Raw genomic sequence first — 116035 nt, 5'->3', positions numbered from 1 at the left:
TTAAAAGATTTATTTATTTATTCATGAGAGACACAGAGAGAGAGAAAGAGAGAGAGGCAGAGACACAGGCAGAGGGAGAAGCAGGCTCCATGCAGGCAGCCTGACCTGGGACTGGATCCCAGGTCTCCAGGATCAGGCCCTGGGCTGGAGGTGGCGCTAAACCACTGAGCCACCTGGGCTGCCCCAAAAGGCAGATTCCATCCATGTTGACTTCTTTTGAAAGGAGTTTCCACAGATTCCACTCAGTAATTTCTGCTTGCTTTTATCTGGTCAATTGTTTTACATTGCCAGTTCTAGGTAGTATAAGGTCTTTTACCTGGGTATGTTAGTGCCCCAAAGAAAATCAGGAGTTAGATAAGTAAAAAGGGGGAAAATGGGTGTCAGGTAGTCAACTAGCATGCCTGCCACAAAATAACTTTTCCCTAGAAATAGCAAATGCTTCAGATTTGTTCCCTGATTGTGAGCACTTGTATGATTCGATTACTTGGTTCTTTGCATGGCTGCTCAATCAATCAACTGATAGTCATCTGGAGAAAGGTCTTAGTGCTGTATTGAATATTCTGCAAGTGGTCCACTTATTCTCACACTTAAAATGCATGTAGAACAATTTCATCCTAACTAAGCATTAGAGAAGTGATGGGATCCATGGTTTCTTTTTTACATTATAATTAGTTAATATTTATTGAGTTCTTCTTGGGGGTCAGGTACTATTCTAAGTGTTTAAGGTGTATTATCTCATTGGAACCTCACAACTGTCCACTTTTACACAGGAGGGTATGGAGATGCCTAAGGTCACACAGCTGATTAGAGGGAGAGCTTGAATTTGAACCCAGGTTGCACAACTCCAGTGACAGCTGGTCAAAACAGGTTATTACACTCCCATAGTCTCTATATAGCTGGTGACTCTGCCCTTCCTGAGGTGGAAACCAGGGTCTCAACACAGACTAGCCATCAGGCTTTTCTTTTTATCAGACCGTAAAGTATGTCAGAGGCAAATGCAGGTCATCAAATATTCAAATTGTACTTCACTGTTACATCAATCATATGTTCACCTGATGTTTGTGCCCATGTTTCCCACCTCTGGGTCTTTGCCCATGTGATGTCCTCCATGTGGAGTACTCTCCACTGCTACCTTTGCTTTACTGGCTCCTGTTTGTTCTTCGTTTTAGCATTTCCTCAAGGAGGTCTTCCACACATCTGTGAAATATGCTATTATTTTGGCACTCAGCTTGTTTTCCTTTACCCTTAGCACAATTAGTAATTACTCCCTTTACTTGGCTTTTTTCTCACTAGGCTGAGTTGCTTGAGAGCAGGCACTATATCTCACTCATCATTGGATTTCCATGGCTGAGCCAGGGTCTTCCACATTGTATTGCTCAACAGCAATAAATGGGAATAAAGGAATGATCTTTTATCTTAAAAAGGGACTGTCAGAGAAACCAGTGTTTCCAATGTGTGCTGAGAGTAAAGTACAAAATGCCAGGCCTTAAAGCAAGGCTTTGTATAGGATCCTCTCCTGCCTCCCACCTCATTTTTATTGTGGTAAAGTATACATAAAAGTTACCATAAGTACTTAAACAATGTTGCGTAGAATTTTTTTAAGTTTTGGAGATGAGGATCCATGGTGGACATGTGCATACTTCATATAAATGGGGCATTCTCGTCTGCCTTCTCCAGCCCTAGAAGGGCCACTGTTGGAGCCATCGTTGCCTTGCCGCTGTGTAGGATAGAGGGCAAGGGCCCAGGAGGAGAAGCAACCAGCTCTTGGGCTCTCTGATCTGTAGGCTTACTCCTTTTTTTTTTTTTTAAAGATTTTATTTATTCATGAGAGACACAAACAGAGAGAGAGAGAGAGAGAGAGACAGACAGACAGACAGGCAGAGGGAGAAGCTCCATGCAGGGAGCACAATGTGGGACTCGATCCGGGATCTCCAACATCAGGCCCTGGGCGGGAGGCAGGCGCTAAGCCACTGAGCCACCCAGGAATCCCCATGGTAGGCTTAGTTTTACCAGCATTGCATCAAGGATCAAGGAAGGTTTTTTTTTTTTTTTTAGTTCAAAATTGTTTTTTAGCAATAAAGCTGATTAGCAAATAGTGTTTTAGTTAAGGTCAGGAGGGCTTGCTCTCCATTTTTGTCCCTCTGATGCTTGGCTAATCTAAACCTGGGATATTCACTCAAGGAAAAAATTTTAATCCGTAGAGCAGATGCACCAGTGCAGAACTGCTGCCCTATGCTGAACCCAGGTGAACAGGAAAGATTCAAAGGCGGGGGGAGGGGTCTCCCCAGTGTCAGTGGAGTGACCGGGATGAACGGATGTCATCAATTTTCTCCTCTGTGGAGAGCAGTGAGAAATAGGCCAGGAGGGAGGAGTGTCACATTACCTGAGGTCATTCCATGAAGAAAACAAAATCCAGGAAGCAGGAGTTAGTGCCCAACACACAGTATACCACTATTCTATATCTGTTTATAAAAGGGTAGTGAGGAGGGATAGCAATCAGAGTATGTGTTCTGGAGTCAGATCCCAGCTTCCCCATATCTTAGACATATGACCTTGGAGAAGATAAATGGCATCTCTCAGGCTCCGTCTTCTTACCTGTAAAATGATATTACCTACCTCTCCTAGGTGAAGTTTCAATATATTGCTCCAAACAGTACCTGACACAAAGTAGTTAGCTCTTATTCTCCTCTTCACTTAGGATCTTGTGTCTTTACTGTAAATCCCTGCACTCCCTGCTACAGAAATGGAGCTCTGATCCCCATTTGGCCTATCTTGCATTCAGATCCATTTCCTTTCCTTTCCATTCCTAAGCACCTCTGGACAGCCGGAGAAAGTAGAAGGAACACAGGCTATGACTATGTACAGATTTGGATTAAATTCCTAGTATGCCAATTATTTTGAGACAATAAGGAAATTCACTTATTTTTTTGCACTTCAGTTTGTTAGGGTGTAAAATAGCAATAATAAAGTACTTTATCAGGCTTGTTGTAAGGATTAAATGAGGTAATACAAAATGAGCACTCAGCATGGTGTCTGGCACCCAGCAATCACGAACTTATTTTGCAAATTCTGACTGAGCCATTTTGTGCCAGGCACCATTCTTTTTTTTTCTTTTTTTTTAAGGTTTTATTTATATATTCATGAGAGACATACACAGAGAAAGAGGCAGAGACACAGGCAGAGGGAGAAGCAGGCTCCATGCAGGGAGCCCGACATGGGACTTGATCCCAGATCTCCAGGATCACGCCCTGGGCTGAAGGCAGCCCTAAACCACTGAGCCACCTGGGCTGCCTGCAAGGCACCATTCTAACTGATACCTCTAATCGTGGAGCTTCAATGCTAGATGGACAGACAACACATCAAGACATCAATGTTAAATATTCTTTACTTTTTTTTCAATATTCTTCAGAAAACAAATCAAATGGTATGTGTGTGGGATTTGGAGCCCTTTTACATTGGGTAAGTGGGGAAGGATTCTCTGAGGATGTGATTTTTAGGCTAAAATCTGAAGAAAAGAAGCCAGATGTGGGGAAAGGGTAAGGGGAGTGTTCAGGAACAGCAAGAAGCATGTTTGAAGCATATTAGTACCTCCATTGCTGCATTTGGTTATTTTCATATGTAAAAAGTTTTAAGAATACCTGGGAAATATGGAGGGGAGAGAGATGAAGAATAAAAGCTCAGCTTGGTTAGAGGTGTGGGACTCCTAGGAGTTAGGAATGATGAAGACGTGTTTTTAGCCTAGAGTCAAAAACACAGGGACTGAAAATACAGTCCAGAGCAGAAAGGGACCCTGACTCAGGTGAAGGACTTTGAGGAAAAAGAAACAGAGAAAAGGAATGGGATGGGTGGAGGTCCTTGGGTCAGGAAGAGGAGGAAGGATCTGTAATGGAGGACAGGCAGTCAGAGAGTAGGATAGAAAGTGGGAGAAAGATGCAGGAAGGAAATTGGAGAGGAGGTAGAGAAGGGCCTCTAGTATGGATGGAGAGAAGGAAAGGAATAAGACGTGGAAAGAAAAAGAACATTATCAGCTCAATGGCCAGACAGAAGAAAGAGTCAGAAGTGGGATAGGAGAGATGGGAGAAGGTTGTCCACAGTGGAAGTAAGAAAAGGGAGTCAAGAGGATGAGAAATAAGGCACAGGTCAGGAAGTGAGAGAGGACTCCATCAAATTAGAAAGAGGACAGAGAACAAGAAGAGAATGGGGAAAGGGGAACGTTAAAAAGTATGCTGAGTGCAAAAGTCTGTGAGGGGCATAGGTCAACAGCAGGGTGGCTTCTTAGTAAAGAGGTAGAGGGAGAAGCCCAGGATTGGAAGGGAAAGATGCATGAGAGGGGAGGACCCTGAGAGAAGAAAGAAGGGAAGTCTTTTTTGGAAACCAATGAGGTCTAAACTTGAGGCCAGAGGTAGGGAAGTGGGAGTCAGGGAAAGGAATGCCCTGCATTCCCTAGAATGTCTGCAAAATTGAAAACTGAGCCCAGATTGCAGTGAAGCCCTGAGGATAGGGCTTCCCAGGACCACTGCAGTAACCAAGAATGGGAGGCCGAAGTGCTGGAAGACCCACTTACTTTACCCTGCCAAACTCTAACCACCCAGTTTTGTATACGTTGTTCCTTTCATTTAGAGCTTTTCCCATAGCTCCTCCCCACCTCTCATACATACAACTCACTGGGGATGGAGATAAGTCTCTGATATTAAGGAAGTTACAGTTCATGATCTCAGATCACCCGTCTCAAAATTTGGAAAGATGTAGTTATTTTAGGACAGGGGATGGACTCTCATGCCTGGGACTGGCAAGGGATACTTTTTCCATAAAAGCAGTTTTGCTAAATTATGGTTTAATAGGCTTTTATATGCGAATCTGGGAACTTACTCCTTTTCTCTGTATCATTTCTTCCACAGGAAACGTTTGCACAAATTCATACAAATGAGATTTTTTGCCTTTTCAACCTACATCATATCAAAGATCATGGCCATCATTCTTATACAAATTCAGTTCTAAAATGCATGTTGGAGGTTGCCTGTAATTTCTTCTAAGTTCATTAGAATTGATGGAGGGTTGAAAAAAATCAACTACAAATTTTTTTTTAGTGGACCTATAGGACTCTTGGGGAGTCTGGATCTCTTTTAAAGTAGAGGCCTAGGGTTTTCAGAACCAATGGAAGAGAAATTGTAGTGTGCTTTTGATCTGTTTGTTGCACTGTGCTGTAACTTTACCAATAAAAGTGTTATCATTCAGGGTGTGGCATATCTACAATACACTTCTGAAGATCATTTGAAAAGAAACAAAACAAAAAACTTTGGTGAGACTCTGAAGATTTAAGTGCTCTAAATAACAGCCAAAGTCATAAATTTTCAGAAAAAAGAGTGTAATCCAACCTTTTAGGATGATGTCAGTCATCCTAAAAATATGCAGACTATCCCCCAACAGTGCTGCCACTGGGAACTTGATCCAGAACTGCTACTCACTGCGGTAGGAGCAGCCAAAGTAGAAATTAGATGCAAACAGATCCTTTCTTTAAAGTCTGGGCATAAAGAATGGAAACAAAAAAAAATAATTTGCTTATGTTCAAGATATTCTATCCAATGTGAACTACAGAGGAATATTAAAGTTCCCCAAAATAGAAGAACTAGATGTTTTTATTGGTTAAAGAAGCTGCTTCAAATGCATTCCAAAAGACAATGAGGAAAATACTTTCCATGGAAGGAGACAGCTGGGTAGGCTGTTAAATAAACTTGCAAATAGCAAAGGATTGAGTATAGTATGTGGTGCCAGCCATTTTGAGAGGGAGAGGGTGGATTGTGAAGGGTTAGCACTATTTCTGTATTTTGTCAAAAAGACTTTATTTAGCCTGGGGCAGTACTTGCCATTCAGAAAATTGCTGTTAATCTGAAGTCTAATGCTTCTAAAAGGCAGTTCTGGGAGGAGAGGCTGAAAGGTGTCACAGTTAAACAGGCTCACCATAGTTCTTAGGACAATTTCATTATTTCCTAGAAATTAGTTGCTGTTAATGAAATTCATGGTTTTTAGAGTATGAAAATGAGAAGAGGCTCTAAAAGAAATATGCACCATGCAATAACCACTTGGATAGTTTTAGATGAAATTCTGTTAGGTTGCACATGAATTCTTTTATTTTATTTTAGAGAGAGAGAAAGAGAGCGAGCAGGGGGAGGGTGGGAGGGAGGAGAAGCAGACTCCCTACTGAGCTGAAGCTCAATGCAGGGCTTGATCTAGGGACTCCTGGGATCATGACTTGAGCCAAAGGCAGATGCTTAACTTCTTAACCAACTGAGCCACCCAGGTGCCCCTTACATGAGTTCTATTTAAGATAGTATCCAAACCTAGTTTTCAAAGGGCAAAGATATATAAATTAAAAGTAAATAGTGCAGTAAATAACACAGTGAAGCAGGAAAAAAGTAGTAGAAAGTAACACATAGCCTTGTGTTTAAATTTTATCTGCTGCGGACTACCTGTGACTTAGGGTGAGTAACTCGCTGAAATCACTACCTTGTCTGTAAAATGGACATAATGCTATTTACCTCACAAAATGAGAAGTGAAATAATGTATGAAAAATGCTGACAGCACTCTTCTTTTGGGACACAAGTTCCACAGATGTGAAAAAAAGTACTTGGTGAGACTCTGAAGATTTCAGTGCTTTAAATAACAGCCAAATGGATCCCTGCTCCCATTGGATATGTTGGTACAATACTCTTCTTCCCCCAATTAAAACCGAACAAAACAAAACAAAAAACAGGAAAAAACTGGTTAGCAAGGAAGAAATGGAAACCTCCAGGTGGCAGAAATGAAGAGGGAACCCATAGGGCTTGAGATCAGCTGGGCCATGGAGAAGGCTGGACTAGATGTGTGTCATAGGATTGGGATTTCACTGATGCCAGGGAATGAATGTTAGGAATTAAGGAGCATTTATAATAGATAGTACGGAGCAGAAATGGGGCATGTTCAGAACTGGGGAAGCTTATTCCAATATAAGGACTGAAATATCAGTATCTGCTAGCCCAAGGTCATAGCAGGAAATAAGCTTTCCATACCAGACCACGGGTGGAAACAAGGATTCAGTGATACGTAACAAATGGTTCAGTTTCAGGAAGCCTATAAGGGCCCCAGAGGAAACAATCTAAAAATTTCTCCAAAGGAAGTGACTGCACACAGAAACAACCCATAAAGAAAACCCTCTGAGAAGAAAATGCCACAGAAGATGAGCTCATAAATTTACAAAACAATAAAATTCATTGTTAAGCACCAACAAATGTCAGAATTCTTACTTAAGGAAACAGAAATGAAAGAAAACAACTTTGAAATAAATATATTTCAAATGCTCAGAGAAAATGGAAAGACTAAAATCCATAACCGAGAATAGGAGATCATGAAATGAAAACAGATAAACTTGAAAACAAAATTAAAAGAAAATAGTTCTTAAAATATAACTTATTTAGATGATAAACAGTAAGTTAGACTAAAAAGGAAAATTCAGTGAGTTAAAGATATGAGAAATCACCTAGAACATAGCACAGAGAGGGTAAAGAGATGAAAAATACAAGAAGTGTTAAGGTAAAGCAGATCAAGAAGGTGATAGAGGAAACAGGAAAAGTACAATGTTTTTAGAAGAAAGTAAAAAATTGCCAGAATAAAGACATGCATTCCCAATTTAAAGGTATTCAATGAGTTCCAATACAAGCAAATATAAACTAATCCATACACCTAGATGGATTTCAGTGAAATTCAGAAGCTATTAGAGAGGCTATATCCTTCAAAGGAATGACAATCAAATTGACATCCAACTGTTTTCAGCAACAAGAGATGTCAGAACACAATGGAATGTCTATAAGATGGTGAAGAAAGATAACTAGCAACCAAGATCTAAACCAAACCAATTTTTCTTTCTAACAATGTGAAAAGTAAAGACATTTTCAGACATGGAAAGATTGGGAATATTTACTGAAAATGGACATTCTCTAGAAGGTCTATGGTACAAAAACATTTTTAAGTATTCAACAAGAAATAGTGAGCACAGAAATAGACAAAACTTGCCAGTAAATCAGTAAGTTACACATTTAAAAAACAGCTCAGGTTTTAAAAAGTTCTAACGAAAATAATAAACATTAACATGGAAAACAAACAAAAAAAAACCATGGAAAACAGATCAGAAGAGGTATTTGAAGTGTAATAAAAATAGGGCAAGATACTTATTCAGCAAAGAACAGAGAGAATGGCTATTTTATAAATATTCATATGCTCTAAAGTATACAGGTATGTTAAAAGCTTAAGAATGAGAACAAAATTGGGATGGCTGGATGACTCAGTCGGTTGAACATCCGACTCTTGACTTCAGCTCAGGTCATGATCTCAGGGTCCTGGGATGGAGCCCTGCTTTGGGCTTCCTCCATGTGAGGAGTCTGTTTGTCTCCTGCTCACTCTGCCCCTCCCTCTGTTCTCTCTTTCAAATAAAAATAAATAAAAAGAAAGTAAAAAATAAAAAACTGATTTAATAAGTGAATAACTTTTCGTCAGTGCAAGGGGAAGAAGGCAGGTTCAAACTGTCTTTGATAAGGTAAGGACAAGAAGGATAGGCAAGAAAGGAATTAGATCTACCCTTTTCATAATAAAGATAAATAGAAAACAAAGTGCAACGAGAGGGGTAGGTTTAAATATTTCAGTATCACGATGAATTTACTTTTTAAAAGAGAAAACTATCCCAAAGCATGAAGTTGATGAAAAAGCAAATTGCAGAATACATACAATATACCATTTACATAAAACTTAACATTTGAAATACTCCATTTTATGAATACGTATACATGAACACATAATAAAAAGTAAACTGAGAAAGCATCACTAAATTCAGGATGATTTCCCGGGGTGGAGGAGGGGAATATGGGCAGGATGACCAATGAAAGTTGTCAACTTCATTTTTAATATTTTGTTCTTTAACTTATTTAAAACAAGTATGTTAACAATGATTGATACTGAATAGTCTATATGCAAGGTGTCTGTTACAGTTTGTCATTTTCTTTGTATTTTAAAAATAAGCAGGAAGGGGCACCTGGGTGGCTCAGTCAAAACCAGTCACTTCTGGTTTTGGTTCAGGTGTGATCTCAGGTTCATAAGACTGAGTCCTAGGTTGGACTTTGCACTCAGTAGGGACTCTGCTTCTTTCCCTCTGCTCTTCCCCCAATGAGTTTGCTCTAATAAATAAATCTTAAAAAAAAAAAGAAAAAAACCCTAACAAGCATAGAACATGGCACAGTTCTTTCCTTTCCCTGTCTCGAGTGTGTTTTATAAATTAAAAGGACATTATCTTGTTGGTCTGTTTGGAAAATTTTAATATTTCTTGGTATAGTGTCTGATACATAAATGCTTAATAAATATTAGGTTCCTCTCAAATAAGTCCCTTTAATGTTAAATGTGTTTTGGTTTCTTAGTAGAAAAAAATTCGGTTTTGAAAGGCTACTTGGAGGACTTCAAGTTTCACACAAGATGAAATAAGTATATCCCACTCTATCCCTGCTGCTAAATATAACTAAAAACCCTGGATGAAACATGCAAAGCAACAATCAAAAGACTGAAAGGTAGAAAAATGAAGGTAGCTTGCCTAAGCATTATGGAACTTAAGGAATGATCTGGCAATAAGTTTCCTGGGGTTTTTCTTTTGCCTTTTTATATTCTTTTAGTTTGGGTAGAAGGGAAGTCTACAACCTAAAAACATCTGCTGCCCCAACAGCCTCCTGCTGCCCCCACACCCCCAAAAATGTGCTCTCAAAAAAGCCAAAGGAATGGGAAAAGGATGACCTATAGGAAAAACTCATTTGATTTTACCTGTCCCACTCCTGGTGAACACCCAGCCCCTCAGTCACTGATGTGGCCAGGCCTATGGGAAGGAGCCTTGCAGACCATCCCTGCCCTACCCTGAATGACCAGCTGCAAAGAGGCAGCATCTTAACCACCTCAGTTGGTGATTGAGGGAGGATTACAGAGAGAAGGGAGCTGGAGAAAGGGTTCCTTTTAAATCTGTACATGAAGTCTTGGGGAGTTCCTCAGGCAGAGCATACATAAAATTGACCATAATCAATACAGCAAACTGGACTATGAGTAGACTATTACAGGTTTCAGATTGGCTGCTAGGTACAAGTGGATACAAACCGGAATAGCAATGCAGAGGCTTAGAAAATTAAACTGACAATGAACTCATATAAGTGAGACAGGATATGCATTCTGAACCTAAATGGTTTGACTATCTTATAAAATAGAAGATTTAAATAGGGATAAAAGTTTCATAATACTCAAGTGTCCAGGATACAATGCAAAATTACTCATCAAGAACCAGAAAAATCCCAATTTGAACAGGAGATAATACAGAAGACCCAAACATAAATTTTAGAACTAAAAAATATAATGACAGAGTAAAACAAAACACAAAACTTACTGAATGGCTTAGTAGTAGAATGTAGATGACAGAGGAAAGAATTAGTGAACCTGAAGACGGATCATTAAAAATTATCTAATCTGAACACAGAATATAAGTGGAGTAAAACAAACAGAGTTTCAGAGACTTGTGGGACAATAGCAAAAGAAGTATCATTTATGTTACTGTAGTTCCAGAAGAAGAGTACAGAGCTGAAACCCTATTGGAAGAAATAATGGCTAGAAACTTTCTAAATTTGACAGAAAGTGAACCCAAAGCAAGATAAACCCAAAGAAACTTATGCTCAACTGTATCATAGTCAAATTTCCTAAAGTTAAAGACAAATCTTGAAAGAGGCCGTTGAAAAACAACACATTACCCACAAGGTAATGCAATATGAATCAACAGCAGATTTTTTACCAGAAACCATGAAGGCCAGAAGAAAACGGCAAGATATTTTCAAGTGCTAGAAATGCTAATCAGAATTCCATATCCTGTGAAAATCTCTCTCAGGAGTAAAAGTGAAATAGACATTCTTGGATGAAGGAAAATAAAGAGAAGGTGTCATCAGATGATCTGATCTATAAGAATTCTATAGTAAGTTCTTCATGCATAAGGGAAATAACAGAAAAGTGGAAAATTAAGCTTGGAAAGAACAATGTAAGGGGAAAATATCTGGGTAAATGTGATAAACAATGTTCCTCTAGAGTTTTAAAAGTTGTTTAACCCTAGAAACATTACCCATGAAATAAAAGATTCATAAATTAGACTTAATCAAAATTATAACCGTTTTCTCTGAGAAACATTAAAAAAAAAAAATTATTCATGAGACAGAGAGAGAGAGGCAGAGACCTAGGCGTAGGGAGAAACAGGGTCCTCGCAGGGAACCCAATACAGAACTTGATCCCAGGACCCCAGGATCATGACCTGAGACAAAGGCAGATTCTCAACCACTGAGACACCAATGCTTTCCTCTGAGAAACATTGTTACGAATGAAAACATAAGTCACAGACTGGGAAGAAGTATTTTACAAATCACATATTTGACAAAAGACTAGTACTCAGAATACATTAAGAATTCTAAACAAACAGCAGAGACAATCCAGTTAGAAAACAGGCAAAATGCTTAGACACTTCATGAATATACAGGATGGCAAATAAGCACATGAAAGACTGATTAAATCATTAGCCATTAGGGAGATGTAAAATAAAGCCATGATGAAATACTCTGACACATCTATTAGAATGGCTAAAAAAAATTGACAATAACAAGTACTGACAAGAACATAGAGCAACTGGATTCTCTCAGGAATAAAACAGTACAGCTGGAAACCTGTTCAGCAGGTTTTTTTTTTTTTTTCTTTAAGAATTATTTATTTATTCAGGAGAGACACAGGGAGAGAGAATGGCAGAGACACAGGCAGAGGAAGAATCAGTCTCCTCATAGGGAGCCCGATGTAGGATAGATCCTGGGACTCCAGGATCATGCCCTGAGCTGAAAGCAGACGCTCAACTGCTGAGCCACCCAGGCATCACTGTTTAGCAGTTTCTTATAAAGTGAAACATACATGTATCATACAACCCAGAACTGTGCTGCCAGGAACGTATCCTAGAGAAATGAAAACTTACATTTACATGTTTTTTTTTTGTTTTTTATAGGCAAAAACTAGGAACAACCCAAAAGTCCTTTGATCAGTTAATAGAAGATAAAACTAAATACTACTCAGTAATATGAAGCTATTGATTTATGCAATGACTTCATACTATGGGGAAAAATGCCAATCTCAGAAACTTACATACTGTATATTTCTATTTACTTAACATTCTTGAAATGACAAGATTATATTTATGGAGAACAGATTAATGGTGGTCAAGAGTTAGGTTTAATGGGAGGGTGTGAATATTTAGCGGGTAGCATGAAGCAATTTTTTTGGTAATGATGGAACATTGAAGTATATTTATTGTGACCGTTACATCTGTATACATATATAGACAAGTCTCTGTAGATTTTTCTAAATGAGTTCAGGTCAAAACTAGTGAAATTTGAGTAAGATATAGTTAATATTATTGTATTGGTGTCAAATTCCTGGCTTTGAAAGATTATGGTTATATAAAATGCTATCATTGAGGTAAAGCTAAATGAAGAGTACAGAACTGTACCACGATTGGAACTTATCAGTGTATAATTAATTTAAAATAAAAAGTGAAAGTGAGTTTGGAGTATTATACCCTATAAAACTGAAGTATTTTATAAGGACTTATAGATTTGTTAAGATCATATGTGTTTGTGAGAACTTTTGGTAGAGAAATATCTGGGACCCAAATTAAAACAGTCTATGTAGGGGAAAATAGGTAACTTCAGTGGCGGCTGCAAATTAGCTCAAAAACTCATGCAAATTTTACTATGATTTCTTATTAGACACCAATTAGGCAAATTCTAAGTAAAGCATCTCAGCAACACAGTCCATGATCTTCCACACAAACAGAATGAACAATGGATGTATGTGAGAAGTAAAGCATACCTCAAACTTTTCCTAGTGTCTGGTAGAGATCTAATTAGAAGTTGCTTGGAGACCATTTCCAGGCAAAATATTCATGGGATTGCTATACTTTCCACCAGTATCATTTCTCATCATGGAAATTCACCAGAGATTTTAAAAAATACCTGTAATTTCTCAAGAAGAGAATGCTATTAAGTTAAATTCTTGGGTATGAATGAAAGAATACTTTCAGAAACAGAATGAATTCAGGGTTAGGTCATTAGAGATTTTTTTTTTTTTTTTTAAGTAGGCTTCATGTCCAGCACGGAGCCCAACGTGGGGCTCAAACTCATGACTGAGATCAAGATCTGAGCTGAGATCCTGGCTAACGCTTAACCAACTGAGCCACCCAGGCACTCCAGTCATTAAAGACTTAAAAATTTATATAAGAGAGAGAGAGAGAGTTTGGAGAGGAGAGGCAGAGGGAAACACAAGCAGATTCCCTGCCAAGCATGGAGCCCAACTTGGTGCTGATCCCACACAGGTCACTAGAGACCTTAATGGAGTCTATCAATATGATCTTACCCAAACTGGAACACTTTATTTTTTTAAAACACTTTATTTTTTTAAAAAGATTTGTTTAGAGAGTGTTTGAGAGCTAGCATGTGGGTGGGGAAGGGGCAGAGGTAGAGGTAGAGAATCTCAAGCAGACTTCCTGCTGAGTGTGGAGCCTAAGGTGCACCTTGATCCCACCACCCTGAGATCTTGACCCGAGCAGAAATCAAGAGTTGGACACTTAACTGAGCCACCCAGGCAGCCCTCAACTGGGGCACATTATTTTTAGATTTTATTTAAATTCTAGTTAACATATAGGGTATTATTAGTTTGGGAGATAGCATTTTATGATTCATCAGTTGCATATAATACCCAGTGCTCATCACATCAAGTGCTCTCCTTAGGCCCATCACCCAATTACCCTATTCCTCCAGCCACCCTGTTTGTTTCCTATAGTTATGAGTCCTTTATGGTTTGACTCCCTGTTCTCATCTTATTTTCCCTTCCTGTATGTTCATCTTTTTTGTTTCTTAAATTCCACAAGTGAAATTGTATTTTTCCACTAACTTATTTTGCTTATGCATAATACCCTCTAGTTCAATCCACATTGTTGCAAATGGCAAGATTTCATTTTTGATATGTGTATATATATGCATATACTGTGTGTATATATATATTTGATTTAAATGTGTTTACACATATATGTATATACACACATCCCCACATACATCTTCTTTATCCGTTCATCCATCAGTGGACATCTGTGCTCTTTCCATAATTTGGCCATTGTGGACATTGCTGCTATAAACATTGAGGTGCAGGTGCCCCTCTAAATCATAATTCTTGTAGCCTTTGGATAAATATCTAGTAAGGCAATTGCTGGATCATAGGATATTTCTACTTTTAGCTTTGAGGATCCTCCATAATATTTTCCAGAGTGGCTGCACCAGTTTACATTCCCACCAATAGTGCCAAGAAGGTTGTTCCCCTTTTCCTACATCCTCATCAATACCTATTGTTTCTTGTGTCAATTTTAGCTATTTTGACAGGTGTGAGGTGATGTCTCATTGTAGTTTTTATTTGCATTTCCCTAATAAACAGTGATGCTGAGTTTCCATGCGTTTCTTAGCCATTTGTAGGTCTTTGGAGAAATGTCTGTTCATGTCTTATGCCCATTTCTTGAGTGGATTTTTTTTTGGGGGGGGGGGGTGTTGAGTTTGATAAGCTCTATGATTTTAGATACTAGCCTTTTATCTGATAAGTCATTTGCAAATATCTTTTCTCATTCTGTAAGTTGCCTTTTAGTTTTGTTGACTTTTTCCTTTGCTATGCAAAAGCTTTTTTATCCTGATGAAGTCCCAATAGTTCATTTTTGCTTTTGTTTCCCTTACCTCTGGAGACGGAAGTTGCTCTGGTCAAGGTCAAAGAGGTTGCTGCCTGTATTCTGTAGTATTTTGATGGATTTCTGTCTTACATTTAGGTCATCCATTTTGAATTAATTTTTGTGTATGGTGGAAAAGTGATCCAGGGGCACCTGGGTGGCTCAACTGGGGGAGAATCTTTTTTTTTTTAAGATTTTATTTATTCATTCATGAGAGACACAGAGAGAGGGAGAGGGGGAGGCAGAGAGAGAAGCAGGCTCCATGCAGAAAGCCCAATGTGGGACTCGATCCCCGGTCCCCAGGATCATGGGGCCAAAGGCAGGGGCTTAACTGCTGAGCCACCCAGGGATCCCGGAGAATCTACTTCTAAGCTCCCTCCTGTAGCTTTAGGATCTTACTGGCTGTTGGTTTGAGACAAAGTCTCTTGCCATATGGGCCTCTCCATAAGGTAGCTCAAAACATAGGTAGCTTCTCTGAGTGAATAAAGTGGAAAACACATTAATTTTAACCTAACTTTGGAAGTGACATCCTATCACTTTGGCTACATCCTATTCATTTACCAGAGTAACTCCAGGGGTGCTCTATGCTCAGTGTGGAGTTTGCTTAAGACTCTTTCCCCTCCTCCCACCATGCTCCCTCTAAAATAAATAAATCTTAAAAAAAAAAAAAAAAAAGTCCAGCTCACACTCAATGGGAAGAGATTACTACAGGAATGAAGATGAGGTGCTGGAGATCATTGGGGACCATCTTAGAGGTTGCCTACCACACCACAGACAATTTATCAATAGCTTGTACTCAACTGATTTAGATTAATAAAATTTAGTTTGAACACAGTGGAAGTTCTAGTTCTAAATTATTAAAAAGCCACTTAAAAAGTTCAATTCCTTGGGGCATCTGGCTGGCTCAGTTGGTTAAGCCTCTGCCTTCAGCTCAGATCATGATCCCAGTATCCTGTGATGGAGTCCCATGTCAGATTGCCTGCTCAGTGGGGAATCTGCTTCTCCCTCCCCGTTTTTTGCTCTTGCTTGCTTGTTCTCCCTCCCTCTCGAATACAATCTTTTTTTTTTTTTTTTTTTTTAAGATTTTATTTATTGATTCATGAGACACACACAGAGAGAGAGGCAGAGACACAGGCAGAGGGGGAAGCAGGCTCCATGCAGGGAGCCCGACACAGGACTCGATCCCGGGTCTCTAGGACTACGCCCTGGACTGAAGGTGGTGCTAAACCGCTGAGCCACCCAGGCTGCCCAGAAAATGTCTGTTTTAAAATATAAAATGAGGAACACCTGAGTGGCTCAGTAGTTGAGCATCTGCCTTCAGTTCAGGGCTGAGTCCCACATCAGGCTTCCTGTGAGGAGCCTACTTCTCCCTCTGCCTATGTCTCTCTGGCCTCTCTCTGTGTCTCATGAATAAGTAAATAAAATCTTAAAAAAATATATGTATATATATGAAATACTGATTAATTCTTAAAAATATTCACTATTAGCCAGACAAATGTAAATAAATGAAGTAAGATGAGCTATTTTTCTGGTCATAAAATATTTATTAAGGTATACTTTAGGGAATATAGTGAATATAAAATTTAGGGTCACAATATGAAGCAATTTCATTCCTCTCAAAAGTCAGCCCAGCCCTCAATGCTCTGCAGATGTAAAACCACTGGTGAGACTCACTAAAAGCAGTTTGACTAGTACAGAATAGGCTTTCATGAACATTTACAACTAGAGCATCTGAATACCTCTTGTAAGTGCAAAACCACACCACATTACACTAATGCAGCAACAATGCATTCATATTGTTCTCATTAGTCATTAGTAGTCAACTTGCATAAAACACCAGAAAAAAGCACAATGGCGCTCACAAAATGGGCTAAAAAATGAACCTGTCCTTGCAAAACACATTGTAATGGAAGAAGACATTAAAAATGTATTATGCACAATACAGAAGCTGCGTTCCAAAGATCTTGAGTGTCATTTCCTTTTCTGTAAAATCAAATTACACGAACCAGGCACAACTAATATTTGGGAGGCAGTGCGTAGCTAAAATTTCATTTAACTAATTACTCAATGATTTAAAAAATTCCCATAAGTCTTTTCTGTCCTGAGGTAGTTGCAAAATAAATCATAACTTGGATATCAACTAGAGCTGAGGCTTTGACTTCTTACTCATTTAAAACTAGTTGTTACTGACAGGAACTACCTTTTGATATTTAAAAGACAGTTGAGAAATGGGCCTCTTACTACACAAACAACATAATGGCTATGTAGGAAAGAGGATTAGCTGCTTCAGAACGTGAGAGATATGGTCCACCATTGCGCTTCCACCCTCCCCGCTCCCCCCAACCATTTTAGATTCCTTATTGTCCAAAAAGCCATCAAGAGCAACACAGTAGAAGTAGACAAATCATCGTCCTTTGCTGTAGCCAGGGAAGAAAAGGTCAAGTAGAGTCTGCAGAATCTCATTGGGAATCATGAGATAATTCTGGCCCAGATCATGTCGGCAAGCAGGGCAGGAGAAAACTTGAGCCTTAAAGGAGCGCTGTAAGCAATCCTAAGGCAAAACCAAAAACACAAGAACATACCCAATTTCATCAGAGTAATAGTATGTAGAAAAGTCAATGATTTATACTTTTAAATAGGAACTAGAAACTTAGGATGAATCTGCACTGTGAAAACTTGTCTACAAACACAGATTCAAGTTCTACTTCTAGCACACATTGTGAGACTTTTGGTAAATGACCAACTTTTGTGTGCTTTCATTTTTCCTCATCCAATAAAATGAGAGTGTTAGAATTCATGTATGGTTTCCACTACCTTGATCTTCCAGGTTGGATTTTAATCCTGTTCTTTCATGATAGAACACCTAAAAAAAATTTAGGATTCCCTTGCTCAGAACTAAGTTATACATTTCATAAAATCACCAACGTAGAACGTGTCTTCCAGAATATAGGTCAGGCACAAACACGTATGCGGAGGGTTTACTTCCATTTTACTAAAGAAACTAAAGTTCAGAAGTTAGGTCAGGGCACATAACCACTGAGCAGTAGAGCAGGACTCCATCCGTGGTTTGAATAAAACTCAGTTATTCCCTTCACACCACACTAATAATATAATATTCAACTCCTCTGGGCATGCTGCCAGACAGCATCTGTTTTAGATTCCATTAAGTGGATGCAATTATTTCAGTTTGCATTATAATATAGGAAACCTATATAAGCTATAACGTAAAAAACAGCAATGACACCACACTTTCTCCATTTCAACCTCTTCTCAATAACTACAAACATAACATACCCCAACTATACATATTTGACTATTACTGCAGAACTAAAACAAATATTGCCACCAAAACGTAATGAATTAATTCTTAACTGACAAGGTTCCACAACTGTTCTGCTGCACAGAAATATGCTTTACATGCTAAAAACATGTTTGGGGGTTAGTGTATGCTTTCTCGTCTTAACAACGGAAAATAAGAAAGAAATCTACTTACTTTACAGACATTATGGAGGCAGTCTGTTGTCACTGGCTGGTAAACTAGCTCCTGGCAGCAGACACACATAAAAGATTGTTCCAATTTTTTCAGAAAATTCTAGAATGATACCCAAGGGGAAGAAAAAAAGGTTAGCATTTCATAAAATAGTAATAAGATTTTAAGTAATTAGGGAAAAAATGTCTTTGTCACTATAATACATTTTATATTAAAAAAAATGATGGTAACCATAAGCAAACACATAAAATAAAATTGAAGAAACTCTATTCATTCTATTAAGATACACACTTAGTTTTAAACCTTAGAATTGGATTGGAAAAGGTGCAAAGTCAAAATATACAGCATTAAAAAGTGAACGTTCCCCTTAAACCTCACATTCCAGAGATGACTATTATCCCCTTTAAAACAATCACAGACATATGTTAACAAACTGGAATTTAAATAAAAACCTGAAAAAAAAAAAAACAAACAAAAACAACCCAATCATGGACAGCTTGTCTCAAAGTCAGCACATACAGATCTTTTTTCAAAAAACGCTGGTGTATTCTAGTATGTGAACATATATTATTTATTCAGTCTTTTGCTGTTATCATACTTCAATATATATTTTTTTAAGATTTTATTTATTTATTCATGAGAGACACAGAGAGAGAGAGAGAGAGAGAGAGAGGCAGAGACACAAGCAGAGGGAGAAGCAGGCTCCATGCAGGGAACCCGACGTGGGACTCGATCCTGGGTCTCCAGGATTGCACTCTGGGCTGAAGGCAGCACTAAATCACTGAGCCATCTGGGCTGCCCTACTTTAATATTTTTTAAGTTAAAAAAATAAAAGTACTAATACTCTGTATCTAATGCTTTGTGAAGAATCAACATTTCTTTTCTTTTTTTTTTTTTTTAATTTTTTATTTATTTATGATAGTCATACAGAGAGAAAGAGAGAGAGCCAGAGACACAGGCAGAGGGAGAAGCAGGCTCCATGCACCGGGAGCCCGACGTGGGATTCGATCCCGGTCTCCAGGATCACGCCCTGGGCCAAAGGCAGGCGCCAAACCGCTGCGCCACCCAGGGATCCCAACATTTATTTTCATAAGATTATCTTCTGTGGTATTTTAACTCAAATATTAAAAAAATCCCGTATTTTCCTAATGCCAATCTTTATTCAAACTGAGACTAAATTATAAAGTCTAGTAGAGCCATCTTGGGGCCCCTGGGTGGCATAGTTGGTTTCAGTTCAGGTTATCATCTCAGGGTCTTGAGCTTAAGCCCCATATCAGGCTCTGAGCACATCAAGAAGTCTGCTAAAGCTTCTCTCTCCCTCTGTCCCACCCTGTGGCTCGCCCATGTGCTCACGCTCTCTCTCTCAAATAAATCTTTTTTTTTTTTTTTTAAAGATTTTATTCATTTATTCATGAGAGACACACACACACAGAGAAGCAGAGACAAAGGCAGAGGGAGAAGCAGGCTCCATGCAAGGAGCCCGACGTGGGACTAGATCCTGAGATGCTAGGATCACGCCCTGGGCCAAAGGCAGGCGCCAAACCGCTGAGCCACCCAGGGATCCCCCCAAATAAATCTTAAAAGAAAAAAAAAAGTCAGAGCCATCTAAAGCAAAGATGATCAAATGGGTAGGTACTTTTATGCTCATCAAAAGCCATTACTGTTCCATTTTACCCAATTGTTTCTTTTAAACTAGAATGGTAAGTAGTTTTTTTGAATAGTCACATGCTAATCTTCCATTCAGTTATTTTGGGTAGTACAAGAATATATATATATATATATATATATATATATATATATATATATATATATATATATATATATATATATATATTTTTTTTTTTTTAAAGATTTTATTTATTTATTCATGAGAAGGGGGAGGGGGGAGAGAGAGAGAGAGAGAGACAGGCAGAGAAACAGGCAGAGAGAGAAGCAGGTTCCACGCAGGGAGCCTGATGTGGGACTCGATATCGGAACTCCAGGATCACACCCTGGGCCGAAGGCAGGTGCTAAACTGCTGAGCCACTCAGGGATCCCCACAAGAATATATTTTATGTCTGTTTTTTTGGTCAACAAAAAAAGAATGTCCAAGAATTTCAGGCAAATTAAATCAAAGATCTCATTTTGAAGTTTTACCTTGGAACTTATTTATGAACACTATATAAATTATCAACAAAGTATTACCGAACACACTGAAAGAATATACCATTTAGAGGAGATATGGAAAAAACTCAAACTTTAATACCAGGTACCCTTCTCCATGACACACTACTTTGTTAATGACTGATAATTTCTATGGTATCTCCATGATATCTCTAACATGTATTACAAATATTATGAGTTCCTACAATGTGTCAAGTACTCATCTGTGTAGTGGTGATAAAAATGCGAAGTCTGTATTTTCATGGAACTTTATATACCTTTCAGTAAGCTATTTCAGTAAGCTATAAGACAAAAAAAATCAATTTCAGATTGTAGTAACTGAGCAAAAAAAGCAAATTAAAGCATGAGTAAAGAGTGGCTGTTTCTGAAGGGTAGTCAGGGAAGGCTTCTCTGAGGACTAGTATTTTGCAGAGACTTACAGGAATGAAGGAGTGAGCCACAAGAAGGTGTAGAGAAGCAGAAAAGGTATAATGGCTTAGGAGCAGGAACTGGTATTTATATAGCACAGAGGTCATTGTAGCTCAAGCAGTTTGGGCCTGAGAGGGTAGCATATAAAATATATGCATTTATTTAAAAGTCACCATTAGCTAATACTTGAAGTTTCCTGGTTTAATGAATGTGTTCCTGGTTATAAAATCATAAAATCTGCCCATGACAATAGTATATAAACATCCAGATGTATGTATGTATACTAGCAAGGTCACAATCATCTCAGGCAGTAAGATCCTGCCAATAACAGCCTACCAAATATTTTGTCTTTTTTTTGGTGGTTTGAAAACTGTCAACTGGTGACTATTTCATATAAAAATAACACTGAAAGAAGAGTTGACAAATGTTGATTTGCATACGTTTGCCAAGTCTCACAGGATATAATTACTTCAATATTTTTTTTAATTGATAAACAAGATATACATATTAAAAGTCTCACACCGAAGCCCAAATACACATGTCCAATCCAGTCAACAGATGTGCCAAAGAACTTCCCAGTACACTTATGTGGCCTTTTCCTTCACCTATATCTACTACTTTGTCTCCTGCCTACAAAGGAGCTGGAACTCACCTGAGTTATCTCTAACCATCTGTATCCTCTCCAATCAGAATAATTAGACTATGATCAACAACTGTTGGCTGTATCTTGCTTTCTCTAAGTGAAAAGGACTTACCAGAATCAGATTCTCATTATGCCTGGGTCTCTTGGCTAAAAGCAAGTTAACACTTCACATAGAACTAAATTAATTTCCTTCTGTCCTCCAAGCATGTAAGCCTCATTTACCAAGAATAACCCAACATTTCACTTTTATAAGTAAAGGAAATGATGACTCCAATATAAATCTAAAGAGTATTTGAAGGGTATGTGCCTGGGTAGCTCAGTCAGTCAAGCATCTGACTCTAGATGTCAGCTCAGGTCATGATCTCAGGGTTGTGAGACTTGAGCCCGCATCAGGCTCCCCCTACTGGCTGTGGAGCCTACTTAAGATTCTATCTATCCTCACAACACCCATGGTGCTCTCCTTTAAAAAAAAAAAAAAAAGTATTTGATATAGCTCTAAAAGCTTAAAAATTAGGGGCACCTGGCTGGCTGCCTCGGTCTGTAGAGCATGAGCCTCTTGATCTTGGTGTTGTGAGTTGAGCCCTATGTTAGGGGTAGAGATTACTCAGAAATAAATACATACATAAAATAAAAATAAATAAAATAAAATGAATAAATAGGGGCACCTGGCTAAATCTGGCTCAGTTGGTAGAGCATGTGACTCTTGATCTTGGGGTTTTGTTTTTTTTTTTAAGATTTTATTTATTCATTCATGAGAGACACAGAGAGGCAGAGGGAGAAGCAGGCTCCTCAAGGAGACCCTGATGCAAGACTCTGGGATCACGCCCTGAACTGAAGGCAGATGCTTACCTGCTGAGCCACCCAGGCATCCCAATCTTGGGATTCTGAGTTTAAGCCCCATGCTGGGTGTAGAGATTGCTTAAAAGTAAAATCTTAAAAAGCATATATTTTATATGAATTTATAAATATATATTTAAAATGAGTATACAAATGTTTAAAAATTGTACCGGGGAACGTTCTTCCTTAATATTGGTGACTATTTTTCAAATAAAAAGCAACACAAAAACAGAGTTCTCTCTAAATTTAGACAGAAGGAGAACTAACCCCATTTCAGACACATGAGAAGTTCTGTATTGCACAGACAGAAATAAAGGGAACATTGGGAAGAAATTACTAGAAGATGACAGGATAAAAATTCAAGAGGAGGCTAAAGCTCACTCACAATAGTTGTACAGAGGTAACAAACCCAGAAAAGTAACTATATTACACCTAGCAACGGGTTGCTATCTAATAAAATGGAATATTCCAACTTCAAGCATAATTAAAGACATAATAAAAGTGAACCAAGAAGGAATAGACAATTCACATTTGAAAATTCCAGCTTCTAGGATTTGATAAACATTTGCCTAATACTGCTTAACAAAACAAAATCCACACATCAATTTTAATTTCCTTTCACTTTAAAATTTCATGACTACCAAAAAGTGGGAAAAAAATCCAAAACATATAAAGTATTTAAAGAAATCAACATTTTTTTGTTTTTTGTTACTACCAGGTTAAGCATGTGAATTGCTTAAGACTTACACCATCAGATAACTTTGAACTACAGCAAAAAATTTCCTGATGAGTTTTTAAATTAAGTGTGCTACACAAACTTAAAATTCTTCCCATGAAAGGTGCCTTCAACATAAATGATTAGGTTCAGGCACAGAGAGGTCAAACCAACAAAGTAAGAGGCCTAAAATCAATCAAAAAGCATTTAAAAGTTTTACTTTAGATTATTTCTGAAAGGTAGTGGCCCTGGATGAGATGATTACATAAAAACAAAGTTTTGACTGACTTGTAAGGATATTAATTTTCACTATTTGTTAATATTACATTATTTAAAAAACCTTTACATACTGGACCTTCCACAAGAGATGCAAGCACTTCATCCCATAGCTTCTGGTTTTGGTGATCTTCTCTAATTAGATGCTGTTGTTGAGGGGTTAGTTGGAAAGCCTCAACTGCTTCTGCTGAATCTGATGTTTTTAACACTTTGGAGGCACTTGGACAATCACCTAAATTTATTTAAAAATACATAAGCAGACTTATGAGTGGTTCCAAGCAGAACTATGAGATCAAAGAGTTAACTGGCACCAGTAATGTTTAATTTCTTATGAGTTTCTCAATTTATTGTCTTAATATTTTTATCAGTAACTATGTTTTACAGTATTTATGTCCAAAATCATTACCTACCATCTGTAGATGGCCTTTTCGAGGCCTCACTGGCCTGCTTCTTTGACTGTCCTTTAGTCTTCTTCCCTTCCTTATCTGAAGGGTAACCTACTGGATACTGAGGGGGGGGGAAAGTACAATATAGATTTAAGCTTCACAGAGAACGGGGTGGTTTCTAGATGCTGCTGAGAAATTAAAAAGGGGAGGGGTAAGAGTATATTTTTCCTAAACTGACTTTATATATAGGAAACAGACATTTAAAGGACAGAAGACCATCAATATCCCCAATTCAGTGTAAGACCATGTAGTTTTGACTGTTAAGATATTCCATTTCATAAAATAATGATCTTAGTTTCAGCTCTAAAAGAAACACAAGTTTTCAGCAGATTTGCCTAAGTGGCTTAAAAAGTTTAAGAGAAGAATCTAGATATAAAGTGAAGAGATCAACCAGAGAGCACAGGATAGTCCTCATACAGATGGTATTACACTCAGTTGTGGATCCAATCTTTAAAAAAGAAAACTCCCACCCTCCCAACATTAAGGGCCAAATTTCTTATCTCCCAAAATAAGAGGGGAAATGGGGCTTTTAAAAGACTGAATTCTTTATCAGCTAAAGGTCAGATTTTAAGGAATAAATTCTACCTATTTGTGTTTTATTGGATACCCATTTTTTTGGGGGGGGGGCATGCTTTGTAGATAACCCTGATATTTAAAGCTTAACATGTTTCAGGCCCCATCAACATTATTAACTTATCACAGTAGATGGGCTTACATGCTTCTGCTTACAGTTTCACATCTAACCTTTCTAGAACATTGCTCTGCTGAACAATGAATCTAAAAAAATCTTTTGAAAATGGATTTAATAAGTTATAAAAAGAATTATTTTGGCAGTTATTTTAGCAGCTGATGGGTCTCATTTACTTAATGAAACAATTAATTCTACAAGTTTAAAAAGAGAACAAAAACAGACAGACTTGCACTAGAAAACACACACTCACCTGCCTGGGTGGTCAGACACTTGCCCATAGTTCAGCCCCTACACATGCAGTGTGGGCAGAGCCAGGGGAAATGAAAAGCTGGTAGTCTTTACAGGAAGCACAACAATGGGGAATGATGGAGGATGAACTCAAACCATGCTCTGAAGTCAGTGTCAGGGACAGTCTAGGGTGCATAGGCAGTGGATGGGGAATGTAGCCATACCATCCATTATGCACACAAAACCAACAAAGTCTTATATGGGTTAACAGCTGAACATGGGCAAAGGGGAAAAAAAAGGCAAAGCACTAAAGGTGGTGACAGGACAGGGAAGCAGCTTTGAGGGGGAAGAGAAAAAAGGGGTGAGGAAAAGTGAGAAGGGTAGGAAGCAGACCACTCTTTCAAGCCACCTCCCCGTTCCCCTACCAGAAACATACCCCGTGCCCTCTAGAATACATGTCCCTTCTTAAGGCCTCCTTTATGTAAATTTTATGTACCCCTCTCCCTCATTCTTCAAGTCATTTCCAAATTGAATTGGAAATATTTTACTTTTCATTAAAGGCCCAGGTTTTCCCAAGCACAATGGTTGGTCTTAGGGGAGTTTTGACACCCGAGAATGCTACCTTTTTACTTGTTTTCCTCCTGCATACTTGCATGATTTCATTCCTCACCCCTTACAGTCTACTGATTGATTGCTGTGAGTTGTATCCAGTGTTAAGGCACAAAGATACTACAGAGGTATGCGTTTTTGTGAACATACAAGTGGCCTAGACAAATGTAATCTAACCTGTAAACGTAGACAAAGTCTCCTTGACCGTTCTATTCCTTCTGAGGTCCAAGGAGCAGGTTCAACATCATCTCTTCTTAAAAGGTAGCGCCAAACCAAGAATCCATGGCTTGATGAAATCTCTGGCCAGTATTTCACCACCTAAATCATAGTATTTTGTAGTTTGAGATTTAATATTTAAGCTTATTCATAATGTATTATTAGTTTACACTTGACTGAACTAAATGCAACTTCAAAAGATACTTGCTTTGCTATAGGAATAGTAAATAAAAGATATTTCTTTTCAAAGCACTAAAACATTGCTTTGACTTTATTTCCTAATTAAGATAGTTTCCATTTAAGTACACATTGCTATAAATTTGAAATATTAACAGGATTATGCTTACTAATAGAATCTTGCATAACAGTAGATAAAAATGGTGGCAGTAAATGCTTCTGTTTTTTAAACAAAGAAAACAACCTATTTTACAAACTGTAACATGCTTGGCTTTGAAATCTATTACAATTAAAATAATTATAAAGATGTAAAGAATCAGTATCTACAATGGCCACATTATGCAAACAGTTTTATCATAGAGAATATATACTTGTAACCCCAAATTTAACTTTGCCCTTATAGATTTCAAATAAGCATTAAGGGAAAAGCATCAAAGCTAGGAGGCTCACTTTGTGCATCTGTTACATTTCTAGAAAAAGTAGAAATACCAACTAAGGTGATCTACCGTTTCCTTTAGCCCACCCCAGTAGAGTAGTTCCCCATGGCAACCCTGTCTTGAAAGCCCAGGAAGAATGACGAACAAGATGTCATGCCAGATAGAGCACCTTATAAATGCCATCATATCTGTTGCCTTCTTCAGGAGCATATTTGCTGATCTTCCTCCCTTTAAAACTGCGTATCACTCTGACTGGCTTACCAGCTCTCCAATTCCGAGACTCTGCTCCAATTTTATCATCCAATGGAGCATCACAGTTTAGGGCCAATGCCCTAAAAAATAAAACAAAGTCTTTATACCAAGTAATCTTTAAGTATATAATCGCATTATTAGCTCAATTAAAAGGTGAATTATGCCTTACCTGATGGTTAAGATTCTATGATTCTTTCCATATTATTCCAGATAATAGGATTATGCTTTCCCCCACCAGCAGAGAAGACAAATCAGTTTTCTGATGTCACCCCCAAGCCAGGGGATTGGTTCTCAGATAGCCTGTAGGGTTCTTCTGAAAGTAATAACATCTGTGCCACGTATAATAGAAAACAACTAGAAATACATGGAATTTTTTAAAAATAACGTTTGTTGAGGGAAGGGAGAAAGTTGGAAAACTAAAGCAAGTGATTGTTGTAGTATTTATTTTTGATAAGGGAGTGAGGTAAATTGCTGGAATAATGTAGAAAGAAATTCAGGAAAATAAATTTGTCAGCAAGGTACAAATGACCTTTCTAAGTCTACTTTCCACATTCCAGACGAGAGAGATTCCTTAATGTTTAGAAGCTATTAAAGAACAAATTTAATATGAGAGTATCGTTTAAAAAGACTTCCAGTAAAAAGTTTAAATAAAACTGAAGCATTCAAATGCCTGTATTAAGTCATGACGATACAGATTTTTGGCTCCTCCAGATCACTATTTTTACAATGACACATGAACAAGGAGGAACACTGAGGGCGAAGCGCCTGATTTATTTGAAGCTTCCTTAGTATGTGTACTCACTTAGTAATTAATCAGTAAGGTTATGTTAGAAGACCTTTCTTGGGAGAACTTAGTCCTGCCAAAAAACAAAAACAGCAACAACAACAACAACAAAAAAAAAAACCCCAAAAAACAAAACAAAACAAAAAACCCACCAAACTAGAATCTATTTAAAATTATTTTCTTCTTTTCAGATATCTACTTCCTAACTTCAGTGAAAAGAAACTACTGAGAACATATAAGATTAAAATACACACACACACACACACACCCCGAATTTGGTAAATTCAGATATGATACAAAGTACTTTTTCAAGGTATAATTCTTTTTATGAAGGCTAAAAACAAAACAAAACAAAAACAAAACAAAACAAAAAAACCCAAAACCAAAAAAACCCCCAAAAAACCCACAAAAAAAGGCCTCATGACCAAATGTCTAATCTACTCAAATCTCTTGATCAGTTATATTGTTAAAGTAAATGAAGTGTTTTGTTAAAAAAAAAAAAAAAGAAGTCTTATAAATGTGGTCAAATAGTTAAAGTTGACCAAGTTATCTTTTTCATCTCAAAGGGAGATCCATTAAAATCTCTCAGAGGTAGAAGAAAATGTAGCCAACCTTCTAGGGCTAGTATTCCATCTTATTAATGTAATACCTATTAAGATATACATGCTTCATCTCAAAGAGCTAGGAAAAGGACAAATACTCTTTTGATATTAATGAGGGGAATACTTTGGTGCTTACAGGCACCTTCATTCAGAATGACTGTCACCGCTAACTGGCATAAATAACTCACTTCTAGCTTCACATAAGTATGTGAAGAATCCAGGAAGATCAAACTAGGTGAAACAAGGCTTTTTCATAACTCTACAGTTCAATCAATTGCTTGTAACTGCCCTGATAAAGGAAGGACAGGTTACCTTGCTGCCCTCTTCAGTTTCATAAATGAAAGAGCTGAGAAGAAATAGGAACAAACTTCTCAAAGCAAGAAGCAGGCGCCAAACTACCTTTTAGTGGAGAAGCAAAAATGAACTTGACCATATATTAGGAAAGAGTATAATATGTGTCAGAACTAAGGGTCTTTCATCTCAGTTTTCATGTTTATAAAAAATACAGGTATCCTTGCCCAGAGGTCTTTATAATCACAATGCGTACTCAAAGCTTTTCATGTATTAACTTACTGAATGGATGTCAGAGTCCCTATGTTAAGTCAATCCTAAATGGTTTGGAGTTAGTATTTTATATTTACTACCTTCCTTTCAATATAAATATTTTTACTACTTGTCAATTATTTCCTAATAAGATTATATAACATATGGTACACAGGGTTATACTTGATTCTTTAAAAGCTTGGAAAATATTTACCATGTATATTACAAGTACAGGTAGTTAGTAAACAAACTTCATTCAAGCAAAATAATTATTAAAAGGTAAATATAATTTTCAGATTTGACAACTTGAAAAAGCCCCTTTGCAAATTCAAGCCCTTTTGCACTTTCACTGACAAAAATACATCAAAATATCTCTAATTACTTTCAAGATCATTCCTACTGAAGAGCTGCTATTTTGCTAGAAAAAGACTAGCTGGGGACTGGATTCCTGCCTCAGGAATGTTTTCACCAGCAAATCTGACCTGTCTCCTCTGCTGGTTCAGTTAAATAATCCTACTGTCAGAAATAATATAGAAGGAAGACATAAAAAACAGACTGTATATAATTTGGTATGCAACAAATTCTTGAAATCATACTGGCATATTCTTTACTTCACACGGTAATCAGAAATTAAGGGCACACTACTTAAAACCGAGTGATTTAGACTCAAGAAAGAAAAATACTCATTTTTACTCAATAATCCATAAAACACCTTTAACAATAGGATATAGAAATTTCAACTTTATGAAATTGATCAAAAAATTATCAATATGACAAGTTATAGTATGGTCATTGCTATATGATTTGGTTCACTTTATTACTGCTACTAGCATGCATATAAAAACATTTTGAAGTCATTTTTTTTGTTTCCATGAAGTTGGAATATCATTAATACTCCTATAGAACAAAGTTGCACAAGGTGGCTCTTTTCGTAATGCTTTATGAGTATTTACTTAGAAAAGGTCACTTTTATAACTAAGCATTCTCTTTTATAACACTTAAAAGACAGTATTATAAATTCTAAAAGCACCCTGAGTGTGGTTCTGATTAAGTTATCTGATGTGGCTCCCAAAAATAAACGTATTTCACTAGTGAGTTTCCTTTAAAAAGAAGTTTATTACTTTAAAAGATAAATCTGTGTTGAGTAAAACATTACTTTGACCTATGGGGTAGTAGATAATGCCACCTTGTCCTCAATTTCAGTTATTAAGGTTCCCTTCCTTCAAATGTTTTAACATGTTTTCAAATACAAAGCACATATATTAAGACTGGGAATTATGTCATTTAAAAAACAGTATGAAGACATAAGTTAGAATGCTTACATACAATTATATAATAAGGTAATGGGATTTTAAATTTAGATCTTTTAACTCTTAATTTAAGATTCTTCCCTACAGTCTAACTTACAAATTATATTACTATAATCAAACTTTTATACAAAGCCCAAATAGTCTTTACAAACTCTAATAAAGAGTACCTGTTCATGTTTGTTAATGTTTGATCAGCCGACGGTGCACCAATTCTTTTATTACCAGCAAGATTTTTACCACCACTCCCAGTATATGTGAATTCATCACCTCGGTCCTACAGGAAAAGATTTTCAGCATTAAGATACCTAAACCCAAGTATATTCTTGCCGATTCTTATTTTACAGTGAGAACATCTGGTTAGGATGTTATGAATTTACACATTCTCTCAAGGTATGTTGAGAGATATTTGCCAAAGTATCTCAAATGCAGCTGTGTATGTAGTATATCTTCAAGTTATATATCACTTGATCATTTTAAAGTTAGAACTTCCAGTACCTCCAAATGTGGCCATTCTTATATATATAATTGAATAATCTCTAGAATGTTACAAAATAAGATCTTATGGATTAGGAATATTGTTTCATTTAATTCAATGTATTAAACATCAATACTATCTTATAGGTTTTTATAGACTACCATTTTAGTAAATACTTCATATCTGATTTCCTGTCAGCAATCTATGCCATACTCAAGTTTGCTGTTAAACTTCAAAATTAAAAAAAAAAACAAAAAACAAAAAACAACTTCAAAATTAAAATCCTAACAGCATAGTAAATTCCCCACATTTCATACTGTATAGGTTCACTCAAACTACCTTCAGGTGAAATACCTGCCTATCATTATAAAGAACATTGGAAAAGAATTTAAAAAGTAAAATTTGTATAAAGTGTCTACTAAATATGAGAAAAAAAAAACATGCCAAAGGAAGTAGATCTTACATAAACTAGGACCACAAATACCTCTGTGATAGCTACAAATTTATATTAATATTACTAAGTCTCTATTTGATTCAGTATTCAAAATGAATTGAGAAGAGTAAGAGTATACAAATTAACTCTACTAACATCAAAATAGTGGTGTTTTTTTTTTTTCTGATTACAGTTGATGCACATTGTTAAGTCTAGGTGTATAACATAGTGATACAACAAGTGCATATATTCAATATGCTATGCTCACCACAAATATAGCTACTGTCACCATACTGTGCTATTGCAATACCACTGACTGTACTCGTTATGCTGTGCCTTGTATTCCGGTTATAGAAAGAGTACCTCCTACTACTCCTCTTCACCCATTTCCCCCACCCAATAGTGCTTCTTCTTCATTTCAAGATTTTATTAGGCTGAACTTAAGATAACAGAATTTTCCCTACTAAGTCCTTGTCTATAATAAAGGTCAATTATTTTGCATCTTTTTTTCCTTTGGATTAAGTCATAACTAAAATCTCATGTGTTTTGTTTTTTTTTTAAAGATTTTATTTATTCATGAGAGACACACACGCAGAGAGAGAGAGAGAGAGAGAGAGAGACACACACACACAGGCAGAGGGAGAAGCAGGCTCCATGCAGGGAGCCCAACGTGGGACTCGATCCCGGGACTCTGGGATCACACCCTGGGCCAAAGGCGGCACTAAACCGCTGAGCCACCCGGGCTGCCCAAATCTCATGGTTTAAAAAATGTTTTTATCTATCCAAAGTCTTGACTTCACTTTTTATTCATCTAATATTGAAGACTACATTTTAAAGACTAAGGCATTAATGAATTTCATATTTAGTGTGTATTCCATTTGAAGGAAATCTGATAAACTACAAGCCCAGAACACTTCTTAATCAGAAACAGTCTTCCAAATGGTATCTGGATGGACTTCACAAAGTTCATATTCATAACCCTGTCAACTTACACTTGTCGCAGTGCTATAAAGGAAAAGGTACTGTGACTAGGAGAGCAACCTAAGCTCAGTAGTGTTTAAAATGAAAGAACAAAAATGAAAGTTTCTGATTATTGTTTTCAAAACGCAAATAATCAAGTAAGGGTACTTAAAATTCTATGTCATTAACTCATCTATACTTCAATCATCATACTGACAGAAACCCTTAATTATTAGGGGGAAAAAAAGAATTGTTAGACTGTCAGAGCTCAGCCAATATATTAGTTCAGATTAATTTCCCTAAGGAAAAATGATCAGCCCAAATTTGTTACTTATTCTAGTCCATACTCCACAAAGTTGTATCCCTATGGGTCAATAGCCTAAAGAAGACTGCTTATCTGGAAATACCTCATCACATAAGAAGACATCAGCTATAGGAGATATACTATACTGCCCCAGAGTGACTCAATTTCCCAATCTCAACTCTTCTCTCAAGTTGTAAAGTAGCTGCCTAACACAGTAAGGTGGATGCTGCCATTCCTGTCATCACTTTTATCAAGCAAAAGACCTTTATCTCAATCTTCTCAGTACCTGTGACCAAAGACTATAAGGTAAATATCCTAAAGCATAGTTAAGATCATTAAACTTTTCCCAGACACCTTTAATGATTCCTTAATTCAAAGCTATCTAGAATACAGTTTTAATCTCTGCCAGTTTCTCTCATAATATCCCTTATGTTTGGGACACCTGGGTGGCTCAGTGGTTGAGTGTTTGCCTTCAGCTCAGGGCATCATTCCGGGGTCTTGGGATTGAGTCCCAGATCTGGCTCCCTCCAGGGAGTATGCTTTTCCCTCTGCCTGCATCTCTGCCTCTCTCTCTCTCATGAATAAATTTTTAAAAAATATGCCTGTTTGCAAAACCGGATACTACCACTACTGCTGATAACAATACCTACCTAGCATTTACTCTGTGTCTGTGTGAAGTTAGGCTAAGCATTATACACATGATTCTTTTAATATTCACATTAACCCTATGAAATAAGTAATTTTTAATTTCCCTCTGCCTTATTTTATAGATGAGGCAGAGGTTCATTAACTTGCATAAGGTCATTTAAAACTAGTAAGAGATGGCACCAGGACACAAACCCAGAGAGTTTGGTTTCAGAATCTGTTCCTGATCACTGAGCAAACTACTTCTCAGGACAATTATAAAAGGCAGATCATCTTTCTGGGTCCTCATTCCTCATGTAAGGTCACCCTAACAAAGGGCACTAAAACTAGCATTTGATTGTCAAATTACTAGACTAAAATATTAACTAGTTTATCAACAGGTATTCAGTAGTTTCACTTCCATTTATCTGAACAGAACAAGGATCATGGGCTCCATGAATGTTATACTAATGGTTTCAAAACAAATTTTTTTCTCAAATGAGAAAAATTTATTCACATTTCCTTCTATTTCTGTAGATATGACCTGCCTGCACTAAGAGATCAAAAGATTGAAATTGCTTATAAAATATATTAACATCTCCAGATACATGTTAGCTGGCAATCTAAGCCCATGTGTTTTAGTTCCAAAATGAATTACCGTTACATTATTTAATTGACTGAGTTAATTGCTTAAGACCCATAATTAAAAGCTCAACAGTACTTTTCTCTACAAATGTTTAATGTTTGACTAGTAACTATATTCAAAAGATGAGGAAAACGGGAATAATAACCATCCCAATTCAACTTGGTACTTGTTTTCACTTCCACATGTTTATATTTTGTATATTAAGATAAGCTTCTGCTACAGACAATACAATTGTTTGAATCCTTGTTATATACTAATTCTACATAAATTACCTCATTTAATATCAAGAATTTTGATATAAAATGGTGATACTATTTTTTCTATTTTACACACGGGGAAACTGAGGTTTACTGGAGTAAAACAATTAGGCCAAGGTCTCACACACAAATGTCAGAGACCAGATCAAACACAACTGGCTCGATGCTAAAAACATGTTGAAAAGATCCCACTTTTAGTTGGCCTGTCTCCTTAAAAAGCCTTAAAAAAAAAATTAAGTGCCAACTGTAAAAAAACATACAACATCCTTGTATTTCTGAAAAATACAGCTTAAAAATATGCATGTTAAATAAGTACTCAAATAATTACCTTGCATATTTCCATCTTCAGTTTCCTTTGCCATGCTAATGTAAATATACTGCCAAATCTGCCTGTCAGAAAAATGGCAAACTTTTCTACCTTTGTCTGAAAACATACATCTTAGCCTCTACATAGTTGCTTTAATTCATCATTATAATATACCATTGAAACAAACCAACGAAACAGACTGGGAGAAAATACCTGCAAACTACATATTCAAATAATACCAGAAAAAAAACTAAATATGTCTCAATCAGAAAATGGGCAAGATAAAAATATATCACCAAAGAGGCTATACACATAGCAAAAAAGCAAATCACGTCCATCATCACCAGCCATTAGGGAATTATCAACTAAAACCACAATGAGATCTCACTACATATCTATCAGAATGGCTAAAGTAAAATAAAGCAACAACACTGAATGAGGGCAAGAATGCAGAGAAACTGGATCACTTACACACAGCTAATAGGAATGTAAAGTGGTACAGTGCTCTGGAAAACAATTTGGCAGTTTCTTAAAAAACTAAACATTCAACTACCTTATAACCCCATAATGCACTTCTAGGCATTTATCAGAGAAATGAAGACTTATATTTATTAAAAAACCTGTACCCAAATGTTTATTGCAGTTATTTGTAAAACTCAGAAACTGGAACAATCTGAATGCTCTTCAAAGAGTGGTTAAACAAATTGTGGCAGACCTATAGCATGGAATACTACTCAGCAATAAAAAAGAATAAACTATTAATATATGCCACAATTTGAGAATTGTGCTGAGTGAAAAGTGCCATTCCCAAAGGTCATACACTATATGATTCCACTTATAAAACTTTTTAAAAAGATTTTGAGAGAAAGAATATGTGCACCCGAGTGAGGGAGGGGAGGGGGCCGAGGGTGAGGGAGACTGAGAATCTCAACCAGACTCTCCACTCAGTGCAGAGGCCCACTCAGGGCTCCCCCTCCCCATGGCCCTGAGGATCATGACCCAAGTGGAAATCAAGAGTTAGATACTTAACTGAGTCACCCATGTGCTCCTCTACTTATAAAAATTTTTGAAGTAACAAAATTATAGAAATGGAGAACAGATTAGTGGTTGTCAGGGGTTAAGGAGAGTTTAAGGGAGGGCAGATACAGTACATGTGGCTATCAAAGGGCAACATGAGGGACACGTGTAGTAAGGGAAATTTTCAGTGACCTGAAATGTAATGTCAATATCCTGTTGTGATATTGTACTACAGTTTAGCAAGATGTCACCACTGGGGGTGAAATGGGTAAAGGGCACCTCTGTAATATTTATAATGCTACATGCCAATCTACAATATCCCAAAATAAGTTTAAGAAGATGAACTCTACAGAGAATGTATTTTTATTGCCACAGTTACCACAAATATAAATAAATCAGAACATATAAAGATTAAAGACTGCCAATTGATTTATCTTGTAATTTTTTAAAAAAAATTATTTTTATTTATTTTTAAATATTTTATTCATTTATTCATGAGACACAGAGAGACGGGGGGAGGGGGGGGGAGAGAGAGAGAGAGAGGGGCAGGGACACAGGCAGAGGGAGAGCAGGCTCCATGCAAGGAGCCTGATGTGGAACTCGATCCCAGGATTCCAGGATCACGCCCTGGGCCAAAGGCAGGCACCAAACTGATGAGCCACCAGGGATCCCATTATCCTGTAATTTCTATAGAAGTGACCACTTCACCATAAAAACTATGCTAAAAATAAAGATGGGATTTGATATATACGAGAAAAAGCTTCTGCATTTTACTGAAGGATCAGGACAAGTTCTAAAGAACAAAACTGTATCATGACTTACTACTTCATCTGCAAATCCACCAGCAAGGACAAGAGAATAAGCCCCATCGTTACTTCGACCATGAATTCCACCAACATGTGGCCGATGGACACCTGCTTCGCTCACCTATGAAATAAAGAGAGTCTCAAAATACTTTTGAATAGTCGTTATATTTACAAAATGTTTTCACATGTATTCTTGGAGCCTAAGGGCTTCCAACTAAGAACTGAATGTCATTTACAGTTCTTTTCTGCTCACCAATCTTATTTTTTCCCCAACCATATATCCCTTAGGTACTAAGGCTGATGACCTTAAAACTGCTCAGACCCAATATCGAGTTTCAAAATAATTATTAAATAATTATCATTTAAGGTCTACTGGTCATTACAACAAAACATGGGTAAAATAGAATTTGTTATCAGTGGTCCAGATGCCTTCCTATCTTATTTCTTCTCCTAATTATGGCACTGCTCGCTAGCCACATCAGAAGGCCAAGAATCATTTTCTTTTTTTTGTGAGAGAGAGTTCATATTAAGTGGGGGAAGGGGAGAGGGAGAGAGAGAATCTTAAGCAGGGGCTCAATCTCATGACCCTGAGATCATGAACTGAGTCAAAATCAAGTAATAGGATGCTTAACTGAGCATCCTGAGCAGCCCAGCCATCCCAGGCAACAGTCATTTTAGACTCATTCTTCTCCACTATTCTTCAAACCTATTTTGGTCACAAATACTGCTGATTCAATCTCCTAAATCTCTCAAATACATCTTTTTCTACTCAACTGCTGTAATCTTAGTTTGAGTCATGAATGCTATAAACATCCTTTTTCACTGCCTCCAGTTTTTCCCTTCAAACCCCATTCTACCGATTACAAACAGAAGGATACTTTGAAGAACAAATCTGCTTTTTAATATTCAACTGCTTAAATCATAATTAAATGGTCATATTGTATAGTAAGCCCCAAGTATTACATATTTACCTTCTCTCAGTCTGGCTCCTACCTACTTTCTCAGCCTTAACTCTTATCCCAGCTTCTCCTTCATAGAACATATATGTTTGAGCCAAAACTATGCCATGTTATCCACACATGCTTCCTAATATGTTAAATTTATTCATGCTATTCTATTACTCCACTGGCCTACTGCTTCTTCCCACATATCTTCAATTTTGGTTCACTAAAACAGTGTCACTTTGTGTACTTCAAAATCCCTGAGCTAAGTATTAGAATTATTTATCATATTATTGTTCTTAGAGAAAAAGAAACTGAAATCCAAGCCTGCATAGTAGGGTAGGGAAAGACATACATTAGAAGCCAATGAGAGCTAATAAAAGCATTAGAACCCAAGTTTAGACCTTGAAAACACCAGGTACTCCAGAAGACAGGACCACTGGATTCCCAACCTCACCAACTCTGATGAAAATAAATCTAACTCTTCCCCATTTCCTAAATGGCAAATCAATCCTTGTAGTTGTGCTCAGGCCAACAACCTTAAACTCATCTGAGACTGTATCAATAGAGCTTTTAGAGTTTGGGAATAAATTAGTAACAAGGATACAAAAAAATGAAGCAAACAAACAAGGCAATTAAGAATATACTAAGTGTACTTTTTATTCTATTTATATTTCTTTGTAGTTTTTTTTTTTTTTTTTACTGTATTTAAAGAGCTAAAGTCATACTATAAAACATGCATATGGATTTAGCCAAAATTATAATATAACCATTGCAAGGACGGGAAAACAAAGAATGTGTTCAACTAAATGCTCATCTTCCATAGAAAAAAGTTCATAAACTAAAATATGAAGACAAAAGCAGTAGAAACAACTATTTTAAGTGGTTATCTTTGAGACAAAAAGATGAAAAACTTTTAAGTTCTCTATAATGATAAAACCATTCTAAACAAGAAGTTAGAAATGAATACAATAGAGCCTTCAAGATGAAGAGAGAAGTAATTTTATCCTTGGGTTATCTGGTCACTTCCTCTGATCAACAACTTAGCATTCATTCAAAAGGATAAGCCCCAGGCAAAACACCTGAAGCAAGCTTTCTTGAACTTCAATGACATTAAATGAGAACTTACAGAAAGAAAAAAAAATTTAATATTTTCAAATACTAAATTCTTAGCAAAAAAAAAAAATCCTCTAGAAAGCTTAACAATAATGTTAACTTTCAGAACATTAAAACTAAGTGATGAAAAGGCATAGGTGATGCCTAATTCCATAATGTATGGCCCTCTGTCTTAAAGTATAAGGAAGAGCTTACACATCCTATAGAGAATCTTTCATTCTAACACTATTTAGTCCACTTGTAATCAATAGATACTGACAATGCTACAGTTTTAACTATCTCCAACTTCACCCTTTCAAAAAGCCAATATAAAACATACCTGAACTCTAAATCTCCATGTCGATCCAACAGGAATCCCAGGAATAGGTCCATAATGATTAGAAGGAACAATAGTACATTCTCTAGTGCGACCAACACAGGCCATTCCCTACAAGTTAACAAATAAGCTGTTTGAGAAACTAGTTATGTCAAATATTAAAGCCCTTAGTTCCCATGAGAATAAAATAGAAACCTACTTATATAATTAACGTAACAGTTATAGCAAAAGTAAACAATACAGTAATTTATTAATCTTTTTGAGATAGAAAATGTAATTTATATCACTACTACTGTTGGTATTGAAACGTTATAACTTGCATTACAGTTATAAACGTTACAACTAGGAGGAAAAGGAGAATTTCTTCTTTACCCTGCCCCAGTCTCTCCGGCTTTCGGTACTAGCTGATGGCATCTTTGCTTTCTTTTTACTCATCTTGAGTCCTTCACCAGCCTTTACAACCTCACTGGAATCAGTTTTACAAGAAGGACAATACCTTTAAAATAAAAAGGAATTTTGATAATACCATATTATTAAAGCAGTGACAGAATGGCCTTTCTAGGTCAGAACAAATTTTAAGATGTAATACTTGGTGCATATCACAGATCTTCAGGTGGCATTTAAATATTAAACTTTTCAAAATATTTACATGGTTAAGCTAGCAGGAAAAAAATCCCAAACCAAAACCTTATCATTCCTTTAAAGAATGTAAAAGATTATTCAAAAGCCAGACAAAGCTGTCCAACTCAAATAGTACTATAAACTCTGATCTTATCATTAACCTGGAGAATAGAATTTATTCATTTGAAGTTCCTAATTATTAATACAGAAGTAGCAAGAATAGATGATCCTAGACTGAATATTTAATGATGCAAATGAATTGGTTACATCTCCATCTAAAATGGTTATTAAAACTCTCAAAGTCAAAAATGTATAATCTATCAGATATAATATACAGGATCCAAGGATGCTTGTTTATATAAGCCTTATCTCTAGGTTCTATTTTAATTCCTATACTTTTTGTCTTTTAGCCTATTTGCAGTTGGTCACACTACTATAATTTGTTTATCATTATGAGCTACCTTAAATCATTCCTAAAAAGCAAAGTATAAATAAGTCTGTAGAATCAGATGAAGCTGCCTATATCACCAAGGAATGCAAACTTGAACAAAGATCAACTGGCCACTGCCCCCTCATTAATCGTTAATGTGCCTATGCTTTCCGTTTTAATTATTTTTCCATATAGTCTCTAGAGCAAAAAAGACATCTATGCCCACCAGTAATTCTGACTGCTTAATTACAAAATATTTTGTTTAGTACTAGAGGAAAGAAAACCTAATTCTGTCCCTGATTCTAAGAAAATTAATTAGGTTGTAATATATAGATGCAAAATCAAGGCAAAAAATTAAAATACAGGAGAAGGTAATAAATATTATTAAGTAAAACCCCTTCTAATTGGGAAATCAGGAGGATTCAAAAAATTAATTTGTTCTTAAGACTAGATTTTACCCAATGTGCTAACCTCTAAAACTATAATTTCATCAGTGCATGTAGGGGCAAAGCAGATACCATTTCTGGTGAGAAAATTAGTTCAGAGGTTGAACATGTGAACAACTGGATTTGGAGAAATAAAAAAGATATATCAGGCACCATTTTGGTGCTGGGGATAACTGATCAGAATGTTTGTACAGAGTAAAGAAAACTAGTACATATAGTGAAACAATTTCAGAAAGTTCTATAAAGGAGATACATCAGGGTTATGTGGGTGCTAAGTGATTAGAAATGGTATGTGTTCTTATTATTTTTTTGTATATTTTTTTAATTGGAGTTCGATTTGCCAACACGCAGTATAACACCCAGTGCTCGTCCGGTATGTGTCTTTAGATAGAGTAGTTTGAGGTGCTATTACAGTTAAGACCAAAGGAAATCAGTCCTATGAAGAAGCCAGGGAGTGCATTATGGGCAAAAAGACATCATCAAGTAGAAAAGTCCTGAGAATGGTATGCTTGAAAAACATGAAGGTGGGTGGGTCTGAAGTTTAGCAAAATAAACTGCACAGAAATAAGCAATGAGGTTATACATCAGGCAGGGCCAAGTCTGAAGAAAACCTAAGCACATGCCATCTCAGTGCAAGAGGAAGACATGAGGGGGTTTTAGAGAGAGGAGTAACCTGATTCAGGACTAAATAAGATCGTGCTGCTGTTATGGGAGAAAGTATAGCTGGTAAAGCAATGCATAGTCAGGCATTTATTATGCAGTTTCAGGGAAGTGCTGGTTTGGACTGAAGGGGGAGAGTGGAGAAAGAGGACAGAGAACTGACAAGACCTACTCATGTATTATATGTAGAATACATGAGGAGGATGAAGAGAGAATCAAACATGAAGTTTAGCTTTTCAGCCTGAGTAAGTAGATAATTACAGCATTTACTGAAGACTGAGGAAGAAGCAGGATTTTAGGGGATGTATTTATGGAAATCAAGATCTCCACTTGGACTAATCTTGTGATGCCCATGAAGTAAACAGTTGAATGAATACAGGAATAGAGAGCTCAGGGAAGATTAGATACAAGGATCTTGAAAAATTTAAAACCTTGTTAGCTTGATATTTAAAGTCTCATGACTGGAGGAGGTCATCCAGGGAACAAGCACGGAGACAAAAAGCCAAGTGAGTAGTGCTATGGAAAACTCAAATCTGATAGGAGAAAACAGATGAAGAAGGACAGGCCAAGTGAGTATGATGAAAATTAGGTCATATAGTATCATACAACCTATAAAGACAGGGAGTTGAGAAGTACAAGTAACAAAAGGACCTAGAAGTGACCACTGGATCTGGCAACACAGAAAGTGTCTTGGAGGCTAACATAAGTACAGTGTAGCTGTGGAAGGAAAGTCCAACTGGAGAGCCAAGGTATGAATGGGAAGAGAGGAAGTAGAAGTCAATGCAGAGAGCTCTTCAGAAGCTTTGCCATAAAAGGAAGCAAAGAAATGGGATGAAGAGAAGAGGGTCTGTGTGTTTGGAATACAATAGATTCCAGGATACTAATGAGAATGACCCACTGATGGCAATTTGAGAACTACAGTAGTGAAGTTCCTGAAAATGTAAAGTTATGGAACTGTGAGGGCAGGTAGAGGAGTTTACACAGTAGAGAAAAACAACTATCCTAAACAGAAATAAAAAGTAAAATATATGAGACTTTAGAGGAAATATAATTACAGTTTATAGATGGTAAAATTCAATTGATGACCATGCAAGGTAGAGGTAGGGAATGAAAGGACTGAGTTATATGCCTTCCCTTCTCCCACCCTTACAGCCTCTGTGGTAATACAGTAACCACCTTCCCAGCAGGTGGGGAGAGGCCAAAGGAATGAAAACAATCTATTCTTCACAGTCATACCAGCTACCCAATTGTGAGGTTATTACAGGCACACCTCATTTTATGGCACTTCACAGATACTGTGTTTGTTTTCATATATATATAAATTGAAGTGCACACAATGTAGTGAGCACTGGGTACTACATGACTGATGAATCAATCACTGAATTCTACCTCTGAAACTAATAATACATCATATGTTAACTGAATTTAAATTAAAAAAAATTAAAAATTAAAAAGTGTAAGAAATGAAAATAATAAAATAACGGGGGGGGGGGGGGGGGGGCGGGTAGAGGGGACCACCCACAAAGGCTTTCCCAGTTGAAGTCATAATTAAGTGAGAACCTGAAGGATAAATATCATCCTGAAGGTTAAGCAAAGATGAAAATGCTTCCAAGAGAAAATGTGTCAAGTGTAAAAACCCAGAGGAGAGAAAGAATACAACTTACTTAAGGAGCTGAAAGATATTTAATCTGGCCAGAGTATAGAACATTTGGGAAAATGAAAGAGGAAAATGACTAGAAATACATCTGGAGAAATCAACTAAAAAAGTATTTTCCAAGTCCCTGTAGGGCGACATAAAGCCTCTAAAGTAAAGGAGTTAACACAATCAGATTTGCATTTTTGAAAGAATACAGACTCATTATTAGAAGAAGGACTGCAAGGATTGAAAAATGGAGCTACAGACCAGTTCACAAGCTGTTGTAATAACCAAATAAAGTTGTCAATGCCAAGTAACCACTGGCTATAAAAGTTTTAAGATCTTTAATACACATTATATATCTTCAGAAATTTCCTTTTGGTGGTTCAAATACATATTTCACATTCAATTCTTAACACAGTAACAACAACAAAAAACCCTGATGATCATACCAGTACTCCTCTTCAGGGACCTTATCCAAAGGTGGATTCAGGCAGTAAATATGATAGGCCATGTTACATTCATCACATAGAAGCTGCATGTTGGGTTCCTGTTTTCCACCACATATATGACAGGAGCAAGAACGGCAGTTCTTATTTGGATCTCCACCACAAATGTCACACTCAGGATCATTTTTCCCTATTAATAAAATTGTAACAAGCCCAGTCTTAAGATAATTTTTACATCTATGAATCTTATAAAGAAAAACACATAAAATAGCAGACAGCTTTTTTAATGAATAGGGAAAAACTACAAAGAATAATCAAGAGTGAGACTTTAAGAATAAATGCCTGAGCTTCATTCTATACTTGTATACTCTTGCCTTTAAAATTTGTGTTGACTCGACTGAAAGTTCCAGGGGCAATGCAGTGAACTCACCAGGGCACCAAAAGGTATCTTTAAATTTCACGGGAATACAACATTCTGTGGAGCAAAGTTGTTTGGATCAAACTATTTAATAAATGGAACTATTAAATACCATGTATTCTCCTCAGACCTAAACCTTTCCTTGAGTGGGCTAACCTAGGAGGAGGAGGACTGATTTTGTTAAGAGTAAGCAAGCCCATTTTGAATCCCATTCAAGCTATGCCCCCAACACACTTTTTAGCAGTAACAGAAATAGCATTTCTAAACTCAGTTGATTTTTATCTTATTTGTCAACTGATTCAGAACTCTGGCAAGTGAGAGGTGTAGCATTTATTGCCCCCCCCCCCCCAAACTATCTAAATACAAACACCTTTGTCAAAGTGTTCCCTTGAAATTCTAAAATATACATATGCACGTGAAAAAATCTTCATGTTTGTAATACCAAAAATCAAATTTAAATATCTAAAGAGAAATGGCTGGAAAGATTTTATTAAAAATAAGGTAAGTTTACAAGAACTATAACACAGAGGTAATCAGATATCTAAAATTCAAAAAGGAAACTGCAGAAATTTTATTTTTAATACACAAAGATGAATTATGTAGATAATGGAAGATGTCTACAATGATATACATTGCTAGGGTGATTACATCCTAGGAGTCTTATATTTAAATTACTATTGTTCTAGATTTTGAATTTCTGACAAATGTACACAATACATTTGTAAGGAAATTTACCGTATTTGAGCTGATCTGGCAAATATGTGAGAAATGGGGAATCATATGGGGGGAAAAAGAGGGGGAGGGGAAAGGCATGGATTTCAGTACTCTCTTTGAATGGTCACTGCTATTCTTGCTAATGAATGTCAGATGATAACTCTGTTTCATTTCCACTAAGGGAGCCATGATAACATATAAGTAATGGATGCATAAGAGATCTACAAACATGCCTTTGGCGCGTAGATTTCTGGTATGGAGAGTGATGTGATCAAAGACAGTCTGGCTGTGGCTTTGAAATGATTTCTTTACATACAAGTTTAAAGTTGTGGCTATTCTGTAATTAGTATTAGGCAGAGGAGAGATACGGACAATGAGAAAGAGCAGAATACATACGGACAATGAGAGAGAGAATACATGCAAATATAACTGAGAGAGAACAAAGACAAAAAACCCTCATCTATCTTGGTTTTCTATTGTGTTTTACTGAGAATGACTAAGTCACATTACATTGGTTTACTCAGGGACACCGGGGTGTGGCTCAGTTGGTTAAGCACCTGACTCTTGATTTCAGCTCAGGTCATGATCTCTGGGTTGTGAGATGGAGCCCTGCTTCAGGCTCCAGGCTCGGGGGGTGGGGGGGAGTCTGCTTGAGAAATTCTCTTTCTCTGCCCTTACCACACCCCTGCACTCTAAAAAATAAAATAAATAAGTTTTAAAAAAGAAAGAAAGAAAAAAGAAATAGGTGTACTTAAGTTACCTTTACTTATAGTATGTAATCATACAAGTCCTCATACAGAGTATGCCTGAAGGTTCTTAATTCAAATCTAGATATATCAGCGCTGCAGTCTCAAAAAAAATATTGTCTTGCTGTAATCTTGCAAGGTTAAACAAAAGGCTTTAGCTGGGAGTATTTTTCTAAAGTAATACTAAGATATTGAGGCTTGTGGCTGGCTCAGTTGGTAGAGCATGCGACTTTTGATCTTGGGGTTGTAAGTTTGAGCCCCATGTTGTCTGTAGAGATTACTTAAAAAAAATCTTAAAAAAATTAAATATACTAGATATTGACATATGGCACAAAGCCAATAAATTGCTTCCCACAAAAAATCCAGAATTAATAGAGTATGAGACAGTAATCTATTTGGAAAGATAGTGATTGAACCATGACTTAAGATCCAGAATCTAGTCTGTTATCAACTAGCTACAGAATATTAAGCAAATACAATATGTACAATGAAAAGGTAGGGCTACATTCTAATATTCTTACAATTGTTTAAACTTCATTTATTACCTCCTAGAAATTCAAGGCTCAACGATCCATTACTGTCAGTCAGACTCTATCTACTCATATAAAATAGGTCTCATTATGAAAAATCAATCTTAGGTAGTCACAAAATTACCAAATGGGTTATTTGGATAGAATCTACAATCAAGGAACCAAGAAAATGTCAATAAAATGCCGAGAAAATATTTTTTTGAAAACAAATTTTGCCATTGAAAAAACTCCATTAAATCCATTAAACCAAAATGGATCTTACATCAAAATTATTGTCTTGAAAATGTTTGTATGATCTACAAGTTTTATATTTTCTCAAAAGTTATTTCCTGGGTGGTTAAAATACCAACCAAATACAACATATGTACTCTAAATCCACAAGAAAAATCCATACTTAAAAACTTTCCATCTGCCAACGACAGGGGATGAGCTCCAGGTTTCTCGATCTTAAATATTTCATTTACGAATCTTATCTGGCAGTCATTTAGTTTTCCTTCAGAACCCCTGTTTAAAAAAAGAAGAAAAGTTAAATTTTGCCAGCAAAATCTAAGCCATATACAAACAATTAAGAGTCATTTGGGAAACCCACTGAACTTTGTTGATTTAAAATTGGGATTGTAGCTTTTCTAATCACTTTGAGCTATTGTTTCCAATGGCAGGAAAAGTCCAACAGTGATTAGTTACTATTCAAAGTTAAGTGTAATTTTAGTGTAATATTAGGAAAAAAGCTACAGACTTCACCAAGATTATCTGGCTTGAATTGGTTATCTAGTAAATTTAAACACTAGATGAAATGATTATCAACCAAAATAAAAGATTTCCTTACAACATATTTCTAGTAAATATAGTCTCTGGGTAAAAAGAGGACATTAAAATGAAAAGTCCTTCAGATACTAAGTCATATTCAATATTTTGTGTTGAATTTACACCTGCTTGCATATGCTTCTTCAAAGTTTCCTGCTATTATTATGGATATTATATATAGATTTCTCCTTTTACTCTGTCAACTTTGGTTATAGATTTAGGATTTTTTTTTAAGATTTTATTTATTTATTCATGAGAGAGAGAGAGAAAGAAAGAGAGAGAGAGAGAGAGAGAGAGGGAGGCAGAGACACAGGCAGAAGGAGATGCAGGCTCCACGCAGGGAACCCAACATGGGACTCAATCTCGGGTCTCCAGGACAGGCCCCTGGGCCCAAGGCGGTGCCAAACTGCTGAGCCACCCGGGGCTGCCCTAGATTTAGGATTCTTAAATCATCTTATGAAATGTCTCTACCTCTAGAAATGCATTCTGCATCACAAGTGTACTTTTTGGGGGGTTAGAATGTGCTTGGTGAACTTTTGCATATTTTCACATGCAACACTTTTAAAACTTAATGTCAGATATTCACAAATGCAGACAACTGCATAAATGTATATAGCTTAATCAGTTATAAGGTATACATCCTGTAGTCACCAACCATGAGGAGACAGAACAGTTTACCTCAGAAGCCCTTGACAAGCTCCCTCCCAACATCAATCTCTTTTATTCCAGGAGTTATATTTACCTTAATTTTCCTCAGTCTTACCACCTGTCTTCCTAAGCATATCATATAGCTTTGCCTGTGTTTTAGAGACTATCAATTACCCACATTAGCTTTTTCTTTACAACCTGAAGAACCATCACCATTTGTCCTATAGAGTTGCCTCAATATTTTATCTGACAGTCAAGTCTTATCTTGATTTTGGTATTTGCATTCCCAAAGCATAATTTAAGTAGATTTTTTTGGTATTTGTATTTTCAGTAAATTGATAGCTGTATCCAGAGTAGAGGTTGAAAACCCTGTTCCACTGCCTGTTTTTTAAATAAAGTTTTACTGCAATATAGCTACACCTAACTCACTTATGTATTCTCTATGGTTGGTTTTGTGCTACAATGGCAGAGTTGAGTAGTTGTGACAGTGGAGACCATTTGGCTGTCAAAGGTTAAAACTACTATCTGGCCCTTTTTGCCAATCCTTGCATTTAGAAATGTTTCATCAAATCCAGGTTCATGTTTTGGTGATTTATACGTCTATTCTATTAGGAAGCACCCAGTTTATTTAGTTGTCTTTTCCTATGATGACAGCAGCTATCTATACTCAATGCTAAGATTAATTCACCGGGGTTTAAAGTGTTGATGTTCTAGTTCTAGCATTCCTTTCTCATTTATTTGCTAAAATTCCATAAAGGAAACTTGACCCCATCAATTATTTGGTGACTCAGTGATACATCATATAAAAAATATGGATTAAGTGCTTTCTTTGGCAACTTTAATAAACAGCCTCCTATATAGGTGACCAATGAGTTTCTTCTATATTACTAAGAATTCACATACATACTTGAGGTGCTTCAATCCAACATAGTTATCTTCTTTGTTGATGTTCCAACCATCTTTGACCAATAGGAACTTCCAGTAGACTCCCAATCTTTCTAACAACTTAGCAGCCTGTGGGTTTCCATGTTATCCCTAAGACAAGATGTGCCAAGTTCATCTTGCACATTTTCTGTCTCTACCCTGGAGTCCTATCTATAAGGAAGCCCAGTTTCTTTTGGGTGGAAATAATATTTCAAAATACTTCAGGCACTAGAAAAACTTAGTGCAACTGGGCTGATCACTTTGAGGTGGACAGAGCTACAAAATTTAAACATATACAGGAACATATGTACAAAATACTTCATGAGTTCACACAAATATTTTGTTCAAATTCAGGACCAAAGGGCAAATATACTTTTTAAAAAACAATTAATGTCTCTGTTTCTCCTTTCTCCCCCAATTAGAAAAAAGTAGTTATCAAAGACACTAGGAATGTCTAAATTAGAATGCTACAAATACTTCTTTGCCTTATCCTACATTACACACAGGACATTCTTACCAGTTGTCATGATTACTTAAAACAGTTTTAAATTCTCTTGTGTATTTCTGCCATCTTACAGTTGTATCTATGATGTCAGATCATATAATCCTTACATACTATACTTTCTCCTTTATATACCTCCTTTAGTCCTAACTTCTTTTTTTTTTTTTTTTTTTTAGTCCTAACTTCTAAATGTAAAAATATTTTTTAATGTTTGTCACTACTCTTTTTTTTTTTGTCACTACTCTTTAGGTCAAATTTTCTTCAATTATCTTGATGGCCTGAAGCTAATTCTCTAGAACATTCCCCAGGAAGTGTCCATGAGAACAGCTCCCCTAGTTCTCCCAAGTTAATGATGGGGTCTCCAGCCTTTAATCTGAAGGCCAGTTTAGCTACACTTAAAATCCTTGGTTCATCTTTTCTCGACTCATGCATGTCTTTCTGGGAGACTCTCCTTAGAAGGAATGAGGATTAACATCCTTACTTTTTTTTTTTCCCTTTTCTTCTAACTTAATATAATTTTAAAAAGGCGCTGATGTCAAATTACATATCTCTTGAACCCCCTAGAGGGTATAATTTCACTTAGCTCTACTAGTTCACAGCTACCAAGTTCCATAGAACTCACTTTTTTTAATTGTTATTTTTTTGAGAAGTATTCAAAACCATAGTAGCTAAAATCTAATCTGACAATAAGTAGTTGTCTGGGGCCAATGCTGATGGTAGTGGTGAAATCCAACGAAACCCGAAGGAACTTCCCGAGATGATGAAAATGTTATCTTGATTGTAGTGGTGATATGGCTATATACACTTGCCAATATTCACTTAAAATATTACATATTGCTTCATGTAAATTATGCCTCAAATTATTTTTTTTAAAAAAGGTACTATGGAAGCTTACTTTTTGAAATCTCCTAGCTCTATTCCCCTTCCCTATTTTTAACTAAATCTTTTTTCTTTTGTCTTCATTGTCCCTATTCTAGTCAATTTGGATTGCATTTCCAGTAGTTTTTCTGTATGGGGCTTTGTCCTGAATAGTTTTAGCTAGATTATTTTGAGAGCTCGCTGGACTCTAATCCTTTCAAAATCTTACTGCACACTGCTTGTACTCATCTAAACTGGTCTGCATACCCCTTTTAGCTTTAGTCTTTGCTGTCACATAACGAGTCATCCTAAAACTAGCAGCTTAAGACAAAAATTACCTCATAGTTTCTGTGAATTGGGTATTTGGGAGTAGCACAGCTGGGTAGTTCTCACTCAAGATCTTGCAAAGTTTCAGTCATGCTGTTGACCAGAGTTGCGATATCTAGATCTAATGGCTTAAATAGGGCAAGACCACCAGGATGTATGAATCCTCACAACACGGCAGCTGGCTTCCCCAAAAGAAATGATCTGGGAGAGCCCAAAATGGAAGCTTCAATGTTTTTATAACTGAATCTTGGAAGTGGTAAACCAACACTTCTGCCATATTCTCCTGGTCACAAGAATAACCCTAAAGAAAGATGTGGGAGGGTACGGTGTGAATATTTGAAGTAGGAATCACTGGGGGTCATCTTGAGAGATGGCTACCATAGTTGCTCTTCTCAAAACCGTTTGCTCAACTAGTTTTATTATTTCAGAGTTCTTGGGTCCAGCATATATCCTATAGTTACCCTTTCCTACCTCTTGCACAGGTACTGATACCACATTGGTCTTGTAGTTTTCAGCTAATTATCGCACCAGCTATTTTGATGTTCGTAGGGGATACTATAAATATCCTGAATGGTTAAAGATGTTGCCCATGAGGTTTGGATTAGATATTTTAGTTGCCCTATATGTTTGCACAGGGACATTCAGGGAGATTAAAAACCTATGCTGTTGTCGTCTACCTGGAATTCCATCTATCCTTGTAATATTAACTTGTGTGACTTCATATTTTAAGGAGTCTTTTGTATAAACAGCATATGAGTTTTGTTTTTGTTTTAATCCTGTTGATTTTTGTGTTTACCAGTAATATCTAGCTCACATTTAGTTAATATAAATGGCTGACATTTGGGTTTATTTCTACTCTTTTGCTACGTTTTCTATTTTACCTACCCTTTTGTTTCTTTTACTCTTCTTAACTGCCTGCTTTTTGATTAGTCCATTTCACCCTATTAATTTGTTAATAGCTTAATATTTACATAATTTTAATGACTAAAATTTTATTTTAATAATTTTATTAATATATTTTAATTTAGTGGTTCTTAGAGAATATACCATGTAAATAAACCCTAGAAATCAATCTAAGTTTAATTTCACTACTTCCTTGATGTCAGAATTTCATAGCTTCATTTTTCAACCCCCATCTTTTGCATGGTTGTCATGCATTTTATTCTACACAAACTTTACTACTGTTGTGAATAGTCTTGTCTGTACTTACTCATATAGTTATCCTTCCTCTGTTCTTTCATTCCTTCCTGTATTTCCATGTTTCTATCTGAGATCACCTTCCTTCTGTCTACAGAACTCTTGAGTATTTTAGGGCAAGTCTGTTGGTACTGAATTCTTAGGTATGGTTTGATTACCAAAAAATGAAGCCAAGATAGAAATTTCTAATGAAAACAGGTAACATCTCTGAGTTTTTTTTAGCAGTGTTCCAGATGCTGTTCCCATTGTGTTCTATAGCTTATATTATTTCTAATAAAAACAAAAGGAACATGAGCTGAGTTTTCAGCAGCATTACTGCAATATGCTGCTGTGTTTTCTTTGTATTTATCCTGCTTAGGGTTCACAGGACTTCAATCTGGGCTAAAAGCTAGAAATTTCAAAAGTAGGATGATTTTCAAATATCGTTTCACCCTTCTCTTCTTCAGGAACTACAAATAGATGTAATGTGTATCTTTCACCAGGTCCCATACGTTCAACAGTTTTTTCTGTTGTTTCTCCTAGTTTTTTCCAGGTTTCACAATTTGGATATTTTTCACTGACTTGCCTTTGAGTTCACTACTATCTTCTACTGTTAAGCCAATTTAATGAAGTCTTACTTTCAGATATCGTATTTTTTAGTTCTAGAGTGATTTCACAGATTCCATGTGATTACAGATTCCAATTCTCAGTTGAAATTCATCTTCTCATCTATTTTCTGGAGCATATTAATCATAATTATTCTAAAACCCCTGTCTGGTAACTTGGGTTATCAAGGTTTTTTTTTTTTTTAAAGGATTTTATTTGAGAGAGAGAGAGAGCACAAGTGGGCAGAGGGAGAGGGAGAAACAGACTCCTTGCTGAGCAGGGAACCTGACTCTGAGCCTCAATCCCAGGACCCTGGGATCATGACCTGAGCAGAAGGCAGATGCTTGATGACTGAGCCACCCAGGTGCCCCAAGATAAGCTTCATTTTTATTGTTGGTTTTTCTTCTAGTTTTTGATTATGTAGACCTGTCGTCTTTTGGAAGCATGTTTTTGGCTTCATGGCAGGATGAATATAAAGAAAACACAATGGCATATTGCGAATAATGCTGCTGAAAAACAATAAAAACAAAGAGAATATGAACTAAGTTTTCACCAGAAACAATGTAAACTAGAATACAATGGAACAGCATCTGAAAACACAAAAAATTCTTTAGAAATACATTTCTAATGAAAAGTTTGCAAAAAAAAAAAAAAAAAAAGGCAGCAGCAGCAGCAGCCAAGATAAAGATGTTACCAAACCAAACTTAAAATTCAATATTATAAATATAAAACATTCAGATGTTTCTATGCCATAGGAGGGAGCAATCTTCCTTCTGCTGGGGAGATAATATGGTGTTTCAACATCTTAATCAGCAACCACGCTGAGGCAAGGCTTGTTTACAGTCTTGGTAAGGCTTAGTCTACACATCCACAGTTTTCAACTAAGAGCCTTTTTTGTATACTCTGTGGGACCATTCCAACCACCAGTGATCCCAAAATCCATGTTTGCTTTCTAAGACTGCCGAAAATTCCACTATCCTGTTTACCTAAATTTTTAGCCTCCCTGCTCAGCAAAATGCCAGTATTCAGCAAAAGTCATGTGAAGAAAACAGGTCATCCCAATTAACTGCCCAAAGCTCTGATTTCTGTCTCTACCATGCCCCTAGTTGCTTTAAACTACATCTGCTCTGCATCCATTACTAGCAAAGTTCCCAGGGCAAAAAGCAACTATAAAAACCAACTAACTGCCTTCTAAAGTTCTTTCCATTCCAGAGTCCTAGGCCCTGTAGTTCTCCTTGCCTCTCTGTTGCCTTCAAACAGATGATAATGATATTCAATCTGGATCTTCTGTAAAAATGCTAATCACTGCCAGCTATTCCATTCTACCGGGAAACACAAACCTTCCATGTACTTCATTAGGTGCTTCAATAAATATCAAAAAAAGTTTCAAAACTAGAATCACTTGTTCACTTATTCACCTATCATTTTAGTTGAATGATTACCACATCCATTTCCTTTGCACAAAGCTGATGAAGCCCTAAGTCAAACACAAAAAAAATTTCCTTCAAGAAATACTATGAATCTAATAAACTGACAATTGTAAAATGCATTATTTTATGTACTACCAAAAAAGAAACTGGCCTGCAATGGGGTAGTCTAAGAAGAACTCCCAAAGTTGGTACTCTAAATGGAAGCCAACGATAATTTTATGAAATTATAAGAAAGAAAGAAGTTTGGAATGAGGGGTCTAAGAAGGACCTCCAAATAAAGCTAGAATACTATATGGCTCTTGCTCTTCTCACAGTTTAAGGTAAGTAAATAAACTACCTTCCTGGTAGAGATAGAAAATAAACAGGTCAAAACAAATACCCCCCCCCCCCCAAATGTCTATTTCAATGTTATCACTGGGTACAAGGAGAAAAAGTATCCCAAAAATTGAACTACAAGTTTTGCAGATATGAATTCATACTACCTGTGTGGTCTAAAGAAGCTCAAGCAGAGAATTTTAAGTTAGATGGTACTTGAGGTGCCTAGCAGAAGCAAACTCAAATCTCTGAAAGAACCCAACCTCAGGTGGCTCAGGGCATGATCCTAGGATGGAGTCCTGCATTGGGCTCCCCATAGAGAGCCTGCTTCTCCCTCTGTGCCTCTCATAAATAATTAAAATCTTAAAAAACAAAACCAAAAACCTAACCTCAGTTCAATAGTAATTTTAAGATACATTTTGACATGTTAAAAAACAAAAACCAAAACACAAAATCTATCTCAGATTCTGTGAAACACTCTATTTACTGAATACTCATTATAACTAGTGCCTAGAACAGGGCCTGGCACACAACAGCTAACAAAAATCAGGGCATTAACATTTCAGTGGTATAACAGGCAGAATTATGGGTGCCAGAAATGTCTATGTCCTAAGTACAGAAACATGCGAATATTATGTTACACAGCAGAAGGGACTTTGTAGACATGATTAAGTTAATGACCTTGAGGGACGCCTGGGTGGCTCAGAGGTTGAGCATCTGCCTTTAGCTCAGGGCATGATCCCAGGTCCCAGGATCGAGTCCCACACTGGGCTCCCTGCAGAGTCTGCTTCTCTCTCATGAATAAATACATCTTAAAAAAAAAAAAAGTTAATGACCTTGAAATAGGATTATGCATGTAGACCCAAGATAATTATAAGGGAACTTAAAAAGTAGGAGAGTCAGATATGTAATGTTAAAAAGGGAGGAAGTGGGCCATGGGCCAAGGAATTGGGGTATGGCCTCTAAAATCTGAAAAAGTCCGGGAAACAGACTCTCCTTTTGAGTCCCCAAAAAGTAACATCTCTTCTGACACTTTTAGCCTAGCGAAATTCGCACAAGACCTCTGACTTACAAAACTATAAAATGATAAGTACTACTGTTTAAACCACTAAGTTTGTGGTAATTTATTGCAGCAAGAATAGGAAACACTACAAGTAGGCTAAGAGAGACCAATGTTAGGTGATAATCAATGCCATAAAGAAGAAAAAAAAAAGAGTTAAGGAGACAATTCAAGGAATCTATGCTTGGTATGTGCATATATAATTTTATACATCAAGAAAGATGTTTTTTAAAGTGATGTCTGAACAAAGAACTGAGACAAGAGAGAGCAAACCAAATGAGTATCTATGCAGAGAACAAGCAGAGAGATGCAAAGGCTCTGAAGCAGACACAAGCTTATATACGTGATTAGGTATCACACGGCAGCCAGTCTGGTTAAAATACAGTGAGCTTTGATTTATAACTTGATAATGGACATCAGAATTGTGCTGTATAAGAATGTTAAAAATATCACTAAAGAGATTTGATGATAAACGAGTATAGATAAAATTTAGTAAATAAAACCTTATAAAAAAAGGACACTGAAAATAAAGTACATCTATAGTTTTAGTTTAAGCTTTAAATTATTTTCTTGTTAAGGTGTACATGTGAATTATTTTCTTGTTAAGGAATTCAAATTCTTATAAATATCTAAACTAGTCTAACTTCATATGGTATTAAATGCAATATGCATCACAATAGTAACTGAACAAAGCATTCTGAAAAATGGATTTAAACTCCAAATTTTTGTTCTGAATTTTCCTCAAAGCTAAAATAGAAACAGAAAATAATACTAAATAGAATTTGATCACTAGACAGCTTAAGCATATTCAGTTTTTGGTACTCACAAATTAAAAATAGAAATGAGCATGAACTTTAACTCCAAGTTCCCTTATCAAATATCCGAGGCAGATTAAAAACCATGTCCTGTATTTACTTCTTACTTTGCACTTTCAATATAGTAGAGAATGTATCAAAGCTGAAGGTTAGTTATCTGTAAAAGCCTAATAAAACTTGTTAGCCTCTGATGGGGCAGATTAAAAAGGCACAAACTAAACTCAGGAGTAAAAAAGAGAACATCACAATAAAGACTGCACATTAAAAGATGAAGTTAAATAAACTTATGACAATAAATAAAATTTAGGTAAAATCAAGTTCCTAAAAAATAAAGCTTTATTTTAAGAAACAGATCCTTTGAATCGCCCTGTCATCATTACAGAAATTAAATCAATCATAAAAATCCTTCCCACAGGGCAGCCCGGGTGGCTCATCGGTTTAACGCCACCTTCAGCCCAGGGCGTGATCCTGGAGACCGGGGATGGAGTCCCACGTCCGCCTCCCTGTGTGGAGCCTGCTTCTCCCTCTGCCTGGGTCTCTGCCTCTCTCTCTCTCTCATGAATAAATAAATAAAATCTTAAAAAAAAAAAAAAAAGAATCCTTCCCACAAGAAAACAGCCCAAGAGCGCTTTTACTGTGTAGCTCTACCAGTTAAGAGGACACAAAACCTCACCATAAGACAGAGACAGAATATTCATTCTATCTATTTTAATTATTTTTAAAAATCCGAGTAATTTGTGAAGGACAGCTAGATAGGAAAACTAACATGCAAATTTAACTCATTAACACAAATGCAAAAACCCCACAGGAAATTCTGTCAAAGCAAATCAGGACAGTATATCCCCAAAATGCCCATGTCAAATACTATAGTTATTGGTGAAATTTTGAAGTTTATTTCTTAGAGATAAAGTAGAAACATCTTTCAACAATGTACTAAAGGGCAGCTGGTAAATAAAAATCAAAAGAAAAGACAAAAATGTTGCAGTTAAAAGATGATTATAAAAATTCCAAAAAAGAACTACATGTAAATTAAAACTAGTAAATCTAGTAAGACTACTAGATCCAAGATCAAAGGTTACTTATATGGGCACCTGGGTGGCTCAGTTGGTTGGGCAACTGCCTTGGGCTCAGGTTGTGATGATGGGGTACTGGGATTGAGCCCACAGTCAGGTTCCCTGATTAGCAGGGAGTCTCCTCCTCTTTCTCACTCTGCCCCACCCTTCTCATGCAGAGAGCAAATAAATAAAATATTTAAAAACAAATCAATAAACACAAAGGTTACTTATATATGAGTAACAGAAACAACAAGAAGAAAAATAGTATTTATAGGAACAAATAGTATCTAAAGTAAAGATAACAGAGTCATAAGATCAGATCTCTGGTGAGTATTAAATAAAATTCTACCATATAATTGCCATCACTCTATTTTGAACCTACAAAAACATTTTATACGGTTCAAGCTAATAAAAATATGATAAAAATACATTAAAGACCTAAATAAATGGAGAAAAAAAGCACATTCCTGGATTAGAGTCATCACAATACGTATTAAATTCCCAATGGTTTTTATATTTAAATTACCATGATGACTTGGAAAGTTCAAATAAAAGCACACAGACCTAAGAAAACAGAACTACTGAAGACCAAGGAACGAAGCCCTGTTCTGTCATCATCATTAAAACGTGGAACCGCTATTAGGATACACAAAATAGACCAATGGTACAGAAGAGAAATCAGATAGATGCATCATATATACATACTTGATATGAAGTGATATTAAAGACCAGTGAAGGAAAAATGGGCTTTTTAGTAAGTGATGCTAGGAAAAATAATTATCCATACATATCAAGGTAAGTCAACTCCTTACCTCAAAACCTACTTCAAATGGATTAAAGACCTACCAAAAAAAGGCAAAACCAAAAGCTTTTTAAAATACTAATGGAGTATACTTAATGCATTTTGGGTAGGAAAGTTTGTTCCCAGCCCACTCCATGTTTTACTGAGATATAACTGGCATATGCTGTGCAAGTTTAAGGTGTACAACATAATGATAGGATAGATGTATACACTGACAAATGATTACCACAAAAAGTTAACTTCCATCACCTGAGATAGTTATAATTTCTTTTTGTAATGAGAACTTTTAAGACCTACTCTTAGCAAATACGTAATATAGCTAACTATAGTCACCATGCTGTACATTATGTCCCTGGAACTGTAAGTTTGTGCCTTTTGACCGCCTTCATCCATTTCCCCCACCTCCTACCCAAACTCCAAAAGGTTTAAGTCACAGAATGCAGAAGCATCAGGTGGAATAGTCTGATAAACTACTTAAAATTAAGACTATTATTCAAAACATGAGAAAAAGCTTAAAAGTGAATTTTTTCTCTACACATTACTGAAATGGTCAAGTCTCCACAATCAGAACTCCTAAAAAAAAAAAAAAGTCAGTAATACAGACTAACAAAACATTAATGTCTGGAACAGGGTCCTTTACAAAAGATATCTAAATTGCCAATAAACATAAGGCTATCAATCTCATTAGTTGTCAAGGAAATGCAAATCAAAACCATAATGATATACTATTTTATTATACAGCCCCCCTGCCTAGCAAAAATTTAAGTCTGACAAAATTAAGTGTGAGGAGAATGCAGAGCAATGGGACCTCTAATATTGCTGTAGATGTGTAATCTGATACAGCCACTTAAATATTTGGGTCACGTCTATTCAAGTCAAAGATGGACAGGTTCTACAACCCAGCAATTCTACTTCTAGGCAAGATACACTCTACAAAAACTAATGCACATAAGCACCAGAACACAGTAGGATGTTACAACAGCACAGTTTGTAACAACCCCAAACTATCAACAGCAGAATACATTTAGACCTTCATTCTGATTATTTACCCACTCTTTCCAGTAAAGACAAAATATTTCTAATCATGAAAAAAAAATCCTATCCATAGCCACATGCCACACTTGCTCCTTTTTAGCTCTTATGTTCCTAACATTTGCTTCATCTCAGATTTGTTATACTATATCCCTTATGTTTAACATATATTCCATATTATCTGATCCAATTATATATCTATCCAATATATACTATATATAACATAATAATCCTGTTAATCAGAATGTGACAAGAATGTGAGTGTGGCTGCTTCATATATATATATATATATATATATACACACACACACCCACACACCTGCCAGAGTAATTCTAGAATCGCTAATGCTCCACAAAAATGTACTAAGAATTCATTCCAAAAAAAAAAAAAAAGCAAAGCACAAAATACATATACGACATTGTTTGAATATTATAAGAACTAGAAACAGTTTAACAGACTTTAAAAAAATTAGTGATTACTCATCCAATAAACTCTATTCAAAAGAACTAGACATAAAAAAAAAAAAAAAAGAACTAGACATAGATAGTGGTAATTTTTTCCTATGAGTAAAAAAGTACCTGTGAAACAATGCACAGTACACTCCGTCACTTGAGGGAAACACCAAAATATTTCTTAAAGAATTAATGATGGAAATAGTGAAGCAGTTTGGCATTTGGGTAACATTTTACATTTTGAATTCTCTTTATTAAGCTTGTTAAATTCTGTAAACTGAAGAAAATTACTATGAAGGAAAATTTCAGCTAGTCTTACAAGTACAGCAGAGAGCTGGTAAGGTTGATATTCACTATTTCACCAACATAGATTTTCATACAACCACAGCTATTGAATGCTTTTGTATATTACCTTTAAGAATCCTGTGAGGTAAACAAGGATTTCTCAAATATTCAATTATTTCCATGATGCTTTCAAATAATATCTCCAGCCTTAAAGTAGTGATGGACATTTAAGGGACATTCCCAATAAAAAAGAAAAAAAATCTCAATTTATATTAAAAGGTTCTCTTTTAGTATATAAATTTCTAACTTTCATATTTTTTTCCTAAAGAACATTTGTGTAATACCTAAAAATTATATTCACTGATTACTTCAGTAGCTAAAGGGCATAGTGTAAGTAATCTTACCCTAAGATAATATTCACACGAAGTTCTTTTTTGGTCCTTGAGATTGTCTTCAATGCAGTAATTTCTGCATCAAACCAAAATCCTCTATTACCAGGATTTTCTACAGAGTAATTAACCATTACCACATCACCGACATTTAGTTCATTCCATTTCAAATTGGTTCTAGCTCGTGGTCGAAGATCTTTGACATTTATTTCTACAGTACCACTTTCTGGATATCTGAGGAAAGAAAAAGAGAAGAATCAGAGAATGCTGTTTATGATTACTACCAAAGACTAGAAGTATACACAACATATATTTTTTCATGATTTTAACTGCCAAAATAAACAGTTCTTGCTAACATTTTAGTAAGACATTCTTTGCCAGCTTGAGGGGTACAGGCTGGGGTAGGTAAAAAAACACAAGCTCTTCTGCTCCATCTTCTTAACCTAAGCTTAAAAATTACTTTAACAGGACTAGACACTGAACTGTTCTTGAACTTGGGAGTCAGTTCACAGTGATCAGCTGTTTGTTTTACATATAATAAAAACATGAACTTAGTACATTTCAGTATGTTTCAAGAGCCTCCATTTTTCCAGGAGGCAGCAAAATTCTAGTTCTTACATGTAGCCTAGTAATACCCCCCCCCCAAAAAAAAATGGAACCATGTGAAATAATTCTAGCAGGATCTTGACTCTGTGCTTCTTTAAGCTTAACTTAAACTGAAACCTCATCTGAACCCAAACCTTTAGAAGTTTCCTGAATTTTAGGCCTAACTTCTGGTATCAACAAGCCAAAGACAGCAATATAACAGTCCACATTGGATCCTAAAAAATTAAGACCGGTCACCTTTATGTATTGCTTGGTAGTAGGGGAACAAAGAGAGGAGTAGGAGTAGTGTCTGGTTCCTACTCTTGGAAAGCTCAATCTGTTGGGGTAGGCCAAACTACTATAATGGTGTTTCTTAAGGTATGGGCCCCAGACCAGCAATTAACATCACCTAGGAAGATGTTACAAATGCAAACTCTTGGGCTCCACTTTGGATCTAATGAGTCAGATAATCTGGGAATAAGACCCAACAACTGATTTTCATAAATCCTGTCAGTAATTGAAAAGCACATTCAAGTTTGATAAACCTAGTGTGAATAAGTATCATATCCTAGTGTGACAGTATTAAGGTAGAAACTAAGAGAAAAGACCATTAACCCTTAACTGAGAGGCCTGCTCAAAATGTAAGTGGGCCCGAAGTCGGAAGCAGCTCTAACAGGAAAGCCTTGGCCCTTCTGAAGAAACCAAGTACTATGCAGCAAGTCTAGGACTCTCACAGTATACCCAACTCATTTAGAGTAAATGGGTATAAATTCTGGGTGGGATCTTTAGTTAATCACCCAATTTACCGAAGTCTCTTCATATTTTAGCTTATTGAAAAAAATCTCAGGATTAGCAAAGGATGTCAGAGTGGATCTTGTCCATTTGCCTTCTTAGTGCCATAATTCCCTTTTACAAGCTTTCCAAATAAGCATGTAACCTCTGCTTGGACAGTGATAAGAGAGCAGTTTTAATCCTAAGAAACGCCATTCTATCTTCATAAATACTCTGACATAGCAAAGAGAAGATACTTGACACTGGATCAAGCTTTGGAAGCTTGGAACATAAGCTTTGGAACTCATTTTATGCCTAAGTTCCATGAAGAAATCTACACTCTGTCCACAAAAGACCTAATACTGGACAGTCTAAATGCCCCTGCCACCCTCAATATTTTTAAAGATTTATTTATTCATGACAGAGAGAGAGAGAGAGAGAGAGAGAGAGAGAGAGGGGCAGGCAGAGACACAGGCAGAGGGAGAAGCAGGCTCCATGAAGGAGGCCTGATGTGGGACTCGATCCCGGGTCTCCAGGATCACACCCCGGGCTGAAGGTGGCGCTAAACCTCTGAGCCATCAGGGCTGCCCTCGATATTCTCTTTTAAGTAAAAATACTTAAACATTTTTTTTTTTATTTTTTTTTTTAATTTATTTATGATAGGCACACAGTGAGAGAGAGAGAGGCAGAGACACAGGCAGAGGGAGAAGCAGGCTCCATGCACCGGGAGCCCGATGTGGGATTCGATCCCAGGTCTCCAGGATCGCGCCCTGGGTCAAAGGCAGGCGCCAAACCGCTGCGCCACCCAGGGATCCCAATATTTTTTTTTAAACATTTTTTTTTTTAATTTTTTTTTTAATTTATTTATGATAGGCACACAGTGAGAGAGAGAGAGGCAGAGACACAGGCAGAGGGAGAAGCAGGCTCCATGCACCGGGAGCCCGATGTGGGATTCGATCCCAGGTCTCCAGGATCGTTAAGTAAAAATACTTAAAACAGATTTCCTTCAACTTATATAAAAAGGTTTTGAGTCCTTTATCATCCTGGTATCTTCACTGGCTGGGTTTAAATTCCCATTTTGGCTTCTTACTAATGAGTATCCTTGGGAAAACTATCTTTATAAAACCTCCATCATGTGTAAAATGTACCTTAATGACAACTGTATCACACGTGGTTGTTTCAAGAAAATGAAAGTGCTTAAAACAGTACATAATGGGTTAAACATCAGTTAAAATTTTGTCATTATCCCACAGAAATAATCCTAAAGAAACTGACAGGTACAAAAATCACGTCTAAGTGCTTAAAACAGTACATAATGGCTTAAACATCAGTTAAAATTTTGTCATTATCCCACAGAAATAATCCTAAAGAAACTGACAAGTACAAAAATCATGTCTATGGTTCTGTTCTTCTCCCATTTCAATCTCATTTTCTATGGTCAAACCTAAAGTCTCTAGCCTAACACCTGGGGTTTATACACTTATGTTGTTTCATTCTGGTTTGGTCACAAAAATAACCAACATTTCTCCTAATCTGTAAAATGAAGTTAGATTACTTCTTTTTTTTTTTAAGGACTTCTCTAATTTTGAAGTTTGTGAATTTGTTTCCTGCTTCAATATTCTTAAATAGGATAGAAAACTTTTTAAAGGGAGATTCTTTTCTCAGCCATAATGTGAAAATTATATTTTGACATTATGACATTATGTATTTCTGTATTTTTAATAGAGAAAGAAAGCATAGTTCAATGGCAAAAAACCCCCACAAAACTCTATTTGCCTAAGTTTGTCAAAACTAGATACGATACCAAGGAAATATTTTAAACAAAGTAGAAATCTTGACCCAAGTCTCAAAATTGTATATAAAAATCATGTTCATCAGAGATAAGGCAAAATAAATCAACCTTTACATCAGAGCAAGAGAATTTAAGCTATATATGCCCTGGAAATAAATTTGTAAAATTTCATAACATAATTATATTTACATATACTCTGTTATGTATAAACTAGTCTATAAGAGGTAACTCATGAAAATGAAGCATATGTTTCCTAATTCCAGCCAAAAATATGCTAAGTCAATGCATTGTATAAAAACAAACATGGAAGGAGTACATAAAACTCTTACCAAAGTCAAGAACATGCCAAGTGCTCAAATATCATTACTCTTTTCCTGGGCATCTTTATCTACAGACATCTTAACACACATAGAATGGGAATACATAAGCTCCACTATAACCCCTTTCCTTCAGATTCATATATCCAACTACATTCCTAACAGATATTCCTCCTTATGCTGTGCCTTTTAACACTTAACACTAAACTATAACCCCTTAATGAAGGCCTGCATTTCTCTAAGCCTATCTGACATAAAAGCATAACATAGCTCCATCTTTAGGATCACATCTTAAATCCACATCACACTTTTGCTGAAGTCTAAGACACAGACCTACTTAAAAGTATTTTGTGAAGTTTGATAATTGTCTGTTCATAAATTGTGGGAAAACAAGTATTCTCATACCGTTGATGGGAATACAAAGTAGTAACAACCCCCTGTAGAGAGGAATTTAGCAATAGCCAGCAAAAATTCCTATGTTTACCTTTTGATCCGGGAATTCCATTTCTAGGAATCCATCCCAAACATTAAACAAAAATCCCCTTGGAGGGACACATACAGAAATCTATTTATAGCTATATTATCTGTAACAGGACTACAAACAATCAAATATCTATAGTAGAAAACCATTTGAAATAGCATATGGTAGAATTATATAATGGAATATTATGCTCATTAAAAAGGCACAGAATACCTACAATGGAGTTATATGGAGAGCTATGGTGATAAAAAGCAAGATGTTGTGTTCATAGTGTGCTACTTCCTAGTGTGTGTGTAAATACAAATATATATTTGTATACATACACATACAGATGTGAATATACACAATTATATGTTTTTAAAAACAGAAGGATAAACCAAAACTAATATAGTTACCATAAAAAGAGGTAAGAGAAAAAACCATGACGACATTCTATTTCTCTTCATGTATCTTGTATGGAGATTTACCTACAGAACCATGCAATGTTTTTTGTAATTACAAAGCAAAACTTAAAAAATATAAGAAACCCCTAAAAATCAGAAGCATAGTGGCTTAACTACATAGGGACAAACCATTACAAGTGACTTAAAAACACTAGGTTAACAATACATCCCAAATAGGGTTATTTTCTAAGGACACAAAGTAAAAAAACCAACTTTTCAGTAATCATATTGTTTGCAATGTAACTACTGCCTAGTCTGAAACTACAATGAGTAGGATAAGGCAAATCAATGTTATTAGGAACTATGATTTTTGAGAAAAAAAAATAAATGGAAGATTAAAGAGATTAAATTATCACTCTCAATTTCATTGGAAATATCAATATAAACCTATGGTATACTTAAGTATTTCCTGGCTGGGTCCAATGAGAAGACCTAGAAACATGATTAAACAAGTATCTATGGGCAGCCCAAACTATGTGCTCTAAATACCATCTCTAAGAAGAACTAGAGTTCCGTGAAGAAATGGCTGAATCCATGTCTGTGCAGGAAATAGAAGGGCTTTGGACATCCTGCTATACCTGAATGCAAAGAAGCCCTCAAGAATGGTAATGTCAAGTTCAACTTGAAGGAGCCTCCACAGGCCAGAGATGGGACAACTTGGGCACCAAGAACTTTAAAACATGTGTTAAAAATCTATTAGTTCAAAATAATGGATCTAGGTAAAGATTAATGGCTGTCAAACCATTAAAAGCTAATAGCATATTTCACAAGAAGCAGGTATTATGTGCCTTCCCATATTACACAATATGTAAGTAAACACCGTCTCTCAACTAGTCTTATCAAATAAAGAATTTGAATGCAATCAAACCTCTAGATAGAAGTATAAGCTTTCAGGAAACTAACATTAACAGAGGAAAAGTTAAATACTACTATGGGGATGTAATCAGTAAAGCCCAGACTCTGGGAAAACTGAATAAACTGTCACTTGCCTTGTATAGATAACCTTTTTCCCTCTTTGCTGATTTAAGTCTCAACTTACAGGTTTTACTCATCTATTAAAAGCAATGGGTAGATCTTGGTTTTGATCCTTATTTGGACAACTTGAATATATTTTTTGAAAAGACAAGCCTATGGACAGGTTACTTGATATTTATGAATCATTAAGAATTTTATGCGAGATTTGTTTGTTAGGATCTCTAAAACCATCTCCAGGCTCAGTGATTTACTTGGGAAACTCAAAGGGCTCTTTTTCATAGGACAGCATGTGGTTATTTTCACAGCTATGACTTACTACACTGAAAGGATACAAAACAAAAAACAGCAAAGGAAAAAGGTGCATAGGGTAAAATCAGAGGAAACCAAGTATAAGCTCAGAATCCTCTCCCAGGAATCACACAAAATATGTTTAAATCCTCCAGCAACAAATTTTGACAACATATGTGAAATATTATCTACCAGGGATGTTCAGTAAAGAATACATGGTTTTTATTAGGGGGTGACCACATATGCACTCCTCGAAGCAGGTGTTCAGCATAAACCATACTGTTTGCAAGTCAGGTACAGTGAGTTTGTTTTTTAAGTCAAGAAATGATGAGAATCTTCCTGAAAGGTAAGTTCGCAAACATGAGCCAAAGGTCCACTGTGCAGACTTTTCAAAGAAAATCAGCCTGAGATCTGAAATTTTTTTTAAAATTTTTATTTATTTATGATAGTCACACAGAGAGAGAGAGAGAGAGAGAGGCAGAGACACAGGCAGAGGGAGAAGCAGGCTCCATGCACCAGGAGCCCGACGTGGGACTTGATCCCGGGTCTCCAGGATCGTGCCCTGGGCCAAAGGCAGGCGCTAAACCGCTGCACCACCCAGGGATCCCTGAAATGTTCTTTTCTTACATACTTTAGAAAAAGAATCCTTTGGCTATTTTGTCAGCTGAATGCTCTGAAAGGTTATGATGAAGGTGAACCTATAAAAGATAGGGAGAAAGAGTAGGACTAGGTAGCAAAAGCCCTTAGACTATGTTCGTCTGCCACTTTGAAAGAAGAAAGGAGAGCTAGGCAAGAAAAGCATCAGACTGTGTACAACTCTGATGAAGTCTTGACCAGTCTAATGGTGAGCTCCAGTACAGAAACTGACCATAGGGATCCCACAGTGGGCAGAAATGGCCAGGCCACACTTGCTCACTGGTTGGAGGATGCCAGGAAAGTGTGGTCTTGGCTCAAACACTGTGGCAAGTCTCCAAAGTGCTGTTGCTAAAAGTTTTCAGCTAATTGCATTCATTCCTTGCAGCTGGTCAAGTTTTTTTTTTTTTTTTCTTTTCTTGAAGGGAGGAAGAGTGCACCCACCATAGCTACTTAGGCCATTTACTGGTTGAAATGAGCTAAGGTTTGGGACTTGCTTCAAAATAATCCAGCGGTGCTTGGGGATGCTGGTTTAAACAAGACTGGCCAGGAATTCATAATGGTTGAAGCTAGGGGATGGATTCATTATACTGTTCTCTCAACCTCTGAATAAATTTAAAGATTTCTATAATAAATAACAGTGTTTTGTAGTTCAAGTTAAAATCCAAACAAAAGGCTCATCCTTTTTCAGTTTTCCCATATATGTACAAAATTCAGAAAGTTAACACTCAAGCCTTACAATGAGGACAAGCAGTCTCCTGCCCCAGCCCACCATATTCTTGGCTCCTATTCCAGAATACAACCATTTTCAATTGTTAGCTATTGCTTTTATTTACATCTGTATTTTAAAGTAACACGCTTTCTAACACTTTGTATTTTACTTTATTATTCTACCCATCCCTCAGGTACAGTTCATTTGTCTCCATTCTCCTCTTCCTTTTAATTGGTAACACATGGCCCTGCTTTAAGTGTTCACATATTAACAACAACTCTTAGGATAGAAGTGCTATTCTACCTCCCATTTTGCAGATGAAGCACAGGTTTTTATTGGAAAGGAGGACCAGAGACATGATTCAAACTGATTATCTGGCTCTAAACCCATATTCCTGCAAGGACAAACTTTTTCCTGCTCTTACGCACATTATACAAACTTCATAAACTTTTTTTTTTTTTTTGGGGGGGGGTTACAGTTAAAAAAAATGGTGATTAAGTAGAAATCACAGGTAAATGAAAAAGTATGCTTTAATTAATACCTGTCCTTTCTTCCACAGCTTTGGTTTCCATTGAATGCTTAACTGTTCTGCATCATTATTTTATCTCCATTCTGCCATGGTTGTTAAACTCCAAGGCATCCAGACATTTCAGGCATTCAACCAATCTTTTGGGCTTCAAAACATCTTTTAGAGACCACATTCTAATCTGGACAGCTTGCTCTGTAGACCTAGACCTGTTCCACAGCTTCATGCTGGGATCTCCTTCCATTATTTCCTGTTTTCCTGAATGCCACGGTCTCCCTCTTTCTTGGTTTAAAACCTGAGTAGGGTAGGAGTGGTTAAAATGATCTTACATATAAATTAACTAATCCTTTTGTTCTCAGTTTTATTCCATAAAGGCCTGAGCCTTCCAAAGGTTCTTCAATGCCAGTTCAGTTGCTTGTTGTTGGCTTCTCATCCTTAGGTTCCAGTTTTCTCTGGCCTGCTAAGTTAGGTATCATTTACCCATTAGCTTCTTACCTTCCAAGTTTGTTGCTTTCTTTTTTGTGTCTTTTACTCCTACCCCATTTTTTATCCTTGGGGGGTTTATGCATTGATTCTTTTACTGTCTTCTAGAAGGGTTTAAGAATGAGTGGAGACAAACAGGCATCTTAATCTGCCATGTTTAAGTGAAAGTCTTTATATTCACTTTTAGTTTCACTTCTTACTTACTATGTACCTTCTACGTTCCAGCCATAGTAATCTATCTACCCTCAGGTAACCCTGTTATTTCCTACTTTTTATCCTTGGAATAACTGGAATTAAATTTTTTAGAATTGGAATTAAAATCTTTTTTTTTTGGAATTAAAATCTTAAAATTAAATTGGAATTAAAAATTTTAGAGTACTACTTCTGCTATTCTCTTTCAAGAATATAGAAGTTATCTCTTCTGCTTAGAGCCCTGGGTACTCTCAAAGCAAGGGGTGCATGTTTCTATCACAGTAGTTAAACTATAAAACAGCAAGTTTTCATTGAGGAATAGGTACTATGTTCACACTTTGATGTGGCTAGGATATACCAAGGCCTACAAATGTTTTGGAAGCATATAACTCATTAAATAGAAAAGTCTGCTTTTAAATAGCTAAGGCTTTTAATCAACTATAATAAACTATGACCACTTGGGATGTCTGGGTGGCTCAGGGCTGAGCATCTGCCTTTGGCTCGGGTCGTGATCGAGTCCCACATTAGACTCCCTGCATAGAGCCTGCTTCTCCTTATGCCTCTGTCTCTCTCTCCTCTCTCATGAATAAATAAAATCTTAAAAAAAAAAAAAACAAAAACCCAAAACTATGACTACTAGATTTCAAAGAGATTCTCTTGATTTTGTTGTATCTCCTCTTCATCCTTGAGCTAGATAAATAGGATCACAGAATTCAATGAAGAGCTAAATAAGGGCTTTTTAGATTGTTCTTAATCTTTTTAAAAACAAAAAACCCTGTAGTCAGTTCAACTGTTAATTATGTCAGTACTCAGTTTAAGTATAGGCAGTCCCCATAGTATTCTCCCCGCTTCCTCTGAGGTCCAATGTATGGCTGAAGACAACCTCTGCAAATGGGTCCAAGCAACTAACTTCTTTCACAGCATTTGTACTAAGCAAAACTGTGTAGACTATTTGAAATATCTCGCGAAGTGCTAGAACCTTGACCAACTTCTAAAACAGACCTCAAGATAACCTCAAACTGAAACACAGAGGAAGGAATCTATCAAGGCCTACTTTACCTATATGGTGCTAAGGGCCAATTCTATAACCCATGAAGTATGAAGCTAGGGGTCCTTCTTTCTCTTGTACTATATGACTTCCTATTCTCAGAACTGAAAGTCAAGGTTATCTTAATATAAATTATTCTAGTGAGCTACTTTACTTTGCATCCTTTTGAGTTTGGACCACTCAGATAAGCCTTAATCTCCAAGCTTATTGTTGATTCACTCTATAGTACACTTGCAACTAATAACATTGTATGTTAACTATATTGGAATTAAAAATTTTAAAAACCCCTAAGTTTAAGTTTTCTCAGTAACATTTTCATCACTAAAAATATTTGGATATCTTTCAGAGCTATCCTTTGGAGTACATGCTTTTGATTATTCTCATCTATGTGACATCTTAGCAAAAGCCAACTGTTTTCAATCGACAAAACTATCAATCATCAAGTACAGCCTGGGTAGTTAAATTTCAGGGAAATTAAGCATCGTTCCTCAAAAATAGGTTTAACATAAATAGTAAGCTACATTTCCTTGGATGTCTTGCAGGCTAACACTAATTTTAGACTCAAACTGTATTAAGTATAGTAATATCACTGAAACCTTCCTGCAAAACATGGCTTCCTGGAGCTAATATGCTTAAATAAGAACACCATTCACCTGGAGGCATGTTCTAATTTAGCAAATTTTTAATGTTATACTGCGTTCAAAAAGCATTTCTTATTCTAACAGATAACACTGCTAAGTTTCACATCTTAAATGTAAAGCATACTCACAGACAATATATAACTGCTTGAAGTAGGGCTTTACATATTACATGGAAATCTCATTTGTATAACCCATTTACAATGGTAGACAACCATTTTAGTAATGTAAACAACATAATTATGCGAAGAAATACCTATGCCAAAGATAAAACTCTATTTAAGAATACTTACCAACTTGGTTTTATTAATAAATGAAATGCAGAAAATTTGATTCTATTACTGGGTACTTTAAGGTTATTAGGAAAAAAAATAGGTCACGTAGATATTTACAGATGAGGAAGTCAAAGCTGTAAGAGTTCAAACAAAACAAAAAACTTACCAATAAACCTAGAATCAAACCAAATTCTGATTCTAATGCCTGTACTGTAAAAGAATTAACATTCTAAATACTTAACAGATCTCTGGAGGGTACCTATTTGAAAAGCAGATTCCTGGGCCCTACTGCAGGCCCACTCTAAGCTGAAGTAGAGGTTTGGTATCCCTCTGGAATCTACATTTTAAATACCTTTCCCCAGAGCATCTGCTAACCAACCTTCTGAGAAACACTAATGTAAAGGGATGATATACAAATTTGAAAAGGTGAAATCAATCTGTAAAGTCATTCTTCTAAGCACTAAGTGATCTTAGAATAAAATACAAGAGCAATGATAAAGTCAGAGACCTAACTTCTTGTGCCCTCCTTTTGATTATAATCTATTCAGAATGTGGCATGTCAGAGAACGTTGGAGGAAATATTTGAAGTCTTTGGTAAATATATTAGTAATAGTCAAGTACCAATGGGGCAGACCAGTTGCTGCACATGAGTTCTGAAACAAACCTCTCATTCTTGCTCTCTATACTTAAAAATAATCAAGAGTACACTGACTTGATTAAAGAAAAATCTCCTACTTTCCCTCCCATCAAAACCCAGAAATTCTATTTTGACACTGCCTTTAAAGTATTTCTGGGAGTCATTCAGAAATAGATCACTACACATCAATACAGTCAAGTAAATCAGTTTTGTTAGTTTACAGAAAAAACTACTTTAATCTAAAAATACCACTTGATTCAGAACTGGCTGACTTCTATATGCAATAATTAAGGCTACTCAAAGACATGCAACACAGGCTGAGAATAGTTTGAAAAATCTTAAAGGATGCTGAAAGCAATGACAACATTATACTAAGATACTTGCCAGATGAGCTTTTAATTATAGCTTAGCAGAAGTTACCTTCCAAGTCCTAAATGATGCTATGACATTTCCATTTGATCTCAATGCCCTGGTAGAGCCCTGACACTGTTAAAAGCAGCTTATCCTATTTGATTTAAAGTCTTAACACTGGGATGCCTGGGTGACTCAGTGGTTGAGCGCCTCCCTTTGGCTCAGGGGATGATCCCCAGGTCCTGGGATAGTCCCACATCAGGAGCCTGCTTCTCCCTCTGCCTGTGTCTCTGCCTCTCTGTGTGTCTCTCATGAATAAATAAATAAAATCTTTAAAAAAAAAGTCATAACACTAACGAACTACAGATTCTCCCCACAGAAAAGGGGCACACAGGCATGTATGGACAAGAACCTTTGGTTCAAGGTATCTGTTCTGCTAAAGCCATTATTAACAGCAGAGACAAAAAAAATTATGTAAACAACCTTATATGCTACATAAAGATATTTTACTATATTTTATAAGCATGCTTCTCTCAAAATTATAGTATGGTAGAATGGTTGCAAGTATGTGCTTTCATGAACTGGGGTCTACCACTTACTAGCTGACCACCATCAGGCAAGTTAGAACCTCTAAATCTCAGTTCTTTTCACTTAACACATAAAAAAAGTACCTACACTTCACTGAGTTTTTATGAGGATTACATAAAACAATCTAGGTAAAGTACTTGCTAAAATAACACTCTCAGGCACTGTACAAGAGGATTATTAAGCTACTATACTTTAAAAACACTTTGGAATTATTAAAAGTCAAAACAAAAAGAACATTTGTTTCTGAGGTAAACTGACATTTCTATTTTAAATGGGAACACCATAGAGCATGAAAACTCTGAGCAACCATTTACTCATGTTTAAAGATTTCAACTTTGCCTGCCTACAGACAATAATTACTCATTCTCAACATACGATATAGAAATAAGGGGTGCCTAGCTGGCTCAGTTGGTGGAACACATGACTTGGATCTCAAGGTTTGAGCCCCATGTTGGGTGCAGAGCTTCCTTAAAAATAACCTCCATAAACATTTTCCTTCTTAACATATACATATTTCCTTATTCAAACTAGTAGGTATTTTCTGGCTTACTTTTCTCTTTATAGAAATCAGCTACAATTTGGAAATCAAGATCTCTACATTAAACTACTAAGTTTAATAAAGCAATTAAGAAAGCAAATCACTTGGGGCACCTGGGTGGCTCAGTGAGCTAATAGTCGGACTCTTGGTTTTGGCTCAGGTCATGATCTCATGGTCGTGGAATCAAGCCCCAAGTCAGGCTCCACACTTAGTATGGAGTCTGCCTCAGATTCTTTTTCCCTTTCCCAGCCCTTCTGTCCTTCCCCACTCATATTCTCAGATGCTCTCACACTCTCTTCTCTAAAAAATAAAATCTTAAAAAAAAAAAGATCAAATCATCAACAAGAATATTCCCAAATTCACTTGTTTAACAGGCAATAAGACTAACTAAAGGTGCACTGTGAACCTTAAAAGCAAGAACATATCAGGGTAGATTTTTGAGATCTAGTTTAACCGTAGGTCAAATTCAGAAAGTTCTTAGAGGGTTCTACTGTATAATTAAGAGCCCAACTTAACAGGAAAACCAGGATTAGTCTCAGAACAAAGCATTATATTTTCCCTCCACTCAAGAATTTACCAACACATCATAATAGATCAGTTTCCTATAAATACATTATGGACATTGCTTTCTATGCAAAATTAGTACAGATAATTTACTGCATAGTGGAACAGAGTTCTCCTTTCAAAGTTACATATAGATGATTTAGCTTGACTGAAATATCTTTTTTTTTTTGACTGAAATATCTCATTAAGAAACTTAATCCTAATAATTTTGTCTATATGAAGACAAAATGGAAAACAAGCTACAAACCACCCAGACATGTGCAAAATAGGATGAACACTCAGATTTCTTAGCTATTATGTATCACCTTTGACCTTTAATAAACTATATTTACTCAAACTGTCATATCAATCCCCTTTCTCCATATTGCTCTTTAGTAGCAGGTGTCTGTCAATTGTCTTTGGCCCAGCCTTAACAGCTATTATCAATGAGTGGTTTGCAAACATGAATGTGCAGCAGATTCACCCAGAGGACTTATTAAAAACAGACTGCTGGGCTACTCCAAGATTGATTCATTGTGTATGGAGTGAGCCCCAAAACCTACATTTCTAAACAAATGATCCTGATGCTGCTGGCTAAGGAATACACTTTACAGAGAACCACTAGTCGAAGGGCAGTGGTTCTCAACCATGGCTGCATGTTAGAATCACAGGGGAACTTCTGTAAATTCCAATGCCTGGGAGTCCCTCAGAACAATCATACCAGAAGTTCTAGAGCTAAGTTCTAGACAACTAATGTATACCCAGGGCTGAGAACCACTTGTCTAGTTAATTAAAATAAATCTAAACCAAACCCATTGAGAATAGATATTGCTTAATACAAAAACAGAGTAAGATTTTTTTGGCCCTCATCTGCTGATAAGGCAGCCAAATAAGGAGTCAAGATTAAATTCCTTATGGTGGCCTCAGTTGCTTACATACTGAGGGTTAAACTCAACAGAAGTTTCATGTATGCTGTCTGCTTTAAATCCTAGGCAAAGTCTAAGTAATAAGTCGTACAAAATGGTTGACTTTTGAAGGCAACAGAAATGTAGGTTACTCTCAATCCCATGTACCATGTTTAGGCTTACTGCATATTGGTTAACTCTTGGCTCTGGAGTCAGAGCGTTCATAGATGTTACCTTTGGCAAGTTACATAATTAAGCCTTGGTACCTTTATTTGGGAGTTAATGAAATGAACACTGTAGTTCATGCTAAAGATCACATGAGCATCCACGTAAGAAGTTAGCTCAGAGTCTGGTACCTAAGATATAACATAATCGAAATGGCTGTAAGCTATGCCATACACATGCTACCTAGAAACATTAACCTACCAGAAATACTAAAAAAATGATTGTCCTTCCCAAGTCTACTTCTTCCCCTTCAGTCAACATCAAGGTGCTTATAAGATTATATTCACACCCTTGTTAATTTATTTTTAAAGATTTTATTTATTTGTTCAGGAGAGACAGAGAGAGAGAGAGAGAGAGAGAGAGAGAGAGAGAGAGAGAGACAGACAGACACTGGCAGAGGGAGAAGCAGGCTCCATGCAGGGAGCCTAACATGGGACTCGATCCCGGGACTCCAAGATCATGCCCCGGGGCCAAAGGAAGGTGCCGAACTGCTGAGCCATTCAGGGATCCCCACACCCTTGTGAATTTAGATGTTCAGGACTGTTAATAGTGTTAAACTTTGAATACCTTACCTACAGAGAGTACAGTTAATGGAAATACAACTTTTAGAAAGCTATAGAAGTATACAGTACAAGCTTACTAGGAAATAAGGGAAAATTTCATGTTCCCTCTCTTGACTGCTTAACCGTTTCATGATTTATAAATGTCTGTATTACTCTGAAAAATGCTTATTTCTGAATCTTCTTCCCCCTTTTTGTCCAAAATACCACAAAAAAATACATTTTCCTCAGACATAGTCTCCCCAGTAATCACGGCTTTGGGAGGAAAAATGGTAGTTTTCCTCACAGTCATTCTGTACATTCCTGTTAACTGGGTACTTTTAAAAACCTTTGAGGATTTCAGAATCCCTTGGAATCTAAATCTTTTAAGTATAAATTTAATGCCAACTTCTTTCCTCTCAAGTACTTACGAGGATGGTTGAGTTCTACAAATACAAAGCCCTTGGTAAGACAAGGGTGACAACAGATAAGTGGTATAGAACAGCAATTAGGAACTCCCCTTTTACCTCCCCACAAATATCTACTTCGTACCATGCACTCTGATGTTAACCCACATGTCTGCTTTATATTATTTGCAGTAAGAACTGAATCATAAAGCTAACAAGACTAATCTAGGCCTTATGATTCAACTACAAAATCTTCCACTAGAATGCCCTCAATAATTCAGTCTGTGTTTTAAAGAATCTATGGAAAAGGGAACATTACAAATAGTAAAACTCTTAAATCTTAAAATATTGGACAGCCCAGGTGGCTCAGCGGTTTAGCGCCACCTTCAGCCGGGGGCCTGATCTTGGAGGCCCCAGATCGAGTCCCACGTTGGGCTCCCTGCATGGAGCCTGCTTCTTCCTCTGCCTGTGTCTCTGCCTCTCTCTCTCTCTGTCTCTATCATGAATAAATATTTTAAAAAAAATCTTAACATTTTTCAAATAAATCTCTTAACATGTTTATGGATTTATAATGTTTTAATCTTTAATTTTTGAAAGGAAAAATGAAGATTAGGAAAAAAAATTCATTTATGTTGTAGAACCATGTCCACCACTATATTTTATTTGGCTTTTTGGGGTTTTCTGATCCAATGTACCTCCTTGCCGTGGTGAAATGACAGCTTTCTCAATCACACTATTATACACAGAGGTTTGTAGATATGATTAATTAAGCAGATTACTTTCAATTTACTCTACAGGAGAGAAATGAGGTTAGTTCACTGAGGGATATGACAACACTCAATTAGTATCAAAAATGGAATGGGATGGTAGCCTAATAAGTACTTAGCGCCTATTTAAGTAAGCTTAAGTACAAAAAACCTGAGGACTTCTGTCGCAGAAGTTATACTAAGTTAGGGGTCACTCAAACTTTATAAGTTCTCTTTGCAATGTAGCATCTCTACTAATTCTCTGTTTATATGGCTGAAAATCGCCAATGCTTGTACCATTCAGGGCAGACCATTCTCTATCTTTCAAGATTTGATTGGTTTGAAGTTTAGATTATCCTAAATTTACCATTTATGTTGTATAGAACTTTCTCCTATACAGAACTTTTAAAATATGAAAGCTATAATGATCCGTGTCTTTTCAAGCTAAATACTTGGGTCCTTCGGTCATTTTTCTTAATTTTACATTTTGGGTTCTATTCTGAAGATGCGCTAGGTCCTGTTGGTATTCTTAAAGCATGAGAGATGGAAAACAATATTCCAAGTAGGGAATAACCAGCTCCGTACAACACAGTAACATCACCCTGCTTATTCTAGCTATCTTTCGATAAAATATCCTCACAGTGTGATTGTTTGATAGCCACATTCTACTGACTCACTTGGAGCTTACTACTCCAAAAAAAAAAAAAAACCAAACCAAAACAAAACAAACAAACAAAAAAAAAAAACAAAAAACATCCCCCAAACAAAGAAACCCCACAAAAAACAAAAACAAAACAAAAACTATCACATCCCAACAGCACTCTTCAATGCATCATCCATCAAGAAATCAAGAACTTGATCTTCTCAAGAACTTGATAAGTTTATTAACTTATTGAGATCAAGAAGTACTTTACTGGAGTTTTTAACTTAGTTTTCCAATAACCATGAGGAACAAACTGACAGAATTTGTTATCATATCCATATTGGGTCATGATTCTTTCTGGGTGGATACAACAGCCTTCTGTTACTTGAGACTCTTAACCAAAAGCTCATCTATGTTATACTTTGTTTTATATATATTTTTCTCTTCTTAAAGATGTGAATGACATTATCTACCACTTAAGTTTTTGTCATATTTCTCAAAGATAGTTCAGCTATCCTAAGTTGCCAGCAGTGAAACATGTAAAATTACATGTAATTATATATCACATAAAAAGTATTTAGGACAATTTTAGTTTTCTCATGCATGTTGGATTTAGACTTTTACTAACATTTATTCTAATTAAGACTAAGTTCTCCTTCCAAAAAACAAACAAACCCCCCAAAACCAGCCAAATAAATTCTAAGGTATAGGGATTTGTGCCCTAACGTTACACCAAACTCAGGCCTATCCTTTGGGAAGTCTTAGTCCAAACCAAGAGCCCCCAAATTAAAAAATTTAGTAAGCCTTAGTTCACTTAGTGTTTAAAGCTTATTACACTATTTCCATACTGTGCCATTCTGTATAATATTTGCCAAATAACTCTTCTTCTATATTTTAAGAAATAAAACTCAAGGCAAATCAAGAACTTTACTTGTTGATAACACATATGGTAAGTCCAAAAGTCATTTTAGGATCTTGAACCTTATACTCAATAAAAGATTTGGTAGCCTAATATTTTCTATACATATTAAGGTTATCACTTGAGTGATTACTCAAGTTCATTTAGTATGTTGAAAAAATACTAAACCTGCCCCAATGGTAACTTTTATACTAAGATATTGAAAATAGGTTAAAAAAAAAAATCAAATTTAGAATCTTGGCCCTCAAGGCAAGTTCTTAATACCGTTTTCATAAGAACATTTAAAAACATTTCATTGGATGAGGGAAGAAAAGGGAGTGACTGCCGGGTATGGGGCTTTTTGTGGGGAGGGGATAAAAATGTTCTACAACTGGTTTGTGGTAAAGCACAATCCTGTGAATACACTAAGAACAGCGAACCATACCCTTTAAAAGAGTAAACTGTGAGTTTTCTCAACAAGCTATTTGAAAAACATTTCAATCTCATCCCAATAGCTCTACATGTTATAACATACCAAAAAAAACAAAACAAAATAAAACCCCAGAACAAAACAAAACCCAGAAAACTACATCATAAAGAAAGAGACCAAGAAACTCTTTACATACTAAATTAAACCAGGCATTAGGATACCAACAACAAACCACTTAGGAGCCAGGGATGACTGAACGTTAAGAAGCTCTTATTACAACCACTAAACAAAGGGTAACAGACCGAAAATGACCTCTAAAAGATTTCTTCAGACTTATTTGAAAACAGTCTTGACATGGAAGTCCCTGCCTCTATAAACAATAATATGAATGAAGTCCTCAATAACATGAGCACTTACTCATCATACTCGATATGATAAATAACGTCTTCATCAGCAGCAACAGAGTCTGAATTAGACGTAGAGGGTACACTGTCCAATTTATTTGTGTTCTCTTTGGAATTATGATTTACATTTCCATTAGTCCTTTTACAAGAACTGCCATTCTTCAGTGGAGTTTTGCCACGTGAATGTCCATCAGAAGCTCTAGTAACACTACGTATACGGGCTTCAAACCAAGCACCAAGGCCGACATCTCTGGCATCCACCAATTCATTTACCTAAAAAAAGTTTAAAATTAGTTAATGAAGCTTAATTTCATTTATTGCTTCAAAAACCATACTACAACTCAAGTTATTTTGAGCGTTATCATGGTTAACAACATTTGCAGCTATTCCCGTTTAAAGTAATTAGAAATATTAGATCAAAACTATTCTTTTTGGATTATACTGTCAAATCTGTTATTTACTATTACGAAAATTAACTTTCCTTCCAATTTTCAATAAAATAGATATTTTCTTTATTCCTTGCCTGGGTCTACATCACACTTTAAAAAATATCATTCTTATGTACCCAAGTGTTATTCTAGCAAGTTATTAAATAAGAATGTCACTTAGTGAAAAGTCAAGACTTCATAGTATTGTGGCTGTTGCTGATTTGCTTCATCAATTTCTTCCGAATCCTAGAGATAACTTATAGTCAGTCTAACAGAAAACAGTTAAGTATTAGAAAAAACTTGATGGGGGAATTATACATGTATAAAGGAAAAGAATCTAGCGAACCCATCTATTCAAAATGGAGTAAGTTCTATCACCAGTTAATAACACACTAGGAAATGCACTACTTAGTACCTCAAAGAAGAAAACAGAAGACAGAGCTGTAAGACACAGAACAGATGAATGCAAGTCTAGTGGATGATCCAGAACTAAAAAACGCAATCTGATAAAAGGAAAACAGTACATTAGAAAACATGTATATCAGAAGAGTTACAATATGGAAGCTGGTTAAATAAAACACACACACACACACACACACACAAAATCTCTCCTAAAAAAAATCTGAGGAAATTGGTCAAGCCTTTAGGTCAGGGCTCTTTCAAGAGCAATAACCAAGAGACATCCCTTCAGTTTTTTCCATTTTTTTTTTTTAAGCCCCTTAAAAAAAAAAAAAAAAAAAGACATTATTGTCTTTTTTGTGTCATTATTGTCACAGGATGATCATCTAATTAATGAGCTCGTTCTTCCTGAGGGTATTAGAGACCACTTAAGGTATCCAACAGAATTCTGACAGATGGTATAGCTTGGGGCTGGGGTGGGGGCTTATATTAAAAGTTAAATACCCATATATTATGCAAGGCGTTCTTTAGGCTTGTCTAACTCTTACAAGCTTAATAATTCCTCTTTTACAGGATAAGAAAACAAAAAGCTCTGACAAGTTAACTTGCTCCAAATGAAAGCTAATGAAATGTAAAGCTAGAATCTGCAGACATAGACCTTGAAGCTTGTTTTTCCTACTGTATTAGGAAGCTTGCTGAAAAGATGACAAGATAGGTAAGCAGGACTCCAAAGGTTAAGTTAGGTTAAGTGATGAAATAAGGTTTTAAAAGGTAAAAAAGGTTTCAAACCACCAAGCTAACACAGAAGGTAGACTACAGACAAAATAAAAAATTATTAATGATCACTGCAGATGAGGTACAATATCTGACCAAAAGCACTATAAATAAATGAACATGACAGCAAATAAAAAGCCTGAAGCCATAACAACGTTTGACATGAGAAGAGTTTAGTAGGAGAGAAAAAGATGTAAAGATCAACCAGGCTAGACAAAGAATCAGAGATGAAACACAATATACATCACATAAACTACTCTATGCATTAAATGGACACAAGTGCTTTCCTTTCTTAATAGTCACTGATAAATTTAAAGACATACTTTCTTACAGGCAACATTAGCTAAAACAAAAAAATAATCAATGTTAAGGTCAATCATACTTGGGAGAATAAACAGACTTCTCTCTCATAGCAGATCAAAATTTAAGGGTTTATGTAGCACTACACAATTATTATAGCAGAGAATGGGGCATAGAGTTGATACTGATATAGCTAATAGAAACATAAGGCAATCTGAACAATCTCCCATTTCTTATTTATCCCACAAAAAAGAAATTACTATCTCATAAACACAGGCATTCTTTAAGTAGAATCTTAAGATTTATAACCATAAACAAGAACTATAAATTCTCCATTTAGTTAACCACTCATGTCAATGCATAAAAACCAGGTGGGAAAAAAAAGTTTCTAAATTGAAAAGTAAGGATTTTGCGCATTACATAGACATAGTGAATTAGGTCAGATTTGAATGGGCTGAAATGCATGCAAGAGATTAAAGATCCTAGCCACAACAATTAGACAACAAAAAGAAATAAAAGGCATCCAAATTGATAAGAAAGAAGTAAAATTCTTTTTTGCAGATGACATTCTATATAAAGAAAACCTGACTCTACCAAATAACTGTTAGAAGCAATAAGTAAATTCACAGTAAAGTCACAAGACACAAAAATCAATGTACAGAAATCTGTTGCATTTCTAATACACTAATAATGAAGCAGCAGAAAGGGAAATTAGAAAGCAATCCCATTTACAATTGCACCAAAAACAGTAAGATTACCTAGGAATAAACTTAACCGAAGAGGTGAAAGACCTATACTCTGAAAACTCTGATGAAAGATATTAAGGATGACACAAAGAAATGGGAAGACATGCTAATGGATTGGAAAAATATTGTTAGAATGTCTATACTACCCAAAGCAATCTACACATTCAATGTAATCTCAAAATCAACATCATTTTTCACAGAGCTAGAACAAACAATCCTAAAATTTGTATGGAACCACAAAAGACTTCAAGTAGGCAAAGCAATCTTGAAAAGGAAAAACGAAGCTGGAGGTATCACAATTCCAGATTTCAAGTTCTACTACAAAGTGGTAGTAATTAAAACAGTATCGTACTGATACAAAAAGACACCGAGATCAATGGAATAGAAAACTCAGAAATAAACCCACAATTACATGGTCAATTAATCTTCAACAAAGGAGGGATAAATGTCCAGTGGAAAAAGTCTGTCTTCAACAAATGATGTTTGAAGAACTGGACAGCCACATGGAAAGGAATAAAACTGGACCACTTTCTGTCACCATACACAACAATAAACTCAAAATGGATGAAAGACCTAATTGTGAGACCTGAAGCCATGAAAAACCTAGAACAAGAGCACAGGCAGTAATGTCTTTGATGTTAGCTGTTGCAACCTCTTTCTAAATATGCCTAAAAGAAACAAAAGCAAAAATAAACTATTGGGACTACATCAAGTTAAGAAGCTTCTGCACAGCAAAGGAAAACAACAAAACTCAAAGGCAACCTGTATGGGAGAAGATACTTGCAAGTAACATACAATAAAGGTTTAGTATCCAAAATCCATAAAGATCTGATACAATGCAATATCCCAAATCCTAATAATCTAGTTTAAAAAAAAAAGGCAGAGGACATGAATAGAATGTCTGCAAAGAGAAATACAGATGGCCAACAGACCCATGAAAAGATGCTCAACATCACTCATCATCAGGGGAATGCAAATCAAAACTACAAGAAGATACCACTTCACACTTGTCAGAATGGCTAAAATCAAAACCACAAGAAGCACCAAATATTGGTGAGGACACGGAGAAAAAAAGAACCCTCTTGCACTGTTGGTGCAAATGCAAACTGGTGCAGCCACCATGGAAAACAGTACAGAGTTTCCTCAAAAAGTTAAAATAGAACTGCCCTATGATCAAGTATTCACACTGCTGGGAATTTACCTGAAGAATACAAAAACACTAATTTGAAAGACTTTATGCACCCCTGTTTATAGCAGCTTTACAATAGCCAAATTATAGAAGCAACCCAAGTGTTCATTGATAAGCAAATGGATAAAGAGGTACAGGTGTGTACACATGCACATACACACACACATGATGGAATACTATTCAGCCATAAAAAGACTGAAATCTTGCCATTTGCAACAGCATGGATAGAGCTAGACTGTATTATGCTAAATGAAATAAGTAAGTTAGAGCAATACTGTATGATTCCACTCATGTGGAATTTAAGAAAATAAAGGGGGGAAAATCACAAAATAGACTATTGCACAACTGGAGCTAATATAACTGTTAATTACACTGGAAATAAAATAAAAACTTAAAAAAAAATCTAAATCTCTCTACATTTAATAAATAAATTAATTTTAAAATAAAAATCATCCTACCACCATAGGGCATGGGTTGGAGGGTTGGCTCACTGACAAGCTGTTTCCTGTCTCTTTCTAGAAAGAGGTAGCCTAACCTTCGCCAGCAAGTACCTCCCTCGAAGATGTCAAATCATAAGAGATAAAGGAAAACAAATTAACGGGGGAGGAGTGTTTGAGCTAAAGTCATGAGATAAAGTTAAAAACAAACCCAATCACATAAATGTTAGGTGAAAAGCTAGACTTATTCATATAAAGAATTTTAGAGAAGAATCTTCCATATTCAAGTAGGTGATATGAAATAAAAGGTATGGGAGGCAAGAAAAAAATCATTAGAAAAATGAAATGCCAATACTGGAGAACTTACTATATCAGGCATACTTCTAAGCACTTTATATGTTCCATTTAAAACACACCAGCTCTCTCATTTAAGAACCAGCCCCTAACTTAGTTAAAAAATAAAACACACACACACACACACACCTACAAAAAAACCCCACACAGCTTTGCAGATAAACCTAGGTTTAGGTTTGTGTTTATCATCTACCAGATATAACCCTGAATAAATTAACCTGTCTCAGCCTCGGTTTCTTTATAAAATAACATACTTTCCTGTGTATTAAGAGATTAGGTGACTAAATCCACATGATGCGCCAATGAAACAACTGTCTCCTTCCACTAAGTATCAACATGTCCAATTTTAAGACTCATTAAATCTCAGTATAGTCTTAATACCGTGGTCTTCTTAGTAAAGATATTAGCAATTTACTTGATGTATATTATCTACTTTATTTTTAAAGATTTTATTTGGGGGGGGGAAGGGCAGAGGGAAAGTGAGAAACAGACTCCTCACTGAGCAGGGAGCCCCTATGGGGGGTTCAATCCAAGGCCTCTGGGATCATGACCTGAGCTGAAGGCAGATGATTAACTGCTGGGGCCAACCACGGGCCCCTATTACCTCTTTTAATACCTATAATACAAAGTCATTCTTACTTTCCAATGAGGCACAGAAGGAAATACACTAGTCCTCAGGAGATACACAGCTAGAAGTGGGAACCAAGCCAATAAAGATTTTTCTGACTCTGAACAGGATCTCTCATTTTAACATGTTTTTTTTCTAAAATTTACAAATCAAACTACAATGTGGTTCCATTTACATAAATTTCAGAAAGAAAATAGGGGATGCACACATAGGTTAAAGGTTATTAAAAGGCTGTTAAAGGGTAATGATAGGATCAAGTTAATAAAAAGTGAAGAAATGACTGCTATAGAAGTTTGGATATTAGTTACAACTAGGGAGGAAGGAATACTAAGAGAGGAGAGCCCATGAGAAGTTCCTGGGGTAGTGCTTTGTATTTCCCAATCTGGTGGTATTTGCAGACATTGACTTCCTATTTCACTAAGCTCTACTTTTTTGTATTGTTTGTTTCCTAATCAAAAAGGTTCAAAATCAAGAAGCAAAGTTGTACTGTATATAAAAGCTAGGAGATACTAAAATATCCATGATTTTTACTTAATTATTGAGAGGTTTCCCCTTTCCATTATTTCCTATAATGAATATTAGAACATATGTAAAACTTTAACAGTGCCACACACTTATCTGAACTCTAAAGCTTTATTATCCTAATATAGCTTTATTATCCTCATTCTAGAGTTTAGGCCAAGAGGACAGTCATTTCAACAGGAGGATCTACTGTGAGTTATCCAAAACTTCCAGGTCCAAAAACCAGAATTAGCTCTATTTAGGTATCAAAAGTCCACCTTGTTTGAGAAAATTATTTCCCAGAGATCATGGAAACAGATGGACCTAGCCTCTGTACAATCTTCCACAGGTTCTCCGAGTGTGAATAATGATTTATCGGACTTCTTACAACATATAAAAAGATGTCTAATACTGACCAAATGTCATGTAGTTATCAAATATGGCAAAGCAAGAATGATGGTGGACAAAAACTTCAGATTAAAATTCTATCTTCATGTATTACATTTAAATGTTTATCTATGCCAGTTTTGAGAAATACTGACTTGAAAATTCACTCTTTGTATCCACTTACTTGAGGTCCAAGGAAAATTTTAGGCAAAAAGGAAAAGCCCCAAATCTGTTTGCTCATCCATAAAGCAATTTTAATTATAGAAAGCCCTATGTCTATAAAAGGAAACTCTTTATAAAGTACAAGCGACATAAGTGGGAATTCAAGATAAAGGCAAAAAACTTCTCCCAATTTTAGTAATCTAGAACAATTTTGATATACTATTCATAGACTTGCTCAAAGGATAATATTCAAAACAAATCAATTTAAAAGTAGCAGCTTCTAAGTGTTTTCAAGTTAGCCAAATTTAAGTTTTAATAGCTAGTAAGAGTCTGTGAAAGCAGGGAGTAATATTTATCCTTCCATCTCTAATATCTAGAATATATACTATACAACCAAATATTCATCCAATGAATGAATTATCCAGAAATAAGCACTTCTGGGTTTAAAAAAAGTGAAAATTTCAAATAACTATGACAATTACTGAGCTTCATCATAAAAGCAAATAAATCTGCTAGCCTCTTCAACTAGTAAGTTAAATGCAGCTCTGACTAAACATTATAAACAATAGTATACCCTTTTGAGAGTTTAAGTTCTAGCTTTCATGTGTATTTCTAAATGAGGAAAGGAAGACAATACAAACTACACTTATACAACTGGGAAGAAGTTGAATTGGAATCTGAAAGCAAGTCTGATGACAAAAGTGGATTTCTTAATCTCTGTGCTATATATTAATATGAGTTGTTTAAAAAGTGAGATATTAGTAACTGGTAAGTCAGTAGAGCATGTGACTTGATCTCAGAGTTGTGAGTTCAAGCCCCACATTGGATGCAGAGCTTACTTTAAAAACAAAATAACATAGGAGCACTTGGACAGCTCAGTCAGCTAAGTGCCTAACTCTTGATCTCAGCTTGAATCTTCGTCTCAGGATCATTACTTCAGGCCTGTATTGAGCTCCACGATGGGCATGGAGCCTACTTAAAACAAAACAAAACAAAACCAAAACCACCAACAAAACCAAAAAACCCACTCCTGTGTCCTATGAATATAATTCTCTTTAAAAAGAAACAAAAACGGGGCACCTGGTTGGCACAGTCAGTTAAGCATCTGCCTTAGGTCCTGATTTGTGGGTCCTGGGATCAAGCATTGCATTGGGCTCCCTGTTCAGCAGGAAGTCTGCTTCTCTTGCTGCCCCCTCCCCACCTGCCTGGGGCTCACAGTCTCTCTGTGTCTTAAAACAAACAACAACAAAATATATATATTTAAAAAGTTAGTTACTAGAAGTATTGACAAAGTACTAACACAAGAAAAGCACAGATATGCTGAGAGAAGTAGTTTCGCATAATACTCTTTTGAATTAGGTTGGAGACATGGCAGGGTACTGATGAATATGCTCAACAGAATTTTTTTTTAATAGCTATGTGAGAGAGAGAGAGCATGCGCATGTGCAGGTGCCCAGGAGCAGGAGGTAGGGGAGAGAGGGGGAGAGGCAGAAAAATCTCATACGGATTCTGCGCTGAGTACAGAGCATGACGCAGGGCCTGAGATCATGACCCTGAGCCAAAACAGAGTCAGACTGCCTAACTGACTGAGCCACCCAGGCACCCCTGCTCAACAGAAAGAATTTAAGTTAATTAGAACTGCTTAACCTTAAGCTCAGACCTAACTGATACATATATAAGCTGGCCCTCTTTGAAAACAAATTCAGGCCTTCACTGCCCAAAACATTAAGTCAGAAGTAGCAGCTTCTGAACTATTGCCATTAACCAAAAAGATAAAATAATGTAAGCTTAATATACAGATGGCTACATACTTATAGTCCATCAAGATACAGGAGTTCTCATATATACATACATATGCCTCCTCAGTTTGTCAGCTGAGAGCCCTAAAACCAACAATATTCCAGTAGCAAGGAGCATACTTAGACCCTAGAAGAATCAAGGCTCTTTGAAGAAACGTTGATTCCAGGTCTGGGGCAAAAAATAACTAAGATGAGCCAGGTGCATCTTCTATTGCCAGAAAGAAAGAAAGTACTTTAACATAAGCAAACAAACAAAAAACCCTCACAGAGAACACATATCCCTACTGATGTGAATGACTAACTGAATAAATGGGGGAAAAGAGATAAGTCTCCCATGTAGAATTCCTAAATACATTTTTAAATAATCTACCCTCAAGGAAGTAGAGTTTGTAACTATCCTACCTCCTTAAGTGTGGGCTATATATACAGACTTCATCTAAAAATACAGTATGGAAAAGGGGTAGGGGAAGACTAACTTCACAGTAAAGAAACTCGACAAATGCCACCTCATCAGCCAAGTGATTAAGGCTCTCAACAGTGTAAGTTCCTACTAATATAAAAACCTAAGGTATAATTAGCAAATAGAATGTTGGTAGTTTGTGCCCTAGATAGAATGTGATAAAAACAGCACTTTACTTCTGTGGTCTTCCTCCAAAAAATATGTAAACAAGATGAATACTAATAGAAGGGTATTCTACAAAATATCTGACCAGTATTCCTAGAAACTGTCAAGGTCTTCAAAAACAAAGTCAGTCTGAAAAACTGTCACAGCCAAGAGGAACCTAAGGAGATTCAACAACTATTTAGTATAGCACTAATGTAAATATAATGTGGTATCCTAGATGGGATTCTGGAATAGAAAAAGGATGTTAGATAAAAGCTAAACAGTTATGGTTAATTTTTTATAACTCATTAATGTAAAGTGTTAGTTAACAGGACAAACCAGGCATGGGATATATGGACACTGTAGTATCTTCTCAATTATGCTATAAATCTAAAACTGTTCTAAAACAATTTTTTTTTAGAAAACAACGTAGAAAATACTGCTTACTCAGAAGGATGAAATCAACAGGTGATGTAGACAATATGGAAAGTAGGCATTCAATATTAAGAATTCTAAATTTTGGCTACATAAAAAGCATTGTTTTAATTGATATAAGTCTTGCCCATATTATGTAAATTTACCCCTAGACTTTACATTTTGGAATTGTAAATTTCTTTTACTAAATGATTGTAGCAAGGAACACTATTAGTATTTAAAAAGCCACCTTACTGATTGCTCATAATACTCTAATATGTTTATCTTAGTCTTTCCAGATATTCATAAATAATAACTTTGCCTACTCCAATATTTACACTTTGTTGTTCTCCTATCATGCAGAAAGATATTAAGTAACAGCATTAACTGGCTTCCCTGTCTGGCTCCTATCTTTAATGGGAATGCTTCTGGCTTTTCCCCACCATTAAGCATGATGCCGGGTAGAATTTAAAATATTCATCTATTCCATCTGTTCCACTTACAAAGGATTTTTTTTTTAAATTAAAAATGGATTTTTAGATTAGATCATTTGTTTTCTTTGGTTACCACAATGATTACATTAATATTACTATATTTGGGGTTGGGTGAAATGCATGAAGGGGGTTGACTATGTGATAATGCATGATAACTAGACTTGTGGTGGTGATCATCTTGTAGTGTGTCAAATTATAAAGTTATAATCCTGAATTTTAGAAGGCAAATGATAAAGCTATATACCTGAAACTTCTATTGAAAAAAATCCAAATAATGAACTATCTCACTTCTTGACATACCATCCTTGATCAAGGTATTATGTTCTTTTAACATACAGTCATAATTTTATTTGCTAAATAGAACTTTGGTTTTACATCAATATATAGTGATATCGGTGTGCTTTTTGTTATATTTGAGTATCAGTGTTAAAAAGCAATGGGAAACTTTTTAAAGCTGTGAATCAATTTAAATAATATAATTATTCTTCAGAGCTTTAAGATAATCCATCAGTATAGTCATCTAGTCCAGAGACTTCTGAGATACAGCTCATGACCAGTTTTCTTGATTCTATATATATGGATTTCTAGCTTTCCTTAGATCAAAAATTATCGGGATCCCTGGGTGGCGCAGCGGTTTAGCGCCTGCCTTTGGACCAGGGCGCGATCCTGGAGACCCGGGATCGAATCCCACGTCAGGCTCCCGGCATGGAGCCTGCTTCTCCCTCTGCCTATGTCTCTGCCTCTCTCTCTCTCTCTGTGTGTGACTATCACAAATAAATAAAAAATAAAAAAAAATTTAAAAAAAATTATCTCTATTTGCATTTTCTTAAACAATTTACTTCAGCTAATTTTTTTATTTTTAGCCTGAAAAATTGAGTCCCAATTTGTCCTAAATGGTAAGAATTAAGAAAAAAGTTTTAAGAATAGGAGAGGATGAAGCAAAACTTTCATTATTTCTACAAAATTTATTAGAATTTGAAAAAGTTGGCAGATATAAGGGTCAATAAATGTATCAAGTACATTTCTCTATGTAGGCAAACAAATCACAGTTTTAAAAGATAACTACTTATAGGAGTATTAAAAATGCATCCACTAGAAATAAGATATGTAGAGAAAACTGATAAAGAGATCAAAGATCTAAGATAGTGGAGACATCTATTCTGTCCATGAATGGACTCAATGCTGTAAAGTTGTCAATTCTCCAAGCTATTTTATAGATGTAATCTCCACCAAATCCTGTATTACTTATCTTTAGAGTTTGACAAACTAATTCTAAAATTCTTTACATACAAGTGTTAAAAACCAAACACCAAGACACACTTAAATAGGAATAGATTTGGGAGATGTGGGATAGGGAGATAACAGTTTACTGGGGCTACAGTATTCAGAACAGCAAAAGCAGAGACACACACGCAGACCCACAGAACAGAGTAGAGAACAATTTGCCAGTATCCTGTGAGTGAACCAGCACTTTGGATTTCTAGGTAAAAATTCCTAAAGAAATTCTACAACAGTGTACCAGGTTATACAAAGAAGGTTCAAAACAGCTGAAACTGGGAAAAGCCTAAATTTACCTATTAATCATGGATTAAATGTGGCATGTTAATAGAATAGTGAAAAAATAAAATACAACTATATGCATGAGAATCAAAGCTGATAAAAAGAGTTCTGTTATATAAACTTCAAATACAGGAAAAGCAAAAAAAAAAATTTAAGAGATAACAGAAGTAGTAACACTAAAACAAAAAAGATCAGAATAGTCAGAATAAGTAGTTTACCCCTTAAAGAGAGAGGGAGACATGTTGTGGTAGTGGCACACACAGGCTTTAAAAAGGAACTGATATTATTCAACTTAATCTCAGTGGAATTACACAGGTTTTTGCTTTATATTCTTTAGGCTATACTTACACATTTTATATACTTATCTACATACTGCACAATTTTTAAAGACTAGTTTTAAAAGTTAGCGTATCAACAGCTCAGTCTTTACTTTGAAATGGCAATCAATCTTCACTTATTTGCAACATCCTAAAGAACAGACATCTGTATTCTCACAACTATCAAGTCTAAAGACAACATACCTTATACAGCCCAATGCCAGGATCAATAAGAAAATCACAAGTTGATGTAGACGGCTGACTAGAAGGTCCCACCCTTGGGGTTTTCTTTACTTTAGGTGGACTACTAGAACAGGGTTTGGCCTGTACATCAGTCTGTTTAGATGTGCTAGGAAGATCAGGGTCTGGGCGAACTAGTAGCTGAATTATGTCATTCAGTCCAACATCATAGTCAAATAAAGTATATCCATTTTCCAACTGGAAAAAAAGGATAAAAAAAAGATTAAAATGCTTCTGTTAAAACTTGATCTTTCTACATCTTTAGTTACCCAAATGTCCTAGCCAAATTATAAAATTCATAGTAATGCAATTTAGTGACCTTGAAACCATTCCTATTACTTTATGGCCTCTAACAGTAGTACCTTCTGAGGACTTAAGTATATTTTTAAGAATCATTCCTTATTATCTATCAGGAACATGGATAGCCACTGAAACCAAAAATATATCACTGCTTATGTGACTTCAACATGGAGGCAGAAAAACTCTAGATTTCTCACCAAGTTTTATTTAAATTAACAGTACCTGAGTCCACTGTTAAGAAGGGTGAATTTTGAAGGTGAGTGGTTTTATGACCTTGTGTTCATAAAGACATTAACAATTTTAGATTCTGAAGCACTGTAGTTTTTTTTTTTAATAAAGCAGAAAAGAAATTAAAGCAGCAGTAATTACAATTCTTGTTCATGCTATTCCACTTGCCTTAAGTTCTCTAATTCTATCCATTTGTAAAGGCTGTCAACTTGTATCATGAAAAGTCTTCCAGGATGAAAAATGAATAAAATTATCTTGCAACTTACCCATATTTTGGCAAAGTCTCTGCAATGGATTAAATTGTGACAACCCCTCCCTCAATCATACTAAAATGCAAATCCCAAATATCTTAGTATCTTAGTATGTGAGTATCTGGAAATATGGTCTTTATAGCAGTAATCAAGTTAAAATTAGGTCATATTGGGTGGGCCATAATCCACTGTAATGGACATCCTTATGAAAAGTTTAAATTTGGATCACAGAAGATGTAATGGTAGCCACATGACTAGAGCAATGCATTTACAAACCAAGGAATTTACAAAGGATTGTGAGCAACACTAGAAGCTGAAATAAACAAGGAAGGATTCTCTACTAGAACCTTCAGAGAGAACATAACCCTACTGATACTTTTGACTTCAGACTCAGTCCCTGGAAACAGGGAGACAATAAATTTCTACTGTTTTAAGCCACTTAGATTTTGGTCCTTTGTTACAGAAACCCCAAAAACTAATAACTAATAGTCTCCATTTCGCTTCTTTGTAAAATTCAGTTTGGCTATGTTACAATACAGTAAGAAAAACCAAACTCCCTCCACCCCCAAAAAAAGAATGAAGAAAACCAAACTCTATGAAGATCAAAACTATCATTTCCCCAGAAACATTACCAATTTAATCATGGTTCATTTTCCTTCTTTATAATACCTGTCACCATCCTCAATTCCCTAACATAATAAGGCTATATTTCCAAAATCCACCAAAGGGAAGAATGCATTTGTCCTTAAATGATAAATTTACTAATATACACATAAATTATTTTAATTCAAGTGGTCCCAAAACACATCTAGCACAATCCTGCATGTAGATATTCACAATTTTAACTACATAAGGGAGCGAAGACTTCAAAAATTTCCCAGTGGGGGTTAGAGATTGTCTTTTAATAAGGTAAGCAATAGTAACAAAAAACAAAACACAACAACCCCCCACCCCCTTGCAATCCTGAACTCCTGGAGAAAAACTCAAGAAGCAAAAAAAACAACTATACATTCACATTTCCATTTTGACATTCTCCAATACCCCTTTCCCCCAAAAAGATAAGAACTCATGCTGAAACAGTTGAACAAGTACAGCTTAATTAAACATACAACTGTTGTATATTATGAGTGTTCAAAGTAGAAAAAAAATTTGCAGTACAGAGCATGTAAAACAAAAAACCCAGTATACAACATGCAAATTAACTGGAAGGACATTCCCCAAAATGACGAAAAGCGGTTAAGGTGGTAAAATAATTGGAAATTCAAAGTGCTTCCACAATTTTCCATTGAAATCTAAGGCACAAGAGTCAAAAGGACAATGGGAAGGGACATTTTTATAATCAAGCCCTCTGACAAGTTTCTATTAAGTGGTCAAAATAACAAACTGCTTAAATAGTATTTGGTTTGAAAGGAAGAGCAGCAATGTCTTAAGTCAGTAAAACACTAAGCATATCAAGGCATGAGGCCCTATCACAGAAGTTAGGCCCACATTAATGTGTAACTTTTCCTTCCATTATTCCTGCTTGCTAGGAGAGCCACTTTTACCCAGATTATCTACTCCTTCCCTAATTCATAGGTATTCTTTTGTTTTCCTAAAACAGTGACTACTATCCATTGCATAGTAATTTCCATACAGCCAGGCTTTTGTGAAGAACTTTGGAATCAGTTGTTACATGAAAAGTAGTAAAGTTCTCCCAAACTTAATGAAAATGTAGACTGGAAGTTATTATCACTTATACACCAAGCGGAGAAGGGTGGAGTCATTTAGGAATTACAAACACCAGTGAGTTTCAGGCACGTAACTATAGTCCATCAATGTCTCACAGCTGAAAATGTTTAGGAACTGCCATCCCAGAAGATGGGAGCGCAGTATTTAAAATACTAGAGAGGCAAGAAAGGCCCTAGAGTTTTTGTTTTTGTTTTGCCAGACTGCTGTCCTGAATCTGTACTGGTTTTAAGTAAGAAATTCCAGGTAACAGGAAGAACTGCAACAGTTATGCAAAGTAAAACTAGGAACAAATACTAGTACTGGCAATAGCTGAGAAGGCAGTGGGAGAAGTCATTTCCCAAGGGGTTACTAATGATGCCCTCTACCTGTATCCCTTAACAACTTTCATTTATCTTTCACATCATACATATATATATATACACACATATATAGGTATGTATATACATATATAAAACATTGATATGACACACTCTCTCCCCTTTAAATAGGCCAACACTTTTACTTTGTATTCCATGTAAAAACAAAGAGTCCAGGGACAAGAGTACTACTCAGTTTTCCTTCAGCTCTGGTTCATGTCCCACCTACAGTGGTATAAACAAAAGAATGAGAGGAGGTGATAAAATCCTTTCAAAGTAGGAAAAGCTCTGAATTCTCAAAATACTTAAAGATCTATCAATGTAACTCTTCCTTAAAGACCTGATCCCAGGAAGCATTCTCAACCTCCCAGAGTAATATAGCAAGTGAGGTTACCCTACTCTAACCAGAACTTAGAGCCCTGAATTGCTGCCCTCTATTCCTACCTTCAAAAGGAGTCAATTACAGAATTCCTCTGCTTCTCAAATTTAATTTGCATAGAGATCACCTAGGGACCTTGTTAAAAAATATGGATTCTACTTCAAAAGGTGTGAGGCTCCTAGGTGAAGCTAATGCTTCAGGTCCTGTTGATTCAGGGACCATACCTTGCATATTAAGAAATTAAGTGATCAACTATTCTTCAACATCCATTTTCAAACTCTGGTGGTCATCAGAATCTCCCATGGGGGCCTTGTTAGATGCAACCACTTGCAATTCTGAGATGGGCTGTGCACCTAGAATATCCTCAAGTGATTCCGATATATACCAAAGACTAAAAGCAGTAGACCTAACATAAAACGGGTGCGGAATAAGGGGGAAAGGGTACCATTTACATCACACTGTAAATTCGTTTTTATGATATTTTTCACTATGTGTCAGTAAAGGAGTACCTTATTCAAATAAGCACAAAGGCATTTTAGAGGCTAGGGGCAGCCCTGTGATACCAATCCCCAGTAGTTATCTACTACTCTGTTCATGGACTGTGAACTCCAAAGAATAAGAGAATGGAGGTAATAATCATTGCCATGGCTACTCCTCAGCTCACAAAGTAGACACAGCTGAAGCAGTGTCCTCCTTTCGTCTTCACCTCAATGGGGGCACCAAAGGCCCACTCCTCCTCCCCCTACTGGTTTACCGAGCTGAAGAAATCAAAGTAGTGAATTATCAACTGTTCTGGGGGAAGAAGTACAAAAGGGTAATTATCCTCAACAGTTTCTCCCGGAATGAGTTTCCTGGTTTACTGGAAGTCTACTTTGTTGATCTGAATTTAACTCAATTTGTACTTTTTCCTCAAGACAGCCAGGTGCAGGTCTTTTTTGTTTGTTTTTCCCCCCAATATACTTAATAATTAGACTCATGCTTCATTTCATTCTCTGGTGCTGAAGTCACCAAAGTATCCTAGCAATTTATGTAGTATTATCTTTGGCTAGAAAATAAAATTCAGAAGATCCAATTACATAATCTTTATCTTTGACCAAAAGAAAAAAAGGTATCAGTCACTGGAGGTGTAGTAACAAAGCTAGGTAGTGTTTAACACGTGATCATTTCAAAAGCAAAGTCTACAACTAAATTGAACACCTGTTTTTACAAGTCAAACAGTAAAGGTTCAATATAAAACAGCTCCAAACACCTATCAGAGATGCTATCACTTATTTAAAAAATTAAACTCTGGCTCTTTCTCTCTCAGTGTAATCTTGTTACTCTGACATTTCTGGGCAGTTTTTGAAGCCAAGCCCATGAAGGGAAGAAAAATATTCCTTTCAAATCCTTTGTGGCTATAGGAAAACACTACTTCCACCAAATCAAAGAGCTACGTCTATTCCAAACCACAGAACTGAAGCCAAACTATCCAACTGGAGAATGCCACCTTTTGGGGGGCGGGGGTGGGGTGGAGAGACAAAAATCGGGTGGGCTTGGGTCTCTAGGTATAGACTCGTGGGATAAGAAAAATCTTCAATGGGCCAGAGTATGGCCATACCATACAAGTACCAGAGATACCCACAGACACCCTCAGTGCCAAAACCACTTTCAGCCTTCAAGTATGTACTGCTGGCTATGCTCCAGTTGCTGTTTTAAAAGCTGGTCTGAAGGGGACGTCAGAAGGTGAGAAGCAAAAAGAGCAAAACAGTCTTTCATACTCCTCTCCACTCGGAATAGCCCCCCCCCCCCCCCCCCGCGCCTGTACCTGGGAGTTTAAACCCTATCCGGAGTCACATCAGTAGCTCCCTCCTCCAGCCCAAGTCTCTAATCTTCAAGACGGATTCCAATTCTAGGAGAGGAGGTGAGGGAGGGAGGGGAGCCAAAAGTTTTAGGCACCCTTCGAATCTTCAGTGCGTTCAAATACCTTCACGTGAAGAAGCAGAACTAGGGTTCTCGTGCCTAAGAGGAAGCGATCTGCACGCTTCCGCCCTACTTGGGAGCCGGGAGCGCGGCGGAGCCACGGCAGCAGTGCGAGCCGTTGGCGGGGTCAGCCCCGCCGGGCGCTGCAGCCGTCGGCCCTCCCCGCCGGCACCGAGGCATGGCCGCCAGAGCCCGCCGCCTCCGGGAGCCCCGACCCCGCGAAGCGCGGGAAGCGAAGGAACCCAGGCGTCCGGCGGGCTGCGCCGACGACGGGAAGGTCTCGCGCCCGGGCGCCCCCGCCTGACCCCACGGGTCGCACCTGCACCGTGGGGCTGCTGGGACCCCGCTGCGCCCCCTCGGCGGGCCCCGGGCCTGCGCTCTGAACCTCGTGGGCTACCCACCCCGAGCCGAGCCGAGCCGAGCCGGGTGCTCTCGAGGCGCGCGGCGCACCAAGCCCTCGGGCCCGCCCAGCCCTCGCCCCGCGCTTCCCGGGGGCGCGGGGGGCGCCTCACCTGCTTGCCCCGGTAGAAGAGGCGCTGGCACTCGGGCCTCACGTCGAACAGCGCCCACACCCGCTCGCGCAGCTCTTCAATCGTGGCTTTGCGAGACACGTCCTCAATGGTGCGCGTCTGGGAACCGTCGATGGTGCGCACCTGAATCCACATCTTGGCGCCGGGAGCGGGGCTGGCCCGGCTTTGTCTCCCCCGGCGCTCCGGACGCCGCGCCCCGCCCGGCCCGCTTCCCCGGCGGCTCCGGCTCTCCGCGGGCGGCGGGCGGCGGGCGGCGGGCGCGAGCGCGCACCCGTGAGGGAAACCGACCGGACGCCGGGCCCTACAGGCAGCGGCGACCCTCAACCGCGCGCCCGCCCGGCGGGGCTGAGAAGGAAAGGAAACCGGAACCAGTCGCAGGGGCCGCTACTACCGCAGCCCCCGCCTCACAGGAAGAAGCCTTGTCTGTGCAGCGCCGACTGTTTACTTATAGAGCTCCAGCACCCACATGGAGGTCACGGCGCCAACCCGGATCTCGCGAGATGGGCGCCAGGCTCCGCCTTAAAGAGGAAGCGGCGGGGGGCGGGGTGTGCGGGGGAGGGAAGGCTCGGGACCCGAGCGGCGGGAGTTGGGGGGCGGGCACGGGGGGAGCGGGGCTGCGCAGAGCTGTTCCTCGCCGCTCGGCCGGCGCCCGGGCCCGGATACGCCTTCTCTCTCCCGCTGCCGCGCAGTTACAAAGCCCACCCGCGAGTTCCCGTCGGAGTCCTGGCTTGGGGACCCAGGGGGCGAGCGGCGCCCGAGCCGAGCGGGGACGGTTTCTTTGGTCCCAAACACGCCCCAAATAAGCCGGTCTGGCGTGCGCCTGTGCGGTCCTTACAGTGGGGTGCGGCGGCGCGGCCTGCGTTTCCGAGAGAGCACCGGGGTTAGGGAGCTGCTCCAGGCGCTCGGCCGGAGACGGCCGCCCGCGGTGGGGGGGGGACCCAGGACCTTCCCGCCGGCCCGAGCGCCGCGTTCGCGCCGAAACCTGCTTCCTGGGTCTCCCGCGGCGGGGCCCGCTGGGCCGGCTGGGCCCGGGTGGGGGCTTCGGGCCGCCGGCAGCGCCCTCTCCGACCCGGCGCGCTCGCACCGGGACCTTAGGCCGCAGGGGTGTCGGGGTTGCCGCCGCAGGGCCGCTCGCCAGAACCGGGCGTCTCTGTTTGCGGGCCTTCCTGGCTAGTGCGCCTTGGACCCGAGGGATCCAAGGGTCGTGGAAAACACTCGTAAAGGATGCAGCTCCACACCTCAGAAGAAAAGGCTCCAGAGATCTTCCCAGGAATAGATCCTCAGAAATAAGCCCAAAGTAGCATTACCTAACAGTAGATTTATTTAAAATGAAAATGTCCCGGGGCGCCAGGCTGACTCTGTGGGTTTGGGGCTGCTCTGCTGAGGTCATGACTCCAGAGTCCTGGGAGGGAGCCTCCACCGGGCTCCCTGCTGGATGTGGGCAGCCTGCTCTTCCCTCTCCACCGCTTGTGCTCTCACACACTCTGTCCCAAATAAAATCTTTAAAGAAAAATGAAAATGCCTTCCTAAGAAGGAAGAGAACATATGAAAGTAGAGATATAGAGGAAGATATAGATACAAAGTAATGTATATAATAAAATTTGGATTTTATACTTGTCAAAATCCGTAACTTAAATATTGGCTGGTGCTAATTATTACCCTAAAGGTAGCGCAGCAATTTTTTGTAATAACCGATTCAAAGAAGTCTGGCAAAGTCCAGAGGTAACATAAAAAAAGAATGGCCCAACATGCAAGAGACAAAAAATGGAATACATACACATATTTTGGGTCTCTGCCCTTGATGAAAATTTTACATTCACTTATATCCTCTAAATATAATTCATCTTGCCTGCTCCTCATTTAAGTACAGCAAATATTGAATATTCATTACATGTGTAAATGAGGTGATGGAGATATGTAAAGCACACTTCTAACCTGCCCCAATAAGGAAGAGCTATTTGCTATTATAAGAATGTGCTATACCCTTGTGCAGACATGTTAAGAGTTTAATTCCCTGCATATAGAGAATTTACAACCTACTTTAGTTAAGATGTAGAAAAGATGAAATACTAAAGAATCCTTTAGCACTAAGTAGTTGTTGTCAGTTTAAACAGTAATTAGTAATGAAAGAAGGGAGACTAGAATGATCTGGAAGTGTAAGGATAGGGGGACAACTTGACCTGAGTTCCATGGTATATTGTAATGGGGGCAGCGTTTAAATGTTCAGCTCATAGACTGAGATAGATCTGAGTTATAATCTCAGTTTTGATGTTTATTTAAAATATGATCTTGGACTCGTTATCTGTTTTAATTTCCTTGGTGTAAATGGTGTCTATAACATTTAGTGAGTGTATAGTGCTTAGCATAGCATAGTGCTCATGTGTTGGTAGGATACAAAAAATTATTTTCATGCTATTGTTATGGAGGGGATTTACTTAAGCAGAGAATGCTCAAAGAGAAGAGCGTGCTTACACACAGACGGAAGGTATGCATTTTTACAGGTCAGAAGAGATTGCATGTCAGAGAAAGGTTGACTAGATAGTGTAAAGATTAGTATTCAAAGCAGTAGATTTTGCAGGCCCCAGGGAGAAACTAAAATTTGTAAGGAGTCCACTGATGTGATTAAATATGCATTTGGAAAGATGACGGAATGTTGAAGGATACTTTAGGGAAAAACTAAAGGACTGGTAAGAAAGTTTAGTGAAGAGGCAACTGTGTCAGTTTCAGTGAAATTTTGTGGCAGTGGATAAGAGAAGAAAGAGCAGATTCCAGAATATTCCAGAAAATCAAGCCTACCAGACTTGTAAGATGTGTGAATATGAGAGATGTGGAAATGTGAAATGCTGAGATTAATTTCTGAGTTTCTAGTTTGGGAGAAAAATGGATGTCTTGGATAGATGGTGATTCTCTTAAACTAGATGGGGATGTATAACGGACCATTGGAAATATAAGTCCAAAGTTTTGAAGGGAAGTAGAAAAGTTCTGAAAGAGGAACTAGTTAAAACCTTTTGTATTCATTCTCATGAGGGGATTTATCCTCGTTAAGGTGGTAAACTAGGGGGGAAACAGTCAAAATTGCTATCTACTTGGACTGTACAGGATTTGTGTTAATCTAGTCAATATAGATCCCAAAGGATCCACAGGACAGGACTTAGAGGTGTGAGATTCAGGAAAGATATATTGTTCTGTGGAGACCCAATTAATTACTTCTTGAAACATAAGCTTATGTGTGTAGTAAGTTACTTAGGATATAAATAAGTAATTGCAAATGTGATTCTATATGTAGCAAAACACACTCTTCTGAGTTTCTCTGCACAGTACATATTGTAACTAAGGTTTCCCCTCTTTGCCTACAAGCTCTTATCTGCTTAGGAAGTGGCGCAGTTGAAAAAGCAAGACAAAAGTTCTATGACAAAAAACAAAATATCAGACAGTTCTGACATACCATGCCTTATTATCACACAAGTAACTGAAACAACTTGGATGTGAACAAAGAGGAACTTTTTACATGGATACAAAGCAAATACTAAAATTTATGACATCAGTCATGACTCAATATTTGTTCAAGTCAAAACAGGCAAAACAGAAAGTTTGATTTTTGAACAGATTATTCTAGTTAGACTCCTCACACCACAGAATATCTCCAGTTTTCTCACCTAATGTCCTAAAATCCAGAACTTTTGTGTATTATAAAGAGGGGATTTTTAATTTGCTCCCTGAAGCTGAGTCTCACCTTTTCACCAGCACCTCTATGTTGGTGGTCTTCCTTTTGTTCCATCAGAGCCACTCTACCTGTTTGCTGTCCTGGGTTAAGGAATATATCAATGGAATCAGTGCTCTCAGGTTTCCAGTTGAATCTGGCCAGTGGGGAGGAAGCACAAATAGGAAACTAAAAGAGTTAGGTCAGTATATTTATTCCACTGGTTTTCTCCCTGAAAGTTCATCTTTAGCTGTCTGTTGCCTTCCTGAGAAGTCACTACTACTCTTAAAGTAGCCTAGTCTACGTGACTCGCTCTTCCCTGTTTTGATAATCTTTCTCTTGTTGCTTTGGGTCTACAGATCATAATAGTTTTACAGTCCTAGATTCATGCATATTCCTTCCATTCCCTGTAGTATGGCCCACACCCTGCCAGTTGGTCCCTTGCTGTGTGTGTCTATGTGTGTGTGTGTGTGTGTGTGTGTGTGTGCGCATGTGCGCGTGCCATTAAAGTACCTTAACTGAAGGTTTTGTTCCAATCTCTAGTGCTATTTCTAAAAAAACTATATGTAATGAAAATTTCCATTGACTAAAAAACACTTCATATTGTGGCTCATTACTTAAATTAGCTATATTTTAAAGGGTATTCTCCTTTTTAATAGAATCACAGATTTTTACTGTGGACATCTGTTTTAGAGATCATTCTGGTTCACCTCCTTTTTAACAAATAGGAAAATGATGTGAACAAGGATATGTAATCAATGAATGACAGTGTTCGAGCTTAGAACGCCCCCCCCCACCTCGTGTCCTTCCTCTTTAGCCAATGTTCTTTACCCTTCAGCTTTCCCTCTTTTGTTTATCTCAAGGCTTCTCCGTTCACTTTGTCCAGAGAATAATCATTGTCCTTCAGATAGAAGCAGGGGTCTGAGATTCTCACTAAAGATTTACATTTTTAAAAAATATTTTATTTATTAATTCATGAGAGACACACACACAGAGAGAGGCAGAGACACAGGCAGAGGGTGAAGCAGGCTCCATGCAGGGAGACGGATGTGGGATTCGATTCTGGAACTCCAGGATCGTGCTCTGAGCTCAAGGCAGACACTCAACCCCTGAGCCACCCAGGCATCCCAAGATTTACAATTTATCCATGCTTTCAGTCACATGCTTTCTCTTGCCTTCTAAAAAAATGTTTTAAAAAGATTTTTAAGTTATCTCTACACCCAACATAGGACTCAAACTCAAAATGCTGAGATTAAGAATTGCATGCTCTACCAACTGAGACAGACAGCCAGGCACCCCTCCTGCCTTCTAGAATTGGTCCTCATCTCTTTCTTTGGATCAGTTCAGCTTAGATTTCCCCACTGAAGGTAGGTAAGGCTCTACTTTCTGACGATGGGGTCAGTTCTAGTTACAACTTGCTCTATGAAACAAATTTTAGAGGTTTAAAATCACAACAGCGACTTTACTGTCTCCTGCAGTTTCTGTAGCACAGGAGTTCTGAATTGGCTCAGTTGGAAAGCTGGAGTTCTGGCTCAGAATTTATTATGCTATTGTAATCAGATACAGCTAAAACTGGAAGAATGGAGATTAGAGCAATTGGGAACTAACCAGGCATCTCTCCCTGGGAAGTCTTAGGACTTCTCTGTGGACTTCTCTCTGTGGGTAGTTTGGGCTTTCTTACAGTGTGGCTGCCCTAGAATAGTCAGGGTTCTTACATGGTAGCTGAAGACTTCAAGTGAGCAAAGTATAAGCTGCATCACTTTTTATGGCTTTGTTTGAAAGTCATATAGTAGCACCTCTACCACACTCTTTTGACCAAAACATTATAAAAGTTCATCCAGTGTCTGGGGGAGGGGATGGATACCCCACCTCTTGATGGGAGAGGTGTCAAAAATCATATTATAAGAAAAGCATATGGGATGGAAGATATTGTTGCAGCCATTTTGGGGAAATAGAAACTTCTATAACTTCTTCATTTAATTTTTTCCATCTATTTTTTTGTGTGTAACCAAAGAGTTTTTAAATTATGACATACATCAGTCATACAAAAAAGGTATAGAGAATAATATAATAAACACTTTTGTATTTACCACCTTGCTTTAGAAATAAAGCATTTCAAGTAGTTAAAACTCTGCTTACATTTTCTCCCTTTTCCAAAGAAACATCGTCTTGAACTGGATATTTATTATTGTCATGCCCATCTTTATACTTTTAATGCATGTATCTCTAAAAAATGGTAAATTTGAGGCCCTTTTAAGGTTTATATGACATGATTCTTTATAATATTGAAACATGTTTTAACTCATTATTTTTCTGAGATTTATTAATCTATAGCTCTAGTGCAAACTCTATTAAAGGTTCAGATGGGGAATATGTTAAGTTTTGTGGATAGATGATGTTTTGCAACTTTTCATCCTGCAGTTGTAATACCAAAGCATATGTAATAGTGTGCCTGTGTTCTGATAAGACTTTATTTATGAAAATAGGTGGCAGAGTGCAGAATTGCTGACCCCATAGTTAATATAAAAATTATAACACTACAGATATCTTGAGTTCCCTAAAAGTTACTTTAGGTTATAACCCATCTCCAATTCCATCCTTATCGTAATCCTTTCCTTAAGAAATTTTGAGCAACACCAGCTTAGCAATGAAATTGGCAGATCTGCTAAATTTTGATTTGTGGAAAGCCTATTGGATGATAGTTTTCACCTTTTATTCTTAAGGGTAAAGGTCAGTAAACTACTGTCTTTAAGCCCCTCTAGCCACCTACTTTTAAATGTGGCCAGGCTCTTTCTTACCATGTCTTTTCTGCCTAGAAAATTTCAACTTGGGAACCGCCATCTTCCAGTAATTTGCCAAAATGACCAACACAAAGGGAAAGAGGAGAGGTACCCGCTATATGTTCTCTAGGCCTTTTAGAAAACATGGAGTTGTTCCTTTGGCCACATACATGCGAATCTATAAGAAAGGTGATATTGTGGACATCAAGGGAATGGGCACTGTTCAAAAAGGAATGCCCCACAAATGTTACCATGGCAAAACTGGAAGAGTCTACAATGTTACTCAGCATGCTGTTGGCATTGTTGTAAACAAACAAGTTAAGGGCAAGATTCTTGCCAAGAGAATTAATGTCCGCATTGAGCATATTAAACACTCAAAGAGCCGAGGTAGCTTCCTGAAGCGTGTGAAGGAAAATGATCAGAAAAAGAAGGAAGCCAAAGAGAAAGGTACTTGGGTCCTACTGAAGCGCCAGCCTGCCCCACCCAGAGAAGCACACTTTGTGAGAACCAATGGAAAGGAGCCTGAACTGCTGGAACCCATTCCCTATGAATTCATGGCATAACTGTAAAGAAAATAAAAGACCTCAGGATTGTAAAACAAAACAAAACAAAACAAAAAAAATTTCAACTCATATGTCATGGTTTCCCTCAAATGCCACTTCCTCCAGGCTGCCTTTCTTGATATTCCCCAGCTGAAGGAGATGCTTCTCCTGTATTTTCATACTTAGTTCATGTCTCTACTAACACTTAACTCAAAGCTGTAATTATTTGTTTGCATGGCTATCTTTCCCCATTAAATTTTTTATTTCCTAGAGGGCAGGGACTTAGTCTACCTTTGTTTCCAATACAAAAGTCAGAGCTTAGTACCTGTATACTCAATAAGGAGTTGTTGAAGGATGGATGGGTGGGAGGGAAGAACTGGAGTCTATTTAGGTGTCTAATTGGAACAAGAAACAAATTTGCATAATCTGCAAGCCTCTAAAGGTGGCAATACATCTTTCTTCATCATTCTATCCCACCTCACCTTACAGCATTTCTTCATGCCCTCCTGCCTCATCTTTTCAGGCAGATAGATAAATCATGTATTCTTTTATATAGATAATTATAATTTTTGTGTAGAAAAAACTTTGCTGTACCTTTTCTTATATTCTAAAATCCCAAATTCTAAGAGGTTGAACACCTTTAAAACTATCATTTATGAAGAAGGATAAGAAAATTGGGGTAATAAAAAATAGGTTTTTGTCTAGACTACTACAGAGGAAAAAATAAAGTGTTTCAATTTCGCTAATATAGTATTTGGTTTGCTATTAGGATTACTGCCTATGAAGGGGAAAAGTTATTAATGTAAATACTTTCCAAAGAAAGGTGCTTTCCTCCATTTTCCAGTTGAAAACACATGTTGACATTATTTTGCTGATTTGCATGAGCAAGAAATCCTTTATAACTGATCCATATCTATTTAGCAATTAGTTTGTTTAATGCAGGTTTAATGAAAGTGTGTAGCATGATGGAAAGAATATGGGCTCTAGAATCAGAGACCTGAATTTGACTCTGCAATCTGCTAATTGCCAGAGTCATAGCATTGGGCAATCTACTTAATTTCTCCAAGCCTTGATTTCTGTATCTGGAAATAGAGTGCCACAAGAACGAAATGAGACAAAATCTCTTTGTATAGGCACTTTTTTTTTTTTTTTAAGATCTTATTTGTTCATGAGAGACACAGAGGCAGACACACAGGCAGAGGGAGAAGCAGGCTCCTCGCAGGGAGCCTGACATGGGACTTGATCCCAGGACTCCAGGATCATGCTCTGAGCTGAAGACAGATGCTCAACCGCTGAGCCACTCAGGTGTCCCTGTATACGCACTTGATAATGGTTACTTTCCTCTGTTTTGTCACATTATTTAAATGCATTTTGTCAATAGAATTTATTCTGTTATTCAAATGATTCTGTTGGTGATTTGAGACAATAAAGAATTTGGATTGGGAAGCAGCGTTGTCATTTATAGTCCATTTTATGGATTTGGTTTTATGAGTTTGAAGAAACTCTAATAGGGTTCAAGTCAGCATAAGATGGAGATGAATTATGAAGTGCTAACTTCTGCTTAGCAGATTTATGTATATCTAAATTATTTTTGTGTTTCATTAGTTCATCAAGCAAATGATAATATTTATGAGGCACTTTAAGAAGCTTTCTATCCTTTTTTTTTTATTGGAGTTCAATTTGCCAACATATAGCATAACACCCAGGGCTCATCCTGTCAAGTGCCCCCCTCACTTTCTATCCTCTTATGAAGTCCCAGAGGATTTCCAAAACTCAGAAAGATCCACTGTTTGCCTTCTCTCTGCTCACTCTCAGATTCCAAGTTTAAAATCTAAACCATAACTTTGGGGCAGCCTGGGTGGCTCAGCGGTTTAGTGCTGCCTTCAGCCCAGGGTGTGATCCTGGAGACCCGGGATTGAGTCCCACGTCAGGCTCCCTGCATGGAGCCTGCTTCTTCCTCTGCCTGTGTCTCTACCTCTTTCTCTCTTTGCTTCTCATGAATAAATAAATACAATATTTAAAAAATAAAATAAAACATAACTTTGTAAAGCCAAAAGAAAAAAATCACAATACAATTGCAAAAATATTTACAGTGATATAATAGTTTCATTTTCTTTCTGGTACCTAAAATGATATTTACACTGTGCAAATAAGCCAAATACATCTATGTACTCCCTATAAAATTGTACTGTTAACATTTCATTTTATAAAGTTTCCATACAGTGAGGAAATTTTGTTATCCCTTTAGGTTGTTGAAAGAGAATTTTTAACAAACTATAGAAATGATCCCTAAAAGTATAGTCTTTGAAAGAGAATTTTTAAAAAATTTTGTTTATATATTCATGAGAGACACAGAGAGAGAGGCAGAGACATAGGCAGAGAGAGAAGCAGGCTCCACACAGGGAGCCCGATGTGGGACTAGATCCTGGGATTCCAAGATCACACCCTGGGTCAAAGGCAGGACTGTTAAGCCACCCAGGCATCCCAAAAGATAATTTTTAAAGGATATTTAGCCTACACATTTTCTTTTACAAACTACCATGGAGATTTTTTTATTATGAACATTGATATAACTTATAAACTACAAAGAATTTTAGGAAAGACTACATTAGACTAGGAGGTAGCAGGGACTAGTTTGAGCAAATCAGTTTTTCTTGGCTACCAATTTCCTATCTCTAAATTGTAATGAGCAAGAAAAGTAGTATTGGGTTAGAATAAACTACTAGTAATTAGCTGGTAGTGAGGTGGCTGATAGCTCCAGAGTCAACTCTGTGAGGCAATCCTCAGTTTTCTCAACTTAGAAACTTATGGTAAGAATAAATGAGATATCATATGTAAGTACTTAACCTACAATTCAGTAAATGCTGAGTACCATTATCAGCAGCAACACCAATTGGCAGGACTCAGAAGCAATTTATGTTTGAGTTTTTCATAAAGATAATTAAGAATTTTTTTTAATCAAGTGCTTGTACTATACTTCCTGTATTTGTTAGATTTTGCTGCATAGCAAGCCACCTCAAAACTCAGAGGCTTAAAGAAATAGCCATTTATTTAATTATTCTATGTTTTAACAATTTGGCCTAGGTTCATGATAGCTAAAGCTGGTCTAGAATGTCCTCACCTGAAGTGATCTGTTGCTGCACCATATGAGTCTAGCATGGGCTTGTTCACATGGTGGATGTGCAGGGTTCTAAGAAAATCAATGGAAGCCTATAAGACCTCTTGAGGCCTAGGCCTAGAATTGGCACAGTGTCAATTTATCTCAGATTTTATTGACCAAAGCAAGTAACAAGGCCAGCACAAATTCAAGGAGAGGGAAAATTGACTCCCCTTCTTAAGAGGAGGAACTGCAAAGACTAATTGCAAAAGGGTAGGGAGGAGAATAATCATGGGCATTTTTGTAATTAATCTAAAACACCATCTCCAGGAAACCTGGGTGGCTCAGCGGTTGAGCGTCTGCCTTCCGCTCAGGTCATGATCTCGGGGTCCAGAATCGAGTCCCACATCGGGCTCCCTGCATGGAGCCTGCTTCTGCCTCTGCCTATGTCTCTGCCTCTCTCTGTCTCTTGTGAATAAATAAATAAATCTTAAAAAAAAAAATAAAGCACCATCTCCTACTAATCCTAGAGGTAATAGATTATCCATTGGTAATCTTATATGGCATTAGTAAACTTGTTACTCTATTTCTCATAATCCTCAATCTCTCAGTCTAACCCTACATTGCTAGTATAAATGTGCTTCATGTATTTGCTGGTTCAAGCCGAATTTTTTGTCATATGGCCAGTTGATGCTGGTAAACTTTGATCTACCTCAAATTTGTGACCCAGTATTATTTTATCTAGTCACAGCGAGGGCAAAATTATATTCTTTCTTGAGTGACCCCTCAGAACATATTATGATGCAATCTGAAAGACCTGAGGAATCATTGTTTTGTTTTATAGCCATAGCAATAAAAAATGTTTTTGTGAATACCACAACAATGTTTAGTTTCTTAAAACTTACTACAAATACCAGGAAAATGGACTAAAAATAAAGGCTGACAAAGCTGAGCTTTAGCAAGAATAAAGAGCAATTGGGACTTTCATACCTTACAAAATGGGAATGGGAAGTGAACCAAATTTGAAACCTGGGCAGTTTCTACATACCTACCCTAGGAACAATTCTACTCATAAGCATATATGCTATAGAAATTAATGCATATGTCCAGTAATATATGTAAAACAATATACTTTTACTTTTAGTGCTTTTAGTTATATATATTTTATTTTTTTTAAGATTTTATTTATTTATTCATGATAGAGAGAGAGAGAGAGGCAGAGACACAGGCAGAGGGAGAAGCAGGCTCCATGCAGGGAGTCCGACGTGGGATTCGATCCCGGGACTCCAGGACCACGCCGTGGGCCAAAGGCAGGCGCTGAACCGCTGAGCCACCCAGGGATCCCCCAGTTATATATATTTTAAAAGATTTTATTTATTTATTCATGAGAGACACAGAGAGGCAGAGAGGCAGAGACATAGGCAGAGGGAGAGACGAGCTCCCCATGGGGAGCCTGATGTGGAACTCAATCCTAGGGCCCCCAGGATCTCGACCTGAACCAAAGGCAGATGCTCAACAGCTGAGCCACCCAGGCACCCCTGCTTTTAGTTATAATAGCTCCAAGTTGGAAACCACCTAAATATCTATAAATATGAGAAAGAACAAATTGTACTATATTTACATCATGAAATACTACACAGCAATAAAAAATGGGCTACTAATATATGCCACAACATGAACCAATCTTAGCCCTCTTCCCTCTCCCTCAGCCCCTCTCCTCCCTCAGCCCTACTCCCCCTCTCTCAGCCCTTCTGCCTCTCTCTCAGTCCCTCTCCTCTCCCTCAGTGCCTCTCCTCCTTCAGCCCTTCTCCCTCTCCCTCAGCCTCTCTCCCTCTCCTTCAGCCACTCTGCTCTCCCTCAGCACCTTTCTCTATCTCCCTCTCTCACATCCTCTCCCTCAGCCCCTCTGCCTCTCCCTCAGGCCCTCACCCCCTCCCTCAGCCCCTCTCCCTCTCTCAGCCCTTCTCCCTCTCTCTCAGTCCCTCTCCCTCAGCCCCTCCCCCTCCCTCAGCCCCTCTCCCTCTCCTTCAGCCACTCTCCTCTCCCTCAGCCCCTCTCCTCTCCCTCAGCCCCTCTCCCTCTCCCTCAACCCCTCTCCTTCTCCCTCAGCACCTCTTCTCTCCCTTAGCTCCTCTCCTCCCTCAGCACCCTCCTAGCCCCTCTCCCTCTGCCTCAGCCCCTCTCCCTCAGCCCCTCTCCCTCTCCCTGTCCCTTCTTAGTCCTTTTGTTTCTTCTGCCCTTCCCCCACTCTTGCTCTTTCTTTCTCACTAATAAATAAATGCATAAATAAGTATAATCTTTAAGAAAAAAAGCAAAAATAATAAGCAAAAATGCTTTTGCATTTAGCTTTCTGATTCATGAAATTATGGGAACAGATAGAAACTAAGAACAAATTTTTGAAGTAGACTTAAAATATATTACTTGAGGATTTAAATTTTTCTGAATTATTCATAGATCAATGGGGGGAAAGTCATGGATTAGAAATGAATGTGGTGACATTGTGGATACTTTCAGCAACTTTATCTAAAGTCAGCAAAAAGGCTACCTACTTTTAATTGTCAAAAATGTCAAAAGAAACTCAAGGAAAGTAAGTGCAATTGAGGCAGAGGCATGCCCTTGTCATTTTTTGTATTCAGTAACTTCAAAGCAACTCTTTAAATATTACTTGAAAAAAATTTGTTTTAAGATTTTATGTATTTATTCGTGAGAGACACAGAGAGAGAGGCAGAGACATAGGCAGAGGGAGAAGCAGGCTCCATGCAGGGAGCCCGATGCAGGACTCCATCCCAGGGCCCTGGGATCATGACCTGGACCAAAGGCTGATGCTCAACCACTGAGCCACCCAGGCATCCCCAGAAAATATTATATTTTCCATAGTCTTGGAATGTAAGTAGAAACAGAATATATGCCCCTGAATATCTTCTTTGAATGTGAAAGTCCAATCAGACCAATACTAGGACTAGTATGATTTTCCTGTGTCGTTTCTGGGCTCAGTCCCAATCTATACATAGTGATTAAGATGGTAACTCTGAATGTTGCTCAGTTTTGGAGCAGTCAATTCTACCATGGTGTGTAGTCAGTCATTAAAGCATCTAGACCCACATAGTCATTGTATTTGCTATTTGCTATTGTATATAGAACCAGTTTATTTTTTTTCTGTTAAATTATCTGCAAGATTCCTGAAATATTTTTTTTCTATTCTCATTGGTAGACATTTGTTTGTGGCTTACAAATACTTGGTGAATGCTTCAGATGTTGGATTAGTTTGCTAGGGCTGCCATAATAAGATACCACAAACTGGGTGGCTTAAACAACAGAAATTTGTTTTCTTAGAGTTTGTAGGATGGAAGTCCAAGTTCAAGGTATCAGCAGGTGTGATATCTCCTGAGGCCTCTGTTTGTGGCTTGTAGATGGTCACCTAGTTGTTCTGTCTTCACGTGGTCTTTTCTCTGTGCATGTGCATTCCTGGTGTCTTTCCCTCTTATAAGAATGTCAGTCATATTGAATTAGGGTCCCACTCATATCACCTATTTTACCTTAATTATTTATTTAAAGGCTCCATCTCCAAATACAATTATATTGGGGGTTAAGACTTTAACATTTGAATTTGGGGGGAAGGGGACACTATTCGGTTTGTGGGATATTGCCACACTCGCGATCTTGAAATTCTATCATTATCCATTTTCCTTTTAAGATGACAACTTACTGCTCATTATAAGCAACAAAATACCTTAAGTAAAGGATTAATTATTTAATTAATCATTAATTATTAGTGGAGAAACCCTTGGAACTAATTTAGGGATTTTAAAATTTATTTCAGCCAGGTAGAACCTCAGATTGCTAAGAGCTGAATGAATTATAACCACATGTTGGATATTCTTAGAAAATTCAGTTATCTGTTAATAAAATCACTGACAAATAAATAGCAACTGTGAGAAAGAATACATGGATCTGATCTTTTTTACTTTGCAAATTTAAGAGAATCTAGATTTTTTTCAGAGTTTTTTCCTTTTTAAAAAAATATTTATTTAAACAATGGAATACTACTCAGCCATCAAAAAGTGAAATTTTACCATTTGCAACAATGTGGATGGAACTAGAGGATATTATCAATCAGAGAAAGACAATTATCATATGATCTCATTATATGTGAAATTAAAGGAACAGAGGATCATAGGGGAAGAGAGGAAAAAATAAAATAAGACAAACTCAGAAAGGGAGAGAAACCATAGGAGACTCTTAATCATAGGAAACAAACTAGGCTCGCTGGAGGGGAGGAAGGTGGGGAGACAGAATAGTGGGTGATGGGTATAAGGAGACGTGTTGTAATGAACTCTGGGTATCATATAAGACTAATGAATCACTGACCTCTACTTCTGAAACTGACAATACCTTATTAATTAATTGAATTTAAATAAAAAAAATCAGTGAAACTAAAGAAAAAAATTTATTTATTTGAGAGAGACAGAGACAGAGTGAGCGAGCAGGGGTGGGGGCAAGGGGCAGAGGGAGAAAGAAAATCCTCAAGCATACTCTCCGCTAAGTGCCTAAGTGCGCAGCCTGTCCCAGTACTTGATGGTCACAACCTCATCCAAAATCAAGAGTTGGCCATTTTACCAACTGAGCCAACCAGGCACCCCCAAAGCTTTTTCCTTTTAACGAATCATATTACATCCTAAAATAGCCAAAGTAAAGAGTTTTGCTTCCTAAAACTAAATAGTTAAGATGCAACATTATCCTTAAAAAAGCAAAGAACCCCAAAATGTAAATTAATATGTTCTAAAGATACGTAGTGAGAAAAGAGCGCGCTTTGTATCTATAACTTAAAGAGATAGAAGTGATATGTATGTTTTGTGTTAAGAATAGCTACTCCTTCTAGAAAAAGAGGAAAGAGTACTGAGATAAATCATTTTGAAAAATGATTGTTGTTCTGATTTGGCTTTCTTACTTTTAAAATAAACATGGTGTGGATACAAGAAAAGAAGCCTGTGGTTTTTCTGCAAATCTGGAGAAGCTCTTGTGTGTTGGCAAGTTTTGATGGCTCGTTCTCAGAGAAATTCTTCCTATTTTCAAAGTCCAAACCCTTAATTAGAGTTTAAAACATGATATTATGGTCACATAAAGTTATAGATATGAAAGACATTTTTAATTTACTTTTAAAATTAAAGTTAGAAAAATTTATAATCTGTTTCTTTCCCAAGCACCTATAGCCACAGGTTTTATCCACTGCAAATATTTTAATTTTTCCTTGAAATTCCAGGTAAGATTTTTTTGTATTTCCTGCTTAATGATGTTTTCTGAAAGAAATGTTTATATACCTGTATGCCTAATTTTAGTAGTTTCTAGAATGGCTTATGAAAATAAAAATGGAAAAAGACTTTCTTCCCCTCTGGCATTGGTAAATAAATACCCTTCAATGATATAAAGTAGTGATAAAAATCTATTGCAATACCCACAGAAACTCCATTATGGTAAGTTGCTTTCTAAACATTGTAGTAACTTGCTTTTTAGGAGAAAATTTAGAGAACATTTTTGTAATTTCTGTTGAGGTCCAGAAAGATAAATGTGGTGTTAAGTAGTCAAAGAATCAGAATTGGTCAATTTTAAAACATCAATTATTATCTTTCTGAGCCCCAAACCTTTTCATTTGTCTTTTGTTATCTTTAATACCTAGGCAATATATATACATTGTAGAAATTAGGGAAACTTACTTGAATTTCTACCATCTTTTAGAGCAAAGCATTGTGAATTTTTTAATATAAACACTCTAGACATTTTTCCATGTGTATGTAACTTTTGCTTAACACTTAACAGAATAACCTGAACGATGTTTCCTTGTTACTACAAGTAGATTTTGGTATTTTTGATGGTTCTGCATAATATTCCACTGAATGGATAACATGTTTAACAAACTCCCATTGATGGATATTTGAGAAGCCTCTAAGTTTTGCTAATGTAATCAAAGCCTACATGAACATACACACAGACACACGCAAACATGTCTATAGCTATATCTATATATTTATCTATTCCTATCCATTTTTATGATAAGTGATAAATGATATTTCTTTAGAATAAGTTCCTAGATATATTTTTCAGGATTAAAGAGCCTGCATATTTTGATAGATAGAAGCCCTCTTAATCAAAGAAATAAAAACTGGTAAATGCCCTATTAATCAAAATAAGTGGCTAAAGAGAAGAATCATAAAAATATTATATATATATATACACACACAGAGACATACACACATATACATATAAAATGTATATACACATACACATATCTTAAGCATTTTATTTTTACTTAAAAATATACATGCATATGCATCCACTAATTTAGATTAACTTAGAACTTCTTTTTAGGATTAAGGAATTTATTGTTGTTGACAATGGGACCCATGATTAAAGTTGTATGTAATCTTTCTTGAATGAATGACATCTGCAATGAATTGCTTAGGCTTTTTAGTTTCCTTTTTTTTAAGGTAGAGTAAGACCTGAAAAAATGTATGCTCCTTCTCCAATCTTTTGCTCAATTTGACATTTGTATGTGTGTGATGTACATTTAGAATCTATCCAAAGCATTCAAATTAGTTTTTCCTGAAACATTTCTTTTTCTTTTCTTTTACATAATCCTGATTAAATAATATAATTACAAACCAAGTACAATCAACATAAAAGTATTTTTTAAAAACCAAAATACTGACTCTTGATAAGCAGAAAATTCAAAATGTGAAGAGCAGATCAAAGAGTACTTATATAAAGGACTCAATGGGTCCTGGCCAGCAGTGTGTTTTATAGAAACAATAAAGTGTCAGTTTATCTGATAATTAAGTTAACTCAGAGTTGGTTGAGAGAGTTACTACTAAACTGCTTTCCAGTAAAGTACCACTGACTTCAGCAAGATATGAAAGTGCTTATCTGCTTCCACTCTAGTTCTCAAAATTCAGTGCCCATAGGAATCATTCAGTTTGTTAAAAATGCAGATTCCTAAAAATATAAAAATAAATAAATAAAAATGCAGATTCATGACACACCATTCTAATAGATTCTGACTTGGGGCAAGTTGAAGAAATCTGCAAAATATCAACCTAGGTGATCAGGTCAAAATATTTAACCCAAATATGAGATTCTATGATTTTCATTAACCCACAGTCTTCTAACAAAATTTGATTAAAGTAACAAAATTACCCACTTAGGTAATTTTGGAGAGATAACTTTTAGGGAAATAATTCTCTTGGTCCAGCTTTTCTGTAACTTTTACGAAGTCTTTGAAACTTTTAGAGAGATAACTTTTAGGAAAAGAATTCTCTTGGTCTAGAAAGACAACATGTAGGAAAAGAATTCTTTTGGTTCAGCTTTTCTATTATAGAGATTTTGACAATCTAAACATTCAGAGTTATTTCTGAAAAATTTAAACTAGATATTTGAAAAATCTAAATGCCTCTTAGCAGTAGGGAATAGATCCTCTAACACACACCAGATAAGATTTTTCAAAGTTGGATTAGGATTCAGAGATGACTCAGATTCTTTTTTTTTTTAATTTTTAAATTTGAGTATAGTTGACGTACAATATTATATTAGTTTCAAGTGTACAACATAGTGATTCAACTTCTCTATATGTTATGCTATGCTTATCACAAGTGTACCTGTCACCATACAATGCTATTACAATATCATTGACTATATTCCTTATGCTGTGATTTATTCATTCCATAACTGGAAGCCTGTATCTTCCACCCCTTCCCCAATTTGCTCATCACCCCTATCCCCACTCTCTCTAGCAAGCGTCAGTTTGTTCTCTATATTTATAGGTCTGATTCTGCTTTTTGTTTGTTTATTCATTTGTTTTGTTATTTATTTATTTATTTATTTATTTATTTATTTATTTATTTATTATTTTAAAATCTTATGTATTTATTCATGAGAGACACAGAGAGAGGAAGAGACAGAGACAGAGGCAGAGGGAGAAGCAGGCTCCCCGTAGGAAGCCCAATGTGGGACTCAATCCCAGGATCCCGGAATCAAGACCTGACCCAAAGGCAGACACTCAACCACTGAACTACCCAGGTGTCCCTGTTTTGTTTTTTAGATTCCACATATGAATGAATTCATATGGCATTTGTCTTTCTCAGTCTGACTTACCTCACTTAGCATAATACCCTCTAGAGCCATCCATATTATAACAAATAGCATGATCTCATCCTTTTTCAGGACTGTGTATTACTGTGTTTTATATTTATATCTATATATCTATATTTATATCTATCTCACATCTTCTTTATCTATTCGTCGATTGATGGATACTTAGGTTGTTTCCACATCTTGTCTATTGTAAATAATGCTCAATAAACATAAAGGTGCATATATCTTTTCAAATTAATATTTTTGTTTTCTTTTTTTTTCTAAAGATTTTATTTATTTATTTGACAGAGAGAAAGAGAGTACAAGCAGGGGAAAGGGCAGAGGGAGAAGGAGAAGCAGGCTCCTCTCTGAGTAGGGAGCCCCATGTGACCCTGGGATCATGACCTGAGCTGAAGGCAGATACTTAACCGACTGAACCACCCAGGTGTCCTCTGTTTCTGCTTTTTTTTGTTTTTTTTTTTTTTGTTTTTTTTTAAGGCAAATACCCAGTAATGGAATTATTGGATCATATGGTATTTCTATTTTAATTTTTTGAGGAACCTCTGTACTATTTTCCACAGTGGCTGTACCAATATACATTCCCACCAATAGTGCATGAGCATTTTTTTTCTCCACATCCTCACCAACACTTAATATTTCTTTTTGATTTTAGCCATTATGACAGATGTGGTAACTCAGATTCTTGCCTATATATATTTAATATATACATTAAACAATTTCATAGGGGCAACCTCTACCTTAGTTTTTACCTAGGTCACTTTGACATTAAATGGAATTTAAATAAGCTTCCAGCCAGGTAGTGAAATAATTTTTTCTCTAAAAACCATGTCTCTCAAAAAACAAACAAACAAACAAACAAACAAAAAAAAAAAACCATGTCTCTCGTAAGCCAATGATGTTAAAACCTGAATTTATAATAAGTAAGTAATGCCCATCATCTTCTAAAACAACAACAACAAAATATTCATTTTGGGGGGAATAGAAAACCACAGTTAATTTATTAACATTTTTAAAAAAAAGATGTTATTTATTTGAGAAAGAGAGCGAGTGGAAAAGAGAGCATGAGGGCAGAAGGAGGATGGCAAGGGGAAGGGCAGAGAGAGAGAGGGAGAAACAGACTCCCAGCTGAGCAAGGAGCCTGAAGCTGGGCTTGCTCCCAGTACCCCAGGATCATGGTCTGAGCGGAAGGCAGATGCTTAACTGATTGAGCCACCCAGGCACCCTTTTATTAACACTTTTAAAGGTTTAAGGACTTCATTAATCTTGACTAAATTACAGTGTAGCTACTTAGTGTCTTGCAGAGAAGAGGGAGTGAGGGGATTTTTATCTTTTTTTTTGCTATTTTTTCAGGGTTGAGAAGTGATATTCAGCTGCACAAGAAGATGATTTTCATACTGGAATGAATATTTCTGAATTTTTCTTGCCAACCTAGGGCCCTAGAACACTGAGTTAGCCTGGAGAGCCAGAGCTAGTGTGATGGAGTCAATGGATATCAGGAGGAGAATGCCCAGAGGTCAGGGAATAGTTGAAATTTGAAGAGGCTATCTGTGGCTCTAGGAAGCTGAAGCAAGAGTCTTATTTTAAGGTGCTTGAGGCTTTCATCTATGAGTCAGGCAGGAAGTGTTAAAGGCCTCAGCTTTCTTAGAGAAGTTGGGGCGTAAACATAGGTGAGCATCAGGCTGAAAGTCCAGGGCTCCACTGATCCATTCAACCCCACAATTTCCATGGTTCTTGGCTGCTTATCACAGTAACTCTAGGGCCTTGTCTGATCCAGCTGGAACCAGTGGATGTCCAGAGGGAACGTGGAAGTGTAGGGGCATTAGTGTTATATAGGTGATCATGACTAAAGGGAGATAGGAAACAGGAAGAAATCAGCAGATGAATTGCCCTCCCTTTCTAACAGAAGATTTCAAGATGGAGAGGCTTCATATGGCTTCTTTTAGAGAGGTCCTGTGAAACTGAGCAGTCCATTGTGGGCTTATGAAGCTATGGCCAGTTTAGTAATGCACTATTGTGTTTGCTTTCTCTCCTTACCTGAATGAATTCTTTTTTTTTTTTTTTTCCACTCTTGCTTTCCTGAGATTTATACTCTTAGTTAAGACGTTAGCACAGGCTCTTTATTTTATTTTATTTTATTTTATTTTATTTTATATTTTATTTATTATTTTCTTAGGAAATCAAGGCTAAGAAAATGGATTCCGGGATTATCCCTAAAAAGAAAACTCTCAGGATGGAATTTTGGAATTGGGTTACCTACTTGAATAAAGGCAATAGAGACCTCACTGCTGATGGTAAGTGGGACGATAATGACTCCTGGCAGTGAAATCACAATTTATGAATTTTTGCCTGTGGTTAGTTGGGAAGAGATGCAAGGTAGAGGGCAAGACATTCGGAGATCATTATGTGGAAAATAATAATTGTAAGAATTGTTACATGGTGTGACTGTTTTTGACCGCAGTGGAAGTATTTTAAAAAGAAAATGATACTTTCCTCAGCTGCCACTAAGGTGCTCAGTCCTTCTGAAGCAGCTAAGTCTGCATTGAGGTCCTTACTTTATCTGGCAGCTAGCACTGAGCCTGGCAGTGCCCTTCAGCATTCACTTGTACATGGCCTCTGTCTAGGAGCTTGCCTGCAACTTTTCAGCCCTTATTGTGCATGAGGATGAGGTGTCAGTCATGGAAGATAAGATCAATGCCCTCATTAAAGCAGCAGGTGTAAATGTTGAATCTTTCTGGCCAGGCTTGTTTGCAAAGGCCCTGGCCAATGTCAACATCAAGAGCCTTATCTACAATGAAGGGGCTGGTGGACTTGACCCAGCAACCGGTTCTGTACCAGCAGGAGGTTGGTCCTGCTCCCTCCCCCACTGCTGCCCTAGGTGAGGAGAAGAAAGTAGAAGCCAAAAAAGAAGAATCAGAGGAGACTGATGATGACATGGGATTTGTTGTTTTGTTTTGTTTTGTTTTGTTTTGTTTTGTTCGTTTTTTACTAAACCTCTTCGGTAAACTGTTGAATAAATAGCTGAACTCTAGGTGGCTTAGTCCGGTAAGCCTGGGATCAAGCCCTGCATCTGGGTCCCTGCTCAGCAGGGAATCCTCTTCTCTTTGTGCCCCTCCCCCACGCTTGTGCACACACTCTCTCGTTCTCTATCTCTTAAATAAATAAATAAAATCTTAAAAAAAAAAAAGAACAGAACTCTTAAAAAAATGGGGGCACCTCGGGGCTCAGTCAGTTGAGTGACTAACTCTTGATTTTGGCTCAGGTCATGGGTTTGAGCTCCAAGTTGGGCTCCATGCTGGGCATGAAGCCTGCTTAAGATTTTCTTTCTCTTTCCCTCTCCCTCTCTGGTCCTTCCCTCCACTTCCCTCTCTAGAAAGAAAAGAAAAGAAGGGATCCTCTGAAAACCAGAAGTTTCAATGGCAGTCTGGCCTCAGGGTAGACTGGGTTGAAAATCAGATCCAGATTCTAATTATAAGGACAGTAGAGAGGTAAAGGAAATTAAATTTGTAGCTTCCATGTATACATACTATATTAAAACCAGGACCCAGATGGGGAAGAGGGCACAAAAGATCTGTGATAAGGATATTTCAATGGATAAATCTAAGAACACTGAACTAAAAAAATTCCCTGAAATATTCCTGGGCCAGTGGAATCTACTTGTTTCCCTTGCCAAAGGAGAATACCTTCCCCTTTCCTAGAGTCCATACAGTGGCCTCACCCAAAGCAGGCACCTAACAAGATGATGCTTGTTCTCTTTAAAAGCTGATCTTGGGACACCTAGGTGGCTCAGGGGTTGAGCATCTGCCTTCGGCTCAGGGCATGATCCTGGAGTTCCGGGATCGAGTCCTGCATGGGGATACTTGCAGGGAGTCTACTTCTCTCTCTGCCTATGTCGCTGCCTCTCTCTCTGTGTATCTCATGAATAAATAAATAAAATCTTAAAAAATATAAAAATAAAAGCTGCATCTGCCACAACTCATTGCCTCCAGGCCAACAGCCAGGATCATGTTTCAGCACAGCCTGAGAAGAAAGCTACAGTCCCTGCTTAGGGAAGAAATAGACTACCAATTAAACAAATGACATAATCTGGCCATTATGTATCACGGGAATAATGGAATTCCCATGAATAAGGGAATAAGGGAATATGTATAGAAGTAGATTTTTGAGGATATCTGATTGGGGGGCCATAATCCTGGATAGGGGAGAATTCACAGGTATGGAGTATCTTGTATGACTCAGGATTCAGTGTTCCAGGACCTAGAGTTGCTCTAAACACACTGTCAGGTTGGCTCCTTGAAACTTGGCCA

At 37.0% G+C, this 116035-nt stretch overlaps 1 protein-coding gene, 1 long non-coding RNA gene and 3 pseudogenes across 3 annotated transcripts; 2 read left to right on the top strand and 3 right to left on the bottom strand.

The window, feature by feature from the left end:
- Window positions 1–2018: 2018 nt before the first annotated feature.
- On the bottom strand, window positions 2019–13270 carry LOC119873906. The gene is made up of 2 exons (XR_005366736.1): window positions 12941–13270; window positions 2019–5521 (listed from the first exon to the last, which is right to left on the bottom strand). It is a non-coding gene; the product is annotated as an uncharacterized LOC119873906 (long non-coding RNA).
- Window positions 13271–16355: 3085 nt separating this feature from the next.
- UHRF2 (ubiquitin like with PHD and ring finger domains 2) lies at window positions 16356–93701 on the bottom strand. Of its 2 annotated transcripts, none has more exons than XM_038552326.1 (16): window positions 93453–93701; window positions 87704–87937; window positions 76020–76279; window positions 58009–58227; window positions 44908–45017; window positions 42109–42295; window positions 38236–38359; window positions 37867–37974; window positions 35507–35611; window positions 29829–29935; window positions 26340–26502; window positions 25518–25658; window positions 23777–23873; window positions 23446–23598; window positions 18328–18426; window positions 16356–17385 (listed from the first exon to the last, which is right to left on the bottom strand). In XM_038552326.1, exons 1-15 carry the CDS (start codon window positions 93603–93605, stop codon window positions 18338–18340), a joined length of 2250 nt encoding a protein of 749 aa, XP_038408254.1. In that variant the 5' UTR covers window positions 93606–93701; the 3' UTR covers window positions 16356–17385; window positions 18328–18337. The 2 variants fall into 2 exon arrangements, with proteins under 2 accessions (XP_038408254.1, XP_038408253.1); XM_038552325.1 differs by having other exon boundaries at window positions 23441–23598; window positions 93453–93698.
- Window positions 100003–100548, top strand: LOC608838 (ribosomal protein L21 pseudogene; annotated as a pseudogene).
- Window positions 102705–102797, bottom strand: LOC119874100 (annotated as a pseudogene).
- An 11540-nt stretch (window positions 102798–114337) lies between these two features.
- On the top strand, window positions 114338–114749 carry LOC100684073 (annotated as a pseudogene).
- Window positions 114750–116035: the final 1286 nt, after the last annotated feature.

The sequence above is a fragment of the Canis lupus genome, chromosome 11 (genome assembly GCF_011100685.1).
Source record: "Canis lupus familiaris isolate Mischka breed German Shepherd chromosome 11, alternate assembly UU_Cfam_GSD_1.0, whole genome shotgun sequence".
Classification (NCBI taxonomy): domain Eukaryota; kingdom Metazoa; phylum Chordata; class Mammalia; order Carnivora; family Canidae; genus Canis; species Canis lupus.
Note: the sequence above shows the minus strand (reverse complement) of the source record. Positions and strands in the feature narration are given on the sequence as shown.

What these genes read in the sequence shown, in the direction of transcription:
- UHRF2 (XM_038552325.1), bottom strand. Translation starts at nt 93,605, where the DNA reads ATGTGGATTCAGGTGCGCACCATCGACGGTTCCCAGACGCGCACCATT. An exon ending in CATGGAGATTTAGAGTTCAG is followed by an intron (nt 35,612 to 37,866) that starts GTATGTTTTATA and finishes TTTATTTCATAG; the next exon opens with GTGAGCGAAGCAGGTGTCCA. An exon ending in GCCTCCATAATGTCTGTAAA is followed by an intron (nt 17,386 to 18,327) that starts GTAAGTAGATTT and finishes GTTTTGCCTTAG; the next exon opens with GATTGCTTACAGCGCTCCTT.